Genomic DNA, 139,739 nt, shown 5'->3' with positions numbered 1-139,739 from the left:
AGACCCCTGCCTTTTGCTCTACCTCTAGTACAGAATATTGTGTTACTTGGATATCTTGCATTTAGTTTTGTTCAGAACACCTCCTAAGTAACAAAAAGCAAAAAAGTTTGGGAATATGATGAAGGCAAAAGGATTGACATAATTTTTTAAAAGCCTTAGAGATGTGTCCTAACAGCATAAGAAAAACATCATCCACACTAGCAGTTTGGATTAAGTGTTCTCAGAGCTCTGAAACTCCATGCTTTAGGATTATGAACTCATCCTGGGTAGTTTTTTGTGTCTGCAAAACATCCAGCATTCATCACTGTCAGAAACAGCACTAAACCCCTAATCTGGTCTGATAGAACACTTGACACATACCTGAAGTCTGATGTAAAAAGAAGCAATGAAGCTGGGCTATTAAAATCTGATTCTAAAACTACCAGCCAGGTGATTACATGGTGACCAAAGTCATGAAAACTTGGCACAACAGGCAGCAAAACAAGCATAAGATCCTTACAGGGAGGAAACCCACCTCTCCACTGACAGAAACACCCAATGTGTTCCACCACCTGCAGGAGTGACTTCCTCTCTAGGAAGAAGACAATCCATGAATGTGCTGTCTTGGGACTTGGTCAGGCTTCACATTCCACAGCTCCTGCTGCTGCTGTACACAGAGGCCGCACAGCTCTGCAGAGAGCTGGGTTTATACTTACAAGAATTAAGCCTGCCAAAGCACACCAATTCCCTTTCTGTCAGAGAGTGGATAGAAAATCACCACTTTATGGCCTTATCTCTATTTATGTTATAAAAGGTTTCTCCTTTGAAAATTCTAAGGCGAGCAAAGCTTTTCTTTTTAAGATTCTCATGTGACTCTTGGGACCACACTAGTGCTCATATTTCAAGCAATGTTTTCCTCTCTGGCCTATACCTTAGACACAAGAACTGCAAAGGCTTTAGTAGGTTACATTAAATTAGCACATCATCATTACATAACGAGAGCTAACCATACAAATCTCCTTACGAAAGGACTCTTAAAATTAAGCTTTTCTTGGGGCTAAGTTGATGCTTTGGAGACTAATCTCAGAATACCTGAATTTAGGCTGTTGCAGAGGTGCTTCTCACTCTACAGCTTGGATTAATCAGAAGACTATATCCTAGCTGATCATGTGAGAGGACAGTAATCTTTGGCTCCCACAGATACACAAAGCAAATGTGTTATCAATGTAACTAATTGTCATCCCCTCCAAAGAGGATATTCCAGAAACTTTTTCCAACTGTTTGATTCATTACAAAGAAAAAAAAATATGGAAAATGGGGTAGTTTTGACCAACTACTTGCCATCCAAAAGTTGAAATTGAGGCCAGTAAAAATTACTGTTACTGTAGCATGTTTTTTGTCAGATGCAATTAGACAATGTTCAAGGACAATAATTATACCTCTATTATTTTAAGCTTTCCAGTAAACTATGGCAGGCTCCACAACAGCATAAGACTAACTCTAGAGTTAAAAACATAATGGACTTGATAAAACAAGATCCTTTCATTTGCCTTTCAGTTCTTGAAGCCCTAAAGTTAATTCTGAAGTTCTTTTCCAAAAGAAACAGTTATGTCTTTAAGAAAAGCTGAACTTCTGAAAAATTGCTGGGTCCTGAATCTTTCAAATGTGAACGTCCTTCTTGGTTAACTTAATTAACTTTGTCCTTGAACTAAAAAAGTTCTTTTTTTTTTTTCCTAAATTGCTATCTTGAATCACCTCTCTTTTTAACCTGCTTTCATTATGGGAACTGGATTACAAGGATTCAGAATGATTTATGATTTTTCTGTTAGTAAACCAGAAGTTGATGCAGTCCCATCCTAGGACAAGTCTTGCATTCAGTCCTTTCTTGCTATTCCATGCTTCAGTGCAAATTACCCCAACTTCATGCACTCACTTCATGCACTTCATGCACTCACTACTCCTCTGTACTCATGCAAACAAGATGCCTTTGTTGTGACACTTGAATCAAATCATCATCTCATTACAGAGCAGTTGTATCCCACCACAACTTTTGAGGCCCAAGGTTATTTTTCTGTGAGCCCACAGATAAGAAGGCATCTATCAGTCTGCAGGGAGCTACTGGGGCAAGTGCTTGAGCAGGGCAACCCTGTATCTCCACACAGTGAAGGCAGGTATTGAGTCAATGTGCTCAGTTTGGGTCTGTGTTTGTTGTAAGTGGCACAGAGTGACTCTGAACCCTGGATCTCCTTATCTACCAGGCCAGATGAATGACAGAGACTTCTACCTACCCCAGTCCTGGGGACACTTTATCATACAATAAATGGCTGCTGAATAAATCTTCATGCCTGAGGCTTAGAACCACAGCATCACAGAATGGTCAAAGTACTTTGCTATTTTCACACCTGTTAAACTCATCAGTAAATTTATTACTCAGTAAGCCATGGTATTATAATGGTTGTGCAATTGATTCAGCTAGGAAAGCTTGGCAATCTCCCAAGCTTCCCACTCTGCTTCCCACTCTGGGCTGGATTGGCTGCTGTCTCTCCCTGTGCCTCCTGTGATTTTTTTTACAGCTCATCATGATGCTGAGCAGCATTGCCTCACCCTGTGCCTAAGTGGAACCTACAACATCCTGGCCAGGCAATTCTCATTACTTGGCACTTAAGAGACATTGTTATGTCCCTTAGTGCCAAGTAGTTGTTTTCACAGTTTCACAAAACTCACTCTCCAAAAACACAGGAACAGCAGAAAGAATTCCAAGTTCTGCCTTCCTCTGTCAAGATCAGTTCTTTCAACTGCCACTCTATACATTGGCTGTGGAAAATATTTTTATGTCCCGCTCCCAAATAATTTGTCTTTATAACATAGGAATGGGATAATACATCATCAGTTCTTTTAAATGTGGGAATAGCTTTTTCCTTTTCAATAATGGCAATTAAGCATTGAATGCAATCCAGATACTCAAGTCAATGTAACACTTGTCATTAAAAAAAAAAAAACCACAATATTGTCAGAGATGACTGCACAAAAAATAAATACACTGCCACAAGAAATTATTAAAAGCAGTCCTTAAAATAAAATCAAGAATTGTTGGGTAAAATATTACACAAAAGTAGATGTTAGGCCAATATTTAGCTTTGTCCTAAGAAGGAATACAGTCACCTTTAGGAACTGCAGCATCTCAGAGACTGCCCTTGCAACTGTTTAAAGCAGTAGCAAAATTGGCTTCTCTGTTTTAGACTGTATAAAACACAATAAGCAGTAGAGATTAGAGGCACACCATTCATCAGGCATTTTTGTTTCCTTTTGAGTCTCTAATGCTTTTCAACTTTGTTCCCTGTCTGTTTGGGTGTGCAGGTTCCTGTCTTCCCCCAGAATAGCCTGTAAAAGACATAATAAAGATAAGGCCAGCAGCATATTCCAAGTGACAGGACTTGTACCATAGAAGTGTTGGAAAGTAACCCTAAACCCATACGTTTGCCACTGTGGAATATTCCTTTCTGAAGGATACTAGCATAAAAAACTTTTCAAGCTCAGCCTAGAATAACTCTTTTATCTTTTTAAACTGGGCTATGAAAAACCTGGGAAGAGATATACCTTTCTCCCAAACAATTCCAAAGGCAAATCAGAAGAAAGAAGAAAAAAAAAAAAAACAAACCTGCAGGTTTTCTGAACTGCTTCAGTACAATTTAGAAATCATAATGGTGTAAATCAGTCAGTACTTCTTTGTGATGGGGTAAGATTTATAACTCGGGTCATAACTCCAACTCTTTCTTAAAACCAGCTCACACCACAATGACTCCAGCACAAATCACACACTCCCCAGTGCTGGCACAGTTTGCTGATAACCAGCAACAGCTCAGGGTTGTCCCACTTCCACATGGTAAGGGGAAGAAAACAAGGTAGTCAAGCTGCTCAGGGATGAGGTGATGATTTCCATAAGAAATGTGTTCTAAGTTATTTGTCAAAGACCAAACCAGAAGTTTAGCACAGAGTGGAGAAAAAAAAAAAAAATCACATATTCTCCTGAGTTCCAGTGTAGGTCCATAATTCAGGGCGACCTTTTTTCTTTCATTTGCAATGTCCCTCTTAAGGAGATCTGGATGCCTCCTTTGACATGTTTTATTTGTTATAATGGACTTGACACATTTGGTTTATTTTTCCTTCCTTTGGGACAGAATTACATAGAGTTATACACAGAATTCTGATTGCAAAATAACTGTAGTTCCAGTGTGTAATGGCCTGAGCTAGGAAAAAGTATTCCAGGTGTAACCAGAGTGAATAACTGAAAGACCAAAATATGAGCCTTCTAGGCAAACCACACCAAGGCAAATAGTCTAATGAATGTTAATGTGTGCAAAGTATAGAGCACTGAAATTGCACCCCGAGTCATTTTCATTTACTCCAGCAATTCAAACCCACAAAGCCAGAAAAGCCCTGCCTTTGTCTTCAGTGCTGCCTCTGGAAGTCCCACAGCATACTCTGCCCTACACAGGAAGTCAGATACAGGATTTCACATATATTTCACACATATCTGCAACGTATGTTGCAGATGCCACATTTTGCAGAGAAGCCAAAAATGTCACTATTAGTCTGTCCTATCACAGAACATTTCAAAAAGCAAACACTGGGCATCTTGAAAAAAACCAAACACTGGGCACCTTTCCTGCACCTTCTATTTTACTTACAAGTCAGTTCTTACTGCAGTGTTGCCCCAGATCCACCCTTAGTAATGACCAAATGGGCTCAAACAGATATGAAAAATCCTCTCCATTTGAGATACCTCTTTTTGCTGGTGAAAACACACCCCCTAACTTACTATCTTGTTATATCAGAACCTCTGCTTCCAGTAATAATACAGTAAGGGAACCCACTAATACTCTGTATGTATCATTTACACCTTCAGGAAAGAGTATTATATCATGAGTGCATCCAGTTGTCTTGAATTAAATTGCAGTTTTCAAGAATAGCTTCTTTTTTCTTGGAAAAAAAAACTGAAAAAATATTGCTACAGTGTCCCTCCACATCAAAAGGGTTAAGTGTGAAACACAACATGCAATTCTCAGAATGGAGCATATATATTTAAAAGGCAAAATGCAACATAAATTTTAAGAGCTACATATGCCTGAAGTTTGTGTTCTATGAAGAAAGGGAGAACCTCTGAATAGATGTCAGCACAAATCAGTCCACAACAAGAGCTTAAAGAGGCTTAAGAATTTAAACTGGTGCAATTTCTTAGAGCAGCTTAAAGGGTGCTTTCAGCTCCCTTCTTCTTCAGAGATAGGAGACATGGTTTTATCATGATTCTTGTGATATTAAGTTACATCTGGCCCTTGGAATCATCTAAGACACAGAAGCCTTAATAAATGAAACTCAGTCCTTACAATCATGATAAAAAGCCTAAAAACAAGAGTGAAAGGCCATGAAGGTTCAAAACCAAACAACAAATAAAAGAAACAGAAGATACCTTTAAAATAATATTTTTCCAGTCAACCTCATAATTATGGGAGTCTGACATGATTTGAGATTTGAGTTGGGCAACAACAGCAGAATTCAAGATCCTGATTTAAAGTGGGTTCATTGCACATATTTCCTCACTCTTCATGAAATACATGAATTTATCTGTATATTGTAAGCAAAACAGTTTTACTGTGGCCAGTGAGCTGTCAATAAGATAACAGCATAAATTGTTAAAAGTTTAAGAATGCATATTTTGTATATACCTTGTGATGAAGTGTTAAAAAATGCACAAAACCTGTGTTTTGTGCTCTAGACACCATGAGCTTTGCAATGCACTGTCTGAACTAGGGAGTGATGATTTCTGAATGGTCTTGTGAATTATCTACACAATTCTGCCATCAGAGGAATCCCTGATGTATTTTTACAGTCCTCACTCCTTTCTGCTTCATGTAGACACTTCACACGAGCCCTGCCCCATGGGCAATTAGAGGGGCACACCCATACCAGTTCAAGGACAACATAAAAGCACACACAGAAAATAAATGCTTTTCCAATGTCAGACAGTAGAAAATTCTGACAGTTTTAATGTCCATAGTTAAAGCAAACAGTTCAACTCTTTGGAACACTGTACATTATTACACTGGGCTTTTCCAACAGCTCTTCCTCCTCCTTGCCAAGCAGAGTGAGACAGCAGTCATGTCTAGAATTCACCATCCAAATTCTGCTTGGAAGGCCACAATGAAAGGAAGTCCTCATTGAGCTCATACCTGTGCCCCAACAGGCGGAGTGAGCTCAGCTGCAACCCGGGGAGGGGACTTTCTGAGTTTGTCATCTCTTTTACGGCAGCAAAGAGTTTTATTGATGAATATTGTTTAAGCTTTATTGTTTAATAAACAGGGTTTTTTCCACTTTTCTCCAAATAAGTATTTTTCTCCCAGACCGGTTGGCGGGAGGGGCCAATTGAATCTGCTTTCCTTGAAGAACCCCTTTGGGGAGTTCTCTCCAAAATTTGTCCTGAACCAGGACAAATACGTCTAGTGGGCTGGCGTTTGGGATGCTTCCATCCCTTCAAGTGGCAGTCCCATAACCCTCTCGTCTTTGTCAGAGCAGTGTGGCTTTGGTGTCCCCCACAGATGGAGGATCCAGCCACACGCCCGCTCCCCTCCAGTCCCTCGTGGGGCCATGGTGGCAGGCATGAGGATTCTCCAGGGGGACTTCACCTCGCTTTGGCTACTGCAACACTTCCACATCATTATTCCCTTGGCTCCCCTGGAGAAGCTTTTAAAATTCATGGACAAGCTGGTGAAGGGCCTGGAGCACATGCCCTGTGAGGAAAAGCTAAAGGAGCTGTGGGTGTTTAGCCTAGAGAAAAGGAGGCTCAGGAACACCTTATCCTCTGTTCAAGTGTCTGAAAGGAGGCTGTAGCCACGTGAGGGCTGGCCTCTTCATCCAGGCAGCCAGCGACTGGAGAGGATACAGTCTTAAATTACACGAGGGAAGGTCAGGATGGACATCAGGAAGACTTTCTTCCAGAAAGAGTGATTAGACATTGGAATGGACTGCGGAGGGAGGGAATGGAGCCGCTGTCCTTGGCGATATTTAAGACAGGGCACTGCACTTAGTGCTGTGGTGTAAATGACACGGCGGTGTTCATTCCATAGAACGGACTCGGCAATAGAGGCGTTTCCCGCCCGCCCTCACCAATGCTGCAGTTCCGTCACTGCGCCCTTCGCTCCCGCCGTCACGGCCCGCCCGCCACCACCCGGCCACGACTCCCGCCGCGTCACTGCCCAGGCCCCGCCCACCGCCGCGGCCGCGTGCTGAGGGCACCGCGCGACCCTTGCCTCCACTTGCGCTGTGCGCATGCGCCCGCAACACCGGCACCCCGCTGCTGCGCGCCCCCTCTGCAGCAGAGGGACGTCTGACGTCACTCGACCGCGATTGGAGGGAAGAGGGGCAGGAAGGAAGGAAGTCCGGGGGCCCGCCGGTCGCAACCTACCCCACTAGCCGCCGGTGGCGTGACGTCATTGATTGTAACCAATCAGCACTCCAAAGGCTGGCTCTTGATTGGCTGTCAGGCGGGAAGGCGGGCGGCGGGCGCGCGCAGGGGTTGGTTGCGGCGGTGCCGGGTTACATAGGGTGGAGTACAGCGTGTCCTTGGGCGCAGACGGAGCGGGAGGTGCCGGGTGTGCGGTCACCGTGTCTGAGGGTGCAGCGGGCCAGCCGGGCAGGCAGGTGCGGTGGGCGGCCGGGCCCCGCGGGGTGGTGACGGCTGGCAGGGACGTGGGGCGGGCGGGCGTTGCTCTCGGCCTTCCTGAGGGCCGTTCTCCCCTGTCGGGGCCGCGGCCTTAGGCGGCGGCCGGGCTGCGGCGGAAGGTCACCGTGGGGCCGGGCGGCCGCGCCGCGGGCGGGGGTCTGAGGAGAATCTCGGGGCCAGGCTGGGCGCGGGTAGAGCCGGAGCCGAGCGGTGCGGGCGCCCTTGGGCCCTCCCGCCTCCTCACGCATGGCTGCCGGCGGGACCGCTGGGGTCATCCCGGGTCACGGTGACCGCCGGGTGCCCGCCGGCCCTCCCCGGGCGAAAAAAAATTTAAAAAGCTTGGCTGGTGAGCTTTTTCAGCTCCAAAGGAAAAGTCTACCAAGAGTCCTGTGCTTTTACACGAGGTCGTTCACGACTAGGAAACTCCTGTACAGTTGTACAAGTTATGTTCAACTTGTTCTTCAGAAATTGTCGCTGTACCCTTTAAACAATTAGTTTGTCCGAGGGAACGTTTTTCGTGCCCTTCAAGCGTGTTTATCACCTTGATACCTTTTGGGTAGTCTCGTGGTTTCATAATAACCTTCAAGCCCAGGAGCTGTGGCTTGAGGATAGACAGTGTGCTGGAGAATTGCCAGATTCACCTGCTGCATTTGGTGGTTTTGTAAACCTGCAGGACGCTTTTTAAAGTTTCAGCTCAGTTGGTGACCTTGAGGTTGCAATACTGACCTCGTGTGTGTGTTCTTGGTCTAGCACTGACAATGGGAGACGTCGAGAAAGGCAAGAAGATCTTTATCCAGAAATGCTCCCAGTGCCACACGGTTGAAAAGGGAGGCAAGCACAAGACTGGACCCAACTTGAACGGCCTGTTCGGACGCAAGACTGGGCAAGCCGAAGGTTTCTCTTACACGGATGCTAATAAGAACAAAGGTAAACTTAAGGCTGCCCTTAGGGGACAGAAATACTCAGTTCTTGGTGATAATTTTAAAAATCTGCCAAAAATTGAGCAGAGGACAAGAATATGTGTTTTTGCGATTTTGAATTTGTTAACTGTTGGTTTGGTTTTTTTTTTTATCTTCTTTTAGGTATCACCTGGGGTGAGGATACTCTGATGGAGTATTTGGAAAATCCAAAGAAGTATATTCCTGGAACAAAGATGATTTTCGCGGGTATTAAGAAGAAGGGCGAGAGAGCAGACTTAATAGCATACCTCAAAGTTGCCACTGCAAAGTAAAAGTTATCTGCTGCCTTATTTATTTCACAAAGGAGATGGCAATGGAAATGTCTGTGATGAGATTGGTTTTTAAACTTTCTATTTTTACATGTACTGTGTCTAACCTTAAAATCACCCATCAAATAACTTTGCTGATGGTGGGTCACTGGAGTACACTCTTATTTGGCAGCCATTAACTTAACAAAGACTATGTAATTGGGTTCAGTCATCCTTGATCATAAAAATTAAAAAAAAATAAATAAACATTTCCTGCCTCTTCATTGTTTAAAAAATATGTAAATAATCAAATGAGTAATCATCAGCAGTGTAATAGCTTTGACAGTTCAGCTCTTTAACATCAAAAAGTAGGGTGCTTTGTGGCATCTTCTGCCATTCATCTTATGTTACATTAACAACAAAACAACAAAGGCTATTAAAAGAAACCCGATCCCAGTATAATATTTTTCTAAATTTAATCAGTGCTAGGTGTTGCAATATATATTAATCTAAGGCTTGTGATAAAAATGCATTTCATCTGATTTAAGTACTATTTGTGAACTGCCAGTTGTGCCCAGCCACTTGTCTTTTATCTAGGGGAAGCATGTTACCTAATTCATCCAGACTTTCACGGCTGCATGCACCTATAGAGTACAACTCCCCTTCAGAAACATCTCCAGTTTTGACGTGTTATTGGTGCCCTTTGCTCAGTAAATCTGATAACAGCCATTCTTAGTGTAAGAGAAAGCATCCTGTTCTGGGAATATGAGTGCTAGTGGCCAAGCTGAGAGTTACCTAATCTTAACTCAGCAGAAACATTCACCTAGAATCCATTGTTACAGGAAGTTTCAGATGAAGGGATGCAGGAATGATTGTACTGGTGGACTAAAATACAAAATCAAGCAGTTTTCCTCTGTGCCTGGCTGTAGCCACCACCATTACTTCTGAAGGTTCTGTTTCGCACATTGTAAAGCAGTATTTTTAATGTTTTATCTGCATTTTTTTTCATACTAAGTTGTTCAGAAGAATGTATTTACTGTGTACCAACAGTAAGGCATAATTTGGAGCAATCAATACTGTAAATTTAAAAAAAAATTAAAAGTCTTGCTTGCTGTATGTGTATGAAATTAAGTGAAAAACAGTGGGAATGCAGAGCAAAGTTGCATGCCCAGATTTACATCATGAGGAAACAAGACAAAAAAAGCTCCACGTGGAAAAAGGTAAATTCTAATTGAGTTGGTGGGGGAAGTATAAATGTGGCAAAGTTAGTATTTTGGACCAGAGCCAGCAAAGCTCTTTAAGGGATGTGCTGTTTAACAGCATTTTCTGCTATGCTTCCAGAGTGAGATGGGAGAAAATTCAAGGGAACTGAAAAGCTGTAGGATGGGCTGCATTTGATTTGTATGGAGTAGTGTACTTAATGGAATGGCAAAGTGTTACTCAGAGTAAATGAGTGAAAAGAACTAAGATTACTAACAGTGGGCTCAGTGATTGCTATCATACGTGTTGTGATTATTTTTTCTCTCCAGACTAACCTGCAAACAGTATTTCTTGCAGTTATGGATACACTATTAAACAACAGCAGTTTTTTTACTAAAATCTTTTTAACAGAAAACTTCAAATTGTTGTAGTTTATTGCTGTTCCAATTTCTGTAAGGGATGTTTGTCATAGCACTTCTATGGCTATGCAGAACTGAGGCTTTTTCCATGCCAAAATCCTGATAGAGCAGTATGATACAGAATCTGTAGATACAGAATGTAACTGTACCCAGCTCTTGCAGGATGATGTTGGTGGAGAGGGAGAGTTGTGACACTTTGTTCTGTTAGCACCTTTATGAAAGAACACTGTGACCGCCAAGCTGCTCTTCTTTACAACATGTTTCTTCTCTAGATCAGTTAGGGAAGAGGCTTTTTCAGTAAGGCGTGATAATTTCTGCACAGATTACAATTTGCAACAAGTAAGTTACCCATCATCAAAAAAACTTAAGGAGGAAGCAGAGTTATCCTTTGCCCAAAGTAAGCAGAGGACACAATTTAGCTTGGCTCTTCTATCTGTGTATACAAAAACAAATGTTACTTCTACATAACACTGAAGACTGAGAAAATTTAATTCTAGACTCAGCATGCATCCCTGATAACATGTTAGGGAAAAGACCATTCAGACCTTTAAAATTTCATCTTTCTATGTATATAGCCCTGGACTGCAATGGCTCAAAAGTTTTGTAGTAGGAAATGAGCAGCCATTTGCCACTGGAGAAACACAATACTATGGTGTTTTTACTAATTGATAAGCAAAGAATATTGGAAGGAGGTTAGGTTATCACTTGAGTAAGTGTTAATGCAAGGGCTTGCTTGGGTGGGAAGGAGACATCATCATCAGTTACATAATCAAGCTTTAGCTCTTAGTTTATATTATGGAGTAGAGGGTGGAGTTTGCCTTTGTTTTACCAAGTTTAGTGGTTTTCATTCTGACGGTGATACCAGTCTAGATGCTTGGTATTTCAGTAGTTCCTTAACAGTTGCCAATTAGGGAATCAAAGCACCACTGCCAAACATTGCACCATCCTGTAAAAATTCTGCTTGGCTACTAGTTCACAGCTTTGCTTGGGCATGCCTTTGAAACTGATCTTGTGATATTTTCACGTATAGTTATGCAAATGAATGAAGATAGTTAATGACTGGAAAAAAGGTGAAATCCAAAAGCACACCTTTTCATAGTGTGACTTCCAAATAAGTAGGATACTTACAAAGCTACAAAACTTACTAGTTGTACATCCAATTGAAATATAGTGATACAGAAGCTGCTTTGTTTATTTAGTGTAACCACTCTACAACCAGCTTGGGAAAGTTCCATTTGTTGCTGCCTGTACAATTGTAAATAATTGCTTCGGATAAAGATCTTCATTTTGATAGATTTAGTCTTGTATGGGATTCTGTAATGCTTTCCTTTTTTTGGTACATTATTCTCCTTCTGTTCACAGGGGAGAACAAAACCAGCTAATAGGTAATAATTAGATATTCTAGTCTGTCACATATATCAAAGCCCATTGAAGTGCACACATTTACCTCTATAGTAAGCCTTGTCATTGGCCTTTATCCAAAACACATCCTGAAATCTCATCTAGGGCTAAAGGCAACAGAAATCTGTTTTACTACATACAGGATGAGTTGAACTATTTCAAGCTGATGTCCTGAAAACCAGGTTGTTCTGGGAGGTGAGCAGCCCAGAGCTAGCAGTAGGACATGTTAACCCTGGGAAGGAGTATGAAATCCTGCCCCTTTGCAGTGCTGCAATTGCTGAGTCAGGACTCCAGGTGGCTGTCCCTCTGCTCATGATTTAGAGCTTGCATATGAGTACTTGCATGCTTTTTTCCAGGATTGTTCTTGTTATCTGAAATACAGAAAAAGTGATGGTCACCTTTTGAAAGATTGCTTTCAGCTTAGATGTCAATGTCACAGGAGGTAAAGGAAGTGGGTGATGTTTGCTTCTGAAACACTATTCAGATTCACATCCTCAGTTTCCAGAAGGCTGCAATAACCAACAAACTGAACCTGTGTTCTGGGAAGAAGATGCTCTATGCCTCTGTTGAAGCTGTCATTATGCAAAAGGAGAGCCAAGAAAACATTAGCAAAAGAGGAGCTAACTATAGCACAGTGTTCAAAACACATACCTTGGAGCAGGAGGGGTGTGTTCTCTCCAGGTTATTTATGCATTTAATTAATTAATTTTAAACAGCCTTGGATAAAAATAAACCTGTCAGTGGAGATCAGAAGTCATTACTCTGCTGGTTTTACATCTCGTTAAAGCTGTTCAATGCAGCTTGCTTATGCAACGTGAGCCACTGCTTTTTTCCTTTCAGAATCACCCACTCTCCAGATCCATCTTCCCTTTCCTCTGTATGTTAAAGCATATTTTTGTGTGGAAGTCTGTGCTGTCCCTGTCTTACCCCACTACCAGACTTCTGGTCATAAGCACTCAAAGGAAAAGCTGTAGCAGAAATACCAAGCTGTATTCTCACCCTTACAATAACTCACAGAAATTGACTTCTGATGACCCCATTCAGTTGTGAGTGTCTGGTGACAATTTATTTTTAAGATGTCTCATGGTTCTTAAGATATGGGACATTGCCTTTTATTGGTGTTTTTTAATTCTAAATTTTTAAGAGCTAACTAAAGCAGGTGGTTTTATGTGGCTTTTACCTGCACTATGCCTCAGGGTTTTTTTTAGTATGAGATACAGCATGTTTATATGAGTGTTCCCTGATGTGTAGTCCTTCCAGATAAGAAAGATGTACACACACTGCATTTTAAAAATATCATGGCTGTCACCTATATGGCACCAGTACTCTCAATGATCTGGTGCTCTTACCCACCCAGATTTTGTTGCAGGAGTGTTCCTACATTGACTGTAACCAGCCTGTCATTGAAGTGTGTCTCATATTTCTACTTCCACTGTTGATTTTTTTGTTTGGAGAACAGAGGAAAGGAAATCAGACTTCTCTATCCCTTGCCATGTTTCCTACAAGACTCTGTCATTTTATTTCCAGTTATTTAATCAGTTTATTTGCTATTGATCACAAAATCACTGAATCATTTCAGTTGAAAAAGGCCTCCAAGATCATCAAGTCCAACCTGTGACTGACCACCGCCTTTCCAGCTGGACCACGGCACTAAGTGCAAACAATGTCCAGTTGTTCTTGAACACCTCCAGGAATGCTGACCACCACCTCCCTGAGCAGTCCATTCCAATGCTTAACAACCCTTTTCCATGAAGAAATTCATCCTGATGTCCAACCTGAACCTCCCCTGGAACAGCTTGAGGCTATGTCCTCCTGTCGCTGGTTGCGTGGGAGAAGAGGCTGACCCTCACTTGGCTGCAACCTCCTTTCAGGCAGTTGTAGAGTGTGATAGGGTCTCCCCTGAGCCTCCTTTTCTACAGGCTGAACACTCCCAACCCCAGCTCCCTCAGATTTCCTTGCAAGACTTGTTCTCCAGACCTTCACCAGCTTTGTTGCCCTTCTCTGGACTCTCTCCTGCACCTCAGTGTTTCTCCTGTAGTGAGGGGCCCAGGGTGCAACCTTCACCATTGCCAAGTAGAGGGATAGTTTCTCTGAATATTAAGATATTAGGTCTGTATTCCTTCCAGTGGTATTTTTACAGGAAAGGTACCACATTTTTGATTCCACAGATTTTTGCCATAGTGAATAATTTTAGTTCTAATTCTCATGGACAAAATGTCGCTGGTTAGCTTTCCCATCTGGTCTTACTCTTCTTCATTTCACGTGTTACTGTTACAATATATACTTTTCATGTCTGAACTGCATGCAGCTTCTTGTACTTTACTATTCAAATTTAGTCTTTATTTATACATCTCATAACTCTGCAGTGGACTCTAAAATGTACATCTTTAACTCTAATGTGGACTCTAAAGGTAAAGACTTGAAGAATCCTTCTACATAGTTTCAATTTTTTTTTTTTTTTTTTTTGCTTTAAATTCACTGAAAGATGTTGAGTTTCAACTGGATACCTAAGAAAATCTTTGCTTGTGATCCTCAGAAACATGCTTCCAAATAACAATGGAAGTGCTGAGAAATGTCTATAACTGGCTGCACTTTGATCAGTTTCTTGCTTGCGCTCAATGAACAGGAGAGGGAGCCAATGTACAAAAAAGCTGGAGAGTTGTATCATCCTCTTAAAAATAATTTTGACAAAATCTCAGTTTGAAAGACAAATTTCATTTGTACACAAAGCACTTTTAATGCAAGTGCTCAGCAAAAAAATGCTGGAGGTGACTATCCAGCTAAATACAGTGATATGTCTGCAATAAGTCTGTGCTATTCCAAAGTCTTAAACCAATTCATGTTTTATATTTCATCAGGTGTGCTCAAGTTTGAAATAGTCTGTGTTAAATTTCAGCCTATTCAAATGGTAAAAGATTCAGCTAGAAAGCAAAATGTTTTTTTCTAACTGCTCAAAAGAATCTTAAACCAAAGATGGCAATCTCTAATGTGTATTCTGGCTTTGTTCCTACTCTGGAGCTCACTTTGATGTCATCAGTCGAAATATTAAGCATGAAATGGATATACAGGTAATATAGTTTCTCCACTAGCTGTTAGGCAGAAACATTGTGACTTTTGTAATCAAAAATGCACTTTTAAGTCTGTTTTTAATACTGCTTTATGGGTGGTGTTCAGTGATAGTCTCAAATTGCCCCGAAAACCATGATGTTTTATAATACATGTGTATCTAAATACTTGCATTGATTCTATATAAGATCTTAGGAAAACTAAGATTTCTAACATTTAGTTAGAATTTTACTTAGCAGAGATATTTCTTATCTTAGCAGAGATATTTCTTATGTTAATTTAACTATAAGTATGGATTTTCTGGCACATGCCTGATCATGAAGCCTTTGCAACTCTTCAAAAGACCATGCTGCCTTTTGTCCTGTCAGTTTATCGTCAATGTTTATGTTTCAAGTTAAGCTTGTTTTGCAGTGGCTAACTCTACCAGGAGCAGTCTGATCAGACATTAAAAATTTAGCTCATATATGTGTTTGCTTTCACTCTGAATTCTCAGAAAGATGACATCTCTCTCTGTACCAGCATCCAGTGATACATCAGAAAAAACTCCTCAAAGAGAGATGCAATCAAAGACAGAGCTTTGCAGATAAAAGATATTTCCACATCAGAAAATCTATCAAAAACATAGGGTAGTCTTCTACAAATGAACTGGATCATAGGATGGAAATCAAGATGACACAAATGAAGCAAAGAAAGGGGAAGCAAAGTGGAAATTAAACAAGGTTAGTGCAGGGTGACACGTTATATGTTCAACAGGGACAAAGAATGCACCTGTGCTTTAACCTATTGCAGAATGAGGAGAAAAGCAGTGGAAACCCAGAAGCAACAAATCCTGAACTTGTGTATCTTCAACTGAAGTTTTAGAGGGAGTGGGTGTGTGTGTTCAGTGAGTATCTCTTTGGTTGGATGCATTTAATTTTGCTTCAGCTAATTGAAGTCATCCAGTTGAGGCCACCTGGCTCCAGCAGTCTGCACTTCACTTCCACTAGTTTTACTGATATATACCCCACGTTAGCAAATCAGCCAGCTGAGAAATGGTGTGATGTTTACTCAGTGCACACATCAAATGATATTTTGTGGGGCTGTCAGCTCTGATTCTTCAGGAACACCAAAGCCTAATGTCCCCACTCACACAATATGCTTGAGTTACACTGCAGTTGGTGGCATAGCTTTAAATTTTGCTCCAGCTTCACATCTTACCTGAAAAGTACAGGTCAGTAATCTTTAGTATATGCAGTGAACATTCTGTAGATAAAAAAGTAACAAGATGGGCTCTAGCAGAGGAGAGAGAAGTTATACAGTAGAATCAGCATGAAAAAGAGCCTTTGTTCCTTAGCCAGAATATATAAAAGGTATTGATGGGGAGCTTGGCTTAAATTACATTTACACTGCCAATATATTTTATTTTAAATTTAAGGATGATAGTTCTCTGAGCTGCTCTGTGCCAATCCAGAATGCAGTTGAAAGTCAAGTCATCATGAAAGTCTCCAGAAGTGAAGATAAAAAGCCCAGTGAATCCACATCTACTGCAGTGCCATCTGTCTGGCTCTTTGCCTGTCTGGCTCTTTAACAGCAGTTTTCAGTTTCTAGGTAGTGCAGGCTGATGCTCTGACTGATCAGGTTAGCCAAATTTATGTTTTTCTCTCAGAAAATGGTTTCCAATAATCTTTTTTTATCATCTCAAGATTTCAAGAAAACTATTCCTTTGCTAAAGCAGTTAGTTCTATTTTTCTCATACAGTCAAATCAGTGCTGTGTATACAACTGGTGCTATTTCCAGGCAAGCAGGAGAGGGAAAGGTCCCCATGAAGGCTTCCCCTGCTGCCTGAGTGAGCTGGGATAATTCCCTGCCAGGGCTTCACACCATGACCCAAAGACAGCACTGTCCCAAATTTTGCACCTGTGACGTTTTGGAGTCTGGCAGCTGGAGGGTTGTTGCCACAGCTCTAGAAAGCCTTTCTGGGTGCCATGCCCTCTGCTACTGTGGCTAAAAGGGTGAGGGATGGAGGGAGAGATAGAAACTGTTGTCAGTCTCTGCACTGTGGTTGCAGTTTGGGGTGGTGTGCCAAGAGATGCTTTTCCACCCAGATTTATCTTTAATCTTGACCTTCCCACTGCCCATTACCAACAATGTCTGCTGCCTCTCACATCCTCTCAGTGCAGCTTCTTTTCCTGCATGGCTGCAGCAGGAACTTTAACCAGGTCACAGACACTGGTTTGACTTCTTCAAAAGGGGGGACAGTCTCTACTGGTCTTCCAGGTGTGGGGAATTTTCTTTAAATTTCCAAACATCCTTTCTTTTTCATTTTAGGGTTACAGATTTTGGTTCTTACTTTAAAGAACAGCACAGGATCTTAGGATCACTAAGAACAGAAATCTTTACATTTCTCCAGGCCTTTGGAGCAATCCAGTTGCTCATCTGCTTTAACTGACAGTGTTGGGATCCTCACTTTCTGTAAGGTCTTCTAAGATTTGGGAGTGTTTTTAATTTCTTTTTCTTGGATGGGTTGTTTGTTTCTTTGTTGTTTGCTTGTTCATTTGTTTTGCAAGAGCTGCTAATAGGTTTTAATTTAGAGAGTCTTTGAAAGGCCCAGCCAGTCCCTTCCTCATGGGAGAAGAATATAATAACATAATCACAAGGGCTTTTCTTTTATTTTCCTATTTTTCTGTGTGCTTGAATTTGACCCTGAGGGACTTCAAATACAGGGTAATTATTGGGTGAGTATTTCTTACTATTTCATCTGCACATATTCAGTTTATTGGTGCACATCATGTGCTCAATTTCTCTTTATTTGTGGACCTAATGTAATACAAGAGCTTGTAACTTCACTGAAAGTAATAATAAAATGTACATTTTATGACAGCACTTGACATGAAAAGTTTCAGAGGCAGATTTCTTAACTTTCAGTAGCACAGGTGCTTAATTCTAAGCAAAAGCTTTATAGTAGCACAATGAGTATCTTTAACTTGGATTTTCATATAAAAACAAGCAAATATCACTGAAATTCTGAAATGTTTGATCCTCTGGTGACCCATCCTGTTTTCTTTTGCTGTCTACAGCTATTACAGCCACATTTTTCCAGGGAATCAAATATATAGTTACAGTGATTGCTAAAACATTCAGCTAGCAAATGCTTGGTTTAAGCTGTTTTAGGAGACATTCTGCATAAACACAACAGCTTGTTAATTTTTCTTTTATTTTTATTTAATTGAGGGCCTTGTCTCTCTCTCACACACATGGAGGGTGGAAGAGGAAAGAGGTGCTCATGAGCTCTGACTGCTGTATAAAGCTTTTTCTCATGGCTGTGGATGTAATCCATATGAGTGGGACTTTCTTTTTGTCCTGTGACTTGTTCATGGCCGCAGTTTCTTTCCAATCACAGAGAAGGAGACCTTCTCCCTTTTCATGAAGCACCTTTTAAAGCAAGTCCCATTATTTTGTTACCTAAGTAACAAGTCCCCTATTTTGTTACCTACCCATCTTTTCCAGTAAATGTAGGTAGAGCCAGTCTGAGTTTGTACAGTCTTGTGACTTTCTCTGTTTCTGTTGCAAGTTTTAAGTGCTGCAGGGGTTTTATTTTATAAATGGAAGAGTTTTCACTATTCTCAGGAGTGGTATCCACTTACCATTGTAAAATTATATGCTTTGAACTTTCTAGCTGTGGGAAAATATACATTTGTCTAAATTTTGCAAGTAGGTGGAATTTTTCTGTCTTGCCAGGCTTTGAAGGAATTACACAGCACTGTAAGCATTTTCTAAGTATTTAATAGACTTTGGTGAGTTCAGAAATGCTGGGGCTTTTTTCTTGTGCTTTAATGCATATATGAGACTGGGAACATGCCAATAAATAATTCCAGAAAATGCAAGTGTCAGGAAGTCTACACAGCATGTATAAAGCATGCCAGACGTATGAACTTGACTTTTATTATTTTATTGTTTATAAATTTATTTATAAATAATAAAATTTTAAATTTATTTTTAATTTATTTATTTAATTATAATTAATAATTAATTAATGAAATTTAATTTATAATTAATTTAATTATAATTAATAATTAATTTTTAAATATATTTATTATTATTATTACTTTTTATTTCAAGCAGTATGAACTTGACTTTTATTTCTTGTCAGTCTCAGGGAACCCAAGGTCTTAAAGCATTGCAGGTGTTGACTAAATCAGTGTGGATGTGTGTCCCACGTCTGCCTAAAATTTGGCTCCTACACCCAGACTTCATTGGATAGGATTTACTCTCCATCTCTGCCTTGGTTTTATTTCTCTGCCACCATAACCAAAATTAAAACCTCCTATGGGGTAATTTCACATGTAAACACCACTTATTAAGGCATCTCAATAGGGTCTTGCAAGGCTGGTGTGCATGCATATTTATTTATTTATTTATTTATTTATTTATTTATTTATTTATAAATATTTATTAATATATATTATTAATATATATATTAATATATAATATTATATATAGTATAATATCTTATATATAATATATTAATATTATATATAATATATTAATATTATATATAATATATATTAATATATGTATATATGTATATATATATATATATAAATTATATAAATATTATTTATAGGTTTGGGCTTCTGACTTTCAGCGTTGCTTCTGTGATTCTGTGTCTTTTCCTGAATTGTTTATGTGTAGCTTCAAAGTCTGTCTCAGAAAGGCTTAGAGGTCAATAGTTGTATTCTTGCTTAAAGTCCCTGTTATGGAACACATAGAGGAGGCAGCCCAATAATTACACAGACATGAATATTTTGCTGCTCTTGCATTGAATGTCATATAGCAAGAAAAGATAATTTAATGACTGAAGCAAAAACTCTGGTTAAAAAGGCTTCCTATATGTGGAATCCTGGATTTATGTCCTTTATATCCCTAGAGGGATCAACTCTTCATGCTTAATTTATCCAGCATTAAATAGTCCATTCAGGATGAGCTTGTCTTCCATGAATGGATGCTGAACTTTCCACCATCCCCAGCCCAGCTCCTTCTGAAAAAGTTATTTCTCCATTCTCTTTGAATGAAGTCTTTTTTTTGTTTTGCTCTGCTGTTTGCTTATTGATTACTATCTCAAATATATATATATGTGTATGTGTGTGTGTGTGTGTGTGTGTGTGTGTGTGTGTGTGTGTGTGGTCTCTTGCTGCTTCGCAGTTTATTGAAGATAAAGATATAGAAGATAATTTTTAGATAATAAGACATTTAATGTCTGCAGCATATAAATTATTTCAATAATGATTCCATTAGTACATCAGATGGAATGCAGTGATGGATTTTTTTTTTTAAGTAATGATCCCTAGTAATTCAGAACTCATAAATAGGATGTGGGATAAAGATATGTAGCCCAGGACAATGTTTTCAGCAATCCTGTTTTTGCAGCTCCTTTCCTCATATTCAGATGCATTTTCTTGATTTGTGTCTGAAGCTCAGGAGGAAAATAATCAGCTTTTGTGGGATTTAGGCATTACAGTGCATCTCTGTTTCTAAGCACTCAAGTAATAAAGGCTTTGTGAATTATCTCCAGCATACAATATTACTATCTTCCAAAATTGTCATTGCAGTTGAGTTTAATGGCTACTCTACAACTTAGAAGTAGCTATAAAAATCAAAAAGGATGGCACAACAGCTACAGACTGAAATGCAGTCTGTAGAAAGAGATAGAAAGCTCTAGTTCTCACTCCAAGAAAAATATCAAATGCATTAGCAGAACATGACTTCATTAGCAGCATTAAAAGTTATCATTTACGGGAAGGCAAAGTCTACTTTGGCAAGTATTTCAGTGAATGACAACAGCTTCTTCAATATTTCAAATAAAATGCATTGACAGCTGGTTTAGGGCAGCAGGTCTAAAAGCATTTAAAATTACAGGAGTATTCCTTAGTATAAAGAATTGTCACTGCACTAATTTTCTTCATTGTAAAAATACATTTTCTTGAGTGTTAGTGTATACTAATGTTCATGTGTAAGTAAAGGCACAGATGTGTCTCCTAGCTAATTATGTTGCCCAGTATGTCCTAAAATATAGTTTTTGGGTGGGGGGACAGGGGCTGGGGGAGTGTTTTGGTTTGGGGGTTTTTTGTTGATTTGTTGGGTTTTGGATGGGGGAGTTTTGAGTTTTTTGTGTCACTGCAGAAAAGGAAACATATTCTACGTTTTGCTACTTTGTGACCTAAAGTTTTGCTTACAGTTGACTCAATTTTGGGACTGTGGAGAGTTGTATTTTTTCCTTCTGCTTCTCCTCCATCTTCACCTCTATACATGAAACCTAAAAATGCTCATAATTCCTTCCTTCAGCTCTGGCAGGATTTGTAGATGATCACTTGTTTCTATGTAGCCTGCAGTGAGTCCTGCCCTAGGCTGCTGCCACTGCCATGCTGAGGTTTAGCTTTTGTGACATTATCCTTCTGGGAACAGTAGGATAGATTTCTTGGATTGCTGCAAGGCACCTATCCAAATAAGAATATACCACTCTGCAGTTCAAAGACTGGTATTGTTTCCTGAGCCAGCAAACCAATATTGATAATATTTCTTAGCTGTTTTGACAGTTATTTTCTTTCTCTTCAATCTCAGGATTGTTAAAAAGATAGCTGCTATAATTTTGATTGAGGGCAACATCATTCAATGTTTCAAAAAATCTAGATCAATTTTAATTAGGCTTTTAAAATTATCTTTTACTTACAAGAAAAGAAAATTAAAGTGGGTAGAAATGCTACTGTGTCTTTGAGGATTTCTTGTTTACACATGTAAGGCTTGATTCTCTTCTGTTTTATAGTGACACAAATGAGGCATAAATGTTAGGCACAATGTAAATGTAGACCGGTGTAAAGCAGGGGGGAGGAGAAAGAATTTCTCCTTAAGATGGGCAAAACAGAGAATATTTAGATGCAGGTGGAGTGCATGATCTTCAAAGCAGAGAAGGCAAGGACAGAAAGTCCATGACTCTGAAGTGGACAGGAATCTGAACTCAAATCCTGCTGGGAAGTACGAGAGGTAGCTGCTTTGATGCCCCTTCCCAGTCCTGCAGCAATTATTTGTTTCCAAATAGGCCCCTTCAGACAGCAAGATGTACAGATGAGACATTTGACAGACAGAAGGGGAACATAACTATATCATGCAAGCCTTCCCTGCAGCTCCAGGGGCTGGGACAGGAGAGGAAAGGCAGACACGCTGTTCCCATGCCCTGTTTGGTTCTGCCTGGCTGCAGAGACCAAATGCACCTTGCCATACCCGAGAGTACCCAGGGGGTTTCTGGAAAACAGGAGAGCCTCTCAGCAGCTGCAAGGGCTGAGGTGCTGCAGAGCCACCAGGACCTGCCTTTGCTGTGACCAGGCCTGGGAGCAACTGGCATAAAGGAAATTCCTCTCCCAGGCAGTTAGAGAAGTCATGCAAGCCTCATTTGCTGTCACCTCAACAGAGCCACGAGCCTTTTCTGTTGGAGCTGGACACTCTTGCTGTCATATGAAAGGGGATAAAAAATGAAGAAATTTAAAGAAATTTGAGAAGAAAGAAGGAAAGTAAGCAAAGTCAATGTAAAATCAAGCCTGCTCCTCAGTGCATTACAGAGAGAAGAGTGGGGACAAGAAATCAGCAAGTTCTGGAGGGAAGGCATAGGGCACTACGCCAATTAACAGTGGGAACTGGAAGTGCGTGGAATATTCACTTGTTTTCTCACATCTAAATTCCTACTAATGTTTCCAAGAAAAATGGCCATTAAGCAGCAACACATATAATGCAAAAAAACTGCATTGTGGAGATGGTCACTACAGACCACCCTGTGGCACTAAAGACCTGCTTGAGCAATACAAGGAGCTGCTTCCTCTGGCCACCTACTGGCACTGGATGCTGTGTCTGTCCTGGCTGCCACTTACTAACAGGAGCTTTGGCATCCCTGACCCAGCTGCCATGTCACCAAAACAAGCAAAGTTTCCTCGAGTCACTGAAAAATTGACTACATAATTCTCATTTGGCTAGTGTGTGGAGAGGAAAGAACAACTCATGCAAGTGTTTTTGGTGTGCTCCTTATCCAGCACCTAGATGGAGAAATGCATGGGCACTTACATAGAAAGATGAAAATGCAGTTGCAGAAGGGAGTAAGGAAAACGTGGAAGGGGCTGAGGAGATGGTGAAGAGGCTTTGTGGTAGAAAAAAGTCCCCAAGATTCCCATTCTTTGGGAAGAAGGGAAAAAAAGACCAGAGATAATCAAGGGAAAGGAAAGCTGGTGAAGTGCTCACACAAAAATTAGGGAAGCAGACATGATTACATTCATCAGAGAGACAGCACTGAAGGGAGGACAGTCATAGAAAAGCAGGCAGCTTTAAGAAGGAGCAAAGCACATGCAATTTAAAAGAATGAAAGAATTTCCATGGAAAGAGTGAGACATGAAGAAGACTAGAGAAAGCTTATCCAGACATAAAAGGATGGTGGTGGAGAAAAAGAAGGTAAGAATCAGAGCAGGACTAGGATATTATTGACTCTGTTTTATTGAGTGTTTGGCCCATCAAGCATTCTGCCCTGTAAATGACTAATAGCTTGCTTCCCTCCCTAGATTCTACTTTCAATACAGCCTACACCATCCTCTTTTTACTTCCTTCTGAAAAGCTGCCTCATCTTGCACTCATAGAGCTGAAAGTCCATAAAAATTCAAAAAAAGTAATCTTACAGCAAAAAGCAATATTACAATAGCGAATCACTGTGCCTCCACAGGCAGCAGCTGCAGGAATGGGGGCTAATTTTCACTCTGATCAGCTCTTCAGCTGAGCATTTTCATATGCCTATGGTCTCATTCTGTGCCATAACTGAGAGGTAACAACTGAAAACTGGGAAGAAGCTTCATGTTATTAATTATGTAGTTACTTCATTAGTAAGTAGAATATACATAACACGACTACATATGCACTGAAACAATTATAAATTATTCAGTTGAAACCATACTTACCAAAATGCCTAGGAAAACTATGTTCTATTTCATATGGTTTTAAACTTTGAATCTTATTTGTCCATAAGATATGAATCCTCTAATTTCTTTAATTTGTTCTTATACAGAAGAAAAAGAACACCCATGATTCCCTATTCAGGGATTTCAGAGCACAGAATAGCACTGGTAGCAATAAATAGCTCATTTAGCTAAGACTTATTAGCAAACTGATCAAATAATAGCAATTTGTGGAAGCATCTTTCATTCTGAAATTGATAGTCCTGTAGTACCATCTTCTGATTGAAGTTGTTTTGGAAATATAGAGTAGGGAAAATTACTACCCAAATTCTGTTGGTGTTACTTTTAATAATATTGGCCTACAGTTCAGTAATAACCAAAACGTTGATTATATGTAAATACATAGAAAGTTTCTATCCTCTGATATTAAACAAAAGTCTAGGACCATCTAAAGCACAGGCTCAATTTCAACTGGAAATGAAGTTTTAAAGTGGTTTTTGTGCCTGACAGGCCAGGAACATTACTGGGTCTTTGACTAGAGTATTTTCATTTCTGATCAGCTTCCTCTCTTCTTCTTAAATGTGTGCTTAGGAAACGGCCTGGTTAAAAGGATGTTTAGCAGTCAAGTAAAAGCTTCTTTAGGAAGCAATGTTTCTGTACTCCCAGGTGGCAGCAGAAATGGGGGCTTCTGCAATTCTCTTCCATTCTAAGCCTGCTTGTCTTTTCAGTCTCAGAGGTAGGTGCACCTGTGCTGTACAATGCAGCACAGTGTACAGATTTTCAGGCTAATTTTTACAGAGCTATCATTGGCAGCAAAAAGAGAAGAGCTGCATTAGCAGAGCACTGCATCAGAGCCAAGTCCTCCAGCTGAGAATCTACCCTGGATGCCTCCACTCATTTAGCACTTAGCATCACAGGCAGGCACTGTGGGCAGGCATGGAAACACAGGCAGTGTTTCTGAGGGGGAGAGCAGTGACCGCTTCTCCCAGTGATTCACCAGCTCAGCCTGCTTCTTAGCAATCCATGCCTGGAGTCCTGTGGCCTTCCAAAGGACCTCTTTAGTCATGGGTGACACACAGAGGCCAAGAGACCTTTGCATCTTTGGCCCCTGACCAACTCCTCCAAGGGAGAAGAGGCAGCGGCTGTCTGGGAACATCGATCTGGGTATTGACTGCTTTCTTTCTCTATTGACTGGTTTCTTTCTCTAGCCTAAGCAGAGCAGGATCCCTCCTTTATAAAGGAACTGGCTGTGTGAGGTCCTGAAGCAGCAGCATGTGTCAAGTGCCCCTGGGAATGCCTGGGGAGGCTCTTCAAAGCAGAGGAGTCCATGAATCTGAAGTGGGCAGGAATCTGAACTCAAATCCTACAGGGAAGTACAAGAGGTAGCTGCTTTGATGCCCCTTGCCAGTCCTGCAGCAATTATTTGTTTCCAAATAGGCCCCTTCAGACAGCAAGATGTACAGATATGACATTCGAAGTCATTATAGGCAGAGTTTCATCCAGCACCAGGAACAGTGCTATTGATTTTGCTCCGTTCTCTTGTCTTCAAGCTGAGTCAAGGTTCTGTCTTCTGAAAGCTGCATCAGAAAAGTGTCAGCAGAGGATCTGCTGCACCTCCACATACTGTTCAGGGAGCTCAGGGGTTTAGCTAGGCCGGGTGTGGTAGGACAGTATATCATCTTTCTGATTGATTGCTGGAAATCTGTTGTTTTGCCAGGCTCTGTCTGTCCTGAGAAAGAAGGACTATTGTGCCAAGTTTCATACTGAGTGAGTGCAATTTTATAAATCAGCTTTAGTGCTTGGCTTATTAGAACCAGAAGCAAATGAGAGGCTAAATGAGCAATGCTGGTATTTAACTATGCATGAGATATGATTCAAGCAGCACAAGGCCTGCTTGTTGGATGCACTGTTAGTGGACTCAGTAATGAAGCTCTTTACTGGGGAACACTCACTTTCCTTTAGCCAAATGACAAGAAATGCTTTTTGGCATCATATGACTGTGATACTGCAAAACTTGCAGTGCAGAAATAAACTTGAGAATCTAATTTAACACTGAGCTGATGACTTGCTGATCACAGGCTGTTAGATTTATCTTTAGGTAAATTACCTTCCTCTGGACAACAGCAACTGATGTTTAGACATAGTGGTATAATGGGCAGTTCAAAAAGAAGAGTAATGTGTTCATCCCCATGTATCATAAACTCATTGTCCAAAATACATGTAGTTCTACTTAACTTTCACCAATGTCCTCTGCAGGACTCACTGCAAGTGTTCCAGGCATTTGCTGCTTAAAGAATGATCAAAAATATGAGATAAAAAGGGTTGTGATTTATTCTTGAAGCTGTTTGTTGCAAGATTTGGACCTAGATTCAGCCGTCCTTAGGGCAGTTTTGTGCTGCACCCTGGGCAGAGTGCCCTTGAAAAGGGCAGAGCTAGCATTGTGTTTATGGACTGCACTCTAAGGTGTATAAAGCAGCAAAGGTCGAATTATGCTTGCCCTGTGAACTTTATTTAAAAGTCAGAAAAAGCTAAAGGCAAAAAAAGAAAAGTACTTAGTCTGTAAAGAATATGCTGTCTAAAACCTGTGTTGAGATCATGTTGGGGAAACAGTGCATTAACAAGAAATCAATCTAATTCCTCCAGTAAATCTGAAATCAGACCTTATTGTTGGGAAAAAAAAGAAAAAAACCAAAAAAAAACAAAAGAGGCAATAAGCCATTCAAGCAATGTTTGCACTTTGGTACTGATGCCAGAAGTGCCAAGCTGTCACTCAGAGTCCAGCTTTACAAACATAACTCTACCTTTTACCTTTTGCTGAAGTGCTCTGTTACATAATAGCATTCTCTTTTTTCTTTTTTTTTTTTTCCTGAGAGATGGAATTTTGTCATCCTAGCTCTGCAAAGAAACAAAAAGACTCATAGGAAACACCATTATGTCCACTGGCTTTAGCTCATACCTGAAACTCATTTTTCTTCCACCAATCTGTCCTGTCTGCATTCTCCTTCCTCCCATCCCATTCTCATTTGTCTTCTTCAACCTTCTCTGTCTCCTTGAGCAGGTATGACCAGACACCTCCATCACAGCTGGATTAGAAAGCTGTGTTTTAAAGAGGCTGAATGCTAATGCCAGCTCACCAGATTTCACAGGCTGTGGGTTTAACCTAGCTGCAAGGGTGCAAGGAGTGCTGCAGCAGCACAAGCCTCATCTGTATCCCCTGCATTTCCACATTGCTGTATCTACCTTATTTTGTTTATGCAGAAACACAGCTAATTTCTCAATGACTCTCTCTTTGTCAGTTCTTCTTTTCTAGAGACTCTTTCCAGACATGCTTCAGCCACTGGGATGATCAGCTAAGGGCATCAGTAAGGATTTCTGTCTCACTGCTGCTAGACCAGACAAATTTACCTTGATGCATAGCAAACAAAGTCTTCTTTTCTTTTGGTGTCTTACACACATGGACATTAATACATGTATAGCCTCCTGCCTGGTGTTTCTTATCCCTTTGGTCCTGATTGTCACACCAGCAGGCTATATAGCATGATGGAATGAAGTCTCCATTCCCATATGATTACATTACATCCCACCCCATAAAAAACAGACAAGATCCACAGCAGCCCTCATAATCTGGAGATTGTGGCTGAGGAGCCCCACTGTGCATGCCAGCAAATGTTTTATTCCCCTGTCTGTAAAGAACCTGTACATCAGTGTTTTGCCTGGATCTGTCTTAAGGACTGAGAAGACTGTAGATGTTGAACTCAGCACTCCAAACTGTATGTAATTGTTACTATCGTTCAGAGATAGGAACATGCTAGACCTGCTCATTCACCTGGCCTCTTTTACCACCAAAGTTTGCCCAGCACTTTCCACACAAATATCTTGTACTTAGAAATCATTATATAGTTACATAAGAGCACTGATAGGACACTTTTGCATGTCTAATGGAGGAGGCCAGCACAGCTGATCTGCAGAGCCTGGGGCCTAATTCTTCAACATGAATGAAGCTGAGATGGAAATATCTTCCCACACTTCAGCTCATGCAGAAGTCAGAATGCAGAAAACCTTTACAGTGACTGATAGCACAAGTAGATCATGGACAATCCCAAGCTGCAGGAAATGCATGTTACAAGATTAGGTAAGCATGTCAAAAGAGTCAAAGACTGAGGCAATCTATATGGTTTCTATCAGTGTCAGAGTTTTTGTTTTCCTCATTGGAAAATAAATGCTTTTGTATTTTCTTCAATGGAATATTTTAATAAAAGAGTGAAGCAGGTGTGCACGTGTCAGGAATAATCCCCATGTTCTCCTTGCTGCCAGTGTCCTTGGAAGCTGAGATTGGATTGAGATCTTCCTCCCTTAATTATGTCAATTTTAATTTGCTGGCTGTTCATAAGAAGCTGCTTGCCTGGAACAGCTGCTGGGGCTGTGTAAAATTAACCTGAGCCATGTCCAGGGTCTAGCAGATGGGTGCTGCTCTGCACAAGCTGACGCATTTGGTGCTGACATCCCATCCTATCCTGAAGCTGAATGCAGAAGGCTGAAAGCTGGATATGCCCTGGAGATCAGCATGTCCTGCCTTCCTCTGACTTTATCTTCTTAGGCCTGGCAGAGATGGATTTGCAGGGGGAAATCAGGAGGAATGTAATTCTCCTCATCTCTAAGTACTGCCGTGTGTTTTGTGTCAGATGGAGAAGTGCCCATGGCAGGGACTGCTTTCTCCCTCAAAGTGTCATCATGACTCTCTTACAACTAACCCTGAGTGGTGAAATACCTTTGGGAAACCCTAACTCCCTCCTTTCCACCCTAAAGGACATGACGAAGTTTCTTGAACTAAGGCAAATCTGCCCTGGCTGGCTTCCTGCAGCTGAAACACAAGGTGATTCCTAGGGGGTAAAGGTGGTTTACCCTGGCATCAGTATCCTGTGTGCTGTTAGAGTGGCTACCTCTGGGCTTTTGCCTAGAATTTTTTTTTCTCATGGCAAGTCAGGTTAGTGTTTTTGCCCTGGTTTTACCTGTTCTCTGAATTACATTATTCAGCCTCCAGTGCTCCCAATAGAGTCCTTGGCTGCAATTTTCCCAAGACTAGTTCTGTCCTGTCACTCTAAATGTTCATGTTTCAAATTAAGCTTGTGTTTCATGGGGAGAATCAGCAACATCATGATGAGTCAAGGAGAAGTATGAAGTCAGTTGACATGACTTGAAGAGAGAAGGCTGCACATTGAGATTCTATTCTACAAAATACCTTTGAATCAATTCAGAGCACTCTTTCATCAAGAACTAAATCCCCAAGGACTGAGGACCACTTTAGTCACATTAGGACCACTTCAATCCTAAATGAGGACAGCCATTTGGAGCTTTAATGCATGTTGATTTTCCATGGACAGATAAATTGGCTTAACTTGTTAAAGTGTGTCCGTTTTCTTACAAACTCCAGGTCTCCTTTGTTTTGCACTTCTGCCGCGTCCCACAGGAAAGGAGTGCTGCGTCACGCCCGCTACCCCACGTGTGCACAATCCTCTTTCCTTCTCTAAGTCACTGACTCATCCCTTCCGGCAACTCCTGACTCTCTTTGCAGAGTTTTGTATGCTGCAAGCTATATAAAGAAACAAATTTTATTCAACTGTATTAGCAAGTAGCCTGGAGGAGTTTTTATTTTGGGAGGGGTGAGGGGGGCTCTGTACAGAAACCAATTTTCCCGAATCCCTAAACTTTCCGATACACTTGACTCACATTCCTGAGTTGTCAGGACTACTTCATGGTTGTACTTTACTTCTTCATTCACTATGTTCTTTATTCAGAGCTGATATTTTTTCCAAAATTATTCAAATGAGGCCACAATTATCATATTTCACATAGAAATAACAAGTCCATCTATTCTCCCACTGTAATTAGAGAGTAACATAATGCATTTGAAAATAAATAGCCCAGGCATGAGGTGGTTTTATGGAACAATGCAGAACAAGTTGGCGAACAGGAATGTGGAAATAAAGCCAGGATTTGAGTGGTAAAAATTGGCTCATCTCCATTAGCTTTCCAGAGCTACAATAGCTTGAACTCTTGCATTTGGCAATGAGTGGTAAAATTATAAAAATATGTAGTATCAGGAGAAACATGTCCTTTTAAGCTTTCTTTCAGTGAATTTCTGCTGGCAGCAGCACAGCTTCAGAACAAATGATCTAAAGTTAGATTTCTGTAGTTGCACTCTTGGCTATAACTCATGGAGTTACAGCAGAGATGCTGTGTAGAATGGGGGGGGTGTCTCTGTTGTAGTTGGAATAACTGATAATATAAGATATTGTAGTGAACTGTATGACCAGGAAATACAACAGCACAGACCAACACTTTATGATTTGTAATTTTATGTCGCTGAGCAATGGAGAGTAAGGAACATTGAAAATTTTCTTTGATTTTCCCCCCTTCTTACTAGCATTGTGGCTTCTTTTCCTGGAAGGCTGTTTTTGAACAAAAGAAATAAAAGGCTATATACCTTTAATAAAAATCAGGATACAAGTTTCAAATCCAAGGTGCTGCTGGATGTTGTATTCCCACCCTGCCAGTCATCCTTAACTTGATATCACGAGTCTCCTACACCACAGCTTCTGTTTATAGTTCCTTACAGGCAGATTTCTGGTTTGTGTAGATTGGTTGGTCTCCCTTGGCATCTTTCAGGAGATCATAGCCAATGCTCAAAAAGGAATGAAGCACCTAAAATCTGCTTCAGCCATCATTTTGTTAGCATTAGGAGGAGAAAATCAGATCTTTGTGGCCCAGCTTTCTGGTGCAGAATCTATGGATAGAAATGTGCATTGAAATAAGACCTTATCTACTTGTTTGTTGCTGCTTAAGGAAGTCAGGTCATTAAATCCAGTTATTCCTATCAATCTTTACTTGAGAATTTTGTCTGTTCTATTTTTTCTGTAAGTCAAAATATGACAGCTTAGAAAGATCTGATCATAGCTGTGCTATATTTATTAGTTAGGAGTCTTGATAAGATGTGGCCTTATGACTCGCCAAATATATTCTTTCACTCTTTTCAAATGCCTTAGTATAGCACATAAATATCATGAATTTGCAAAATATGGAGCATCAAAGGGAAGACTTACATCATACTCTGTCCTCCCTTATTTCTCAGGCTAATATAAAATGTCATATGCTTGTGTTATTGAACAGGAAACAAGTTGTTGCTTTTCTTAAAATTTAGGTTATGGTAAAAGGCTAAACTCCTACACACTTCCATGGGAAATATCATATATATGAATAAACATCACTGCATTTTCCTCCTCCCTGATGCTAGCTGTAGGGTTTCTGATCTCTCCCAGCAATGAGATTTTGTTTGCTGTCCCATGCCTGGTCAGATGGCTGGGGTTGTGACCAGTATGTGGCTTTCACAGTTGTTGGCTGAGTTTCACACTTACACTACTCCTATCCTGAAATTAGCAGAAGTATTTGTGCAGAGCTCTAGTGAGCTGTTACATTGTTTTGCATGGCTATCTCAGGTTCCCTACAATGACTGATCCAACACTCCTCTGTATTGCCACCCATCATGCTGGAGTATTGGACGACCAAAATTTGCTCAGAATTGTTAATACTGATAACAGTTGAGGTATCTGTGACCTTTTAGATGACATCAGCAGCTCTGGGAAGGCTGGGTAGGGAGAAGTCAGAACTGAGACTAAGAATTTGCTCGGTGCCTCCCTCCTCAGATGATAGCTGCCAGGCCTGCCATCATCACTTATCTGCAGACAGAAGGACATGAGTAATGCTTTGGATGTCACCCACACCTCCCCCGCTGCAGAGCAGTGCTCCTGCTGCTGCAGCAGAGCCACAATCACCCCCTGGAATCCAGGGTGGCAGCAGGAATGCAGTCCCACTCATATTTTATACCACTGGCCGTAAAGGACACTTTGGCCTTGGCTAGGAAGAAATACAAAGCTGAATCTGAGTTTTCTTCCCTAGATTTTTGGTAGTTCTTCTCTTACTTGGAGCAGAACACACCTCCTATCCTTCACCAGGTTCTCACTTCTGTAGGTTCTCACTGCCCAGTGTATAAGGATGCTAAGTGTGCACATTCTTCTTTGTGGGTTGTTTTTCTTAGAGAGAGAAAGAAAGTTGATTTGTATTTTTCACTGACACATCTTAAGGAAATAAAGTGTGTGTCAAAGAGGGATGGCTGAGCAGCAGTCTCTGAGATGTGAAGGTCTGACAGATGACTGGATGGGAGCAGGAAAGAGGGAGCAGCAGGGGGAACTCAGATGAGATTTCTCTCTGACAGCAGCTGGTTAACCAGTGGCTGTGCCCATAGCTCTTCATACCATGTGTTCATTTGTGCTCATTTGTGCTCAGCAGAAAGCCCAAAGGCTGTAAATAAGGGACATAAGTAGATCTTTGGATGCTGTATGAATGGGACAAGGGACTGTAAGAGGAGTTTGAGGTGAGGAGAATTTAGGAGAGACAGAGACTGGGGACACGGTGATGGCAGTACTGCATGAAACATGGGTGAGGGATGGATTACTAATACATGTTAGGGTTCAGGACACATAACACACATTTGTAGCTTGGTAGACTTAGTTTGCTTTCCTGCTAGTGGAATAAGTTATTTCCCTCTTTGGTCCCAATTGCCATAGCTTTGTCATTGGAGCAGCTCCCCCATCAACAATGACTAGGAAGGCAGACACAAACTTCCACAGCAGCTTGAAATTTTTGCGTAGCAAAAAAGAGTGTTTCCTAGCCAGGGAACATCTCCTGAATAACCACAGTTAGCAGATGGAAGAGCCACAGCTCTGAAGTGTGTATGCTTGTGTCAGCACTGGTTCTCCCTTTTGGTGCAGCAATCTCTACAAGTTAGAGGCAGAAGTCACTACAGAGCCAGCTCATGAAAGCAGAGCTTACCCAAAGTGTAGTGTTCAGCACCTTTTCCTACTCTTGGATTTCTGATGTGTTTAGTGTGGGTGTTCTGCAAACACGGATAGGACTTATCAAGCTATGATCTTGAAAGAGCTGCTGCTATGCAAGAAACCAGATTCTGCTGTACAATGCTTGTGGAAAAGTCACTAGCAGTCTACAACATAGTAATCTGCCACTTCCTTGGTGACTGGATTTTTTTCACCTGGCAGCATGCCTAGTTCAGAGTTAGTACCAAATAGAGACTAAGTCTTGATCTGTTACCTACTTCCAAGAATAACACTTGCAGTAGATCTTATCACTGTTCCCTTTGTCAAGGTATGGTATCACCCTTTTGCAGTTCACTATTATGTTCTTATATGACTTGAGTTTTGTTGAAGTCCTAAGGCAAAACACATCAGCAATAATATTTTTGTGAGCCTCCAAGGAAGTAGTGGGATACAAAAAAGTGAAAAGATTTGGGGTAATTACCCCCAGCTTTCCAGGATCTGTGTTACTCCTCACGTATGTGATTTGATGTAAAGCATTGTGGAATTTTGCAGGACCTGTTAAAAAAAGTGTTGTGCCTTGTCAGGAAAACAATGGGCACTGAAAAGCCTGGTGTTAGAGAGTAAACCAGAGGCTTTGCATGGTATTTTTTTCACCAGGCTGAAAGATGCTGCAACAGTATTCTTTGTAGACAGACAATGGGTCCAGTCTGCCAAAAAAATTGTCCAAAACATAAGAAGTTTACTCTGCAAAAAATAAGACAGCCAGCATTTTTTATTTTCCTAATCTAGGACTGTGAAGATCTAGCAGTAAAAAGTGAAATGGAAATTGCATGCCAAACTGTTGACACCATCTTTTTCCTTCCAAGAGTTCTATCACAGTCAGAGTTCTCACAGCTTTGTCTTGCTGCCCTCACTAGTGAGTTTCAGAAACTCTCCAAGAAGATAATTGTTTGCAGCTTTTATGATTACATCACTGGAATGCTGTCAGAAGAAAATGCCTGCCCTGAGCAAGGTATTGAGCTGCCAAAGAAGGTGGCTCTTTATAATCAAGGAACGAGAGATCTCTGACGTTTCTCAGCTCTGCTTACAAGACTTGGTTGAAAACAGTGAAAAAAACTGCTACATCCACATGGACAGCTTAACATGCCCTTAAAGCAAGTATCTGACCTTCAGAAAGAGTTGTCAAGACTTTGTTGTGGAGACAGAGGAGAGAAGAGAAGCAGATTGCTAATACAAGGCTAGTCCTTATTATCTAGATGGGCTTTAAACACAGGGAGACAGAGGATGTCATTGCAAATCTCCAGTGCTTCACTTCACACCACAAAAAGGACTTGGGCTTAGTCACTCAAGAATATTCACTGTTAGATGTGGGCAATTTCTTTGAAAAATAAATATTGCTATGAGTCAGCCATACACTAGTCAATTTTATTGCATTGTAAATCAATTATATTCCTGATAATTTAATTTTACTTGCACACATTTTAACAGTTTACAGACTTCTTAATATTGATGAGTTTCCATATTAGATTTTTTAAATTGCATCCAAAAAATGCCCTTCCATGCACACATACTTGAAATACCAGATTTTTTTTTTTAATCAGACCAGTGTCTACTTTTCTTGCTGCATTACTTTGGTTCAGGTGCCTGCTTTCAAGGTTAAAAGTGTCAGTGTTCCTCTCCCACTGAGAGGTGTGCTTTGGAGTGCTTTTGTACCAGCTGAGAAATCTTTGGAGGAAAACAGTAATTATATGACAGTGTTCTTTTTTTGTCTTTTGTATTACAATAGCAAAGAAATGCACAAAAGTCACAAGATCTGACATCATCACTAGCCCTGGAAATTCAGACTGCTTTAAATAAGGCAATGTCATGGATGAGACAGAGCAAATGACAGCCCACCATTGATCCAGGAATTGAGCATTACTTAAAAACCAACAAGACTATAATTTTTACCCTTTTTAATTATTTCATATACTCAGTCCTACTGTCGGTGTTATGACCTCTAAGTCTCAACTTCACTTCCCAGCAGGATCATCACTATTCAACCAGCAAGGCCGTCCCCTGGCATTCACCTACACACAGCCCCCAGGTCTCCAGGATCTTCCTCCACATTCAGGATCTTTCCTCTAGTGAAGATCTCCACCTTTCTTTTTGCAAACCACCTTCTTTTTATTGAGACCACTTCTTATTGGGAACCTGTCATTTTATCATCAACTCTTCTTTACAGAATTCAAGGACCCGATTTTCCCTGGTCTCAATAGTCTGAAGCACAATGCATATGATCAACCTTGTAACTGGTGGCTCTGTCTCATGTCTCTTCATTAATTGTATTAATTGATTCAGGATGTTCTGTTTACTCCAGGTGTTACCAAAATTTGCTATTAGCCTGGACCAGTTGCAGTTAGTAGCTGGCTTCCAGGCTGAGCTTGATGGTGAAGTTCAGCTTTAGAAACTCTTCCCCCATACACATACACCCAAATATCTCTCCCCTATAGCTTTCACAATTTAAGTCATTTTTTCACATAGTGCAGACAGGACAGAGACTTTCTACCTTCCTCACCTGGTGTTGGCTTGGACTAGGATTAAAGATCTTGGGGCAAGTGCTTGAGGACAAACAGACACTGAAGGATATTCTGGCTGGGGAAACACTGCTGAATCCTACCTGGGTTCTGCTGGAAGAGACTAGTTGGGAATAACTTGTACATTCCTATCATCTCTGGCAGTCTTTGAAGGTCACCCTCAGGTTGCCAAACCAGATTCAGCAGCACAATCCTGCAAAGTTAGTCAGCATAACCCTGCAAATTTAGTCATGAGGGAGGCGTTAGATGAGTTAGACTAGACAATCTCAGAGTTAATAAAAACACTGGTAAAAATTGACATCAGCACACACAAAGAGTAGGCAACTCTGCATTACAAGGCTTTTCAAACTAGCATAAACTCAGTGCAATAAGTCCTCGAGTGCATCCTCATGAGACCATGGCTGTATTGCTTCCAGATTCAACCCAGCTCACATGGAGACCCTGGGGACATCTCCACACTGAGCAGAGTCACCATGCCACCTAGTTAGTTCTCTCCCAGCTGACTAGGAGGAGACTATCATTATTTTCGGTTTATAAACTAAAGCCCGCTTGCCTATACTTCATACAAGCTAAAAAAGACAAGAATTAATCTGGTGGCTAGGATGATATTATTTTACTGCAAATCTCCTCCATATTTGCAGTACTTCAAGGCAGATTTTATTAGAGACACTTTTGCCTTTTTCTTCTTCTGCATTTCCAGGAGCTAATTTCCATTTGCAAAGTTATTTCAGCTGGATCAGATAGCTAAGCTTCACTTCTTTTAAAATGGCTGAAAATTATTTAAGTCAGTTCATTGTGAAAAGAGGCCCCAGAGTGTTGGGCATTCACAACAGAAAACTATTTTTAGATTGTTTTCTTAAGGAAGCAGTGCCTTCTCAGCCAAGTTGTTTGTTCACCCATCTATCAATTTTGCTCTAATAACTATGAACATCAGACTGATTTCAGACAGATTTGGCAAATTTGCAACATTCCTGCAAATTGTATTAAAACCCTGTAGTTAGGTAGGAAAAGCCTATTATTTCCTTCATGATGCAGGAAAAGGAGGCACTCAGGCACTGTTCTTTTGGGTGAGAGCAGGCTGACCTGTTCATCTTGTTACTGATTGACCAGGTGCTGAGCTTGAATTCAGCTGCAGCACATCTGGCCTCTTCCCTGCCTGGTAATTAGAGGACCTGGAGTGAGGTGAAGCTATTGTAGGAGAGCTGAGGGACACGTAGGTGAACTCTGCAAGATGAAGGGAAAGCCATGGCTATTGAATGGAGCTTCATGAGAAGCATGTAGAGAAATAAACCTGTAAGAGAGCAAACTTCTTTCATTCTGCTGCCCATTTCATACTGTCTTCTCTTTCCTTCTGAAGTTTCTTACTCTGAATTTTTTTCTTCCATTTACATCCTGAAATCTCACCTGAGTGATTCAGATCTTTTCAGCTGCCAGTATAAAGGTGTCTGTCATTGCCATTGAGCCTACATTTGCTGAATAAAAAGACAGTCACCTTTCTGGGCACCTCCTCCCTGAACTGCTCAGGCTCACAGAGGCTCAAGCAGCACATTCATTTTTTGCCAAACCTTTTGTGTCACTTTCCTTCCTTTTATTTTTTGGGGAGTGAAGACTGAATATACGACTTGCATTGACACTGGGGACCTTTTATGGTGACAGTTATGATTTGTCATGCTGGTTATGTCTGGATAATTTTCTTTTAGGTGGGAGATTTCAAGAATTGAAAGCATAGAGGTTTTTAGCAAAAAGGGCTTTTCAAATTCAGCCTCAAATACGGAAGTGATAGGATGGCCACCTGAGGAAGTGAGAGGGGGAAAAAAGGAAAAATAGTAGAAGAATTGTTTGGATGTGCACTTAAGGTATGTGTGAGTATGGAAAAGGAACAAAAGAGAAAAGAGAGTGATGAAATGAAGTAGTGGAAATGCAAAAAGCCACACAAAAAAGCAATGTGGGATGTCTTTGAAAAATGCCTTTAAGTTTCAAGGGCTCTGATGCAGCCTGTTGTTAACTGGCAAAGTGAAGACCAAAAGAAGCCTGCATGGTATCATATTGTTTTGTCTATTACCTTTCATTTTCTTCTTTAAAATGTTAATACTTCACTCACTTCTTGACAATTGCTGAACACTCAGCAGATGTCTTGGATTAACTGACAGCATGCATTTGCATCCTGAGCACCACAAATTGATTTGACAGCTAAACTGGACAATTTAAACAAAAAATGGTTACAATCAAGTCTACAGTCTATCTTCTTGTCAAAAGAAACCCTCAAAAACACTGGTTCATTTGATGCAAATATTCCATTCCAGCCTCTAAGAAATACTTTGCTCAGAAGAAACATAGAAGAAAATTTAGTCTAACCCTTCAATTTTATTGTTCCTGCTCCTTCAGTGAGTAAGCATGTAGTGGGAACCCTCACCTCCTGTCTAAAGCATTTTCTGAGAATCAAGCATTTCCTGACAGGAATCAAGGTTATTTTTGTGGGGGAATACCACTTATTAAACACACTGGATTGGTAGCAACATTAAAGCACTGCATCTTCCTAGGAATAGCTTGATCACTGCCAAGGTCAGGGATTCATTATTTTCCTTTTTATTCTGCAAGGAAATGAAACAATTCAATCTGCACCCTTTGGCACAGCTTATGCTGTGGTAGCCCTGTGGCATTCCCCCATGACGTGGGGACTTCCCTCACAGGAAGGAAGGGGAACTGGTTCTCATCTTTTCCAAGTGCTCCAGTTACTACTTCACTTTTTTGAACCTGGCCCTTGACATTTTTTGGCTCTTTTCTTGCTCAAACTCTTTGGCTAGTCGGTTCATATTTGCAAACAGTCTCGAGATGACAGCAACCACACTGGCAGTTCTACTGGTGCTTTTTTAATGATCTTCTTGCCAGTTGTGCTCAGGGCTGCCCTTGGAGGTTGCAGTTCAACCAGAGCCCACTGCACACAAGTATGCTACAACTTACACTCCTTCCGACAAGCCTTATCTTGAACTTTCTTTCTTGGTGTCCTGATTTTGGCTCAGTCAGGGTTAATTTTCTTCCTAGCAGCTGGTGTTTTGGATTAAGGGTGAGCATAATGTTGACAACACACTGGTGTTTAGTTGTTGCTAAGTAATGCTTTCTCTAAACCAAGGACTTTTCAGTTTTCCATGCTTTGCCAGTGAGGAGGCACAAACAAGCTGTGAGGGAGCAGCACAGCCAGGGCAGCTGATCCAAACTGACCAAAGGGATATTGCACACCATAGAAGGTCATGTTCAGTACATAAACTGGGGGGGAGTTGGCTGGAAGGGGCAATCTCTGCCCAGAGATGGGCTGGGCATCATTCAGTGGATGGTGAGTGACTGTAGTGTGCATCATTGGGGTTTTTTCCCTTGAGTTTTATTTCTCTCTTTCTCTCTTTGTTACCTCTCTTTTCATTACTATTATTAGTAGTAGTATTAGTATTATACTTGACTTTATTTTAATTATGAAACTGTTACTATTTTAAACCACAAGTTTTACCCCTTCCCAATTCTCCTCCCTGTCCCACTAGGGTGGGGGAGAGTGTGAGCAGCAGTGCAGTACTTAGATTTCTTGCTAGGGTTAAACCATGACAGTTGGTATTTCATTTACAATTATATTGCTTCCAAACGTTTACAGTAGCTTTATTAGATCCATCTGGTATTCTTCATAATCCTCCCAAACTGTGCCAAACCCCAATAATCTGTATCAGAGGCAAATTTTACTACCAGACCATTCATCCTGTCAGACTCTGAATACTTCACAGAACAGTGGCTCCAGACAGGGTCCTTGGGGCCTCCTGCTATTAACCTTTTTCCACTTTAAGAGGCAGTAATTTACTCTGTCTCTCAGTTTTTAACTCATGATATGACTTTACCTTTCACATCTGATTCTTAAGTTCCTTTACAGCCTCTTGGAAAAAGACTTTATTGACAGTGTTTCAAGGCTCCCAATTAATTTCATCTCTTCATCCTTCACTAGCCAGTATTTTAATACTGAAATAATGTTTACATCTTAGAAAATAAATGCTCTTCCTGCCATTAGTAAGTGACTTCATTTTGGCTTATCAAAACCAGTGTATGAGAGGCATATTTGCTAGTTTTTCTCCCCCTGTTGTTAGGACTGTTTGCTTCCAGCCTATAATAGTCCCCCAGCTGCCTCAGAAATACACCTTTAATTCTTTACCTCAACACTGATTAAAAGTCTATAACCTGTGTGATTCCTAAAATCAACACAAGTTCCATTTTAGAGAGTGAATATTGTGTTTTTTCATTTTCTCCTTGCAAAGTAAATGCTTGCAATAACACATTGTCTTAGCTTTTTGAGGTCAGTTTAACAGCCCATTTAATTCAAAGGCCATTTTTCATTTTGTGGGATGGATTTTTTGAATTCAAATGTTTCTTATTTTAGTTCTTTCCAGACATTCTTATGTCACCTGCTCCCAGTTATGTAATATGATTTAATTCACCGTTTCAAAGATGTCTCCAGGAGCCTTTTGCCTTTATTACTTGTAAAAACCAAGAAAACCCTGAATTCCCCACAGGCAGTTATTTCCTGCCATTTGATTTTACTAATTACTGTGATGTTCATAAAATCTTTAGGCTGGATAAAGCCTTTAAAATCAACCATTAACCCAGCACTGCCAGTTTCACCTCTAAACCATGTCCCAAAGTGCCATATCTACATGCTTTTTAAACACCTCCAGGAGTGGTGATTCCACCACCTCCCTGGGCAGCCTATTCCAATGCCTCACAACTCTTCTGGTGAAGAAATTTTTTTCTAATGTCCTTTCTCAGCCTCCCCTGCTGCACCTTGAGGGTGTTTCCTCTCATTCTATAGTTTGTTACTTGGGAGAAGGGGCTGACCCCTACCTGACTACACCCTCCTTTCAGGCAGTTGTAGAGAGTGATAAGGTCCCCCTGGAGCCTCTTTTTCTCCAGATTTAACTCCCCCAGCTCCCTCAGACAATCCTCATAGGATTTTGCTCCAGACCCTTTCCCAGCTCAGCTGCCCTTCTCAGGATATTCTCCAGCACCTCAGTGTCTCTCTTGTAGAAAAAAGTCCAAAACTGAGTACAGGATTTGAGGTGTGATCTCAGGAGTGCTGGGTACAGTGGGAAAATAAAATCACTGCCCTGGTCCTTCTGGCCACACTATTGCTGATCCAGGCCAGGATGCCACTGGTCTGGGCCACTTGGGCACACACTGGCTCTTGTTCAGCTGCTGTCAAGGTACGCTTGACACTTCCAGGGCATTTTCCAGCCACTCTGCCCCATCCTGCAGCACTGTCTGGGGCTGCTGTGACTCAAGTGCAGGACTCAGCACTTCCCCCTGTTATGGCACAGCCTTGGCCTTGGCCCATTGATCCAGCCTGTTCTGATCCCACTGCAGAGCCTTCCTACCCTCCTGCAGGTCAACACTCCTGCCCAGCTTGGTGTTGTCTGCAAACTGACTGAGGGGGCAGCCCATGTCCTCACCCAGGTCATGGATAAACATATGGAACAGGACTGGCCCCAATAGTGAGCCCTGAGGGATGATGAGTGTGCATAAACAGATCCGTGTCTCTGCCAAATGTTTTCCTTCTTCAGTTATGAATGGAGGACTTGGTTTTTAAAGATTATAGTATACACTTGTTCACCATCAGTTCCTTCAAATGTGCACAGACCAATCACCTGAACATTTTTGGTGTAATATTTGCTGAGCTTTTCAACAGGTTTGTTTTTATTTGGTTTTGTTATTTTGTTTTAGTTTTTTTAAAATTCTATTTAAAAATAAAAGTTTATTAAAATAAAAATCTTAACAACTAGTGAATCTCTATCTGTTTGTATTCAAAAATAAATTTTAGAAGTGGCTGACTTTAAAACCTTATACAGATATCTCTTTCCAACGCCTCTTCTGGAGGCAGAAAAATGGAAAGGCAGCTGCACATCTCTGTCATGGCTGAGATTGAACTTGTGCTAAGTGACTGAGCAGCAACTGAGAGGACTGAGATGACTGAAGAACTGGCTATGCCTGGCCTGCAGCTGAGTAAACTTCCTTTCATACCTTTTGCTCATGACCTCTCTATTTGTATTTGCCCAAGGTGGACTGTGTGGGAGGTTTGCTTTTCCTCTATTTTACTTTGTCAGCCAGTTGTGGCACTAGTGCCATAAATGCTCTTGTTCTTCTCTTTCTCAGCAATCACCTTTGAGCTCAATTAAAGGCTCTCATTGCTTTATCATTGCCAAAACTTTCTTAACCACAGAGACCCATTCTCAGCAGTAAACCCTTAGAAGAACAGCATGGATAAAGGATGGATGCATTGAGCAACAGCCTGTGTGGCCCATCTTGCCTCAATTATCATGAGGTAATAGTGGGGAGAAGTACTTGTCTTCCCACAGCTGCCTGGATTCTCATCAATATCTTGAGATGCAAGGGAAAATCACAGCCATTCAACATTTTGATCCATTAGGTGAGGCATCTGACACAAAACCCATTGAACTTAAAGGATGATTTTTCCATTGATTTCAACAGCTCTAGATATTGTCTGATGCTGCTGTCTGGAATGGTTATGTTACTTCAAATAAAGCAGAAGATTTGATTTCTCGGATGTTCTTTCTCCCTGGAACCACTGCTGACCTCTGGCAAATAAAAAAATAAAGTCTGCTTGGACTTATTGACTTGTTTTTTGGGGAGCCAGGGTTATGGTGCCTGGGAAGACATATTTTTCTGTCAAATAAGGTCTACTAGCAGCAGTAAAAGTGGGAAGTAAACTTACTAGTATGCATCTGAACTGTATTAAAACTCAGGCCGTGACACCAATGGCTGCAGTACAGAAAGAAGAGAGGCTGCTACTGTACCCCAGCAGAAGTCAACCCACCTAGCTTAGTTTTTCCCTCAGCTAACAGTAAATTGGCAGTCAGACTGAACAGTTTTCCTGATGGAAATCTCCAGATGCAAAGGAGCAGTTCATTCACAGCAGAAACATGCATGCTTTCTACATGGTGAAATTCTGACCCATGTACATGTGTCTACCAGCTGTGACAGGGGATAGTTTTGCTACATTAAGGTTTTGCTAATGAGGTGCAGGTCTGGGGGGTTGTGCTTGTTTTAGCTGGGGCAGTGCTAATTTTCTTCACAGTAGCTAGACTTGGGCTGTCTTTTGAATTTGTGAACACAGTGGTGATAGGGGACATATGTTTTTGTTATTGCTGAGCAGGCAGGGCTTGCACACATCCAAGGCCTTTTCTGCTTTTTATACTGTAATGGAGGTGAGGGGACTGGGGTTACATGAGAGGTTGGGAGGAAACACAGACTGGTGACTCCCATTGTCCAAAGGGATATTCCAGACCATGTGACATCATGCTCTGTATATAAAGTGGGGGGAAGAAGGAAGAAGAGGAGGACATTTGGAGTTTGTCTTCCCAAGTACGTGTCAGGCATGATGGGGCCCTGCTCTGCTGAAGATGGCTGAACACCTCTCTGCCTTGTGAAGCAGTGAATTCCTTGCTCTGCTTTGCTTGTGTGTGCAGCTTTCCTTGCCTATTAAACTGTCTCTATCTCAACCCATGAGCCTTCTGGCTTTTATCCTCCTGATTCTCTCGCTGATCTCACTGGTGGGGCAATGAGGGAGTGACTGTGTGGGGCTTGGCTGCTGGCTGGGGTTAAACCACGGCAGGGTGGGAAATATCAACAGGCACAAACTGGGTGTAACTGTGCCCAGTCTGAGAGCCAGGACACTGTCTGATCACTGGAGCAGGAAGGCTCTAGAACAGCTCTTTGGTTGGAGGCCAGAAGCCTAACTCTCAAGTGAGTGTGAGGAGAGTTGCTTCTCTGTTCTTCTGCTCTGATGCCAGTCAGGAAAAACTGTTTGCTAAGTTTAATGTCTGTCAAGCTGGACTTGCACACATTGTCAAGGTCGTGCTTGTTACTGCCATCATTGACACTTGCTGTGTATCACATGCACTCAAATGAAGTACTAGCAATTTCAGGGAGTTCACACAATGGAAAACATTGTTCATGCTGGCAGGAAATGTACCTTGTAGGTCCAATTTACAAGGTTTGAGCAATATAATTTATTTTCCTTTGAAGCTAAATGCAAAGGTATCTATCACATGGTCTTCCAGATAATAACTCAGTGTCTTCTCTTACCTTCTGTGTTCATGGTTCCAAAAGAATTAAATAACTTGGCATCAGCAGTTTTTGTGCACTAATGTTTCTGCATTTTTTTCCTCTTGTGTGTATTCAAAGGAAAGGAACAGCAAAGCTAATACTAATAAGAGAAACTGGGATCCTACTCTCAGAGCAGAAAGCATGACAGTCATCAAAGATTAAAGAATCTGTGCGCAGATCCTCTGAGAAAAGAACAGGGACCTAACCTCTGGATTTGAAGTGCTCCATGCTGTGTGCAATACTTGAAGGAGAAAGAAGAACACAAGAGGTATGCCTGGGCCTCACCCAGAGCCCAGAAAATAAGTAAAAACTTTGGTTGCAATAGACAATCTATTAAGTCTTCCATCTGCATCTAGGTGAGACTCTAAAAAGCTGAATGACCCATGGGTGTTGAGTCTCTCTGCTAATCCTTTGTGCCCCACAGGAGGTTTCTGTCTCTCCTAGTCCAGGCAGAACCCCTCAGCAGCAATCTGAATAACCAAGCCTGCATCAGCAGGGAGGGATATTGTGGCCTGCAGTGCACTGAATTCCAGAGTTGCCCAATGGCTGCATTGCCTTCTGCCAGCTGAACAGCGTCTGGCTGCCAGATTCTGCAGAGACCTAATCACATCTCTGTAAACATGCTTTCTAAATATGGTAAACCTCCATGTACTCTGATGTTTTTTTGTCTTAAGTAGTGCAAAAAAAAAATTAGGACTAATTTTTTTTTTCCATCTGACTGTCTTTTAGATAAATACTAAAATCCCAGAACGCTGGGACAAATGAGTAATAGTCACCAATGAGGGGGAGGAGGACAAATGTTATAAAACAGCATCTGGTATGTATGAAACCAGCACAAGACTGAGAAATCCAGAATCTCCAATTGCCAGTTCATTTAACTTCTCTTCTTAAGGGAAATTCCTACTATAAAAAAAATCAGAATAACTTTCTCTTGAAAACCTTGAAGTTTCCTCTCATTTCTGAGGTAGTATGAAGTTACTACTTGAAAAATGTCCCCGTCTGTGTGAAGAAGAAACTCAGTGATTCTTTATTCCCTGTTTTTCTAGAGGTCTTGATGTTAATTTTACTCATCCACCACACAGTGACCACTTGACATTCGAAATTGGCTCTCAAATGCAGTAAGCCTGGGAGCCAGACCAAATGCAAGCGAGCTCTCACAGTTTCCCTGGAGCTAAGTAAAATAGACAAATAAAACTCAAATCAACAGCGAGAAATGTACTTTTAATACTCATTATGAACATTACTATTTGAAATTCAGTGATTGCCAAGCCCACAGATCCTACTGTGGCAGGTAATGCACAAAACCACACACACTCACAAAAGATGGGGTTCCTGGGAGTCTGAATTTTTGGCTTTTGGGTCTTTTTTGAGCAACATATGCTGCATGCCTTCTCTATTTCTTTGGTGTGCACTGGTGCCTTCTGGGACAGATCAGCAGTGTTGTGGAAAGAGGCTGTGAAGCCACTTCATGTTATCATGTCATGTTATCATGTCATGTGATGTTGTGTATATCATGTCATGTTACACAGCTAAGCATGGTCATTCATGGCAGCCACAGTAAATCTGTGCATCTTTTTAATGTTTGCTGCCTGGTTCATCCTATCCAGCTTTGTACATTTTAGACCAGGTCAAACTTCTTTTGACCATTTGGCACAGGAACTCTCTTCCTGAGTGCCCAGCTGGTGGATATTAATTCCTTTTCAGTTTTTCATCTTCCCATTTTGACTTCCTTCTGCCCACCCTGCTTTGCCAACATGGAAAGACTACAAGCCTTCCTGCTCTCTCTCTGCCCTCATCTGAATAAGTAAACAAAAATCAATATAGCAGTTTGTAAGAAGAAAAAGAGTAAAGGGTGCTGTGACAGCAGGTCTGCTTTCCCCCACAGCTGTAGAGCTCTTATCACCATACAAATGGTAAGGCACAATCAAGATTGCTAAAAGTATTGCAAAAATTAATGGATTTTGCAACCCATATGATATGCTTTTACCTTGGAGGTATCTAGAAGGGTTCCCAAGGGAATCTAACAAGGCTAATTCTAGCTGGGAAGCCAGACAAGTCATGGAAGACCCAGTAACCATGGTCATGTGAAAAGAGGCCTGGGCAGCCCAGGGAGATAAGAATTTAGAAGTACCAGCAAGAAAGACACAGGTGGTGCCAAGAGCTTCCATAATACCAGCCAGTAAGTGCAACAGGACAACAGCAACATTTGCCAAAGCACTGTCAGTGGGATAGAGGCTCCTCAGTGGTGACCAAGAATAACATAGAAGGTACTGGCATAAGGACAGAAATTACATCATGGGGAGGGCTGGTGGAAAGAAGAAAGCTCTCAAGGACAGATTTATTTTTGTGCATGAAGAAAGATGCTTCTGAATTTCAAGATAGATAACTCCTGTCCAGGACTGAAAATATATGTGCATAGTCATCAGAAGAGTTAGACAGATGAATCCAATAACTTTGCAATGTGCACAACTTGTGCTGCACACACCTCAGCCACACAAATACTGATAAATATATCCATCTGCTGTAAATGTAGAAACTCTTTGGAAAACTTATTTGTCAGTTGTTGAGCTCAAACCGCAGGACAAAACCTGTGTGTCATAATGAGCCTTTCTCTTTGTGGTCCATACACATGGAATGGAAGCTGGCTTGCTCACCAGACTAAGACTGCTTAAACATGAGGCATCATTGCTTGTCTTTGAGTTCAATAGGGATGCAATAATTATTTTTACCTAATAATTAAAGGAAAAAAATCAAGCTGGAAATCAAAAGACAATCCCTTTCATTGCACCACTGGAAACATTATTATGAACTGTCCTTACAAAACCACAGGAAAGAGCAAGCCAAAAGAACACACGTTTTGGTAGAGTTTTAATTCAGACCATGTAATTTAATTCTGAATTACAATAGATCAAAGGGAAATTGAATTTTAAAAAATACCTGTTGGATTATGCAGAATGGAGTTCCTCTTCTTAATAGCTCTGAAAAGATTACTGTGTCATGAGCCTCCATCAATCAGAATACCCAAAGAGCAAGGATAAATCGAAGGTTAAGTGCATGTTGCTGAGGAACACCCTAACCACCTTCCTTTTATGATTATAAACCGGATGAGTTTGTGTTGATGGATGTATTAAGAACAAAAAACCAGCAACCTATATTCACACAGAGGCTTTCTGCCCATACATTTCCTCCGATATGTACGAGACCACATTGTATCTTGCCATCTCAAATAATGAACTGTGTGTTGCTTTTCTAACAGAAAGAATGACCTTGTTCTCAGAAGGCTGGTTATTACTTTATTTCAAAACTTTTCTTTAGCACAGGAAAACAGAGCACTCTGCTATTTTTTATTGTTTCTGTGTAACAGAAGGAAAGAACAAAAGGAAAGGAAATGAAGCCCTAAATCCATAAGAAGATCAAACTCCTTCCTGATGTAACTCCAGTGAAATAATGTAATACAACCCATGGATGCACCCAGTCCATATTTTTTACACAGGAACAATAGAAGTCCTAAATATTTCAGGAATTTCAAATAGGCCAACATCTATACAGCAGGACTCAAGATGAAGATTTTGGTCTGGAAGATAATTTTATTTTTGCAGTTTGTGTCTTTTTTATTGCAGGGTCTGGAGTTTGTACATTTTTAGGTAGACACATGGTTACTTTCTAAATAAAGAGGTGGTCTGAGTTTGATTTCCGTGGAAATTGGAAGAGGCCACACATGTATAGGAAACATGCTGCTACCTAACAATGTGCATCATTGTGCATCCTAATATCATGGGAACACTAGAAAGGTATATGATCAACACATTCCAGGTGTCTAATTTTTCCTTAACTGAATTGATGCTGCAGGCTGTTCGGTGCCTTTAGTTCAAAAATTGTGCTCTTTGAAATGACAGGCACTGCTAATTTTGTCCTAAAACCAGGATTTATAAAATCAAACTTTTATAAAATCTGAAACCCAAGGAACTGCTAAATGTTATTGTTAAACTCTACTTGCTTGCAAACAGATATATACCCTCTAGCAATGCCTGAACTCCCATACAGCAGCGACTTGGAGCTACATTAAACAATACTATGAAAACTAAAACTACTTATGTTGCTTTTCATTGACTTTGATGCTAAAAAGTCGTTGCTTGAGCTTTCATTGTGTAGGCAGCATCTCCTTAAGGCATCGTCAGTTTGTATAGCTGCAGTCAACAGCAGAGGCATCAGGAGCCCTCCCTGCTGTAGTATCACACCGGCCAGCTCTGAAAGCAGCTTTCAGGGTGTTTGGGTCACGCTGCTGCTGATGGTTTGGGAGGCCTACTGTGGATATTGTCCTTACTAAAAGTGATGTTCGGCAGCATCTCTCACGCCCTTACAAGACTTTGTTCAAGGTGCTATGTACTACTCTGGTCAGTTATGCTGCCTCATGTTCTAATCTGTGAATACCATTCCTAACTTTCGGGATGTCACTTAGGCTTGCTCTTACAAATGCTTCTGCTCTTTTTTAATGCTGTATGAATGGTATTCATGAAGAAAAAGGTTTCTGTTTCCCTCCAGTCGAGAAATCACCAAATTCTGAATGGAATTGAGAAGCAGCTGATCAGTTTTGGGCATGTGATTCTGAGTAAAGAAACCGGGGTGGTTCTTCCCGCCCGCCTCCTTTTCCCCTAAGTGTGAATTAAATCGCACTTTGTAAGTAAAGACGGTGTGAATGGTGTGCCAGGTCACATCCCGTCTACCTCCTCGCAAACAGTAACAATTTCTGAAAGATTTAGCGCACACATTAAGGGTTCATGGAAGCCGTCCAGCGCGCTTCTAACGGCTTGGATCTAATTAGTCATTCAAGATGTTTATTTTTAAGTAAGGTACAGACAAACACGATAATTTTAGGATGCCGGTTCAGGGGAAGGAGTAGCGGGGGAAGGCGGGGAGGGGTGGTTCTCCCACGGAGGAGCTTTTCCCCAGGCGGATGGCGAGGTGGGGCGCGGGAAGCGCTCGCCGTGAGCGGGAAGCGATGCCCGCAGGCTGCTGTGGATGCGGCGATCCCCCGGCAAACCCTCTCGGCCGGCGCTGGCTCGCACTTCGCCCCTGCGGCGCGGGGAGCCGCTCCCTCGGGACCAGGCGGCTCCGGGAGCCGTCGCTCCCGAGGCTCCCTCGGGTCGCTGCGGGATCAGCTCCGCGCCTGCCCTGCCCCGCCCCAGCCGCTTAAGGCGGGCTCGGGGGCTCAGCTGCGGCTTAGCCCGGGGCTCCTGTCCCCGCGTCCCCTCGGGTCCGCTCCCCACCTGGCCGCGGGCGCTGCCCCTGACGTCATGGAAACACCCCCCTGCCCCCGCCCCGCCGCCCGGGAAGGCGGGCACCGGCACCGGCGGCTCCGGGCGGCGGCGGGGCGGGGGCAGCGCAGGCTCCTCCCGTTGGCCGGCGCGGCCGTCAGTCGAGCGCGGCGGTCCCGCCGCCGGTGCCGCTCGTGGGTGTTCCCTGCCAGCCGGAGCGAGCGCTCAGCCGGACTGGCCCTGTATGCTGGCTATCGCTCCTGCCGCGCTCCTTCCTTCCTCGCTCCTGCCTGCGGGGCGCCGCTGCCCGGAGGCCATGGCGGGGGCGCCCGGCGGGCCGTAGGTGTGGAGCTCAGGTGGGTGTCCGCCGTAGGGATGCGATGGGATGCGATGGGATGGAATGGGGTGGGACGGCACGGGACGGCGGGGCGCAGCGGGAGCGCTGCGGGCGCGCCGGGGCTCCGCGGGACGGGACGGGGCGGGCCAGGTGGCGGCAGCCGGCGAACTCGGCACACGAGAAAAGTGTCGCTTTGGCGCTCAGCAAGCGCCTTTCACGCTCGGCTGGCATCCAGGGCGCCCACGGCTGCCGTCCGGGGCGCGGGCGGGCGGACAGGCGGCCGCTGCCAGTGCAGCGCCTTATCCCGCCGAGCCCCTCCAGCCTCCTCCCGCGGCCCTCGGGGTCTCCGGCCGCGCTGTCACAGCCACACGAGGCTGTTCCGGAGCGACAGCCAAGTTCGACCCCTTCCCTGCTCCGGGACGGTGCTGCTGAGGGGTTTATGTTCCTGCCGGTGCGCTCCGTGCGGCGCCGAGCCGGAGCGAATTCGCGGTGAGCCGGGACGCACCGGGCAGGCGCTGCCCCGGGGATGGGCTGGAGCAGCTCTCCCCGCGGCTGCGGGCTCCGGGGGATCGCCCGGCAGCCGGCTGGCTGTGAAATCCCTGGAACTTCAGAAATCTTGGGCGTGTTTGCAAAGCCATCGATCTCTGCTCAATCTGTGGCTCTCTGTGCTCATGTAAAATATAGAAGAAAAAAAAGCCACCATTACTATTATTATTTTTATTTCTTGCCTCTATCTTAAATAGGTTAATTAAATCCAGCTTGTTTCTAGGTTGATTTAATTTCCATTTGAGGACCAATTAGGCAATATGAGCTTTTAAATACTCCATTATTTGAAAACTGTTTGGTGTACAGTACTTCACAGCTCAGTGACAGTGAAGTACTCTTCATTGAGACTATTTCATTTTTACTAGGAGGATATCTAGAACAGCTAGAGAAAAGGACGTTTAATAAATGTAAGGTAATTTTCTGCCGTATGTTTTCATCCTAGGCTGCTAATGATGGTAACCGTGTTTTTTTTTCTCTGTTTTCTTGAGAAGGCACAAAGGGAACAGTTGCTTCATCCCTTGACTTTCATCGATTAATCATAGAGTTCAGAGTGTTTCACTCATAGAGTTCAGAGTGTTTCACTCTACTTAATTTCAACAGAGCTTGTAAGTCCGGTTTGGGTATTTAAAGCGTGTGTTTTCATGGACATTTTCTGTAAAGCCCTGGATAGCGACAACTTTAATTTCCATGAGCTTTGGTTTTTTTTATTGTTTAAAATGGTTTTTTTTTAAATATGTCTTTAAATAATGCTCCCCAGTCTGCACTCCCAATAGATTCAAACTAGTTAACAGATTAATAGATTAACTAGTTTTCCATTGTGGCTCCTATCCATTTTCAAAGCAACAGCATTCACAAGTCTTAATTCTCTTTCTCTTTACTCTTATACTGCCTTCCCCACACATTGCATTAGGCCCACTTATGTCATCTCTTTTATGATTTTGTATGGTATCTGAGTTTGCATGCAGGAAAGGTGGGAGGGGACTTTAGGTGTTGGAGATGTTCTCTGTGTGTGCACTGAACAGTTGTGGTTGTGCTGAAATTATTGGTGTGTTCACCAAGGACAGGAAATGATGGTAAGGCTCTGCTGGAGTCTGCCTGTTGCAACACTCTGTGTGTGGCTAGCTCATTCACTGTTGCAAATGTAAGTATGCTGTGTTTTATACAAAACCTTATTTGGGTTTTTTAAGTAGATGTGTGTACATTGTTGTAAAGAATTGTGTCTTGTTCAAACCACATCTATTATAAACAGATGCGTGTCAGCTTAATTCCCGCGTTTGTTGCATTCTCTAGATCTTGTTACCATACTGAGGAGAAAATAGAGTCAAACATGGCATTTCCTGGACCTTATGGTTTCTAACTGTAAAGCTGAGTTTTCAGTTTCTACAAATGATGCTCTTAGCTACCAAATGAGAAAAGCCTCTCTATAGAAAAGTTAATTCATATCTAAAGTACTAATATGTTTTAGGTTTAAATTGGATTTGTGGCAAAGTGCATTTCAAAACCATGCAGTGATGAATGAAGCAGCAGAATGAGTATTTTACTGTGCATGGGGTACTTTTCTATGACAGAAGCAGTGTACTATCTGTATCAGCATATTTTGATCTCATTAAATTTAATCTACTTTAGTGCAGGTAAGATTTGACCTACTGAATTAGCAAAGTTTTACTGGTAAAAGGCTGTGGTGTAGATACTGTGATGCATTGCTATTAAGGTAGCAAAGAAACTTCTAGGAGAATCTAATTGCTTTTTTTCTGTATCAAGTTTCAGATAATAGGATGCAGATACACTGAGATCTGACAAACAGCTCTCTGGACCGGGACTAATATGTTTCCAAATTTACCCTGTTCTGCTCTTTGAGATGCTGGATTTGCATGTCTGTCTTCTGCATTAGTGATTATATTCAAAAATTATACTTTGGGGGGCAGACACTGTTTTTAGGCTCCTGCAGCTGTCACTTGTGCAATGTCCTTGAATACTGTGCCTTGAAATACATATTTCATTCCTTAAGATTGTCATTTATCTGAAGGACAAGGAGGTTTCGGGTATTGTAACATTCTGTCCTGTTGTGGGTGGATGCTTGTCTTTTTTCTACTAACACAAATTGTATCTCCTCCATGTTAATTTCTAATTGCCTTAGAGGGAGGTTTTCTGTCTGCCTTCAAGGTTGAGTGATGTGGGTGTTGATGCTAATGACTATGATAGCCTAGGTAAAGCTGTAGGCATGATAGTTAAGAAAAGCACGGCTCTGGGTCTGACCCTGGGAGGCAGGATATCTGTAACTCCTTCTTTAAATCTGTTTTAGCTTGTTACTCGTGCAGAGTTCTTGAAAATGCTTGTGGTTTTCACATAGGGTGTATGTGCAGAAATAGATTCTATTATATATGAAGTTATGACATGAATGAACAGCGTTGGGGTTTTGGAACTCTGTCAGCATGAAGCTCATGCACGTTGTTGCAAGTCACTTGAAACATTTAAAAATAAAGTTGAGGACAGCTTCAGCTGAAAGAAAACGGCAAACTTGAACAAGTTCTTTCTGATTTTCTGTGTTCAGCTGTTGTAACTGAGATAATTTTTAAATGATCAGAGCTGTTGTGGCTGCTGGGTTTGTTTGTTTGGGGAGTTGGGTTTTGTTTTGTTTTTTTTTCTAAAATACAAATTCAATGGCAAGTCCGGTACCTGCCTTGCTGCTGAAAGCACCCAAGTCTGTAGGAATGCTAGCTGAAACTGGGAAATGTACTTGGCCATTGCAGCTCAGCCTCTACTGTCCTGCCTGTCTGGTGTGCCTGACTCAGTGCAAGCTCCTAAGGGGAGAAGTCACGTGTTGGTGAGAGGCACCGAGCACAGCAGGGCCTAATCCTATTTCAGTGTCTGGGCACTCCATGATGTTAACCATGAAAGTAAAGAAATAGAGTTGAGCTGCTTTCAATCTGGCAGGTGCTGAGCAGGTTTTGCAATGTCTGTTTGCTACTTGCTAATGATTCTCAGTCTTTGAATGCAGGCCGTTCGAGACATGCCCCTTGAATTGTGGAAAATACGTACTGATAAGCAAGACTTGACAGGAATCCCTGTCATGTGCAACAGGAGGAACAAACAGAGAGAACTGACTTTCACTGACATCTAAGCCCTAAGCTTAGGGACTACACTGAGAGTTGCTATGTGCACCTAGCTCTTAGAGATATCTCTAAACTAAATAATTGTACATCTGGCTGTGAGACAGACATCCTGACAAAAAGATAGTGGCTGCCTAATAGCATCTGGTAAGTCACAGCAGAAGGGCTGCAGATAGGATGTTTTATGTGTCTCTGTTGTTTGTCAATATTGTAACTGCTTAGACTGAATGTGAAAACTTGTCCTTTGAAGTCATTGAAAAGCATACTAGACAAGCTCTGCATTCCTTGTGCAGCCATGAGGTGTGTGTGTATATATCTGTGGTTTTAGATTTGTTATTTTCAAGTCCAGTTGTTAAACTACAAGTACCTGAACTGAACATTTCCTTTCTAGTCTTTAAGTTGTGGGGATTTGATACCTGAATCATATTTAGTTTGGCAAACACAGCAGCTGCCATGTCAACACTTAATTATTTCCTTCTGAACATTTTCTTTGGCAATTATATTAACAGGAGTGTACAAACAAATCTCCCTTTCCTCTGCTTTCCAATGTAATGCATAGGCTGAGAATTAATGACGTTTTTCTTTTGATTCATCCTTACATATTAGCAACTTTTTAATTGAATCTTCAATTCAGAATCTTCAGATTCTGCCTCCATGCTAGTTGAACTTAATCCTGAAAAAAATCACAGCAAAACCATGGTAATATGTGTTGCTACAGCTGTCATGCAGCAGTTGCATGTAATTGCTGTACTTAGAACAAAGACAGTAACAATACAAAGCAGTAAAGGTGAGAAACTCATCCTTATTTGTGTTTCTGTGTTTACTGTAGTGGAATTTCAGTTGACTTTTTTATTATCATTCGGGGAAAATAAAAGTATTGGGCTTTTTGGCTATTCTGTGTATCCTCTGATGAATGTTTTCAGGCTAAAAATCTGAAATATTTCCCTTACTGAATGTAGTCATACTTTTCTCCCATCTTAGTTGCAGCCAATTTTTTTATTATTGCTAATGATGGTACTGCAGAGTCTATTATCACACTGTAATCTCCTATCTCTTGTTCCAGTCACTCAGGTCACTTCTCTCTTATCTGGTGCCACTTACTCTCACGATTCTGGAGGTTTTTCCTAGTCATAGTGAACACTTTTTTACTGCTCCAGTTTTAGTCTGTTCCACCTTCATAGAGCTGTTGGTGAAAATGAATGAAGCTCCTGGTGTGCATGGTTCTGCTAAGGAGCAGCTGTGTGGATATACTCCATTTGCCTCCCATGTACTCTCTGCCCAGAGAGTAGCTGAAACCCCTGGAGAGACAATTTCTGAACAGCCTGGCAATCAGGGAAAGAACCATGTGTGCTGGAGACTTTATCCTTCTCAGTGCACAAGCCCATCTGTGTCACTGTTAATTCTGCTTGTTACAGAAGGTCAAGTCCTGCCCTTCAAGTTTTCATGTGAGCAGGGTAGGATATAGGTCTCTGGTACTACTTTCTTCCATCTTGCCAGTCGCACATGTTAAAAACATTTTGTTGCAACGTCTCCCTCTTCTCCAAGATAATTGCTTTGTCAGTGTGCCTAGAAAAATAGCCTTGAGGAGGGATAGAGTTACTTCATGCTCATAGTTGCTGAAGTGAAATATACAATTCTTATTTTTACAGGACTTTTTCCGTCCTGTCTGCAGTGACAACATACGACTTTGAGACCAGTCTTGCTAAGTGTGTCTGTCAAAAAGGTTCTGGTGCTACCTCAGGCTGTGAGGCATAACTGTGGCAGCTGCCCTGAATATGATGTGGAATGCATCCTGTTCATACTGGCAGCTACATTGGCTGTAACTGTGCTGCCAGAAAAGAAGTTTGTTTAATAGTCTGATAAAATACTGTATTCTGAAGGAGGGTGAATGATTCTATCATTTTTCAATATTTCTGGCTTGTGACAAATACAAGTGCTGAGATGCCCTACAAAGCTTTGACAGCATAAAATCTGAATTCAAGTGCAATTTGTGATGGGAGGAAGGGAGGAAGTTTCACTATGAACGTGATTCAGTCACTGACAGTCTCGTATACCTCAAAAAAGGAAACAGCAAGTGTCTGTTCATCTTCTGCGGTAGTGCTTGACTGATTTAAAATAACAATGTGTAAATCATCAGTAGCAACAGCGATCCTGAAGACAGGCAAGTGATTATGTTCTGTGTGTTGGGGGCAGATGAAGTGAGCTCCAAAGGAAGTGGGTTACTGAGTCTCTGCTAGTTGCAGATGACTGTGGTTAGGAGTTTGAGGTGGCTCTCTCAGGTTCACTCCCTGATACCTTGCTGCTTGCCAGAGGAAGGCAGGCTGCTGCTTGCTGAGAGATGCCTTTCCACAATTTGGAAGCTGTGTGGGGTTTTCCCCCCTTAATTGCATGTATCTGTGTCTGTGCAGCATAGAGGCACGTGAGCTCTTAGTTCATGGGAACTGTGCAGCCATTTAGCTAGCAGGTCCATCTCTTTAGCAATGATTCACCACCTCCAAAGAAGGTAGGCCACCTAGAATGCATCAGGCTGTTTGGAGCTGACATTTTTGCTGAAAGATTGAAGGTATTTGCTTATTAAATAAGCAATATTGGAATAAAAAAATAAATTAAAAAAAGAAAAGCTGTTAAGACTATGCCTGAAGAGAAGGCTACTCCCTAACTTTTTTTTTTTTTTGCTAATGAGAGTAATTAATAGGACTCTGTGGTCTGCCCTGGGAACTTGTCAGAACTCCATCTTACTTGCTGTTACTGTTAAATAGGGTTAGCTGAATCATTCAAAACAGCCGTGTTCAGTTTCCTTAAAAGATAACATTCTGATAACAGCTTTGTCACTTCTTAAGATATGTGAGAGGACCAGAGACAGTGGGCATTGAAACAGGGGAGGTTCCATCTGAACATCAGGAAGTTTTTCCTTCACTGGGAGGGTGAATGAGCACTGGCACAGGTTGCCCAGAGAAGATGGAGTCTCCCTCCTTGGACATACTCAAAAGCTTTCTGGATGTGATCCTGGATAACCCATTTCAGGTGATTCTGCTTGAGGGGGGGGTTGGACCAGATGCCCTCTAACTGGGGAGATCTCTTCCACCTTGAACCATTCTGTGATAATTTTACTAGGGTATTTTGAAGCTCAGTGTGGTGCAATTCTGCTTTTCAAACTCTTAGATAAACAAATTAATTTTTAAAAGCCAGCTAGAGTCTTGGTGTTTTTTTCTAGTCTTGGCTGTGCCTTAAAGTCAATAACCAACCTTGTGGTTGGGGTACAGGTCATCTCTCATACAGCAGGGTGCATCCATTGTTGGAGTAGGCTTCCTGTGGAGGATTGGTGGTGGCTGTCTGAGACAATTTGAGTTTTAAAAAGAGCTAGAGCTACTGGGGTTTTCTAATTTGCTTGGTACTGAAGTCAAGTAAAAGCAATTTGTGTATGAAGAGAGGAGAATCTCAGCTAGATCTTGTCTTGTTATGGAACTCTAACAACCCTGTTAGGAAAGAAGAGTTAGTATTTCTTGTTTGCTTTCTGATTAAGGTCAAACAATGGAAGGAAAAGAGTTTAGGTGTTGGTCTGCAGGATTTTGTCATGTCTTGGCAAGAAGAATGCTGGTTTTTAATATGTGAATTCAGTAGGTGTGCTCTTACTAGTGTCAATAAGTACTATTTAGTGAATAGAATGATGGACAACAAAGCTGTATCATGAACCCTCAACAAAGATGTATCATGGACCCTCATTTGCCTACAACTGTGGTATCTGTACCACTTCTGGCTGAGAAAGCACCCAGCTGGGTTTAGATTCCAGGAAAATTTCTGTGCCAAAAATATCAAGTCAAAGTATTATGATTGATTCTTGTCTTCCTTAACTGAATGGCACTGATATTGTTTTACTGAGTGACCTAACTAGGAAGTTAACAATTCATAGTTCTTACACTACTGCCACAGCTGCTGAAATTCAGGAAGTATAAAACACATTCATTCTTTCCTGTTGTTTAAAAATAAAAAAAAAAAAAAAAGCAAGGTATATCAGTGAGTTCACTTGCAGATTTCTTACTGTTTTTCGAATCCACCAATTTTAACTGTAAGCCATTAAACCAGAAGCACTCATAATTATAACTTTATAAACCTTATAAAACGAAGGCACACTTATTTAATATCTCCCAGTGCTTAGAGAGTGTCAAATTGTTGAGGAAGGAGAACTTGCTGAAGGAGGGAAATGCTACTGTGGATAAAGTAAGTTCTTGCCTTTTAGCTGATAGCCAGATTGTTTTGTTGAAACAAGCTTTTCTAACATCCTATTTCTTAGAACAAGAATACAAATGCTTTGCTGAAATCATGTTTTTTCGCTCACTGAATAAATATGGAACTTCAGATTCAGAGATAAGAGATTAGAATTTTCCACAGGATGGCTGAATCATAGTCTTCTCTCCACACATGGACACAATTTTACAGCTTATTTTCCTGTTTGTAATACTATATTGTACTTTACTACTTGAAGTTCAGCAGGATCAATGCTTGCACTTGAAAATCAACAGTAGAGCTATTGCCAGGATAACACTTTCACAGATGACACTTGCTGTTTGTTTGCTTCTTTCTGAAAGAAGAAAAAGGAAGTAATGTCAGCTTTGACAAAATGGCATATTTGATAAGTGGTTTATAATTTTTTTTCCTTTATTGCCAGAACACTTAAGTATACAATATCAGTTTCTTCTGCCATGTCATGTGTGTGCAATTGTTGGTGTACTGAAGATCCCTTACAGATAATATTACATTTTAAAAGATCAGGTTTCAAGTAATGGGACACCTTTGAGTATTTTTAAATGCATGCAAGTAATTGTTTCCACCAGAAAAGTTTAATAATCTGCTTTTAGTCCTAGTTGATTACATTGATAAGCTGAGTAGGGAAATGCAACTTCCCATTTATTTCTGGCTGTAGTATCAACCACCTCTGTTTTTAAAGTGGATTTCTTAATCTCATAGTAATTTGGTGCTAGAACATTGGCTGTATCTCAGTGACACCAAGTGACTGTTCTCACTTTGGGAGATAACAGCTTCCTATTTGAAGAGGCTTGGGAAATCTTGGTTTCTGGGGCACAGCTCAGCATTTGAAAATATTGGTGTTTTCCTAACTGTGGATGCCATTTCAGTCCTGGCATTCCAGACATGAAAGGTCACATAGGTCACATGGAACTACCAAACACTCCTTGTCAAGTGAGTTTGCGTTATTTACTTTAATATGACTAGAATGCATGCTTAGCACAAACACACCCTTCTATTCAGTGCAGGATGAGAGTTGTTTGCTCAAATTTAAATAGCAGTTCAGTCTCCAGAGCCCTTCTACAAAAGGATCCTCTTTGCTTGCTGTTAAGTGAATTTTATGTTCTAAGCTAAAAAGAAAAGAGTTTGTCTCTTGACCATTAGAAAGATGCAATGCCTTTCTCACCACGGCCTCTCTCCCAGCACCCATATCTTGCAGAACTAGAATTCTTGAGGGATTTTCTTTCTTAATATCATTACTCAACACTCTGCAAGTGCATTGCTTCTTGGTCTACCTTCTGATGGCTTACTTAAGATGAGAGATGGTATAGGCTGTGCATTTGTTGTACATTAATTTATTGATAAAATCATGTCTTATATTAGCCCAGCATAATGCACTTAAAGCTGACAGGAACAGTGGTATTCAGTAATGGAACTAGGGATGAAGGGCAGGGAAACAGGATTTTCTATTTTTTCTTAAATATTAATGTCCAAAACTTAAATTCTTCTCTTTTGACTCTAGTTTACCAACTTATTTTTTATTTCCTCGTGGGTTTTTTTGGCCCTTGAAAATCATGAGGGTGTTTTGAGTAAACACAGCCAAGTCATCTTATGAAGCTGTTTTGCCCAGTCTTTGAATGCCGCTGACACATTTGCATGCAAAAATGCTTTGTGAAATGTGGGAGGAGTGCAGAAAAATTTCAAGGCATAGATGGGTTAGATCTGTGCTCGGATTGACTTTGAAGAAGGGAATTGTTCTATAATCTCCTACTTCCTCCTTGCATTGAGATTCTGAAGTGCTTGTTTCTCTGTGTCTGGGGAGTGTAGCTGTCTTTGGAAAGGCAAGGACATGCAAAGCATTGACATCAAATCAAGAAGAAAATATGCATAACTTTCATTGTCAGAATTGATGTAATTGAAGCCACCTATTACTGGTAGCCTAAACTAGATTATAGATTATAAAACCTAAACATAGATTCTAAAATATACCATTTCCGTGATCTAGCACTTAAAAAAATTATATTCCTTAAAAAAAACCCATAAAGACACACAAAAACTTTGCACAGAAGAAATACATGTAATTGAGTAAAGATGAAGTAATTTCTTTTTATTAATGGAAACCTAAGAGTATTAAGGCAAGGTCAGTTTTCAGCCCAGATTAAATCAGCGATAATAACATTGGCCAGTGATATATAAAGACTTCCTTGCTGAAGGTGGCTGTACTGGCACATAATATAACTGGAAGAGAGTTCCTGGATTCTCATGTTTAGTATTTGTTGCAGTCAAAGCATTTGTATATTCCCTTTTGCAAAGTTCCCAAGCATCTTCTTAAAGTAGTCAAAGCTTGTCTCATTAACAAATTATTTCAAAGCTTACGTGTTTGGACTAAAGCTTGATTCCAGGATTCTGGCTAAAAGTACTCACAACCAGCTTGTATGCCCAGTTGGATAAAACTGGTATTTTATCTCGGTATTTATAAGAGCATTTCCACCCTTTGTAAAGTGGTTTTCTCTCTGTTTGTGTAGGGGTGACTCTCTTTCTCCCCCAGTCAGTGTAGGAGACTTGCATTTATATTCAAAGAGATGCAGGGAATCTTGTGATAAGGCTGATTAGGTATGCTCATGGTACTCATTTTGGAACAATATTATGCTGTCAATCTTCCTTGCATAAACTTACGTATATGTCACCTGTGTCTTAGGTGCTATTTTTAAATCTTCTGACCAGATTAGATACTGGAAGTGCCTTTTTTTTGATGTTTCCCTACACAGCTCTGAAGGAAATGCCTTAATTTATGTAATGGGTAGCTCTTTTCTCTTTTCATACCTTCACTAATTTGATAATGTTGATCAGACACGTATTCCATGCATGCGAGTGCCTTCCTCTCCTTGGTCACTTCCCAGAGTCTCAGCAGAACCTGTGCTTGGCTTACTTCTTGGACCCTGACTGTGAAAAACGCCAATCACTTCTTTTTAAAATTTTAGAAGTTTAATAGTAATAAAATGGTTATAAAAATAGTAATACGATTAGAGTAATAATAATTTGGACAATTTGAATTAGGAAAATATGAGACAACAGAAACAAAGAGTTACGGAAGTCCAGGTACCTTTTTCTGGGTAGCATAAGCCTGAAAAAGGGCACCTGTTAACAGAGGGTTAACCCTTAAAAACAATAGCCTGTTGCATATTCATACACCTCATACATGATGCATAAATTCCATTCAAACACAGGATTCTGTCTGGTCAGTGTCAGCTTCTTCCTCATAATCCTGATGGTGTCATCCTGGCTGTGTGAGGCTGGAAGAAGTTTGTTTCTCCTGATAAGAGAGCAATAAATTCTCTTTCTCTGAAAGATTTAGGTGTCCTGTGGCTGCTATCTCAGTGCAAGTCCTTTCTTCAGGAAAAAAAAAGTATCCTTCATAGCACAGTTTCTATTTTAACATTTTGTTATAACCTAAAACTATATTTACCACACTACTTAAGAGAATTAATACAGCATTACTTTCTAACACAACACATATAATATTCATTTTAATATTTGCGAAAAGCCAATCATAAAATACGCATTTTTCACACTGACCTTGCCTCCAGGGCTGATAAACTGCATTCCCTGTCACTGCTTCTGTTCATGTGGCTCCTCTCACCTGGTGTCCTAGTTGTTCAGTGCATCAGATGTGCCTCTATGCCTTTTGTCAGCAGCAACTTTTGGTAGACACCTCAATTCCCTTATTCAATAAAACTAGCTTCCAGACAATACTTGGCAACTTCTTCTGGTGATCCATGTCCAGCCTGATAATTCTTTATTGTTTGTAGCCAGTCAGTCACTTTGCAATTCTTCTACCAAATAAGATCCTTACTAACTTTTTTTAATTCAGCTGTTGTTCAGTCCAGATGTGATCTAAGATTTCTCCTGTCTGTTTTTCACTTTTTGTAAAAAGTTACTCTCTTACTATTGACTGCATGGTACTGATTGTAGTAGGGCTGATGTCTTTTTACTTTTCTCCCCTCTGTTTCAACTCTAAAGACAGGTATTCTGTTTGTTCTCCTGCCATCATCTCCATCTGGGGTTTTTTGTGTGCTTTAGAAATACAGATTGTAGGTTTTAAATTATTTCATTGGCTCAATGTGAAGTAGACACAAAAGCTTGAGAATACATCAAAGTTTTATTTGCAACTTTATGTACAATCTGCTTTTTTTTTTGCAGGAATCTGCAGTGGTTTCATCTGTTTTTCTTCACACATGCTCAGGAAGATGTTACTTTTAATTTCATGCTGGTTTTTGTAGTTTCCAGGTCTGTTTCATAGTCGACATCCTATATTTATTTCTTTACTAAGAAATTTTCACTTCCAGGTTACTACTTCACATAATTTCTATGAGGTGTTGAAGAATTTAATTTCTAATCATTTAAATCAGAATTTTTTTAAGCTGTAACTTTATTCCTGTACTTTAACATCTGAGGTGCAACTTCTTTAATCAACTTGTTCTCTGCCTTCTGGGAGCCGTGGTGAAGTGCTTATCTAGTTGGGGCTATTTCATCTTCCAAGTTATCTACTGCATGCTGCATCCCATGAGGTGTTTCCAGATTTGTTTATGCACATTTAATGAAGCAGCAACTCAGCATTTTCAGTTTAGTGAGGGTGAACTCCTCAATCTACATGACTACTTTAAACTTCATGTGAGTCATAAGTTAATCTCTTCTAATGCCCAACTCACTGGGATATTTTTCATTCTAATAAAATAAAGTCTGTAGCAATGCTGGTTTCTTTGAATCTACTGCAGACTCTGAGCAAGGCTGTCCTTTTTAAGTGTGGTTGGTTTTGGTTTGGTGGTTTGGTTTGTTTTTTTTTTTTTTTTTTTTTTTTTACTCAATTGTATTCTCTAAGTTCTCTTGCAATGGTGTGTTTGGGGTGTTTTTGTTTTTTTTTTTTAAATCTATCACAATATTAAGTGGTGTATATTTGAACACCCCCTGCCTCTATGGGCTTTTTTTGAATAGCATGTGCATTTCATTATGTTTTAGCCACTAAGATACTGTTGTCCCTATGATATTTAATCTTGTATTTAATTCAGGTGCATTAGTTTTGTAGAGGAGGCCTCTTTTTCTGTAAGTACACAAATGCTTTAGAATGTTTTATCTCGTCATGCCTGTTTGCCCGGGCAGACTGCTTGTCTGCCTGAACCCTGTTCTAATCTGTGCTAGGACTTTCAGCCCTTTATCAAACAATCAGAGATAAGAGTCCTTCTTGGTCACATTCTCATTTTTCTTTACTTGTGCCTTGAGGTTGGATGTGAGGTTGTGTGGGTGCCCAACAACTCTCATTTCTCTCTTTCATCTGTAACGCCCTCCCTGGGCGTGTCACCTTGCCCTTCATGGTCAGTGTCCTTGTCTCATAACTGAGAGTCCTTGAGCAGGAGAGTCCTGCTGAGTGACTCTGAGATGCTGAAATGTTTCACCCATCTTTCTCTCTGCTCATTATTTTAATGCCTTTTTATCAAGTCACTTGAGATATAGCTGGATCAATTGTTTGAAGTCCTGCCATATGAATAATCTCTAGAGTCTGTGCCCCCTCCTTAAGTAACCTTGTACACCCAGATAGAATATAGCTTTGAATCAGCAGGGAAATACATAAAGAGCAAGGGAGAAGGGGAAAGCCAACCAAGGTGAAACTGTTCACTTAAATGTGACTTTTTATATTTTATAAACATAAAAGTGCCTCATGTTGCATTTAAGTGAGTATAAATAATTAACTGAAAATTATTACATGTCATTTTCTTTCAGTCACAAATACAGTAGTGGCTGTTGCCAAGGTTTATTGCTATTGCTACAGCTAAGGCAAATTTCCAGGTCATCAGATAGATGTAGAGGAAAACATCTGGTAAATAAATAGATTCTGGAATTTGTCGACATCTGGACTGGTCACATCTGTTTGATTTTATTTTTTTTTCCTTTTTTCTTGAAGAAAATGTCTCTGAATAAACTTACTGTGATTAGGTTGAAGCTTCTGCAGGATGGTATTTATTTATTCTGGTGGATGTCATATATTTACTCTGATGGATCTTCTTGTTTTAACATAATTGCTTTTGAATTAATGCTTTCATGACAATTTTGTGAATATTTAGGCCACAATTGTCCTGACCTGAAGCTGATAATGCCTTTTTCTTTTTTGTGGCTTTTTTTATGTACACATGACTCTTAGGAGGGGAAGGAGTTACACTGTACATGTTCCAATTTTGGAGAGGAGAGCAAAATCTCTTCAGTATTACAGATGATGAGAAAACAATTTACCTTTTTGTGGTATCTTTTCTGTCCTGCTAATCCCCAGATCCAGATTTAGAGGCATTGTGTGTCTGTGCACCGTAGCTGCATGCTTCCTTTCCGCTCTGATGCTGCAGTTGCCTTGGCTGATCTCCTCCGTTCCTCCCTCCTTTCTTTCGCTTGCGTGGGTTTGTCGCTTTTTTTCTTCAAAGGCAGCATGTGGTGTGTCCCTGCTCTCTGCACCTCACATGGTGGTTTCAGATGTGGGGAGAGGCTGTTTGGTGCTCAGGACCTGTGCAGCCCTGGCTGACAGGCTGCCTGCCCTGCCCCTGTCTGGTTGCTGCTGCCTGCGAGCGGAACGGCTCAGCCCGGATGAGCCCCGTGGAGTTCTGGGGCACTGAGCTCTGATTCATGGCAGCTAACACAGAGCTGCTGTAAGACTATATTTATCCACAGTACAGGCATGATGTTTTATACACTTTGGGATTTTTTAACCTTCATTTGTTCCAAATAGTCTGTTGTGATCAGCAGAGTTTTAAAATAAAAACATGTTCTGTAAGAGTAGCCAGATCTAGTATACAAAGTGCCTCCAGTACTCATCCCTATTTTTGATGCTATTTATCCACACTTTGATTTGTTACTTCAGGAGGAAGAATCTTAATGGAATGAGTGCCATGATTCTGTGCTTTACCACAGGTTGGTAAATGAAGTCTGTGCCTGCACTGACAGTAGGGAGCCTTTCTGTTCTGGGGCAGCTCAGCTAGCAGCAGAACGCAGATTTCCCAGTGCAGAACAGCATCATGGAGGCAACGTGTCAGGAGGCTCGCTTTAAAACCTCTCCTAAACAGCAAACAGACATAGTTCCTTTAACCTGTTCTATTTAGCCTGGTCTGCATCCCACAAATGGTTGGTCAGAGGGCAGAAAATCAGTGGCAATCTACCTTTGGTCTTGTTCAGTGTATAGGTACTTCTTGGCAGCCCTCCAGGCAGTGTTTCTAAAGTGCTTGCGCAGCTCTAACACAGCCAATCCTGGGGAGTTTTACAGCTCAAGTGAAGGGCCAGGTAATGTGGCATTTGGTGATTCATATGGTCTGGTAAATACTTTTATTTTCCATAAATAAAATTATTCTTCTTTTCCCCACTTAGTAAAGGAGAAAGGGATGGATGAAACCAGAGAGAAAATAGTAAGATGGTCAGATGAGAGTATGGGGGGAGAGAACAAAGTTTGGAGTTCTGGCCTGAGGGAAAGTGGGAAGACTTGTTATTGCAGCAGTGGTTACTTTTAATTTAACTCCATGGATTGTAGAAAATCTGTGAGCACTTTAATTACATAATGACCTCTAAAATGAAGGTGAACAGAAATGCTGAATTCACAGAACACATTTCTAAGCTGTCAGCCAAATTTTCTGAGTGAAACCCGTTATCAGCGCAGAGAGAGGAAAATGAAGCTTGCTATATGGAACTTTTCGTTACATTTTTTGAGATCTTTATTGGGTATTAGAAGGCAGAGGAGAGAATTTGTTTCATGCCTTTATCAGAGTGCTGCAGTCTCAGCTGTTCCAGCAGATTTTGGACCCTCCCATGCAAGCAGTGCCAATCCAGGGGCTGCAGGGAAGGGGCAGGCTGTGTATGAGTGTGTAGCCTTGCTCCTCTTCCTGCCCCATGGTGCCCAGTGACGTGGCACAGGAAGAAGTGTGTGGGCACCACAAAAGACACATCTTTGGCTGGAAACACGGGGCAAGCAAGATTTACAATCTACTAATAAAGCAGCAAAATGGCTTAGTTTGAAAAAGTATGCATACTTCCATCACCTGCTGTAACTGGAAGCAGAGTGGAGGAACAGGGAAACATTTGGTCTCTGGAAAAACAGGAGCTCTGAATGAGTCTTGGAGACTAATGTAATCATCCAAATGGTTTGCTTCCTGCCTCTCTGTGCTGACATGCCACTCTGTATGCCTGGGTGCTTTTTCTAACGAGAAGGTTTTTCCCTCCTTGAAAGACTGAAAAGCTGAGGGGGAGCTATTAAATTCTGAAAGCTATATTTAGCTGGGAGCAATTAAAGCTAGCACTGTATAATGACACTTGAGATTAGCTTATCCATCAGGCAAACAGTAAGATTTTAATGTTTGGTTTCAGTCAGACTTGGCATTACTGTTAACTTCTGCTTACATTCATGAAATTATGCATTTTAGAAGGTGTGTCTGGTGCAGGTTGTCCTGGAGAAGTTACTTGCTTGCTTACTGTTCCCACTTTGTTCCTACTTCCATTTGCTGTGTAAACCCTGTCTGTAGTCCCATGTTGCTTTTGAAAGAGATAGTTCTGCTCTACCCTCCAGTCACAGATGCCTGGTTTGCTCTTTTCATCATCTTTATGCTTGCAGCATGTTGGTGCAGTGAAATGACTCTGCAAACATTATGGCTAAAAATTTGGCTTTTTCCTTCTTCAGTTATTAATGGAATTAATGTTCTACTCTAATTTCTCTCTGTAGTCATGTTGCTGCCGGCTTTAGTAGAACATGCTGAGGGCATAAATGACTGACTTTGAGAAGGGAGAGAATTAGCTGGTTCCTCCCCAAGAGGAGTTCTGCTTGATGCAGACTTACACCAAATTGCAGTCTATTGCCAGATTGAGTCTTTGTTACACTCCTGGTAGGCTCTTCTGGAAACAGTTAGAAATATTAGTCCTTCCTTAGGACTAATATAGTACAAAGCAGCTTAATTAATTGCTGTAGATTTGTTAAAAGGTCACTTATTGCGTGTTCATTCTTTTTTTCTCTCGGGTACCAAATAATTAATTTTCTCCATTCTGCATTAAATGAACATCCCTCTGTGATGCTCACAGGATCTATAGCCATCCACTATTGCTCAGTTTGTTCTTCTATCCCAGTGCATCAGGCTCTAGAGTTTTTTGTTTTTGAGAATGTCTTTACAACTATGGGTTGCTTTTTTTGTACACAGGCACAGAAAAAGTTAAAAATCAATTAGCAGTGCATTAAGCTGATCTCAATTTCCCAGATGGTTTTAGAATTTGTGTACCTGTGTTGCAAAATATTCAGAAACAAAATCATAGGAGTGCTTCTTTATGCTCACTGATCAGAAGAGATCTCTTGAGTACAGTGGTTTGGGGACCAAGTGGGAGTGTGGAGCCTTTTTTGACCAGCAAACTGTTGGGGAAATTTCATTTTGGAAGGAGGAGAACATGATGTCTATGCAAAAATGGGGAAAGATTGTGGAATGGCAAAGGCATCACTTGGCTTTATGGAGTGCCTAAGAAGTTGATACAAGCCTTGGTCTCCTGAGCTGCTGATGGCTTAAGGTGCCCAGTGAAGGGTGCTTATAGGCTGTGTCTCCTTATATCTGTGACTTTCCTTTAGGCTCCTTCTAGGGTCCCTCTTACTTCAATATGATTATGTAATGTACTCCTAGTAACTATATAGTTCTTTGTAACTGGTTATCAGATAATTTTTATTTAATAATTTTTTAACATAATTGTTTTAACATAATTGTAATCCTGTTTTTCTAATGGTGTTCATGCAAATAGCACAAATATTTCAGAGCTAGCTTGTTGGGTTTTTTTTAAGGCTTTTTGTGAGGTTATTCTGTTGCCTTAACCATGAGAAGTTTTTAATATATGATTAGTTGGAAGTTTTGAATGTAGAACAGCTTAATTTTTGAGTTACTGGGAAAAATGCCAGCCATAGATTTGGGAAAGTCTGAGTAATAAAATCATAAAGCTGGTTCATCGTTCAAATGTGTTGTTATTTCAGCTGCCTCTGCCCACTGCATGTTCCTACAGGCTAAAAATGTCAATAGGGTCTTATATTAATAGCTATTTTAGGACTCTAATCTTAAAAGGCAGTACAATGAAAGAACCTTAGATTAATCAAAAATATCAAAGTTGACACATCAAGTGTTCTTTCTTACTCTAGTTTAAAAAACTTCCACCCTTAATACTTAGATTATTAAAAATATGCAAGTTCATGTGTTAAATTATCCTAAAATTAAATCACAGATGTTTAAGCTACAAACCAGATGGGGACAGTGGCATTTTTAGGAATCGATATAGATGAAGCAAGAAATTCAGTGTAAAATGTGAAATTAGGAGATATTAAATGTAGACAGATGATAGGAGAAGGCAAAAGTATAGCTCAAAACTATGAGTTGAAAATAGGGAAAAGAATTTCCTTTTTCCTTGGAAAATATGCTAAGACTGTAAGAATAATATTAAATAAGAGCAGTAATGTAAATTCAAGAAATGCAGAAGAATTTAATTTCATTACTGAATTAAAGGTGTAGTCTATGACAGCATATAGAAATAATAGCTAAGAAAAAGTTAAATTGTAACAGTAACTCAAATTCAAAACTGTTGTCACAAGTAATTTGAAGAATTCTCTTTTTCTCATATTGCTTTTGAAGAAAGATCAGGAAAGCCTCAGAGAAAGCTTAACAATGTGCTAGTTTTTATAAACAGTATGTGGTAGTCAGACACTGGTTTGTCTGGGGCTGATTTATTGCAGACTTTTGGAAAATTTATCATCAAGCTGATATGGGAACTGACTCGGGGCAATAGAAATTCAAATCTGATAATTGGACCATGCAGTCCATGAAAATAAAGGCAGACTAAACCATTGTTTCTTTTTAGCTGGAATGGAGCACGTTAAGCTTTGTCATAATGTCTTTTTGGTAGTGTTCATGTTGTACAGAGAAGTCTTGCAGGCTGCTAAAACTGTAAAATTGGATGGTCTTCAGAAAAAGTGCGTTTGACTAAACATCAAAGCCCTGTGTTAGTTGCTTCAAAGCAATGGCTGAATAATGTTACAAGTTTGTAAAGAGTAGTACCCCAGCATCTATTTCTGTTCAGGATTCTTCTTTCTTGTTTTAGTGCTGACAAGGTGTTTGGGTGGGTTCCCCACAGCCTCAGTAGAGTTACACACTGGTGCAGAGTTCTGCATCTTTGCAGCAAGAAGGATTTCTGTCACAAAATGCATTGCCCCCACACTGTATTAGTAGACTAAAACTCAACTTGCTTAATTATATGGGAGAATGTGGGTAACCTGAATTTTTAATGCATATCTTTCAGGAAAAACTCAGCTGTAGATGCTGTATTTTAAGGAAGTGTTTTGGGAGGGGAGAATACACAAAAATCAAAGCAGAAAAATTTTCAGCTATTCATATATCCTAGTTGTTACTTCCCTTGTGCTTCTCAGGTATGAAAGGACAATGCCTCAGGAAGTTTTATTTCTCATCTGATTTTTTGGTTGGTTTTTCAGATCCAACACAAGACTCATGTGAGCTTGCCACATCCTCCCTAATGGAATAGCTCATCCTTTCACTTCTGTGAGAGAAGAGATTTGGATTCTTCCTGGTGGCAGTGATCCTACCCACTCACTGTAAGTCAGTCATCCTTCTCTCACAGCTGTGTTGCTGGGAAAGAAGAGGTTAAATTGGTGTGGAGCCTTCTAGCCTAGAGAGAGCATGATCAAAGAAACTGTCTAAGAAGCTTCATGGTATGAAGAATCACTCAATGGAGAATGGAAGAGGTCTGCAGTATAGCTGAGAAGGGGCAGCAGTTCATCCCCTTTTGGGATAAGAGATGATGCTTAATTAGATGTCAAGAGAAGAAAGTTACTAGAAGAAAGTAACAAAGAAATAGAATAGGTAAACCTGAAGTTGTGCTTATGTAACCTTTTATTCTGCTTAGACAAGGCTAATTGTTCAAAAAACCTCAAAGTTCTGTTACTTTTGGGGGAAATGGGGAAAAAATACCATTTGTTGGGTTGTCCTGTGTTTTGGGCTCCCTTCAGTCCAAGTCTTTGGGGTTTCCACTGATCACCCACTGAAAGGGGGGAAGGGGGACTCTCACCCATTGCACCATTGCACTGTGTGGTTTGTGTCTCATTCTGAAATCAGCCAAATACAGGACTTGGGCAAGGCTGAGATTATGTTATCAGTGACATTGAAAAACTTCTTGTCCTGCTGGTGAGTTTTTTGCCTGAGTGTTCACTAATTGTGAGATTTAGCACTAGGACAAAATTCTGTCCTGAGTCATACTTCCAGTCATGGCACTTGTGGCATTTTATCTCCTCTAATAGTATGTAAATGTAGTCACAATGCATTCTGAATACTTAACAATTTCTCTTTTGGTGTAGGAATGTTGATAATGTGTGACAGTGTTCACAGGGGTCTCAGGTTGAGGGAAGAGACGAGGATCTGACTCCATGTTTCAGAAGGCTTGATTTATTATTTTATGATATATATTACATTAAAACTATACTAAAAGAATAGAAGAAAGGATTTTATCAGAAGGCTAGCTAAGAATAGAATAGAAAAGAATGATAACAAAAGCTTCTGTCTCGGACAGAGAGTCCGAGCCAGCTGACTGTGATTGGCCATTAATTAAAAACAACCAACATGAGCCAATCACAGATCCACCTGCTGCATTCCATAGCAGCAGATAACCATTGTTTACATTTTGTTCCTGAGGCCTCTCAGCTTCTCAGGAGGAAAAATCCTAAGGAAAGGATTTTTCATAAAAGATGTCTGCGACAATAATGTATTTGAACTTTCTGGCTAGCTGCTTGTGCTGCATTTAAACTTTTGATGTTTGTATTTGTGTGTGTTTATAAATATATCTATTCCTGTCCTTTTAAACCCGTAGGGACTAGATTAGTATTTTAGAGCACATAAGCTGGTTAGGATGTTTTAGGCCTTATGTGCATGTAATTTACTTATTTGATTGCAGTTTTGGAAGGCTGGGTGCTCTGAACTTTGCAGTTCTTATAGTCCTGTGTATAAATTAATGTTTTTAAAGTCAGTCTTGATAGACTTACGTGGATCTCATACTTGTAAACCAGAATAGACCACTGCTGTTTGCACTAATTTCTTACTGTATTTGCACCTGTGTTTGTGTAGGCTTAATCACTGTTTAAACTTGGTGAATTTTTAGGCAGAATCTCTGTTTCTCTTGAGGGCATGTAAAAGGTATCACTGGCTCTGTGGTGCCCAGGAGGAACTTGCTTTCCTCTGGAAAGCTGGAGATGAGTCATGACAACTGAAGTACAGAGCAGGCACAAGGACTGAATCTTTGCTAGATGTGACTGCTGTAAAGCACATTACCACATATGTTTTCAGCTTCTCTGAATTAGAAGCTGTAAAGGTGTCAGTGGAGGAGAGCCAGGAGTGGAAAATACTTTCACTTGGTTGTTTCTGTTGGTAGGTGCTGCCATGCTGCTCCAATGGGAGGTGCCCTGTTGCTATAGGATCCTTTTATCTGTGAAGATAGTGGAGTTTATCAACACTATTATAAAACAGCTCACTGATAAAGTTGGGAAGTTTTATGTTTAAGTAGCAAGCCAAAGGTTTTTTTATTGCCTAATGACTTTCAAAACATTTCTGTACGAGCCAGAAATGAACACAGACCTGCCCCACCCCAGTGTACAACATGTGGCAATTTTGTTTACAGAGAGGGTTCTTGTGGAACAGATAGCCTTGTGAATTCACATGGAGTCATGCAGGAAACCTGTGAAAAACTCTGGTCAAGACCTTATCTGCTTGTCCTAATCTTTCCAGTGTTCCCCATTGTAAGGCAACTTGGATAGCAAGGGTGGTAGATTTACAGGGATACGGAACTGACAGCATTTTAACAGTTACAAAGTGGGATTTTTTCACTGCTTCTCTAACAGGGACAGCAGAAGACTGGAATGAGATTTAGGATTTACTTTAACAGTAATACTTCCACTTCCATACTGATGCAGTGCAATCCTGTTGGTGTATGTTCTTGGAACGCATTAATTCTTTGTAACACCCTGTTTTTTGAGATACATTAAATCTCACATTAACATATGGAATAATTTCACTAAATAGCTCTGTGTCTTTTGAAAAAGGAAAGAAACAGTAGCTGATGCTTAAAGTGAATTCACCTTTAAGTGGGTATTTAAATTCATTTTTACAAGCTTGAATATTGAATCCATGGCTGTTACAGAAGCAACTTCCATATGTCACTGAGCCTTTAGAGGAATTCTTTACTGCTCTCCTGAATATAGGAAAATATAGTGAAAGAAGTGATCCTTAGTCCACATAATTTTTTTTAAAAGAAACTTAATGGAAACTTTGTGTATTCTGTTCTATGTTGGTATTTTCTGTTAGTTTTGCCAACCTAAAATTCCAAGCTGAGTTCTTTGGTACAAATATTATGTACATTGAATCTTCGGTTTTATCTCACTTGTGAAGGGTATTTAATTTTACTTTTTAAGTTGAATATCAGCAGCTCAATGCTGTCTGCTGCTCTTTACTAATAGTGTTATATGAAAACCTCTTCATACAGAATAAAATTCTTTGTTAAAATATGTTATTTAGTACTTCCTCTGAAGGAAAAAGAGGCCAAATCTTAGCATGCATATGCTTGTAAATGCAAAAATAACAAATGTACAACCCTAGCTTTTGTGTACAAGCTCAGGACTCTAAATTGAAGCCACTTCTCTCATATGTGTTTCTTTTGGAATTAGCTATGAATATTTGTACTAACTTGTCCAGTGAATAGTAGCATAGGTAAACCTCCTCCAAAAAAATGTGAAGAAGGGATGAAAAAGGCTGTTTGTTAACTTCTTGTCTCACCAGTGGCTATTGAAACAAATTAGTTTTGTTATTTTTTAAGACCAAAACAAACTGTTACAGCTGAGTATAATGGATTGCATCTGTGATTGGGAGAGGTGAATAAGCAGGTTACCTACCTCATGAAAGTATAATTTGTATCTTTTAGTTTTATTCATAGATACTTTGGTCTAAAACAGAAAACACCTGCTTAGACAGAGGAACTGTTTGAAACAGGAAGACTGCTGATTTCATACAATCTCAGAATAAAGTAATTTTTTAAGACTTGTTTCAGTAGAAAATAACTGTGAAATTACAAAAAGGTGAATGAAATATACATCACAATTTCATTAAGGCAGCAGGATATTATTAATCATTTAAATGCATTTTTTAGGGCAAATTGTTGCTTGTGCCAAATGTGTCAAGCTGATGTTTGGCTTGAGGTGGTGTGACAAGGTTGTGAGCTCCTCAGCCCTGTGGTGCCAAGGTGACAGACCATTCTCCCTGGGTTAAGGGCAGAGTATGCCACACACGTGAAAATTCAGGTATTTTTAATAGTTACTGCTTCCTACTTTGGCAGAGACCATGAACTTTAAGTGCTAGAAATAGCTAATTAGCATAACCAAAAGTAACTTAGGAGATCATGAGTCTTGTCTCCTGTTATAGAAACTTTAGATTCCTTAAGCTTAAATGCAGAGAAAAGTAGCAACTACTGTGTGTCTGGTTGTTCCAGAGACAATCAGCTGGGTCACCCTTCCCATTTTAGCAGTGGGAACAAGTTGCCTTCTTACTGACATTACAGTGAGGATTTTATGAAGTGAGATTCTGCATTTTGCTTACAGAAAGTGATACAGATAGTCCATATTCCTACACCAGTGAGAATGTTTTCATCACACCCTCACTGAGCAGAAGCTTGCACTTTTCGTGAACTCAATCCTCTGATGTACATAATTTTTTGCTTGGAAAAGCCAAAAGAACTTGCCTGTTCTTTTAAGAGTAGTTTTAACAGACCATCTCTGTCTTTTAGTATATGCTTGAATGTGTGCTTCTGCCAGCCCTATCTTTTTGAAAAAAGATGGGGTACATTTTTCCTGTCTTTGTTTATGTAGACTCTGGTAATTTATTTGTAAAATTATTTGTAAATAATTTTATTGTCAGCTGAAGAAGAAAATAAAGAAATAATAATAACGAAATAATAGAAATAAAGCCATAGATACATCAGAAGGCAGAAGGTTTGTCATGTTTCAAAGGTGGCCTTTGAAATTAATTATGACCAACAGCTGTATAGCTGTATAGCTTCAGGGCTCTTGTGTGCAAGAGAAATGCAGGAGGGTGGAAGAGAAGGTTGCTGTTGTTGGTGGTGGGCTCCTCTAGTGTGGTGATGAGGATGTGAGACTGAACCCCCAGTGCTGCCATGTGTAATAGAGAATGAGGGATGGCTTTGGCCTCTAGTCACTGCTGCTTATTCACTGATTCCTAGTTTGTATGCCTTATACTCACATTACTTCAGAGAAAAGGTCATATTCTTGTTTTAGTTCATAAGGCAGGTTCTCATAGCACCAGGTACTTCAAGACAAAATGAAAATGAAATTGTTACCTTAGGTTGGAAAAGGCTTCCTACTAAGCAGAAAAACATTATGATTATTGAAGTAGTCACTTCTCAAGGAGAAATAAAGATTAAAGACTGAGTAAAATGTTAACAGTATAATTTTTTTGAGCTACATGTATAAAGCTGAGTGGCTTTTTCAGTTTCAATCAGTGGACTTCTCTTACATTAATGTGTTTAAATTTTGTTCCTGTGTACTTGCCCAAGAATGTCATGTCACAGATTTTTTTGTTGCGTTTCTTATCAAACCATATAAGAGGGATGAAAAATGATCAAACCTGGTGAAGTATAATTATCAATAGTGATGAATAAACAGAGATGTTTTTATGAAAATGTAAAATCTGCAGTATTTGTTTAATGAGTTTCTTTAACTTACCCAACTTTATGCATCTCACAAAGTGTCTGTTGTGGAGACATGTGCATAGCAAGAACTTTTCAGAAGAGAAGTACATTCTCACATCAGCTTATGTTTCAAGAACATTAACATTCTGAGAGAAATCCAGGAAAGGTGTTACCTGACAGGGAGTAAAACACACTCTCTGGTAACTTGGATGCTCACATTAGTGAGCATCAGAGTAAGGATAAAAATAAATTGATGATAAAATGATGGTGATAAAATAAAATGATGAAAAAGCTTTAAGAAGCCTTCAGTGCAACAGCATGTTTTACTGTGACTTTCACTGCCCTTCCCTTCAGAGAAGTCCAGGTGACTTCTCTGTCTTCTGGTCTGGAGGAGACCTGGGCTCTGCTGCTGTATTTTTGGGGGATGGCAAGTTATTAGAGAAAAGGAAAAGTTTTTGATCTAAGACCAGATTTCATATGATACTTTACCTTGAGAAGTAGCAAAAATTTTCTTTTTTTTTTCCCCTTAAGTTCTGCCCATGGTGTGTTTGTCCCCTGGAGTTTTTTACTTCCAGTGCTTAAATATCTGAATAATTTGTTGACTGTCCACAGGTGTGCTGGAATATACTTCAAGCTGTATTTTATTTTAAACATAAAGCAGGAATTATGCTTTCAGAAAGATCAAAGAAATTCAAGTTATTATTCTACTTTAGAAGTCTAATAATAAAGGATTAATCAAAATGTTGACACTAGTCTTTCTGTAGCACAGCATTTGTTTGGAACTTCCAACAAGCTGTCAAATGCTCCAAAAATAAATTATTTTAATTCTTGGGGACACTTACATTAGCTAAAAGGCAGAAATCTCCCAGCTGCTTGAATGGTCCAGAGGCAGCAGTACTCACCGTGGTGACAGTGAAAAAGCTGTGTGTTTCTGGCTGAGGGACACCAATGGAATTTGGTGTTGGTGATGACAAGGAGGACTGGAGAATGGCCCTGTCCCTTTGTGTGTGATTTTTTTTTTTTAATGCCAACTTTTATTGGCATTTTTTTGCTTCTAAACATTTCAACTGTTAATGTTGTTTCTAACACACATTGTGATGAGTCACATGCCACTACCTGCTTGCTTTTTTTTTTTTTTTTTTTTTTTTTGCCACCACTGGACAAGATGATAGTAACAAATGGTTAGCAAAGTAAAATGTACCCTATGAAAAGCTTAGTTTATAGTTTTACTCTTAATACCATTCAGTATCTGGCCAGCAGCTTTTGAGGGAAAACCTTTGTTTCAGGAGAAATAGGATAAGCATGCATCGTTTACTTCAAGCTTTGGGACTCTGAAGGAAATTGGATTTTCCACTCTATGGAGTGAGACAGGCTGTAAAATCTAGAACTTAAAAGTTCAATGGATTTTGATTTGTCATGAGGGTAGTATAAAATAAACATTTTCTATGCCTGTAATTGGCTGTTTGTTTTATCTTACACAAATTATAGTTTGTACTTCACCTTTAGCATTTTTACATGTGGTTTATGTTTTGACTAGAATTGTCGGGTTTTTGTTTGCTGGGTTGCCTTTTTTTCCTCTTTTTGTTGTTTTGTGGGGGTTTTTTTGGTTCCACATAGCTATTGAGGAAATCTAAAAGAAGGCACTAATTAAGAGGTGGTGCTGGCTAAGTGACAGCTGTTAAAGGCATGATTCAGCATCTCCTGCTGCAACTAGCTTCCCCTGCAAGTTGTGAAGTCTCAATCTATCCTGTCTTTGCAAAATCCTTGGTAAAGAAGTGCAGGTAACCAGGGTGCAGGGGCTGCCACAATGGCTGTGTGGTGGGTTGGCACCACCTAAGCCACCCTGTCACTCCCCTCAGCTGGATGGGACAGAGAAAATATAGTGGAAGGCTCATGGGTCAAGATAAGGACACAGAGAGATCACTCAGCAATTGCTGTCGTGGGCAAAACAGTCTTGACTGAGGGAAATGAATGTAATTTAATGCCTGTCAAATATGGAATCATGAGAAATAAACCCAAATCTTAAAACACCTTCCCTTCACCCCTCCCTTCTTTCCAAATCTACTCCCAGTGAGCAGGGAGTGGGGAATGAGGGCTGGAGTCACATCATCACACGTTGTCTCTGCTGCTCTTTTCTCCCCAGGGGAAGGACTCCTCACTCTCTTGCCCTGCCCCAGGGTGGTCCCTCCCATGGGAGGCACTCCCCCAGGAGTTCCTCCTTTCCACGGGCTGCAGTTCATCCTCAGCTGCTGCAGCGTGTGTCCCCTGTGGGCTCACAGAACTTGTGCAATACTTCTGAAATGGGATTGTGGCTTTAGGCTGGAGGCCCTTTTGACAGTATCTTGTAAGAAATGAGGAACCACTGATAGCATCTTTTGCCTGGGTGGCTGGCTCTGTGTGGGATGCTCCAGCTGTGCTCTACAGGCTATTCACTGCAGACTTGGACTCAATGATCCTTGTGGGTCCCTTCTAACTCAGAGTATTCTGTGATTCAGTTGTCACTCGTGGGAAGATAAATTCATGGATTTTTTTCAGTTACATAACTATGCATCACATTTCATTTAACTTATAGCCCAGAAATCTGACTGTAATGCACTCGATATGATGTGTGCATTTAAAACACAAAGGCACTGTCATAGAGAAAATAAATGTGCATATTAAGACTTGATTAAAAAGGGATCATTAACACTTGAACAAGGTGCTAGTATACTTCAGATGCATATAGAAAACATGAGTATCAATATGCAATATACCGATATATCAATATACCTATACTTTGCATAGGTATTGGCAGTGAAACAGTTTTGTGATCACCAAGAATTATGGGGTTTGCTATGGAAAGTGCAGCAGAAGTTCTTAGCCTGATGGATGGAACAGAGCTGGTGAAGGTGTATTTGGTAGAGAGAAAGTGTGCAGTCCTCCTGAGTGCCCACCTGAGGCAGATGGCAGGCTCATTGACCTGAGCTCAGGGGCCAGCTCAGAAGGCTCAGCCATGCAGGTGCTGAGCAAACTGTCCAGATCTGAGGCTCTGCAGTGAGTCAGAGCTCAGGGGCTTCTGCCTTTGCTTCCAAATGTGCTGCCATCAGTCTGGTGTAATCTAATAGGCAGTGACCTTTAATTGCCTTTTGGCCTTGTGGCATCAAGCTGCTACTGCCACAAATGACAATTAGTAAAATTCTTCTCATTAGACAGCAGTGAACAAGGGTTAACATGATGGAAAGTCCGGGTAAGGAAGATGTATTTTCCTTTATAAAGAATATTTTATTGCTGTCACAAAAGCATCCATATGACTGCATGTGTTTGAATTTCAGAGTATTCTGAAATTGTGAAAACTAGCATTGTTGCTACTTACTTATTTAAATTAGCAGTTGCAAAGAAGTTCTGGTTCAGTATGTTAAAAGGAAGATCAAATGGAGGACTGTTCAGTGGTTTTGGATAAATTGTGGCAACTCAGTTTGGACTGTTTGCTTTCACCTGATCTATTTAATTTGCTACCTGTGAAATACCCTGTTTCTGTCCATGGGCACATGAAGGTTCATTTATGTTGTTGGAATAATGTCTCTCTGTTTGCTCAGCTGAAGAAAAATCAGGCCTGCAGCATCTCTGAAAGTGGTTCTGAATCTAAAAAACAGTGGTTGCTTATGTACAAAATGTTAATTGTCACTCTGCTCTCTTCAGACATAACTAATGTGTGACTTAATTTAGATATGTTAACTGAGAATCATTATGTTCACAGGGGAAGTAACGCATTTGTCACATGTATTTACTTTCTCATGCTTAATGCATAGCATCCAACTTGACAATTCCTGCACTTGTTGGTGAGTCTAAGCTCCTTAGATTTACTGTGTAAGGTGGTTAAGCTGCTGGTTTTAACTTCCAAATGCCTAATGCTTTTTCCATGTCCTCACCTAGCTCCAGTATCCCTGGCATGGGCAATGGGGCAGGTATGAAGACAGAGAGAAATTGAGCTGTTCATACTGGTAAAAGGAGATGTGAACTCTGAGCAATTCGTGAAGTCTGCAGGCAAAATTAATATAAAATCAGATTCCTGTGCACAAGGCAGCAGCATTTATTGGAAGCTTTAATTATTTTAAAGCACTGTATGCTGGATTTGTATGGACAATCTGTAAGAACAAATAACAGACTTGTCAGAATTAGTTGCTGAATGCCATGGGGAGTACAAGCAAATTTACATTCCAATTTTGGGAATAATACTGAAATTTTGACTAGATTGGCCGTTAGTAATAGGTCAAAATTTGATTTGTATTTCTGGGAATGCTATCATTTATGTGAAAGAAAAATGTGAAGTGTGAAAGCTTTTACTGCACGTTTGGGTCTAAATGAACTTCACCTTAGGGTGGCTGTTTTAGGAAGCACGAAGATGCAATCAGCTTTCACACCTTTTAAAAGTGTGATACCCATTCAACTTGGTAAGCAAACTATTCCCAAAATCATCCTGGCACGTGGCTACCATTTGTCCCATTTTCAAAACCCTTTTCCAAAAACCTAATATGCTAAAGAGAGAAAAACATAAGGAGAGGGATCAGAGTATTCTTCTCCGAGTAATTCAGTAACTTTTTTGTACTTGACACAAATATAGATTATTTACATTTTTTTTGTATGCACTTCAAAAATGAACTGTCACGTGGCTCTAGTAGTATTTTAATTCAATTGGCCAAAATGACCATTTGGAATACAGCATCAGGTCTCCAGGAAGTGCTTTGTGTTGTACTGTACTTTCTTTCACCTCTTAAAAGTGTGATACCCATTCAACATGGTTAGGCAATCTATTCCCAAAATCATCTCTTGTGATGCTGGAGGATGGCAGGAGCTCCTGCTTGTTTTGTCACTGTGTTTTATAGTTAAATAGTGACTTGAAGCAGTGATCACCCTCACTGTGATCTAGCTAACTGGTATTGTAAAATCACTCCAGAGAACAATTTTTTGCTCTCACCCTGGGTGGGAACCATATGGGAAGAGTTTCAACAGCACCTCTTTTATTATTCCCACTGTTAGTGCGAGTGTCCTCCTCTGGAAGATGATTATAATGAGGGATATCATGGGGCTGGTGAGCAGTCAGGTGAGTCAACAGGTTAGAGAAGAGCCTGAAATAGGAGCTGGGGCACTGCCAGCTCCTGTGGCCACCTTGTTTGTTTGCAGCTAGAACAGACAGTGGATTTGTTTTCTTATTTTTTGAGTACAGAAGAGAAGACTGTCAAACTTCACATGCTGATAATGTAACGTCTCCAAATGTATACTTCCTTCCAACTACCATTGGCCATTCCCATATTTATTTTTAATGGGATGTTGCATGTAAATCCTTGCTATTTTGGTGTAACAACACTAAAGATTTTTGGGTTTTTTGACATATTTTATGATATGACCTCAAAAAGAGTGTAACATGTTGGGAGAAATTATTTGGTGTATTTTTGTATGGAAATCTTAGGGGTTTTTTACTTAAATTACCATTCACTGTAATTTTTTTCACATTTCTCCTCCAGCTCCTCATTTTCTACATACATTTAATTTTTCTACCTTTTCACAATAAACATGTAGAACAAAAGAATGAAAATCAGTTCAATGGTTGTGGTTGAACTGCCTGTATTGCACAGGTGTATTTTTTTCTACAAGGCAGTGTGAGTTATGACAATGCTTTAATGTCTGCAAATGTCATGTTTTCCAGTCAAGGCTGGATGAAAACTTTCTGAATAGAGTTTCAATATTGAACAGCCTTTGAGAAGACAATTTTTTGTCAGAAGTCAAATTTTATGTCCTGGGCTTTGTAAAGGTGTTTTCCTCCTTTATGCCTTCTATATTTTATATTATTATAAGTATGTTCTTGAATAAGTATCTCAAACCTTTAATGCTAAAATATTACTTGGTGGCAAAATTGTAAAAAACTTATTCAATGAAAGATTAATATTAGTAAAAGTTAAGGAAAAAAAATGTAGGTCAGCATGGGTGAAGTAGGCGTGAGTGCCATCTGTTAGGAAAATAGCTTGCAGTATTGTTTCCTGCAACTTCATATGTTGATGTTTTAGTCATTTTAGACACTTTTATTAAAAACCCTGAACCTTTTAATGTCTTCCTCTAAGAAATTGCTTTGTTCTACTTTCCTTTTCAGAAATTCATCAAGAGAGTTGCATGAAATAAGACTTGTTAAGTATTGTCAGAACTCACTTTATGTGCTCTCCAGAATTAACCACAGCTTTGATTTGTTTGTGTTGCAAGTCCTGATGGTCTAGCAGAGCCAGTGCCATATGTCAGCAGCTTAAAAACTAACACAAAACTGATGGAGGATTGGAAGGAGAGTAGAGAGAGAAGGCAATGACTGGTGGAACTCTAATATTTAGCCGTTTAAGGAGAATCTACATCACTTGTGAAAACTTATGTTTATTTCTGGTTTTATAGCCTATAATTAAAATCCAGCTTGCTGGTTGCTGTTCAAGTACAACCAACCTCAAGAGTGCTATGAAGCAACCAAAATGTTGGACTGTACATATTACAAAACTCTTCATGTTGTTGTCTGCCATCTCTATGGCCTGCTTGCAGTGACTGGGGCTGAACTAAAAAATTATTTACTGCTTAGAAATAAAAAATATGGATAGTTAATTGTACCACTCTTTCACTGAGCTCCAGTAAATTTCTGTGTAAATTATTCATTCTCTCATATTGCTGAGGCATCCTAATTAAAACCTTCCATCTTTTAAACCTCTAAAAATACTTGAGAATCAGAGCATAGCTAAAGCTTTTTTTAATCATGGGGTATTTAATTTGTATTTAATTAAATCCAAATAGATAGTTGCTAGCTTGCACTAACCAGAATCTAAATGTAAAACTGGGGGCAGAACTGTCTGGATCAATTGAAAATAACAGTACTTCCACTTTCTTGGCCACCAGCTGGTTATGACCATCCCAAAGCAAAGTGTGTGAACTACTTGCTGTGACAAAAATCTTGCTCTACTGAAGTGGAGAAGGGAGGGGTCCTGTGATTTTTTTAGTTTTGTATTTGTTTATTTTTTGTCGGGGAAACTACTGATCTCAGGAAAGGACAGTAACAAATTGCTTGGGAGCAAGAATTTCTTTAATTACTTTGGCAGATTTGAAAGTTAATATGATTTTGAGCTCTAACCCATCAGTGGAGGCACTCTGAGCTGCTACTGAGACCCACAAAAGTTCTCAGCAGCTTTGTATTAACTCTGAGCTCTATTGCTGGCAACAGGACATATTTTTACATTGGGATATCACATTGTAGCAGACTTGTATAAACAAACTTAGTGCATTCAAACTCTTTGGGTCTTCCTTGTTCTGGGCTGTCTGTAATAGTTACATTACTACTTTTTTTGGCTAATCTCTGAACTTGCTTTTAGATTTCGTACCCTTGTAGCTAGGCAGAGACAGGGCAAGATCTGACATGAAGTCACTCACTCACTCTGAGATGGATGTTCTGATCTTCCCAAATACAGGTTTGCAACTTCTAAACGCAGCTTTGTGTTTAGTTTCTTCCTTTTTTGAGGGCAGAAGTTCCCTTACCAGCTCTATCCAAGTTGAGCCTTTGTGGTAACCCTAGTTGGATTTGTCTTCCCCTCCAGCATTTCAGAACTTGAGGACATGGTGGTGGGGTTGCATCATTTGAGGTGGGGAGAGGATCCCCTGTATGGTTCTTTCCTGTTCAAGAGCTGCCCTGTTAACCAGTCAGAGACCCTCACTTCTGGCCTGCATCTTTTTTTGTCTGACCCAGCTATTGTGATTGATACTTTCCCATTTCTTATTAATTAGGCAAAACATTGAATGGAGTCATTCAGATTTATAATCTGAATTCCCACATCTTGCATCTCTCTGCTTCTTGGTCTCTTTCAGTTCATCTTTTCCCTATACCACAAAGATAATGTTGCAGAAAACTTGATCCATGGAACCACTTTCCTGGTTCCCATTGTCGAGGTGTTCATTACAAGCATAAATATGAATGGATTTAAGAGCAGATGTGATACAGAATCTTCCAAGAGTGTGGTTCTGGCATCTGTGACTCATGGTGCCTGTCACCTGCATACATGTATGTGGGTCATGTGTTTCCAGGGAAAAGGACAGCTGCAGGCATCCTCCTGTCTGTCCTGGAGGAGCTCCTGCTAAAGCCTTAACAGTTTTAATTTGTATTTTAAATGAATACATTTCTGTGAAAGATGTAGATTAGATATTCAGAAGAAATTCTGTGAGGGTGGTGAGGCACTGGCACAGGCTGCCCTGAGAAACTGTGTGTGCTCCAACCCTGGCAGTGTTCAGTGCCAGGCTGGATGAAGCTCTGAGCAACCTGGTCTAGAGAAGATGTCCCTGCCCATGGCAGGGAAGTTGGAACTGGGTGATCTTTAAGGTCCCTTCAAGCCTAAGCCATTTGATTCTATGGTTCTCTATATACTTTTTTCCTTCATGCTGGCTTTTGGTTTGGTTTTTTTTTTTTTTTTAAATTGAAAACTTGGAATTAGCAAACTCCTACCTTTTGGCATTAATAATAAAATTACTTAGCACTTGTAGTACTAATTGTTCTCAGGATACTTTATATGTTATTATTTCCCACAATGCATTTCTAAAGTGCTGATATTTGTTTGCACATTGTGTGTTTAGAAACACAGTATTAAGAAATTAGTGACCTCTCACCTAAGGTGGTGTTAGAGTTAACACTGGTCTGCTGGCAACTACCTGCCCTTGTTCAGAGCACCACACATCTCTTTTGTGGTTTCCAGCTCTCTTAATATGAAAGACCTTCTGGAAAAAATAAAAATCTATGTAATATTTAAAAGAAAGCTGTAGTGCTACATGTATAAATGCTAATGTTGTAAAGTACACCGAAAAAGGTGTCCTGGAGTGGACTTAGAGACAGAAGCCTCTAAAGTTACATTAAGTTGATCAAGAGGAAATACAAGATTTTTATAGCTCGTCATCATTGCACTTTATAAAATGTGTAAACAAATTTCCATGCATCCTAGGAAGAACTGAATCTTGTTACCACAGTTATTAAAGTTAATAAGATTTAAATTTTGAGGTAATAGGCCTGCTTACAAAGGAAAAATATGAAACATTCTCAAAGGGAAGTGCTGGTTCCTTTGTACCCTTTTTCTTTTAGCAATTAGTGATATACAGGACAAATGACAATTCCCATATATCATAGAAAAACAGGTTTCTTAGTGGGGGATTAAAATTTTTGTTTGGTTCATTTGGTGGTTTTTTGTTTGATGTTTTTCATGGTTTAGTTCATTTGGTTTTTTTAATTTAGAAAGTAGATGATGCCAAAGTATGAAAGGTAAAAGAGCACATCAAAGAGGACAAAACAGGATCCTGCTTTGTTGGATCCTGCCACTCTTTAATGAGTGCTAGCTCTCCTGCTAAGAGATAAAGGATATACAGTGTGTTTGCTGGTCATAGCACCCTGATGATATTTTCCTTCAGGCTTTGGTGAGGATCATGCCTGGGCCACCAAAACTCTTCAGTATTTCTATTTGTCATTCTACTTGAAACCAGAGGTGACTCAGTTTGTGTTTCTTTCTCCATAGCTAAACCAATTAATGTCAGCTGGTTTAATAAAATATATTGTTTTATGTTGGCCTTGATGGACTTATGCATCTCACTACATTATGCAGTTCATGAGGTCACAAAGAGCCAGTCTGATTCAAAGTTACACTGATGCTTTCAATGATTTGACAGAAAAGTGGTGTCTTTTGCTTGATGTGCAGACAGTTCTGTCTTAAGATCTTGATCTACTACATGCTGGCAGACCGACAGATATTTCCAGAGCTAACATTGTGCCTATCAAAACTGAATCCAGGACAACAAACACTGTGTATTTCAGTAACACTTTAGCAATAGTGACTGCAGTTTTGAAAAGGGCACAGGGAAATATCTTTGTTTCAGTGAACAAAGCAAAGCTTTGAGTAGTAAGAGCAGAAAAATGAAAGACAAGCAAGCTCCTGCCAAATGTTTCCCACTCAGGGATGTTATCACTAAGAGATGGGCCTTTCCAAGGTTTTTAGTACAGGCTGTAAAGTGATACCATGTGCCTGTTCTTTTCCTTACTGAAGCTGATAATAAGCTTGTCTCTCTCTTTTCTGTTGCCTGATCATCTTTTGTGAGGGTTCTCTAGCTGAGCAGCAGTTCAGTGCAAACAGACCTGCTCCTGGTGTGTTGTTTGAGCAGAGGGAATACCTCTGTACCCCGTTAGCCCTGTGGTGTACAGTGCACCTGATCCCAGCTCAGGGTTTGATCCCAGCTCAGGAGCTGCTGTTTTGTGCTCCACCCTCTTGGCAGGGAGACTGTGGACGCCTCTTTTAGTGGGTCACAAGCTGTTTCTGGTGGTCCCCCAGCTTTTGGCTGACTGGTGAGCTGTTGAGCCATGCCAAGAGCTGGACGGGGCGCGTGCAGCTCCCTCGGTCACGCTGCTGAGCCCTGAGGTCAGGCAAGCCCTTGGCAGGACTCCTCCTGAAAGGGACAGGGAGAGAAGAAGAATATTAATCATTTAGGACCTGACTGTGGGCTAGGTTAGACCTGTTAGTTCTGATTCTCAACTGTGATTGAAAGTTGGGTGGAAAAGGTAGTAAGACAGCTGACTAATTACTGTAAAAATACTGCTATTACCAGGTGTATTTTCTGTATCACTTGTCATCGAGACTTTTAACATGTCTATCTAGTTTATATACCCAGTAAGTTTGGGTTTTTGGTACAAGTGCAATTTATCACAGATCTCCTTGGGGGGATGGAAACAGTGTCAAGAGTATGCATTTAAAATGAATCATGTCATGTGCAATATTATAGTCAATTTCTGTGGCAGATGTGAGGAAAAGGTGGTATTTTTATATGTACTCATATTTCAGGATGCTGAATGACCTGTTTCTAAATTTAAATAAGATTTTTATAATGTAAGGATTGAATTATCTTGGATATCTATAAGGCAAGGATTGACTTATTAGTGAAACAGCAAATATTTGCTTTGCTTCCAGAAGGTCTAACTAGACTTGACATTGAAGCATGTTCTTTGATGTCTTTCTTGGGATGTATTCTACTGGATTGTTTTTGGGGTTTTTTTTGTGGTTTGTTTTCCATTTCTGTGGTTTTGGAGTTTTTTTGCTTTCTGTTCACTGGAACATACAGGATTTTCTTTCATCAAGTGATGAACATTATAGATGTTCAACATTATAGATAAGCAATGATGATGAACATAATAGTGATGAACATTATAGATAAGCAATCTCTCGTTAAATGTAATATGTTTGTTGTTTGTCTAGCTTTTTCCCTCTCCCTCTCTGTCTGTCTCTCTTGATTAGACAATTAGGAGAGTTTTCTTTGAACTAAATTTTCCTCTTTTAGGTCAGTGACATAGCATGATTAAATTACTACAAAAGCCTCCTTAAGGAGACAGGCTAGAAGGAACTGTTCCTTTGCATCACAGACTGCTTCCAAGTAGCATTTTTTCATGGCTGATGAAAACATCTGCTGAAGAGAAGTTGTGATTTGGGTGAGCACTTATCTGATGGAAGGCAGTTCTGAAGTGTTTCCTGTTATTGTTATTATCCCTAAGATGTTTGAACCTGTGCTTTCAAAGATAGGTTTAATAACCTATAAGTAAGAGTTGTTTTAAACTGCTTTGTGTTTGTCTCTGCAAGTTTTCTTTAGTAAAGAGAATAGCCAGTAACAGAACAGGATTCATGTGCTTTGACCTTCAGTAGTGTGAATCTTACAGTAATTGAGGAACAGCAAATACCTGCCTTGGAAAGACATCTCCCATAGTTGTATGTGGTGTACCTGTAGCCTATAAATAATTCTTTCCTATTTTGAGCCAGATAAGACACTGGGATAGATTAAAGCTAGCACATTGAACTATAACTGAGAGAGACATGAAAGCAATACTAGGAAAAGACTATTGCTTTGTTTATCCAGGCAGATGTGAGTGAATGTAATTTAATAATAGCTGCAGAGCAAAGGTTTCAGCACAAAGTCTTTGTTAATCCTGTGAAAAGTCACTCAACATTGCTTGCGACTCTGATTTGGACTGCTCAGTTCCATGCTTGCTGTATCCACCTGACTCTCATCAGGCTTTATGTTGTTACTATTCTTCTATCCAAAAAACCTTAATTGACTACAGAATGAGATGTACACTTCCAGTTGTGCTTCTCAAAGTCTCTAGTGCTCCTTCACTGCTGAATCAGCTTTGAAGCAGCTGTTAAGGCTTTACTTTTCCTCCAGAACCGTGGCAAAAATAATTGCACAATGTTGATTTTTTTTACTGCAGTTCTACATAATTTTTTTCTGAATTTCCCTTCTCTTCTTTTGTGAGATGTGAAAAATCTTTGATTTTGCTGTAAGCTTATTGTTTTCAGAGTTGTGAGAGATTAAATGATACTGCAAGGCTGCTTTGAACCTGTGCAATCTTAAAGGTTTGAGGACAACCTGGGATGGTACTTCTTTAAAAAAAAAGAATTGTATTCCTGTTTTACATATTATCATATGTTTACATTATCTTTAATTGCTATAGAATGATAAGGCTCTTAGTAGCAGATGATAAGTAGAAATAATGCTGTTTATCATCTTATGGTGTAGAAGCTCTGACCAATATTTGATACTCATGTATTTTTAATTCTTCAAAATGCACCTGGTGATGTCATTTGCAGAGGTACTCTTGGCCTACTTTTGCAGCTGTTGGCTTTATAGAAAAGAATTAGGGCAATACTTAGTGCTTGTGAAAATTACTGTCCTAAATTTATTTGGATTTGCCTCAGCCTCACACCTATGAGTTGTCTTTGTTGAATAGACAAAAGTGGCCCTCTGTGTGCTCCAGAGAAATGTGGGAACAAATACAGTTCTAAAGCCATCCTGTGGCATGGAAAGGAGCAAATTTTAATGAATCTGAAGCAATTGTATTATGATGACCTTAAAAATAAATTTTAGTTGCAATCTTTGCTTCATTAGCATAACACTGCTTTTTATGCTTGCTTTAAAGTTGTAATTGCTTTTGTACCTGGTGACCTTAATTTCCACAGGTATTGCAAAATATCATTTGCCCCAGAAAGGCCCAGTCACTACTGCTAAAAGCAGTCAAGTTGGGATGCAGGATCAGTTTTTTCTCACCTTTCCAGAAGAATAAGTGAGTTATTGTTCAAGGGCAGCCACAGTTTTCTTTTTTTCTCTTCTAAACTTGAAGAGAATTTTTTAAAAGGAGCTCAAAATTGTTGCTGGAATACACAGCAGTTTTTAGAGAGGATTTGGGGCCATGATAGTTATTCACATACACTTTTTCATGCTCAAATCTGGAAGTCTCAAGGTAATAAGTTAAATTACTGGGAAACACCAATAGAATAAAGCACTTCGGAGAGAGGACACATTTTTCACTCCTGAATTCTTCAGGGCTGGTAAGAAAAACCTTTCATCCAGCCCATGCAGTAACTCATTTGAAGGAATAAAGGAGAATTCAAAAACCCCACTTGAGAAGTAGACTGACAAAATACTTCAGGTATGCTCTACCAGATTTACCTCACCTGTCACCTGCTCCTTGTTCAAGCACCTCTTGTTAGGTAGTGAGTCATCTTCAGCTCATTTGAATTCTGGAAACCTGCCCATCACTCTCTTTTTGATTCCAAAAGGACAAATGACATTGCTGTAGGAGATCTTAAGTACTTTCTTAGTGTCTCTGACGTCAATGTTAGCAAGTGGAGCAGTGCAGTAAAACTGGATCCTTGTAGTCAATCACTTAGGAAGAGGACCTAACATCAGCCCCTGCATAAGACTCCTCAGCACTAGCTCTAGTCAGGTGTTGTGCTTTGAGCACTGGATGCAGTCCTGTAGCACATTTAATCCAAAAGGGATTTGGCTTCCATGTTCCAAGACTGCCCTGCAGTGCAGACCTTGTTATTACGGGAGATCTGCAGAGGAAGCCCCCCTCTGCTCTGCCCTAAAACATTGGTGTAGCCAAACCTTGAGTTCATTTACACTCCACACCAGAAACATGATGATAGAAAGATTCCTTTGATTATGTGGCTTCTCTCTGTGCTGAAGTCCAAGAGACCTCTAGGGGTTTTTTTGGGTTATTTGACACTTCTAGGACATCACAACTATTGTGCTGTGTGTTCGAACAAGCAAAGGACATTGTATATTTTAAATTTAGTGTGTCCTGGAGGTATACCCAGTGCTTTTTGCTGCAAAAGTTTCTGGTAGTTTTTGCTACAAATCAGAGCCTGTTTCTTGCCATGAACTCTGCCAATCACTGCCAAAATGCCAGATAGTCACCAGTGAAAGATGAAGGTGCTCATTCTCAACTAGAGCAGGGAAGAGAACAGGGATTTATCTGAGCAAAGTGTGTTTGCTCAGAAGCAGAACACTTGCTGCCTGGTTTCAAGGGGGTATCTGAACAATGAATTTACAGGAGGAGTATTTCTGTTCTTGTAAATACAGACATTACCATTAAACTCTTTTGCTGAATGGAACTTGCAAGTAAAGTAGAAAGCTACCCTTTATATTTACTCCACAGTAAAAAACCTGAGATGCTTCTATTCTAACCTGCTTTGAAAAGAAAACAGAAATAAATCTAAACCTGTTGAAGTACTTGTTCTTAATAAAATGCCACACTGATTTATCTTCCAGATAGGACTTCTCCAAAATGCACTGCTCCTAATCTCAGTCATAACTTCAGTCTCAAGTCCATATGTTGGGCCCAAATCACAGAGACCTTGCTTGCCACGTTGCTGTTCTGGGGTTTATTTTGGCCTTCATTGTGCTCGCTGTCTTTGTAGCTCTGTGATGGTTCCTGGAATATTTACCAAGCTGACTCATCTTCACTCCTGGAAGAACCCCAGGAGAGTTGATTTCTCACCTCACTTGTGGAGGCTGGGGCTGTAGAACAGATTTGTTCTGGAGGGTACAGAGTATTTCTAACTAGGTAAAGTAAATGCCATTGTGTTTCAGGTGAAAAGAGGGCATGTTGATTGAAATGTTACAGCAAACTGCATTGCCAGAAAGCACTGTAGATTGGAAAAGGTTTCTGTTCAGAAGATGGATACTTCAGACTACAGCTGCAGGGAGAGAGGTTTTCTGCTGCAGAGTGCTGTCTTCATCTAAAATATAGCACCTGGTTTTAATTTTGGGTTCTGGTTAGTTTTTCTTGCCTGTGGCTTTTGATGTATTTTTGTTTTGTTTTTAAGGAAAATGAATTCTTAAGATGAACAAAATATTTTACTAGGGATCTGAGACTACTGCTGCTCTCAGAATAGAATTTAAGGCTCTTCAAGGAAAAAATGAATGGCAAACTTCAATAATCACTGATCCCAGCTCAGGACTATTGTTGACAGTGCAAGTGAGAGAATTGTGAAGTATTGCCTTCCTGTTTCAGCAATAAAATCTCTCTTCTCTCTGTGGAAACTTCCTTACTTCTATCACTGATTGTTCTTGGACTCTTCCTAATTGTGAATTCATTGCCTGAGGCAATAAAATTTGAAGTGATACACAATTTATATTGCCACCTCAAGTTTTGGAAAGCATCACTCTTTTGTAACGTCCTCTGTTCGTTTGTGTTTTGGTTTTTTGGGTTTTTTTAAAAAGTATTCAGTTACCATGACAGCTTTTACCCACGCTGGGACTCCGTTACTGGAGTTCCTGGCATGGCTTGTATTTGCATGTGCTGCAGGGAGCACTGTTATTAAACAGACTGGTAATTATTCTTCCAGTCACTTGCTGAGACAACTGATGTGACAGTAGATAGAGCTTGCTGATTACAGGTAAAAGTGCTCATGCACAGCTCTAGACAGCTAAGTTTTCATGCTCACTAGTTTTAGGAATTGCTCTTTTATGTAGAGGGTTTTTTTTCCTTATAACATGAATCCATGCTTAGTTGTTTAAATTATCAAGGAACAGAGAAAAAGAGACATTTATTTAATTACACCATAATTTTTTTGGCGGCATTTTATTGGATGCTTGTCTCTTACTTTGGATCTATTTTGGGCTATTTCATATAGATATTTATGACTTTCTTGTGAGTTTTTATTAATTTTTAAAATTAATTTAAATCTGTAAAAAGGTGCTCAATACTGTACTTTGTCCTCTGAATAAATAGCAACAATTAAAATGTTTTTAGGATTCAAAATTTATATCATTCCTTTTTGAGACTTTCAAATTTATCTTAAAGTGGTCGTTCAATTTATTTCTTATAAAATACAGTTATGTGCTCAGCTTGTGTTAACCAAAGGCTTTATTATAATTCATGCTGGAATGTGGCAGCAAGAGACAGCATCTGACAACTTCTTGGCTTTTTTTTTTTCTTTTCCCTTTTAGGAGTTTCCATGGGGTACAGATCATGCCACTGGACTGCATTTGGATAAAGGATGAGTTTGGTGTTTCATTGAGGAGTCTTCCAACACATTTTCCAAATTACCTTTTAATGGTGTTCTAAGTGAGCTTATGTGACACAAATAGTATTGGATCATGAGTGAAGAAAAAAATTTTGGTGCATCCCAGAAGATGTTGTCTCCTTCAAGAAGTACTAGCAGCTGCTCCTCCAAGCAGGGAAGTCGACAGGTACTTTTTTCACCAAGCTGAAAGCATTGCTAAGATTGGCTGTTTTTTTCTTGGATACCCGCAAATCTCTTAAACCTTGTTTTCCTGATGCTTGCTTGTTTTATTTCATCACTTCTTTGCTTTCCTCTCTCTTTTTTTGTTGATAGCATCTTGTTTTGAGTCAAATACATTAAACACATATTACTGAATAGCAGGCATGTGTAAAACTGGAATGCTTACAGTGAATTTTGATTTCTATCTTATTGTATGTATGGTGTCTTTATAGTAAAATACAGCTGCTGTTGCATCTTGGTCTCAGTGGTTTGATCCTGAAATACCAAATCTTTTCTGTTAGGCAGTACTTTTGTGGTAGAATATTGTGTAACTGCTCTGTTTATTTCAAGTTTCCAAGGAAAGGTGTGCATGGATGTGTGAAAGATAATTCATTTTTCATGAACCTGACACAGGGTTTCTTTGAATGCCCACTTGTGCGGGGTGTTGCTGTAGAGCTGCAGATAGCAAAATGAGCATTTGTGTAACATGATGCTTCTGCATGCCAAATGTGAACGTTGCTTTGTTTCCTGCTAAGAAGGTTGCTTCTGTTTTCTGTAAACCTCTCAGTTTCAAAAGACCTGTCTGCAAATGTTTGCACCTGACAGGTGAGGCTGCTGAAGAAGGCTTCATTTGTGGGCAAGAAATGCTGACCTGCAGCTGCACTGAGAATTAAACTTAAATGTGCTCAATCCATGTTTGCAGAGTCATGAGCAAAGTGCTCAGCATAAACTTTTATCTGTACAAGTGCTGGCTTAGTGGAGCTCTTGGAAGCTGCCTCAGGCAGATATTTTAATTGGAATTGAGCATCCCAATCCCCCAAAAGCTTTGGAGCCCTCAGCTGTGTTTTGAAACAGCACCTGCTCTTCTAGGACTTCTGGCCCTGCTCATACAGTTGGCAAGGCAGACAAATGTCTGAACAATTTATGACTTTTAAAGTGCTGCACTTGTGAGAAATGCTGTGCATTACTGAACAATAAAATCCTTCCTCTCAGGATATCTTTTTTGTTTTCCTGCAATACTATTTTTATATCCTCCATATGAGATTACCTTTGAAAAGTATATTTTAAAAGATTTGGTATTGTCTGTTCAACAGTTCGTGTCTATCAAGTGTTATCATTTATTATTTAAATAATAGGATTTACATGAGTATGACTAAATTCACTGCTGTCTAGTACAGCCAATATAAGGAACCATAATAATGCCATTTATTTGCCCTTTCCATCTGTGTATTAGTTTAAATGACAATACTTTAGGTGTTCCATTATGACAACAACAACCATCTAAAGTTGTATGAAATGGTTAAGAATCCCCTAATCAAAAAAGGACCACATGTACAATAACCTTCAGGAGCTTTTGTTCATTTGTTTGGATTTGTTTTGGTGTTTGTTTCAAAATCCTGGTAGAATAGTGGGATGTAACACTGTTACTGATACTTTTTTTATTAATAGTATCCTGAAAGTTTAAATGATGTTGCCAGGTGCTGTGCAGGTTAGGGAGTGACATGCTATGATTTTGATATTCTTTTCTTCATGTTCCAGCTCCATGGAGGGCTTCTTATTCCTCCTTCAAACACTTGCATCCCTTGTGCTCATGGCTCGTGGGTTAGTGACAGATCTTCCTGAGGGGTGCTTTTCTCTGTGCTGCTGCTCTGATGCAGTACTTCTTTGAATCTGATTAAGTAGAAAGAAGATCTGAAAATAGTGGGGGGAAGAAGAGTTGAAGCAGGGTGAAATTTGCCCCAAAAAATAGCAGGATCTGAATTCTGAGCCTCTCTGGATTTGCTACAGGCAGACTTTATTGCTGGTGTGTGCCAGCACCAAACAGGTGACCTGAGGCTGGGATATGGAAGCACAGTAGTGCCAGGCTGCTGTGTCTGCTGAAGTTTAGTTCCATGCTAGAGGGCTGTTTGTGGGGAGCATGACTCCTGTGATGCAGAAAATGAGCCACTGTGCTAGAAAGGAGTTGGCTTAAGCAGGGCTGAAGGACTTTGAGGGATCCACTCCTTCCTTTGCTACGTTTGGTGCCTGTTTCCTGCCCAGCTGCTGTGTGAACTGAACAGGTGAACACTTAATCCTCCTCCACTAAATTCACCTTCACTTTGAAGCCCCGTGGAAAGTTGGAGGCTACTGCCACTTCCCACCTCTTTGCTTTTCTGTTCCCCTCTCCTTCAGTTATGGAAAGGGATCTCTTCCACAGAGACACAACTCAAATTCAGTTTTGTGAGGAAAGAAAACTGGTGTTGACCTTCCTTAAATTTAAATTGACCTGTGATCAAAAGAAGGTATGTTGTGCTAGTTATTTTTAAATCTAATATGTTAACTAACTTTTAAAATATATCCTCCAGGGAAAAGCTTTGTGACAGGAGAACTGTTTTAAAAAACCTCCTGTTCCATAAAAGAAAACGAAATAATTTCTGCCAATTTTATGAACCGTAACAAATGCCTTAGTTGCAGCTGATGCCAACCCTTATCTTCCACAAAGTAGGTTTCTATTTTTGGCAGTTTAAAATATTTGGTCCAACTGACTGCATTTTGCACTGAAAGAGAGTGTGACACTGTCATCTGTTTCCTTCAGGGAGCTGCAACTGCAAGCATCAGTCTGAGAGCCATTCAGAATCATTACTTCATACTTTCCCCTGAAATGATTTGCCTTAAGGAGCAGTATGGTGCAGAATGTTGCAGAAAATGAGAAGGCTTTTATTATATTCAACTAAGAAAATGAATACATTTACCTACTAATGGACATATCTCTGACGACCAAAATCTATGGGTTTTTTCCTCAGCCATAGACTGAGTATGCACCAAGGAACGTGTACAGGGGAACTTTTCAGTGTCTATCTGAAATGAGCACCTCTAGACCTGAGAAAAGTAAAGATTTTGTTCCTCCCTTAGCCTCAGGTGAAATTTCTTCCTGGGCAGCAAATACAGTGTTGATAATTTTGTGTAGATTTTGGCCCAGATAATGATGCAAAAATCTTTTGTAGCATCATAGTCTTAAAACACAACCAATCTAGACAGGAGACTTATGCTAGAATTGTTAATGCCATTCATCTGGGAGTTTTGGGGTTTTTTTTGGGGGGTGCTGTTGTTTTTTTTTCAAGTTAGTGCCATGTTTTGGGCTATCTCTTTCAGTTCCCTATTGTGGGGTAAGAATAAGCAAAAGGGAGTATAATTTGAATGCTTTCAGGAAATCCTTTGTCTCCAGTTTTCTCTTCTGCTATTTCAGAGGGATGAGTAGAGATGATAATCGACCAGCCTGATTCATTTGCCTTCATTTTAGAGTGTAAGCAGTTTTCTTTCACTTCTGCAGCTGCTCCCAGGAATAGCCAGCTGATGCTTTTTCCTCATTCAGTGAGGTGTCAAATCTCTCACAAAACAAAAAACCTGGTCAAGATCTTAGGGTCTGGTGGAAAACCAAAACCAGTCACAGCAGCAGTGTTTTTGAAAAATGTGAGAGTTTGTTCAGGTGGGAAAGGTTGGATTCATCTGGAAGGATGTATATGGAAGAGGACCAGGTTCTCTTAATCCATCATGCCACCTCACATGTATCCAGCAGGTCCCCAAACTGTTAATTCTGTGAGCTTTTAAGAGGATCCATTTCTATTTCAACTCAGCCACCTTTATGTACAGCTGACAATTGAAGTGTGAGGTTCCCAGGGTAGAGAGATGAGTAGCAGACTTGCCTTCTACCTGAGATTTGGCAGGATGTCAAGCCTGCTTGAGGGGAAGCAGTGCTTCCACTTCAGATTTTCTTCCCATTTTCACACCTTTTATTTGAGAAGGCACACTCTAGGATACATTGCTCACCTGGAGAACTGTAATAAATATGATTTTCCTGCAGGAATGTGAGAGACACCTTGTGTCTGGACTGCAGGAGAGGTTCAGGAAAAATTGGAGTTCTAATGCAGGGAACATTGTATTCTGTACTAAAAAGAATTTTTAAAATTGTATTCTGATCAAAACTGTTAACACTGTGTTTATTCCAGATGAGTGTAATTGGCTGAGCTATTTCTCAGCTGATTCTTTTCACCTCACCCATGCAGTATCATGGGTCTGTCTCATTTCAGGAGTCCCTTTCTTTCTAAGCTTATCCTTACAGAAAGATGAGGCTCCATGGTGACTCATTGCAGCCTTTTTGAGTACTTAATGGAACATATAAAAAAGACTGAGAAGGATTTTTTACATAGTGATAGGACAGACAGGATTGGTCTTGAACTGAAAGAAGGGAGATTTAGATTAGCTGTTAGGAGATTTTTAGTGTGAAAGTTGTGAGACCACTGAAGGCTGCTCAGAGAACTTGTGGATGCCCCAGCCCTGGAAGTGTTCAGTGCCAGGTTGGATGGGGCTCTGAGCAATCTGATCTAGAGGAAGGTGTCCCTGCCCATGGCAGGGAGGTTGGAACTAGCTGATCTTGTAAGGTCCCTTCCAAACCAAGATGATCGATGATGCTGTAAAAGTTCCTTGATTGAGATGAAATTTCTGCTTGTCTCCTGCAATCAATGATATACTGTGTTTATGCCTAACCAAACTCTGTGAAAACTTGATCCCAAACAGGAGAAAGTTCTTTCATTAGGTACAATGCTAGAATATTGAAAAAGATCCACTGTTCACCACTACCAGATTAATTCTCAGTGCTTGGGTACTGCAGTTTAATATATTTTGGCATGACAAGAGAAATAGCTTGCTTGGTATTTGGGCAAAGCAGCTTCTAAGTTTTTCTGGCTACTTTCAAGAAGAAAGAAACAGAACCACTAACACAACATTTTTCTTAATCTCTCAGCTGTAGCTGTTAGTTCTTAATTAGAATTATATGACAAAATGTATTCCCTCATAAAAATTTTGGTTAGGACAACTGCACTTCCGACATGTGTTGAGGTAGTACAACATCACTGGATGGTCTGTAGGGTGTTGGTTGACAGGAGCTGCCCAGCCCCACATTTCCACTGCTTGTGGCTCATTGTGGGTGAGTGTTGGCAGACTTAACTCCAAGCAGGAAAGCAGAGAAGCTTACCAGTTTGTTCTATTAAACGAGGCACAAGGAAAATAACAGAAATAATGGAGTGCCACCAATAGTGTGGTGGAATTATTAGATACCTTTTCAAAGTTGACTTCCTTGTAATGCCTTATTACACAAGTAATGAGCATATTACCTGATGTCATTTTTTTTCCTGGGTTTATAGAGATGAATTTTAAGGATTCTGAAGATTGATAAATTAGGACAGCTAGCACACTTGCTGATTTTTTTTTTAATTTTGTTTCATTTTTCTTTTTAAGTTTTTGGTTTGTCTTTTTTTGAGGCAGCCAAGCTCTTTTTGGGAATACTTCCCTATGTATCTTATAGGGAGCACCATGAGTACTTACCTACCTAGAATAGTTCTCTTCTCCCTAATGCACTTCATACTAGTCCTTTTTTCTTATTATACTCTATGCATTAAAGTATTCTTTCTCTCTTTCAAATCTAAGGGGATGGTACTAGCACATACCATTTCCTCTCAGTTATTTATAATGCTGCATCTGCCAAGTCCTGGCAATAAATAATTCATGAGATCTCTCATCAGAAACCTTGAAACTCATGTTACTCATTGTCATTTGTAGTTGTTCCATAAATAAAAGCAATAAAAATACTGTGAGATTTAGACTCTTCTGGTTTGTTGCTGTAGGGTCTTTCATTTAAGAGTTCCTGGCTTTTAATTAGTTTTATCTGATGAAGGGTGACTTCTGTTTTTCTTGTAGTTTCCCTTTATGTCATATTCCTCACAGTACTTCCCTGGCTTTTTATATTGTTTTTAGTTTAGTTTGATTTTTTTTTTTCCTTAGGGAGGCTGCAATTTACAGCAATTTGAAAACCAAAAGTGTTGAGTTACTGAGTATGGACAAAAGAGTTTTATAGAGGAAAGATCTTCATTTTTAGTGTCTTATTTTTTGCTTCATAACCTACAAAACCTATCTTTTTAACGTAGGGCATTTTCTGTCTCTGATGACAAAAGGTTTTTTGCTAAATTGTGACTATGCTATGGTCATGCACTGTGTGTATGTATATGCAAGAAAAGATACATATAAAATTCAATGAAGGATGATGTCATAAAAATTATGTTTTGTTTAGTGGTATTGTTTCTATCAAAATTAAAAAGAACCTTATTATCTCTGATGATACATAACAAAATGTCGAGATGGAACCTTGGTTATATTTCAATGTCAATTGGGTTTTGTCTTTTTTTCTTATAGCCTTCTTCTTCTTGACTCTCTCTTAAAAATTCAGTTATTTGGAAGAAATAAGATCTACATTTGGATTTTCTGTTTAAGCAGGACAGCTGGGAAATTGTAGAAGGACTCCGGGGAGCAATGAATTGTACCCAGGAGCCACAGAAGCAGGAGGGCTGCTTGCTGAAAAAGAGGAAATGGCCTCTGAAAGGCTGGCACAAGGTAGGAAAGGAATGTGCATCTGAAAGCTTGAGTGGGACTTATTTGGTGTGGTTTTGTGACAAAAAGGTTACATAAAAGCAGAGAATGTGTTCCCCAGAGAAATGGAAGCAGAGAGGATGTGTTTGCTATTCTTATGATTGTGCCTTTTTCTTTTTGTGTGTGTTTTGTTTGGTTTTAATTCTCTACATTTCTGTTACAGAGATACTTCTTTTTGGACAGAGGGATTTTGAAGTATTCTAAATGCCGAGCTGATGTAAGTGATCAGAAACCCTTTAAGGCCATTACAAAGTAACAAGTATCCAAAATAACAAAAATTCCCTACTGTTAGCAACGACAAATAGAGTTTTCAGTAGTTCTAAACAGTAGGTTGAGAGGGGAAGAAATGCTGATTTCAGAAGGTAATATTTATCCTTTTGCTTTCATCTGGAGTGATTGTGGGTTTTTTACCTTTTACTTTTTTGCAGATAGAGAGAGGAAAACTTCATGGCTGTATTGATGTTGGACTTTCTGTCATGTCTGTAAAGAAATCAACAAAATGTATAGATTTGGATACAGAGGAGCAGATATACCACCTGAAGGTAGGTCTTCAAGATTGTTGTAACCTTGCTCCCAAACTACTGCCATTAGCTGTGTAGGTTGGAGCACTTCTTTTTAATAGCAAGAGGTTTCTCAATTGCACTAATAACTTTTTAGTCTCATCAGATTAGTTTGCACTTAATAACAGGAGAGGTCTTATTGCACTGTTTTAGGGCCCAGAATCAGTAACCCTATTCTGACCAGAAGCCACATGTTTAGCAGTGCTTTTTTCATTTCTTGCAAAAGTGCTTTTATTTTCAGTATCTTCATCCTTGTCTTATCTATAAGACGTGTTTTCCGTGGTCAAGTATGAGGATTTATACTTGCAGAATAAATTGTTTTGAAACGCATCAAGAAAATCAAATTTCTGTTTGTAATTAATTAAACACTCACCTACCTTTAACTATGGCAATTAAGAAATTATAAATGCGAGGGGCTTTATTCAAATTTTAAGGGTTTTTTTAATCTGTAAGTTGCTCTAGTATTGTGTTCTGTATTGGAAGGAATAATTACTAACTGTAGTTTCTTTTTTCCTTGACTTGATCTTGTGATTGATTTTCTGTCATGCCTAAGCTCATATAATGTGCATTTTGGTAGGAGCATCCTTAGAAAAACTTTCCTGATACTTTGCCAGTAAAGGTCAGCCAGGCTAGCTGTCTAATGAGCACAAAATTCCATAATTTCTTTGTTAGTTATTTCGAATGTGAATGTCATCCACCCTGAAATTTTGTGCAGGTGAAGTCCCAGGAGCTGTTTGATGAATGGGTAGCAAAGCTTCGCCACCACAGAATGTACCGCCAGAATGAGATCTCCATGTTTCCTCACGACGCCAATAACATTTTCTTCCCCGTGTCGACTACCACGGACTCTGTCCCAGGTTTCTGTGATTCTGCACCAAGTAGAAAGGTAATAGTTTTTATGTATAAATAATGAGCTTCCATAAGGAATTAAATTAGTCTAATTTGTGTTCATTAAATAAAGAGCGTCATGGAAGTTGTTGGTGGCACTTAAGTTACGTTGTAAAATGTCAAGAGGAAAATTTATTATTTATTGATTTACACCTGAGCAGTTTCCTTTATGATGTTGTTAAATTTTTAGTAGTTTTTCACTACTTTAATCTAGTAAATTGTGCTTTCACAGTGAATTTCAAAACTGTATATTGAGTTAGAATCCTCGTAATTTTTGGGACATATATCAGTATTTGTCTGATATGTGCTGGTGAATATTAGTCACAGAAGAGTACTCAGCTAGGTATTTTTTTCCCTTTAGCATTTTGCTATATATCCTTCTTATGAACCCTCTCTCCTTTTACATGAATGAAGCTGACTACTTAACTAAGGAGTATGTAGGAATTATACACGAACTCACTATTATACAAGAAATTATATATACAAGGAATATATATTATACATATGTTATATTATTTATATATTTATGTTATATAATATATAATATTTATATATAATCATATACATTAATACTTATATTTATATGTTTATATTATGTGAATTTATATAATATATAATATATTTTAATATATTATATATACAAGGAATTATACAGGAAGATCGCTATTTATATTTTAACTGAGGCAGAAGCTTTACTCAGACCAATCCAAGGGCTGGGCTGTGGGTGGATATGGGGTCTGGATGGGTCCAGTCAGCAGTGTACTTCTCTTTTGGTAAAGTCTGTGAATTAGTTTCACAAATGGCCTGACAAATGCTCAGTCCAACCCCATAAATGGCCTCTTTGCAGTTTCATGGAAGATGGTGTGTGTTCTGTGCCTGAACACAGCCTCTGTGCCTTCAGCTGTCTGTACATTGGCTGGCTGACCTTCACCCAAAGCAGCTCTTCTGCTCCAGTGTAGAATCACTGGTTGCTTTTGAGAATCAAAAAAAAAACCAAACTGCTCTGTGTTACTACAACTGAGATGTAGTAACTGTTTCTGTCAGCTCCAGATCCAGAATGACTCTTGAGCAGCAATGCCCTTCTTGTTCTCCTTCTGCCCAAGGCTTGCTTTTCCCTGGTGTAATTACTTTATGATCTGAGCAGGCTCGTTCCCCAATACCCGCAGTTCCTCACTTTATCCTGAGACTGAGAATGAGTTGTAGCAAACACAGACGTGTGTCTGAACAGCTTTTTGCGGGTGGTGGAGCAGGAGGGGGTCTGTGTGAGTGGGCAGCTGAAGGAACAATAACTCACCCTGCGGTAACCAGGCCGTTCTGCAGAGAATTGTCTGCAGCACCTCGTGTGCCAGCAGCAGCTCCAGGGCTCTGACAGCCTGCTCTCCTGACAGCCTGCTCTCCTGAGGCACTGCCTGCAAGGGAAGGGCAAGTCTCCTGTGGACATTCAGTTGTTTTCTCCTGAAAGACAGCAGGGATAGAAGGGGAGCAGAATATCAAGGGCAGAAGTGGAACATTGCAAAGTCCGTGGTATATTTATGCTAGTGCCCTCAAAAAAAAAAAAAAAAAAACCCACCAAAAACCCAAACCAAAGAAACCTATGTGATCAGCATATCTAAAATCTATTGCTTACTGTCAGGAAACCAGCCATTTCTTCTTTGGCATGAAAGACTTTAATTCAGACTATTAATCCAGATTTGCACTGCAAAGAAGCCCTACTTATTTTCATGTGAAAAATAGAAGGGGATAGTTCTTAAGCTGCAGTTAATCACCTTAGCTGTGCTCAAGCTAAATGGAAGTCTGCCAATTTACACCAGCCTTAGCTTGGTGTTAGTTGATATCACTCTAGCACTTAGGTTATTTTGAGAAATATATATATCAAGTGAAATTTGAGTTGCATTTTATTTGCTTTTAGCAGCACCTGATTGGTTTCCACTTTTTTTTATTGTTGTTGAGAGACAGGTGTAGTTATCTACATATTTTTATGTGGAATTCCTGGATTCTAAAGCTTAACTGTGCTGATCCAAAGCAAAACTATGAAAACTGGAGCTACACAAGCTCTCTCTTGTCTGCTTCTTGGTAATCCCTACTTCCTTCTTTCCTCATGCTCACCTCACTTATGTATTTGAGTTCTGGAAAAACTAGTTAGGTGAGGGCAATTAATGAAGAGATAAATGTGAAATTGGTTCACAAAATGCCAATATAATTGCCCATCATTAAATTCAGTTTACTTGTGCTTTTAAAGGTGCTGAGATTATTATTTGGATATATATGTGTGTGTATGTATGTGTATGTCTAAATATATGACTAAAGCTTTATGTAGGAATAAGCCAACTAAGCTGCATTGATTAATTTAAAAACAAGTGTGCTCACTGATGCTTACTGCTATTGCGTACTGACAAAATACCAAATGACATCACATGGATGGTGCATTTTATTTTATTCTGAAACTCAGGTTGGTGGTTATGCTGTAAACTTGAAAAGGCCAACTAAGGAAGCTGCAGCTGAGTGAGATGTAGATGAAGTTTCTTATTAATAGATTTAAAATTAGTACTACTGGAGTTCTGATATAAGGTGAGCAGGAGGTTGTAATGAAGTTTGTAAATTGTATGCTTCAGAGAAGAGCCAAACAATTTAGTCAGCTTTTCTCATAACCATAAGTAAAGTGGCTGTGTAAAGGCACTAGGATGAAACAGTTTAAAACTGATCATTAACAAGATGTTGACAAAGCATGAGATTTGTGCATCTTCTTACCTGGGTTTTATTGAAAATGAAAGGTTTAGTAAGATGTACAAATAATTAGGTGTTTGAATGGCTATTATTTCTAGTTAGGTTAGAGAAGAAAACAGCATTATAGGCCGCAATCAACTGGTAATATACTGGGTAAAAATTTCTTACCATTGGAAGCTGCATAATTATACTCTTCAGTTAGCTCTTACACAGAATTTCCATCACCTCTTGGAGCATCTGATGATGGGCACTGCTGGAATTGAACTAAGTGTGAAAATGTTTACGGAGGTGTTGTCAAAGGGTGGTCTTTACCCAGATAAGGTGTATGGCCATCCCTGTATTAAGGACTGTTGAGCCAAATCCATGCTGAAGTCTTTCAAACTTGTGTCAAATTTTAAATGACATCTAGCATCAAAATTTCAAATGATATCTTGTTTTTCCACTGAAAAAATAGCATTAACAAATGTGTGTGTTACATCTTAGCTACTTTTGGGGCTTCTTTGGCAAGTGTGGAGGAGGAACAGAATGTCTGAATTTGGTCCTCTTCAGATATAGTACTTTATTTATTTTACACAATCAATAGGTTGGAAGAGACCTTCAAGATCACTGGGTCCAACCCATGCTCTAACACCTCAACTAAACCATGGCACCAATGCCATATCCAGTCTTTTTTTAAACACATCCCCCACCTCCCTGGGCAGACCATTCCAGTGCTTTATCACTGCTTCAGTAGAAAACTTTTTCCTAATATCCAACCTGTATTTCCCTTGGTGTAGTTTAAGACTGTGTTGACTTAATTTATGCAGAACTTTGCCCTTCCTCAAAATTTAGTTTTCAGCAAATTTTCATGGTTCCTTGAGTTTTTCTGCTGTTTATGGACAGCAGTTACATTAGTTATCATGCCATTGTGCTCAATGACTATATACCTAGTCTGGATTGTACACTTTTTTCCCCTCCATGTAATTGGTGCCTTCAGTCCTTGTCCATGATCATCGTCCTCAAGTGCTGGTTGTCAGAATTTGTGCATAAACCATTAAAATATTTTATGTTAATACTTTACTCGTTCTTCTTTGGAACAGGCAGGCAGCTTGACCAAACAGAATTCAACGTCAACTGGAGGTAATTTGTCGTTTTCTTTTTCGAGTAATGAGTCAAGGATTTCATCTTGGCTACAGTCTTCTGAAGACATGGAAAAATGCTCAAGAGGTAAATATATTTCAAGAAAATTGAAAGTAGCCTAATATTTTCCCTAGTTTTTCCTTAACAATGAGAGTATTATACGCTAAGTAGTCATTACTGTTAGAATTTTCTCTGAAACTGGAGGAAGGAAAGATGTGGTTGTCGATTAAGTGGTTACTCACTTTTTTTTCAAAAGAACTGGTAATTTTGGATGTGGGGGGTATCAATTGCAGGCAGCTCTTCAAGAAGCCAATGCATTTCAGTACATTTGCTTTTATATAGGAACATCATGTTCAGTAGTAAGATTTGAACATCCAAAACCTAGTAACTTAAAAAGCACTGAGTCTTTGTACTTCAAAGTCACCTTCTGCTTTCATGCTTTACTAAGAGCAGGAAGATCTTTCTCATGTTGGCAATGTCTATGTGATATTTATTTTTTAAATTTCTACCTACCAGTGAGCTTCATCTCTAATGCAGAGGAGCCTCACCTCTAGGTCTGAATGTACAATTCTGTGTTGATGCCTGTGGCATTCTTACCCTCACCATGAGGAGCTCTGACAAATCTCAAACTGCAGAAATTATCACATTATTCTCATTTTTCTGCATCCAGCAAGGAGAAGATATCATGATCATTATACACACCACATAGATGCATTTCAATATTTTGAATTTAAACTTGACTATAGGATACAATCATTTTATCCAGCAGTCTAATGCTTTTAGTCAATGAATAACTTAAGCTAGCTGCAATCAAAATAGGATTAACCTTCAAAGAAAGAAAACTGTCAGTGTGTCTGTTACTTTAGGGCAACTGAAAATACTCTCTTGTTCCAAACAGACCTCTCCAACTGTCACACATATTTACTGGAAATGAACCAGCTGTTACAGAGCATGGATGTTCTTCACAGGACATATTCAGCGCCTGCTATAAATGCTATGCAGGTTTGTTGTTTAAAAACAAAACCAAAAACTAATTTCCCTTTCAATTCCAAAAAATAACCCCAAATCCTTAAGAATCGAGGTGTTTCTTAGCGTTGTTGGATTTATGGCAGTCTCTATTGCTTTTGTTTGTGCGCTCTTAAAAGGTTGGACCTTTTGAAAGCCCAAAGAAGGAAAAGAGAACACACAGGAGGTGGCGATCCAGAGTTGTCGGGAAAGAGGCTAAAGGAATGTTACAGGTAACTTCAGTCCTTTCAGAGCCCACCTTCCTCCAAACCTTAGTTATTGATCACTACTTGGCATGACCAGTTAAGGAAATACTAATCCTTTTTAAGTAGAGTTCTCTATTAGCTCATTTTAAGTGGTAATATATCAGACAAAACACAAATGTGATGTCATTGATATCTGCAATAGAATATCTTTCCTGTTACCTTCAGGACACTGGTCACATTTTTTACCCATTGTCAGTCTTCTCTAATTTGTTGGAGTTTTTTGGTTTGTTTTTTTTTTTTTTTTAATGAGTACAGATTTTTGCAAATTCCCTAGATAGTTTTGTGCACATTTGCACCCAGAAGGCATGTGATTAGATACTTATAAGTGGGGGAAATAACCTAGCATATGTAACAGCTCTCAATGGGCTTGTTTTTTTTTGAGTTTGGCAATCTCCCATTATGGCACCTTGGGCGAAGTTATATCTCTGGTTTCATTTGCCAGGTGTCATCCATTTAAAGTTTCAATTGATAATTGACAGTATTTTTTTTCATTTTTGGTGTCTCCAACATGGAATCCAAGTGAGTACAATAAAACAAGATTTTCTTTTGTTTATGAAAACATCACAAATTACTATCCTACTTACAGGTGCCTTCAGTATTTTCTGCCCCTATGAGACTGCATGCTTCCAATCCAAACTTATCTACAATAGATTTTGTAGAGGAGAAAAATTACTCTGATGGCTCTGAAACATCATCAGAATTTACTAAAATGCAAGAGGACTTATTTCACGTTGCACATAAAGGTAAATGAAATTGTCTTTTATAAATGGTTTTATATCATCCCAGTTTAGATAATGATATGACTTCTGAGAATGTTAGAAAACACCCTTCCTTTAATTTCCTTGAGGAATTGCAAGTGTTGAGATCTTGAGTAGTATGAAAAAGGTGGCTTAATCACCACTTTTTACAGTTTTTATTTAATAGAAAACTACCTCTTGTTTTATGTGCTAAAAGCCTAGATTGTTTTATTTGTTGCCAAAAGGTAAAATACCTAAAATCATTTGCTAGAAATACAGCAGACATTACTCTCTTGTGCTTGCACACATATTTGTGCATATGGGTGCATTTATGTTTCTATATTCTGTGTGCTTCACTGTGGTTCAGAGTCAACATTTGTTGGTGATGCAAGGGTTGCTATGGTAGTAACCTATTTTTAGTGAATACAGAAGAGTAAATCATGCAAAGCAGCCAGAGGGGGAGCTTGACTAGAAATACTTCTTCCCTCAAAATCATTTTTCATTAGCAAGTGCTTTGTTCCATCACCCGCGCACCAGAAACATTTTTATTGTTTAAGTGATCTTGGTGAGGGAGGCACTTAAGCATTTATAGCTGAAGGGCTTTTGGGAGGGTTGGCTTTTTCCCCTTTGGCACAGATAATGGTTGATGGTATCAACAAGCATTCTTTGCTTGCTGTTCCCCTTTGGTGCTGATGTATCTTGATTCTGTTATGTAAGGAATGTATGTAAGTAGTAAACTTCATAAAGCCAATTATAGTCAAAACTGACGTATGTTTTCCAGAAGAGAAGAAGTGAGGGTGGGATGCAGTGGGAAAAGTTGCTGTTAAGCAGAGCAAAGAAATCACCTACTCAAGATCATCTTACTTGAATTGCCCAGGACAGAAATTTCGGTTAGATTGCTCCTCACATTTGAAGGGACAATTAACTTTGTTGTAATGACTGCAGAATCATTTTACTAAGAGGATAAAGAATTTTTCTCTAAAGTTACTTCATAGCACCCCTGTTCCAAGAAAAAGTAGTGGAGAAACCTCTTGTGTCACCTTTTTGATACAAATTAAATAAAATGTAACACTAGTCATTTAGTAGGCAGAAATTCTTGAAAAGTAAAGTTAGTATACAAAATATAAAATGCCATTGAAGGTCACTGAAGATTCTGGTCATATTATCTATATATAAAAGAAAGCCTAACAGAATAGATCACAGTGGACATATTTCCTTCCCCACCCTATGATACTGTTAAAGATTTATTTGGATAGTATAAGAATTAGCTTTGGTAATGGCTTGCAGTATTGGAATATACCTTAAGAATAATTTTTCAGAAGACCAAATTGGGTTACATAACTACTCATGAAATGATGAATATTCAGGTTAACTCAGAGTGGATGATTAGGAGAGAGAAGTGTTAGGAATTTCTTGTTGTTTGCCCTTCTCATGCATCCATGCTCAGATTTTCTATCTTCATTTCCCTGTAAATGGATTCATTTTTGCATTGGCAAGTCTCATGGCTGTATTACAGGGCTTGATTAGGTCCTCAGAAGTCCTCTAATGCTCCAGTCAGATGAATGTTGAAAACCTACACCGACAAGTACTGCTCAAATAAATTTTTATTCCTTGTGGTTAAAGAGAAGATGCAATGTCGTAGTGGTGAAAAAAATTCTAAAAGTGCATTTCCCCTATAAACCCCCCTGTAGTGATGTTAAAACTGCATGATCTGTTGTCTGATTTAAATGTATTGGGCTGGTGATAGTGCCTCAGGAATGAGAGGAAGTAGCAGCACAGCATGCACATCATTCAGGATCTGACCCTTTGAGTCACTAAATCATCTAACAAGCTGAAATTTCTCTATCACAGAAAGAGATAACAAAACCCAACACCACAGTTGACTTGCTTGTGGGGAAACTACTAACCCTATAGCTGTGGCACAATACATGTTATAGCTGCCTTTTTCTTGATTATTTTTTTTTCCTATTTGATTTTATTTTTCCTTTCATCTCTTCTCCCCGCCGCTGGAATTTGTAGAGGAATATGAAATAGAGTCATGAACTATCTGAAGATTCAAGCTAATTGGGAAACAAAAGCAAGTGAAGAGCAGATGTGGTTAGTTAGCTCTGTTGCCACCTGTCACAAATAGAGTAATTTTGACTGTGGCTAATACAGTCAACACAGTGGCCTTCACCATAAACATGTCTCCTACAAAAAATCTACCCTATAGCCTTGATTGGCTAAAACCTTATTTGGTTTTAGTAACCCACCCTGGATCTCTCAACCTAAATTCTTGTTTCTGTCACCATAAATGATGCTTTATTGGAGTTTTATGTAATTAATGTGTATACAATTGGCTGCTGCTCTTTTTAACCGTCCCTTTTTATGAAATGCTTCTAGTTTACTTCACCTTGAGGTCAGCTTTCAGCACCATATCTGCAGAGAGAGAAAAGCTGAAGCAGATGCTGGAGTACGATGCATCCTCATCTCCATCTGCACAAATAGCAGGCTTGAAGAATGCCTTAACATCTGTAAGTGACATGCTGAAGCTCACCAAGCTTCATTGTCATCAGATACTACTTTTAAATTTTAGAATAGTTAATTTCTGTTTCTTTAGTGTCAGCTGTGTGCTAAAATTTGCAGAATTTAATCAGTAAGTTATTCTAGATCACGTTTTTCAGAGACTTTGCTAAATGTTAAAGGTATTGTCAAATCATTGGAGTTTGATAGATGGATTGATTTAGGTATGTAGTCTAATTGTATCATTTGAGATGGAGAATCAGAGGGCTGCTCTGTGACTATGAGTCTGCTTTCTTTCTGAACATGCTACTACTCACTTCTGATGGGTTGCAGGTTTCCTTTTCCTTTTCTTTACCTAAGCAGCACTCAAACATTCCCTGTATGACTTGGCATAAAACAAAGGTGAGGGTGGCTGAATGCACTCAGCTGTCCCTTCTAATGCACTAGAGCTTCACCATGCTGCACCAAGACACTGCAAAGCAAATTCAAGTACAACTTGTTTATATTGTCTTCCAGCCTCAATTATCTCTCAGTCCTCTAAAAACAGCAATGGAGCTATTAGGACAGAGCTCTAAATGTCAAAAGATTGTGCTCTTTAAAAAGGTGGGGGTTTGGTTGGTGTCCTTTATGTAATTGGTAGAGATCAGAACTTTTCAGCTTGGTCATGTTTAAAAATGACAACCAGACTGATCTGATTCCAGGGCAATGAGGGCAATCATTACCATGGCCTTAAAATTTCAGAGTTTATTGCAAACACCAAATCAGGGGCAGGGGAGACTCTCTGGCACTGATCAGTGTGATGTAGATTCTCTTAGAATTATTTCAGTATGAAAACTTCCCTTTGCTTTACAAAAGCTGCATGTGATCGCAGTTTTTAAGAGTATGAGATGCCTCTTTGCCTGGACCTGTAGAGACTGTGATGTCTCCACAGTGTTTAGAGAAAGTTGAAGTTGTGTAATAACTCATTCACTTGCACTTCTTTTGTTTTTGGCTTTCAGATGTTCCACTTCTGATATTTGAATAGGTGACTTTTATTTTTTCAGTGTTACTTGTCTACCATTTTGTATCAGAAAATCACTTTTAAGATCGCTGAACTTAGTGAACACTCAGCTTAGCATGAATTATTTTGTTTTCTGGGCAGTGAAATGTGGTTGTCCATCTTCATCCTGTACATGTCTAAAAAATACTTCTGTTAGGTTTTATCTGATGCTTGATCAGTCTTGTAGCCCATCCAGAAGTCTTCTGTGAACCGTGGCTGTTTCAGCAGGGTAATCACCTATGAGGGCTCTTTTTAATCTGCAGATCTGTAAAGTCTGTTTTGCTTCCATCAGCCTGGCAGTGGAAGAAAAATGAGCAGATTTAAAGTGAATAAACCACCACAAAACTAGCATATCTGCCTCTGCTTCCCCTCATTAAGATAGTAGCCTTGACCTACACACATTCTAAGAAAAGGAAATACAGAATGGGAAAAGATACAATATTTCTGGTTTGGGGGGAGGAAGAAGCCAGCAGAAAGAAGAAAACATTTTGTAGCAAATAATGAAAATGGGAAATTGTCATTACAGGAGAGTTATTTTGCACTTGCCTGATGAGGATTTAACACAGTGCTGAGCATTTGACCCAGTAGGGATATATAAACCTTTATGGCAAATTCAGACCACATATAGGTAAAGCCAGAAATAAGTTTTCTCCTCTCCATCATCACATTGAGCTTTCTGGCTTTCCTGCACCCAAGATAATTTCCAACACAAATTACTGCCAGAAGCAGAAGCATTTGTGGGATAAAGCGGATGTGTAAACAGCAGGGTTCTCCACATCCTGGTATTGGTTCAGATCACTAAAATGGGATGTAAGTCTTCAATACTGTTCCAAAATTAATAATACAATCTTTTATTTCAGAGACATTTTCATTGCAGAGTTAGGCTCTCTTCCTACAAGTCTACTCTAATTGAGTATCTGTCTATCTAATTGAAAATCTGTCTATCAGATGCACCCAGAATAAGTAGATAACATGTAACAAATATGAGTTTGCAGTAGAGGCTTTTTATTCTGACCATTGCCATTATAATCTGATGGGACATGAGTTGTACCTGTTACCTGTGTGAATTTGTCTTGTTTCTCTGTTGAAAGGCAAAGGAAACTGCCAGTATGGGAAAATTAAATGGTTTTGGATTTGGCAAGAACTAATGTTGAGAGAGGCTATGTTGGAGATAGGGATGAAGGAAGGGAGCTTGAAAAGAAAAATATCCCTGCCATCTTTGACTTTTTTTCTCCACTGATGTCTCTGTTTCCTCACACTAGAAAAAACAGTTTTAATTTGACAGATAAGGAGTAAGGTTTGAAGAATTTATAATAAAGGATTCGCTGAACCAGTAAAAAAAGGATGTGGTGGTGTTTTCTATTACACTTTAAATAGTCTTTGCCCCTTTATATACAATAAAGCCCCGTTCGAGTTAGTTGAGAGAACTTTATATCCCCAATATTTTTGTTAAATATTCCAGGCAATAGCACAAAACACAGATCTTAAAGACCGGTTACGCAGAATACATGCCGAATCTAAGATCATTGATTCAGCATCTAATGCAAAATCAAGCCCAGATTTGGTGAAGGTGGGTATGGATTTCCTCTTTCAGTGATGTCCTGTTCCTCCAGCCCCTACATCTAGACAGTGCTGCATAGCTGCCTCTTGTCTGTTCTTGGTGTCTCCCCCGTGGTGTGGTGTGTTAGCAAAGCCAGTCTGCTTTCCTGGCTGTGAGTCATCTCTGGTGATGCATTGTGTGGTGTTTGGTTTCAAAGACTCGCCTTGTGAGCAGGTTTCCTGAGCACATCTTCCATTGCTTTCTGCTGCTGGTTCCTGGTGTTCTCCCTCGCCTGCTTCTCATTCAGCATGTACAGAGCTGCCACCTGTCACCCTCGTGCCACTGTTTCTCTTGCCCTTTTAATCCCTTGTTAAGTTATGTAGATCTTTTGTCACCCATCTAAGTGCTGTTAGCCCAGAATGTTGGCTACCAGTGTGGATCATGTAAGGTTTAGAACGATTTTCAGACATTTCCATTAAAGGATCAAAGTTAATGGGACATAAAAGAGCCCTTTCAGCCATTTAGTTGTCTTTGTGTGAAGCCAGGGACTCTTCTACATCCAGTTAGCTGGTCTGAGATTCCACTGATGTTCAGACAGCTTTTTGGCTCGCTGCAGAATGCATGTGAAAATGGTGTAATTATAGGTCATAAGATGTGGGTGTTAATGGTGCTAGTGAGGGAAGCCAGAACTGTGTTATTTCTGATGGATTTTCCTAAATGTTAACTCATACAGAAACCTCTGATGTGCTTGTAGTATAAATCTTTCATTAGGACTTGAGTGCATGTAATGCTGGGGCTTTTACATAACTAATTATTTCCTTTTATTTTTAAAGACAGTTTAGTCATTCCAGAACAGATTCCATCTGTTCGCTTCTGGTTCAGTTCTGGTGTAGTGGAGCTGTGTTTTGGTCATATTTAGCTGTTCAGTTTTGGGTTTTTTTTCCTGTAGGTAGTTGATCATTCTAATGCCTTTTGCTTTAAAACCCACGAGAATTTGAACAGCCCTTAAACTGCTGTCCAGAAAAGCATTAATGCGTTGTTACTTCGTTTCAGGAGTTATTTTCTTTTTCAATGGAGGTCCTTGCAATGACAATGGGTTATTTTTGAATCTTTTGCTATGTGCTATACACACACAAAGAGACACACATGACAAAAATAGCTTTCAGAAGGTCCTTTGGAGGTTGCATTCACAAATTCCCTCTGGCATGGCTTGGGTTGGAACTTGAGGATGAAATCACTTATACTGGAGAAGCTTTATTTTAAGACTGTGTGAGGACTGTGATGCAGTAGTGCTGCTGTGAGGAAGACAGGGCCACTACACAAAACTTGTCACTAAATGATACATTGGGTGCTGTGATCCACCTGTGAAAATTGAAGCAGTATAAAATAGTAGCTCAAGCCTTTGCATAAGGGAAAAGTTTTGTTTGTCTATTGGGTAATTTAACTGTAGTTCATCATGCCAAAGTGGGAATATGGAACAAGAAAAACTGAAGCTTATGTGTTAGATATATAAACCTGATGCTCTTTTATGAGTCTTTCCTGCTTGCTTTCCTTCTCAGATTCAAAATAGTATTGGAAATAATCCCAGTAGCAATGCTTATGTGTGTAAGGTTGTTTTTTGGTTTTTTTTTACTTGTGTGCTAGTATAACTGCCGTCCTCCAGGAGGAACAATGTTGAGGTTCTCTTTTATCCCTGCTGTAAAAGGAGGGGTTTTTCAAGTCTTTTTTATAGCAGTTTTTGTTCCCTTGTCACCATTATCAGCATGGTGTATAACATTCCATACTAACTACCTACAGAAAAGCTTTGAAAGAAGGTTTGTCAGCTCAATTCTGGCCTGTCACGTTCATTATGTTGTTCTGAAAATAAAATACCACAATTCCTGCAAAATCATGATGTGGAAGTCATGGTTATAAGCTAGTAAAGCACCTCATGCAGAAAATCTTGAGAGCAGCTAACCCACTCATTTGGGCCAGCATAGCTCATTTCCTTTGCGTTGGTGGAGTTATCAGGGAAAACAGTAGCACACAAGCTTCTCCAACTTCTGTACTGCCACCACACAATGAGAAGTCTCACTGGTCACCCCACCTTTGCCAGGCCACCTATTGGAGCTCTGCTTACACCAATGATTTGCAGTGCTCCCATGGGAGGGGCTGTCAGGATCTCTGTGGCAGTCAAATGTGCCTCCAGCAGCAAAAGCAATTCCGGTTACGTGGCTTTAATAATACGTTGGTTTTGGGTAACGTGGAGATATCTCAGGTGTGGATATGAAGGAATGACTTCAAAAACACAGCATAGAAAATTAGGAAATAAAAAGACCTAGGAAAACATACCATTATAAACAAAGCAACTTTACCCCTCTGAATTTTGTAGACTACTCGACGGCAGGCTTTGCATTAAGCAAGGCTTGAGCAGGAAAAGATTAATTAATTTGCTAAGATCAGGAAGGAATCTGAATCTAGGGTGTAATAAAAGAGATGGGAGTTTTGTTCTTTTGTGGGCTTTTTGATGATACACTTAGATATATCTCTCTAAATCATTCAAATAGCAAAGCATTTTTATGTACAGCACCTTAGGTGATTTACTCAATATGCATTGCTTTATTTTCCTTCTTTTTCCTTCTCTTTTGGTCTGTTTTACTTTGGTTTTAAATCCCACTTTGAAACACATGCTGTCTTTCACATAAATTGAAGAGGGGCACGTGCAATCTTCTCCCAGTGTTTTACAGCCCTTCAAGTTGGGAGACTGTGGAATTGCATGCGTGAATGTTGTTTGTGCTACTTCCCTGCTCAAAACTTTTTTCTTTTAAACAGGAAAATTCAAGAGAGGAAGGCAGAGGTCTGGTTCACCAGGTCTCCAATGAAAGCAGACTGTCTGTCGCTGACTCTCTCACAGAATTCTTTGATGCACAGGAAGTCCTGCTGTCTGCTAGTTCTTCAGAAAATGAGGTCTGAGCAAGGAGATTGACATCATCCAGATGTCTTTTCTTATCTGCTTATTGACTGGCAATCTTTCTGAGTTCTAACTGTACATCAGAAGACTGCCAGAAAATTTAAATTTTCAAAACATTTAGAAATTAATATGCCATTTATATTTATTTGCTGTCATTGTCTCTTCACTGTAAAGGGTAGCCAGTATTATGAAGAAGTCTTACATACACAGTGAGGGAGATGGCAATTAAGTAGCTTGCATGCAGATACTGCAGACATTGTAGTCTGCCTTGAGGCATTATACAGGTGCCCAGGGAATTGCACCACAAAAATGCTTATTCACACCTGTCCTTGTGGTACCTGTAGGTACCTTGAGGCTGATGTCATACATATTGAAATTTATTAGATCTTTGTTTCCTCTCCTAGGTTCCATAAAAACTTTGGCTTTTGATATGAAGAAAGCCTTCTTAGTTGTGAAGCCAAGGAGGGGAAGCATGTTTCCACTCAGGTTAAAATTTCAATTATAGCCATCTCTCCCAAACTCAAATGCATCTTCTTAGGACTTTGTAGTACTTTTCTATAGTACTGAAAGACAGCTTAAACAGTTCAATTATATTAAAACAATAATTGCAGCTGAAAGTAATAATGTCCACATGCATTTGGGATTATTTTAATGAGTGATGTATCTTGCTTTTTTCCCCACCCCACACTCAGGTATCAGATGATGACTCATATGTAAGTGATATCAGTGATAATGTCTCAGAAGATAACCTAAGCAATGACATGGAGAATGAAAGACAAACTTTAGGTAAGTTCAGTGAGGTTTTTATGCCATGTTTTGAGAATTTTGTTACTGCTTGTTTTGGATATTTTTTTCTTCTCTTACTAGATAATTTGATATTACGGACTTTGAGATGTAAAAAGCTGGTTTGAGATGTAAAATGCTGGTTTGAAACAGCAGATTCCAGCTAATCTGCTTATCTGGGCACTGTTGATTAAGCAGGATGGTGGCTCTGTATCAGCAAGGAAACACCTCTTTCCTTGGCTTCTGTGAGTGACTCCCACTCTAACTCAGTTTCTCATGGCCACAGGATTTTTTCAAAGTAGTAAGGACCAGCTGCTTTCATTTTTTCAAAAAAGTTATTTTTTCCTTGTCACACTGTTTTTTCAGTCTGCAATTTAGCAACTGCATTCAGAAGTCCTGTTGTTTTAGAAGAACTTAGGGTTTAAAGGAACATGAGAATAATTACTCACTGGCAGCTCTGGTGCATGACCATAAGAATTTCTTTCTTGCATGTATTACTCATGATAGTCTTGTTAGTACCTATGCTAATTTGTCCTCCTAATGGAAAGAGACTCAAAAAAAGAAGAATTGGTCATTGCAACCTAATTGGCTTTGTGCCTTCAACTCATTTCAGCTAACCACAATGTTCTTCCCAGCCTAAAAATATATTTTTATTTTCAAAAGTGCTGAACAGTGATTTCTCACTAGCAGCTGTTTCCTGATCATCTCCAAGAACCAGCAGATTCCTATGAACTTGGGTAGTTTGATATGTATTCTGTAACTGTTCAAAATTAAGACATTTCAATTTTTCCTTAAAGTTAGGAAAGAATACAAATGAATTTATTTCCTGATCTGGACCTTAGAAAGCTGTATTAATATGGCAGTTCATCTTTTTCTAACAAAGGCTGTCACTGAAGCTCTTCAGTATAAGAGGCACCTCTGCATGCTTCTGGTACCTGCTATTTCTGTGCTTTGGGCAGCCTGCCACTGCCATCAATAGAAAACTGGATGTCGTTTTCCTACAGGGCTTTAGCTGCACCATAAATTGTGGGATTATGACAAAATCCTCTGGCCACTGTAATGTAGAAGGTCAGATCAGATGTTGATAATGGTCCAGTTTGGCCTCAGAAGTCATTGACTCCCCCTGGAGGTCAGATGTCTAAACCTCCTGTCTGTCACAGCTCCTCCAAATCAGAACTGCCTGGGCCTTTCTGTAATGCAGATTAGGCAAACTTCACTGCTTAGAAAATTTGGCATCTGAGCACTGAAGTTCTTGCTCCACTCCATTAATTACTTCAATTAATGGACTGGTCCTGAATATGTAAATGAGCCAATTTGCATTCTGTTTTTAATAATCAGAAGCTGTCAAAAGGCATAGCCAAATCCCATTTCTGGGAGCCCTTTTAAGCAAGGATAGGTTTTTAGCATTTACCTCATTCCTGAGGTATCTAAGGGAACATCCTTCTTTTTGGCCTCTTCTGCTATTAAATAAATTCTTCCAATAGGGAAGTAAAAAAGTGAGCTCCTTAACTCTCAACAGTATAATTGTTTCAGGTAGGTTTTTGGACCCCTAGTGCCTATGCCATTTTTAAGCAAAAAGAAAGATATAGGCAAGGGGCTGCAAATGGTTCACCTGACCTTGTTATAGTAACTCAATCATATGAGGTATTAGGACTTGGAGTTTGCCAGTGGTAGGAAAGATGGAAACTCCTTCCTCAAAACTCTGAGGCTACTGATTACCCTATAAATGTTCCACGTGAGGCATGGGCTGGGAGGCGTGGCAGGCATGGGGAAGTTTGTCCTTGTGGTCACCTGTCCCTGCTGTAAGCACTGCTGATACCCTGCTTATGTCAGTGGCAGAGAAGAGGAAGTACCGGTTAAGTGCATTTAAGGGCAGGGATTCTTCAGGCATGTGTAGCTCAGAAGGAGATGTGCAGCCCAGTGTGGGTTTAATTCCTTCAAGACAGAGCTGTGTGAGGAAAGCCAGAAAAGGACAGGGCTTGACAAACTGAGGCTATGCCTGGGTGTCTTCAAATAGTAACTGATCCTAAGGCAGGAGCTTCCTAGCTGCTCCTGAGGATGTGGAAAGATAAAATATGTTCTTGTAGTGGCAAACACACTCTGAAACAAAAGTGATGTACAGCTAAGCAATATAATCACTTCAGACTAGTGCCTGTTGTGGAAGCTTGTAGCTCTATTTGGATTTTGCTACAAATCCTGTCATGGCACACTTAGAGCTATTTATCCTGTTCTGATTACTTTGATATAGGAACATAGACTTCAGATATTCATGTCAAGGACTCTTGACTTGAGTCCTTGTTTTTTTTTTTTAATCTTCAGCAAACCCATAGCTCTACAGTTGCTTCAGCTTTTGCATCCTTACAACACATCAATTCTCCATCAATATATGGGTATATGTCAAAGTAACTCAAATATAGGGGTATACTCAAAGTATATCTCAAAGTAAGTTTAAATGCTGTGGGGAGCAATGTGGAAAAGCCTGAATGTAAATTCATGGTACAGTAAATTTCCCTGGTAGGAGTATGCAAAGAAGTAGGAAGAGATCAGTAGGAGTAGTTATTATCCTTGCATCTGTAAGTTACATCTTGCCTTCTGAGAAGTGTCAACTTAATTAAAGCTCTGTCAAGGAAGGAGGTTTTATATCCCCTAAACAGATAGGAATCCATCTCTGTTACAAATAAAATAGTTATAATATTTACACTTTCAAATTCAGTGGAAAGTCTGAGTCTTTTCTTGCAGACTTTAAGGGAAAAGGTCATTTTTATTCGTCTCTTGTACTTGGCATTTTACTTCTGTTAATGTACAGAAAATGTGATTCTTAATTTTGTCATTTTTATAACAGGCTATCTTCAAACCACAAGTGAAATACTTAAATGATTCGTGGGTGGAAGGAAGTTTTGACAGAAGGAAAGATGGTTGCATTTTAATGTATGTTTGCAGAGGGGGATGAAACTAAGAAAATGTGAATTTAATTGTTCTGCCACTTCCTTCCTTTTCAGATTGTATTTCTGAAAGCGGAATCGGATGCAATTCTAAACGGAGAACGTGTTTACCAGCTCCATGCCCTAACACAAGTAACATCAGCCTGTGGAATATCCTGAGGAATAACATAGGGAAGGATCTCTCCAAAGTGGCCATGCCTGTTGAGTTAAACGAGCCCCTGAACACGCTGCAGCGCCTCTGCGAGGAGCTGGAGTACAGCGAGCTCCTGGATACAGCGGCGCACACGCCAAACCCCTTCGAGCGGATGGTAAACACCTGATTCCAAACACTCAGCAGAATGAGAATTAACATAAAAGCAGTGCTGAAGAAGTGAAGATGTTCTATTCCATTGTTTTGTTTCTCTCAGCTGAGAGGCAAACTCTCCAAATGTCTGTACATACTCACACAGCCTCTATTTTTGACCATTCTGTTCCATTTTTGTTGCTTTTTCAGAAAGTCTATCTCTCCTCAAGTACCTTGCAGTACTGCAAGTTTAAACAAAAAAGGAGCTTAGTTCTGTTTTGCGGCTCTTGCTCTCTAATATTAAAAATTACAGCAAAAAGGGAGGATGGGATTGAATTTAGTTCCCTCTCAAAGATGAAAGCTACAATAGATCTTTTTCAAGGGTGTCTGATGTGGTAACACATTTCTTCATAGACATGCTGGATCTTCCAGCCCTACATGACTGTGATATCTTTATATTAACTAAATGAGCTCCATGGTTTTTATTAACTGGTTTTCTGAAGTTTTTGTGTTTATCCAAAAGATCAGGATCTCAAAACCAGGCTGTATGCTGTATGTTGGGTACAATAATGATGTCATCCTCTTCCAGGGCAGAACCCTGAATTCTGCATTTGGCAAAAGAACAAGAGAGAAATGCATTTGTTGCTCTGCTTCCAGGTGTACAAGAGCTACTTAATATGCAAGCCCATAAATAAAGGATTAGAAGCTCCCTAAATTCTCTTAAATGAGAGATGGAGATTTTCCCATAAACTGAATTAAGCCTTTTCAACTGAATGTACCTTATCTCAAAATGAGGTTATTAATGAGAGTAGGTAATCATGTTGAAAACACTGCTTGAAAAGTTTCTTTCCTCATTCTGACACTTTCAAGGGTTACAATTTAGGGCCTATTCCCAGACTGTGGTCATTTACTGGGGGTTTCAGACCATAGCATTTTGTGTTCTCTTGAGAACATATGCTAAAAGGAAAAGGAAATGAGCAGTAGTTGTTCAGAAGGGAGGGAAAAGAAGCCTTTTCCCTCCTCCCCACACCCAAGCATCTGGAAATTACCTCAGACTGGTGTATTCTTTGCCTTTGAGAAATTCCTGAAGCAAAATTTAATGCTAGCTGTTGCATAGTAATTGCAATAGTTCAGAAAAGAGCCTATCCTCAGTGGATTTGTTTTCTGAAACTGTGAAAAGAGAGTATCTACACTTTCACAAGATGAGGAAAAGGGAATAAAAAGAGGAAAAAAAGTGTTACAAAAAAGACTTGAATCCAACGACCCTGAATTCTAATTTCTCGTGTTATGCTTGAGTTGACAGCAGAAATTTGGAAGGGCTACCTGTGTGTCAGTCATGAACAACAGTTTCATGATTAGGTAATAGCACCCAGTAGATAAAAAGCAATTTAAGTCAAACAGCATTAGACATAGCAAAGTTGGTGAAAAATCATCCAATACTTCCAGTGCCATGTTTACGAAAAGGATAGTTGGTACATTTATGGAGTCACAGATGTAACTATAAAAACCAGTTATTATACTAAATTTAACAGTGGCTTTAAGGTTACTTCTTTGAACTGTGTTGCAGAATGCTAAACTGTTTCAAACACTTTTCAGAAAATGCTGTTTTCAGTTGATGAAATTTGCAGTATCTGACCCTAGCAATTCTATCCTTGACCTATTGAATGACTCTGAAAATTGAATAATCCTCTAATGTGTGAACTAGGGCTTAGCTTGCGGGAGGCGTGCATGTCTGTAGCCTGCAAATGAAGGGAAAAATACAGAATCAGGATAAATCTTGCTTTTATTTGTTTTGTGTCTGTTGTAAATTAATTAATCTAAGTCCCAAAAATGTACTTCCCAGGTGTACATAGCTGCCTTTGCAGTCTCTGCCTATGCATCCAGTTACTACCGAGCTGGAAGTAAGCCATTTAATCCTGTGCTTGGAGAAACCTATGAATGTATCCGTGAAGATAAGGGTTTCCAGTTCTTTGCAGAACAGGTATTGTATGCTGCAACCCTTAGAATTGCTACTTGATACACTGCTGAATTCTAAATGTGTGGCTGGAATTCTCCAGAATTACTGGCAAAATACAAAATTACTCTACGTTACCTGAGCCCAGCAAAACCCAAGGGACTTTGCTGAATTATAAACAAGGGGAAGTGTTTTTTGAGGAAAGTCTGCTAAGTCTGTTGTGGAACATCACAACCAGCAGCTGACACTGGAGGAGCACAGGCTGGCAGGCTGCCTGCTCCAGTAACAGGATAGCTTGGTTAAGTAGAGTGCAATTCCCCATGCTGAAATCTGACCACAACTGCAACAAAAGTTTACATTCTTGTAATTTTCTTTTGTGTGTGATCATTAAAAATACTGTATCTTCAGCTGTTTAATGCCTTCTTTTGTAAAAAATGTATCCCTTGTGCAAGTCAATCAACCACAAGTATTTCCAATGGCACCATGACTATTCCTGCTTTCTGTCCAAATACTTAGGAGGCTAAGCCTTGAGAATTGGCTACCACAGCTGAGTAGGTGAAGGATTTATACAGCACATCATGGTCTGAGTGTTTATGAAGATAATTCCCCACTAGAAGAATAATTATTAAGTATGAGTGAAAAATACTAAATTCTAAATTTAAACCAGCCAAGCTACCAGAATTGCTAAACTTGAAGCATATGGTAAAAAGAGATAAAACTTAAATACCTGGTGCCTGGTATCAAACTAAGAATGACTGAAAGCTGTCTCATTCTGTCTAGACATAAAAAATACAAAAAGTGCAAGTGGGCAAAGGTGTGCAACCTAGAAATTTGATCAGAGAAAGACTTCTCAGAGGCTTCCTTTAGGAAATAAAAAGTGCTTTTTACTGCCTGTGAAGGTACAGCATTTTGCATATTATGTTTTAGAATTGACAAAAAAGAATGTTATGTGATCTTTCCTTAGTCTCAGGAAATGTCACAGGCAAGAGTAAAAATGAGGGGGGAAAAAAAACCAACAGAAAGTAATACAGTCAAAGCAAGAATCAAATTTAAAGTTCATGTATCTGGTTCATCACTGTGCTACTTCAGTACTACAATAATGTGTATGGAGCACTGCAAGTACCAGCACAGCATCAAATTTGAATACTGAAGTGGTGAATAGAAGTTAGCACCGAGTTTAATGTTACACTGAATTAAAGGAAGGTGTTTTCACTTGAATATTGGGTAAACCAGTACAAAGGCTAGTTTTTATAAAGAAGAATTTTACTACTTGAGTGGGCTTGTGCTATGTAGAACTGTTGTTCTAATATGAGAAATAAGTGAGGTGGGTTTAGAGTGGTGAAGTTACTGTAACAATATGGGGTGGAGAAATATTAGAAACAGAGGGCAGTATGGGAAAAAAGAAATGTAATGCAGCTTGCAAGCATTAAATATTTCTCTTTACATCAGGAACAGTGGCTTATTGCTTGCACTAGCATTTTGATGCTTGCTTCACATTGCTAGTGCAGGCAGAATGTAATTAATGGATAGACTCACAGAAGATACAAAAGTAACAAAGATTCTGTTTTATCACAGGAGGGAGTTTAGAATAACTCCTGTTAGCACCATGACCTTACTCTGGAATTATAACAGTTTAAGTGAGAGCTAAGTTTAACCCATGTATTACAGTGACATCTGGGGTTAATCTGGCTACAGTATGTAAGAGAGAGAGAGAGAGTTGCTCTTGCTGAATTAGGCCATAGCTGAAAGTAATTAGTACTACTTTTTTTTTTTAAACCAAGTAGAGGATGTTCAATAAATAACTGGATGCCTGTGGGGAAAAATGTTTAGTAAGAGATTTGTGAAATGAGTAATAAAAAAAAAGTAAAAGTTGACTTAACTTTTTTAAGTTGATTTTTCATAGTGAAGAATAGCAATCTGACTTGAAAATAAAGTTGCCCAAGGAACAGCTGGCATTACACATCTTAAGAGCTGCTCCTGGTCCTAGTTGCGTTCACCCAGAAGGGAGAATTCAGGTTGAGGAGGAATGGCTGCTCCTCCTTTCACTTTGTGCTTTTTTTATTTACTGTTGCATTTTAATAGTCTGAATTGTTTATTTGCTCACAGTCCTTGCTTTGCTAGTTTGGTGGTTGCCCTAATTTCTGCACGTGCTGTTGCCCAAAGCTGATGAAATGCAGTGCATGTGGTTAGAGTTTCACCTAGAAACACCTGGGGTGCCACTGCTGCAGTGGTGGGCATTGCTGGATGGAATTTCCTGGCTTGATTTCTTCACCCCTGACCCCTTAGAGATGCTGATCACTATCTCCTCCCTCATACTCAGGGTTTTGTGGTTATTCACTGTACAGAAGCTCTTGGCCCTTTGTTGTGTTTTTGGTTTTTTGAACATTTTTATCTGTGCACTCAAAGTGTAGTTTTTGTTAATCTGTTAAGAGGTCCTAAGGGTAAATTTAATTATTACCTCAGAGACAATGTACAAAGCATATTGCTAGATTTTCACTGGAACAAAATCTCAGGCCTTTTAAAATAATTGTTTGCCATTTCTTTCAAGGTTTCTTGGGTCTGAGAACCTTTATTAATCTCACTGCCTCCCCCTTCAGGACACAACTGCAAAGTGAAAACTAATGTTCCAATTGTAAATGCCATGTGGGAATGAAGGAGAAAACAAAACAAAAGAAGCCAAACCAAAAAGATTGTTCAAGTGTTCATGTGTTAATCTTTTTTCCCCCCTCTCTTTTCATGTCTTGCTATTAGGTCAGTCACCACCCACCTATTTCTGCATGCCATGCTGAATCTGTGAACTTTGCTTTTTGGCAAGGTAACTCTTCAGTCTGTCATTTACTTGTACAGTGTTCATAATGTTTTCATTTTATGTCTAACCGAAAATATCCATAAATTAGGAAAAGTTGAAATTCCTTGCTTAAATTTGTATTAGAATGATTTTATGAAATCTTAGCCTATCCTTACTTGCATTCTTCTTACTTGGATCCTCTGCTATTATAAAAATTCTCAAGAGACTTTGCTTTGTTTGGATTTTTTTCATGTAATATTAATTGATTATTATTTTCATGTACAAATATCTGTTCTTCTTTAAAATCAGGTTTGTTTGGGGGTTTGGGGGGAGGGATGTTGTTTTTTAGTATAAAAGAATTGTATGTCAAGCTGTTTATAAAACAATCAAGCCTGAGGACAGCATGAAAACACTACAAGTTAAATCCTGAACCTTGGCAAATCTTGTAAACCTGTTCTGAAAGCAATTTTCAAAAATGAGCATAACAGCAAGGGTAAATACATTTACCTTCTCTTTCTCTGCTGGCATTATTACAATATGTAAGATTTTGTGCTATTTGACTACTGTTTTTTTCCAAAGATGTGTGTTGAAGCTTTGTTTGCTGTGTACTGTAGCGAAGGTGTCAGCCAGTAACAGCACCTGTGTGATGAGATAATTTTGGAGTGCATGCAAAACATAACCATGCCTTTTAACTCACTTAAAATCCTTCACCCAGGGGTTTGTCAAATCACATGTGGCCATATTGTAATCTTTTTTTTTCCTGATTGGCTCTGCTGACTTGATTATAGTTATTACAGATGGAGCCATACTGAACAGATATTGGAACCCGTTAGTCTGGGCTTTATTATTCTGTGTAATTCTTTGCTTTATAAACAAATACAGGGACACAAGAATCCTTTTGTTCATAGCCCAAAAGCTAAGATGACCATAAATTTATTCAGTAACTTGAACACTGTATAAATAAGATCAGATAGCAGCCTGTTTTAATAAAGATAGGTGAGACTGATTTGTTTAACAGATTTTGACAACTGTTATAATTCAAATATTTTAACACTTCCATTCAGAGAATGAAGTTCTTCTAATGAGAGCTGAGAATCTGATTAATGTGAGAGTCTGAGATTTGGTCTTGATGAGCACAGGACGTTCAATCGGGGTGCAACAAGGATTGGGGATTTTTGTTTGCTTTGTTTCTAAATATGGCTGGCTGAGCTTATGGGAGGGCTAGACAGTGACTTTTTTTCATTGTAAAGGCATTTTTTGAATGCTGTGACCTCTTGTAATGAGGCTATATTAACTTACATGGAAAGATGATTAACACCAATTTAATCATAAAGGCAGCTTGCCAGTGAGTTCAGCTCTTTCTGTGTGCAAAGACCTTTTCACTTACTGTGTCACCTTCTCCGCTGAAAAGGAGACAGCAGCATTGCCAGGGTAGTGCTGTCATCCCACCTTAGTTCATGTGTTCCATCACCAAGAAATCTCCTGATCACATCTTGTGAACTGACGACTGGGCTCTCACAGGAGCCAATAGTTTGGAAATAGCTTTCCATGACTTATGAAGCTAGCTCTGCTTTTGCAGAGGAGTGCTCAACACATGAGCAGTGGAAATGAAGGAAGTTTCAGCTATTCCAGCATCTGTGCATGAATTAGTGTGAGCATAGCTTTGAAATAACACTTTGCTTTTCCTCTTCTGTCCTTAAATTATTGCGTGATGAAATTGCACCCTGGCTCCCAAGATGTTTCCCACATGCTGATCTCTGTGGGACAGCTTTGCCATTTATGAGAGCATAGAATTTGGCACAATCTGGTGATGCATTTTAACTGTTAAGTTTGGTAGGGTGTACCTTTGCCTTTTTTCTTCCATCCCACTGCAGAAGAAAGAAAGCCAGGACAGAATTTGCCTCAACAACATCATACTGGAAGTAGCTTTGGAGCACTTGTGCAGTGTAGGAATCACAAGAGAATCGCTGTCACTGAAGATGTTGACCCAGCACCAGACTTCAAAACCAAAAAACCCAAAAGGTCTTTTTCTCACATGATAAGAAAAGTGACTTCTTTGTGTGCAGAATTCTGCCCTATATCCCATTCTAGTCTTGGCAATGATAGGCAGCCCAGTGTGGCTCATTCCTCACTTGCACATACACACTCAGGAGATACCTGAGTAATTTCTTAGCTGTGGTTTGAGCATCCATCTCACAACCAGTGTAAGAGTTTCTCCCCAGAATTACACAGGAAATGGTGTTATGTTTTCCTTCTGTTAGAACTAGTATCTTTTTGAGACTAGAGTTGAAGTTCCCCCTCTTTTTTAGGTTGGGCAGGGAATGGAGTTCCTAGAGTCTAAAATAGGAAGGGTACTATTCCTCTGAGCTCTGAAGTTACTATGAAAGTTACTGCCTGATTATCTAGCCCAATTTAACTACACACATTTTGCCATGCTCCTCTCTGTTTCTTTCTCTTCCAGGTGATTTTGCTCAATAAATTTGGCTAAGCTTGCATTGAGTTTTCTTATCTTTTTTATATTTTTGAAGAAAAGGCATGAGGCTTGGACACCTCTTTCTGTGATTCAGACAAGATTTCAAAAGACCAGTTAAACTTACAGAGGAAGTTGGACTAAAACCCTCTGCCATTTATGCCATTTGAAACCTTCTTTAGCCTCTTGACTGCGAATTTTCTTGTTATATTTTTGTATTTGAAATTCTGCTTTTGTCTTTGAAAATGTCTGCATTAATTGAATAGCAACTGAATTGCAGACAAGTGTATGCTGCCTATGGCTTATTCAAATTCCTTTATTTTGAAAAAGTTTTTGAGAGGACTGTTAAACATCTGTTACTTTGCTATTTAAATAACCAATATTATGATGAAAATCAAACAAAGCAAACAGCAACAACACCAAACCCACCAAAACATATTTGAAGGTCCCACAACATTCTTTGAACGCTTCTGTTGAACTTTGTTTTTTTGAATTTCTTGAAAATAAAGTAGAGCCCAGAAACAGCATGATTCACCCACCTGTGACTAAACCTATCTTTTTTTTACTTCTTGTTCCAGATGTCAGATGGAAAAACAAATTCTGGGGGAAGTCCATGGAGATTGTTCCAGTTGGCACAACACACGTAACTCTTCCAGCGTAAGTGCTGCCGCTGGGCACTGCTGTTCCTGCACAGGCACTGATGCTTGCACACACTGCAGCCACGTTCATTCAGAGGACAGCCAGCTCTGCTCTGCCCTTTGGAGGGACTGGCGGCTTTGAATTCATTTAAAGAGAAAAGGGGAGGAAGAAAGACCCCACCAAACCAAAACAAGAAGCATAAATCAGAAGCACTGACTCTTTCAAAAGTTATGAAAAACAAATAATGAAAAAAAACCCTTTACTTCTGTGTACCTTGAAAAAAGAAAAGTATTTTTTCTTTTTGAAAGTATGAAAAGGTATTTTCATACTTCAGTTGAATTTCAACCTTAATGCATTTTAAACTCACAGGGAAAAACTGTAGGGGAAAGGAAGCTATGAGTTCTTTTGCTGGAGTATGGGTTTGGGGGGATGAGGTGGTAGTGTTCCTGTCTTTTTTAACTATATTTGTAGGGACCCTGACACCATGGGGTGTTCTGGGCTGTAGGCAAGGTCAACAACCATAATCTCTGCAGAAATAATGACTGTAAGTGATAAGTAGAACCACTTACATATCTGGTGTTCATTATCCAAGGAAGCAGCCACTGTAGAGAAGTGTTGAGTACAGTTGGTTTGTTTCCTTTTGTTTTTTTGAATAAAAATCTGCAGTGTTTCAATGCTGGCTTGTCAGAGTGCCCATTATTGATGAGCAATTAAAATCCCTTAAAATTTGGCCTATATCCATCATGTTTGCAGAACCAGAGGTCTAAAGGTTGAGTATTGTTCCAATTAAATCTGTTTTCCAGTGAGAAAGTACAAAATTAATTAATCTGCCATCCTGCCATCTGAAAAAAAACCACAAAAACAACAAAGAATTCAAGTACCTAGCACTCATCAAATCAAGCATGTCTTTTTTTTTCAAGTGGATAATGTTGTAGTCTAGTAAGATAGTATCCAAAAGGTAATGTATAAACCATGTTATGTTCATAGCACCTGCCCTAAACTTTGAAATGAAAGGATGTGAATGAGTGCTCAGAGCCAAAATAATTAATATATTAGGGCCTATGATGGGCTGATGAACTGGGAAGCAATCTGATTCATGTGTGATCTCCATGTGTTGGTTTGTATCCTTGTTTATTTGATACAAAATTGGGTACAAAAAAGGTGCCCAGGCTATGGGGAAAATTAAGCATTAGTCTTAAGGTTCATTTTGAAACAAATAGATGTTTTTAGTATTTGTGATAACATGTGACATGCATAGGTAAGGGCAGAAAAACAAGTTACTGTGGGATAAATTGGCTGCTTATCTGCAAGTCTGTACAAACTGTCCTTGTGTGTGCCCTTAGAAAGCAGCAAGTGAAAGCAAGTGATTAAGGGGAGGAAGGGAAAGATTGCAGTAACTTCACAAGGACGTGTGTGAGGCACTTGCTGTAGGGAAACTGGTGCTTTGTAAGTTCTTATTTTACCTTACCCATGGTGAGTTGGCCATCCATACCCAGAACAAATTGTAGAATATATGTCTTCATGAGACTTTCCTTTCCTTGATGCTTTATAAAGCTGTTTTATAAGAGCATCTACTTCCTTCATAAAAGGTGAAACGTTGCATTCTCTATTGGTATTTGTTTATGTCTCCCTGTCTGCTGTTTCCCAGTGTGCAACTGCATCTTGAAGTGCCTGGTGAGAACTTTGGCTCTTGCCTAAAGCACACATGTTAGGCTCAGCCTTGAGAGCTTATTCCTCTCAGTACATGTTCTGGTGGCCCATGTCCTTGTGTTCTCCATTGTCACTGGGTTACAAGCTTGGATGTCAGACTGTAGATGATACCAGAATGATTACTTCTGGAAACTTAAAACTGGTTAGAAGGACAAGTAGATAGAGAGAAAACTGAATTCAAGACCAAAGTATCTAGAAGAAGTGAAAAGGATTTTCTGGGAGGTGGGATTGTTGCCATAGGGTTTGTTTTTGAGAAGGTTTGGAACAAGAAGATGAAGCAGTCTAGTTTAAAAAATGTTTATTTGGTTTCTCTAATCAAGTTGCTGCAAATGTTTTTCCTCAAGCTTGAGCTCACTTGAACATGGCATGACAATTTTCTTGTGTGTAATTTTCCTTACAGTTTTAAAGACCATTTTGCATGGAACAAGGTGACATCCTGCATCCATAACATCTTAAGTGGGCAAAGATGGATTGAACACTATGGAGAGATCATCATAAAAAATCTTAACGATGACACTTGCCACTGCAAACTGACTTTCATAAAGGTAACCACAGCAGTGCTGGCACTGCCTTTTCTAACAGGCAGAGCAGTGGGAGGATGCTCCCTGCTGAAGCTCAGCACTTCTGCTTACAAGCTGTAATTACCTGTGATTCCTTGAAAACTGTAACTTTGAAGGAACTGCCACTCACTAGACACAAAAGAGAAGCAACAGCTTTCTTGAGTGATTCCACTGGAAATGGAGGAATTATGGGGAAAGGAGTATCATGGAAAGCCTGCTCTGGGTTTGATGAGAGGCATAAGCACAAGGTGGCTACTGGCCCGCTGGCACATGCTGTGCTTGCAGTCATTCAGCAGCTGTAGGACCAGTGCTTATGCAGGGTGTTTCTCCTGATGCTCTTTGCTAGCCCTTCACAGGTACTCAGAGGAGTTTAAGTAAGAGGTTGGGGTGTTACTCAAAGCTTTTGCTTCAGTACAAGTACAATATATATGACTTCTTCAGGAATTGTCCTTATAACTGAAATGAAATTCAGCTTTTGGCAATAGATGACTTCGTAGTAAATGACAATCAATGAAAATGTAAAGCAATGCCAGAATTTCTAACCTGAGAAATACCTTTTATACTTTTATAAATCATCCTAAGAGACTTACCTTAACCTGCATTTTCTGTATCTGATTGATGGAGAAAGGCTCTGCTGGACATAAAACAGACCATACAAATACAAGGGATACAGTACTTCAGTGTACCTATGCAGCATGGCATGCTCCCCAGCAAGTTTGGGGTTCTTTGATTTGTTTTCCTGAATACTTTGTGCTTTCTAAGAAGCATTAGGGTGATTTTTTTTTCCAAATACTTACTTGAAAGTACTTTCATGTATTTTCAGAGCTACACTGGATGCTTAAAATTCAAATATTTAAGGCTGAGAGCCTGCAAATCTCACACCTTTGATATTGTAAAGTGTTTAAAGTGGAGATTAACTTATGAATTCCTTCTCTTCCTCTTCTGCAAATTTGGGAGAGATGTGGATAACCAAGTCAGGACTCAGGGTCAACTGTCCTTGGGCAAAATTCAGGGTCAGCTGCACTTTACCTCATACTGCCCCTAAAAAAGGCAAACAAAATAAATACAATTCTCAACGTCAGTATTTTAAGAAGCTAACATAGTAATAGGTTTGTATTTTAATGGTACTAACAGCAGTTCTTTGCACTTGATATTGTAATGCACACCTGAAATGAGCAGTTCTTATTGCTCTACAGCCTGGTGCTACTGGCATGGCAAAATGGGCTGCACTTGAGCTCTTATGCACCTTTTTCTCCTTGTTCCTTTTAATTCTAGGCAAAGTATTGGAGTCCAAATGCACATGAGATTGAGGGCAGTGTCATGGATAAATCTGGGAAAGTTGTGCATCGACTCTTTGGGAAGTGGCATGAAAGTTTATACTGTGGGACAACTTCATCTTCAAACTGCATATGGAGAGCAAGTTAGTGATCAGAATTGCTCATGTACACAAACTGAGATCTTCAGTATAACCTTACTGTTCTCATATCTTTATTATGCCCCAATTTCTTGTTATTTTTCTGTAGAATATTAGATTTTTGTCAAGCATTTAAAAGTTACATCAGAAGAATATATAATTTAAATAATATGAGAACTTAACCCCATGGCTTCCTGAATTTTCTCCATTCTCCCTCATTTTCATATTTGGGCATGAAGTGAGTATTGAGGACTCTAGCAGGAAGGGGAAAAAAAAGGAACAAACTCCTACTGCTTGTGCAGAGAAGTGTTGTTTATTTCATGTGTTGAACACTGGAGGATAGCCCACAAAGCTCAATTCTGTAATGACAGTGATAGCTGAATTTCTCCCAAGCTTGTGGGGTTTTGTCTACTGTGTTTTGAAAAAACATTATGATAATAGCATGGCCTTCATCACAGTTGTGCTGTGATTCAGCTGAGAGAACAGAAATCTGTCTTGTTGCAGTGCAATTATCAAGGGGGATGTTCTCTTTTGTCACATTATTAAAAACCTCTTGTTTCCCCAGCATTGACACTGTGGATCAGGCATAAACAAATGACTGGAGGGAGCTTGAAATTTTCTTTCTCAATATAATAGCATTTAATTGGAATTCTGAATGTACTTTTTTCTTCTGTAGACCCAATGCCTAAAGATTATGAACAGTGGTATGGATTTACACAATTTGCACTGGAGTTAAATGAACTGGACCCACAAACTAGGTCATTACTCCCATCCACTGATACACGTTTTAGGCCAGACCAAAGGTAAGAAGCTTTAACTCTGAAATATTTTCCTTAAATAGTTCTTAATCTTCTGTACACTCACTTTACCCTGAACTCAGACTATTTTCTGTGGAAAACTGCAGTGTGTTTCTATTTTTACATGAATGTGTATCTGAAACAGACATTGTAATCACTTATTGAGAGATGGTCTAGTTATTATGGAAGTCTGTCCTAAAATTGCCTCTTGGATGCTTCTAGATAACTGTCTTTCCAAGGATGTTAAAACCTCAGTACTTCAGGTACTGGATGTTGAGCATACTCAAAGTATTTGAGTAACCTGAAATTAAGACATTTGAAATTCCTTTCTGCAGTGGAATTTTAGCTTTTGCAAATTTCCAACTAGAAGAATCTAATTTAACTGTGACTCTGAGCTTGCTACAAGAGTTAGTTTTCCTTAAGTGCTTTTTCACAGTGCAGTTGTCTGCAGAGGTAGTTGTTTACCTTTCAAACACTGTGAAATACCTGCTGGAAAGATTAGATCCTTCTGGGGGCAGGAGACCAATTGTGTCATATCACTGCTGCTGCAGGTTTCTAGAAGAAGGGAATATTGAAGGGGCTGAAATGCAAAAGCAGAGGATCGAGCAGCTACAGCGAGAACGACGGAAGGTGCTAGAAGAAAACAATCTAGAGCATCAGCCTAGATTTTTCAGGTACTAGATAATAATTAGCATATACTATCATTTATTGAAATGTGTATTATAAATCTGATTCTAAATTGCCATGTGACAGGCTCCAGTTTTTTTCAGGGTTCCCTTATATACTTAGGGTTCGTATTTTGGTGATGTAGAATACTCCCAACTTGGTTAAAACTCACAGTTATGTATTAGTTTTTTATTAGTGCATCCCTGAATTTTTTTTTTTGCCTTGATGGTAATTGATATTTGGTCCACATTTGAATTTGCCTGAGTAAAATGTAGCACCTTTGATTCTTTGAAGCAAGCTGAAGTAGCTGGATTTAGCTCAATTACCTCTGCTGAATTCAGTGGGATTGCCTGGCATGGAAGTGTGCAGAGTTGGAGCCTTTCACTTGCAGGGCTATTTTTGAACATGTTTCCCCTATTTTATGGGGAGAGAATTATTATTCTGAGGGCACTTTATCTCTTCCTGTTGTAAATCAGTTGAACAGGAGACTTGAGGCATCAAGACAAAAAGGAATGCTGGTGAGAATGTGGTCTTTTGCCCCCAGCTTCTCTGTCCTCCTGCAGTGAGAGAGTTGGAGCCAAGATGAATGTTGTATGGGCCTATTAGCAGATCTAGGGTCCAATGTTTTCTGGATATATCTATACTGTACTTCTGAGGAACCCTGGAATGTTTTAAATAGGTGCAAAAGGGAATGGCATAGACTAGTACATCTCTGACAAGCTGGTGAGCTAACTCATCTCATGCCAATCACACCTACTAAAGGGAAGCAGGATAAAGGCAAAGTCTAGTACTTTGTGATTGTATATTCACAATGAGAATTGTGACTAAGAATGAGGATTTGAATCCTTACAATGAGGATTTGAAAGCTGAGATTTAGCCTGTAGATTTAAATGGTGGAATAAAGAATTTAATTATTATATAGCAAAAGTATTAGAGCAGATAGGAGTTAATGCATTTGGCTCTTTAATAGTGATGTTCTCTGGTGAACATGAGATTGAGATGCCTCTCCATGGCCCAGTGCAGACACACCCATTCATCTCTCCAATCTGTACTGCCTTGTTTGCAGGCTGCAATGAGCTGCACTGCTCCTGGCTTGTGGGCTGGATTTGCTATCTGTGCATGGTGCTACACTGCATTACACAGCATATAGATGGAAAATATAAGCTTACATTTGTTTAATCTTTGATAGGAAATCCAGTGATGACTCCTGGGTGAGCAATGGAACCTACATGGACCTTAGGAAAGAACCTGGTTTTTCCAAACTGGACAATCCTGTCCTCTGGTGAAAGAGGAGCTAAGTGAAGACATTCTGTGCTGTATTCTTGGATCTGATTTAAAAGACATATATATATATTAAAAATAACTATATATCTATATACACACACACACATACAGAATGTGTGTGGTGTGTGCATATGTGCAAATGTGCATATCTCCAGAATCATGCTTAATTTAGAATCTGAGAATTCATTTGTTTCCTTTACTCAACTATTGCAGTGATTGTTTGAATGTATAAATATCCTAACTTCCTTTTATAAAATATTTAATAAATAGTAATGAATGTTAACAGATGGAAAAGAGAGGAGCTTTTACACTACTTTTTCAATGTCTAATAATGTCAGTTCTGAGTTAAATTATGCCTTACTGAATTGCATTGGAGACAGTAGCATCAGCATCTCCTAGCTGTGCTGAGGAAGAGTGCAAGCCTTAGTAACTCAAACTGTAGGTAGGCTTCCACAGCGCAATGAGTAGTTCAGCTGTCTCTGGGCTGGTATAAATTGTTAAAACAGATTATCAGCTGGTGCTGGAATCTGACTGTGATCTTTTGCTGTCTGCAGGAAAGATTTAAGTAAGCTTTTGTTTCTATTAACTTTCTTCTGAGCTTTATGGAAGAGGTAGTTCTGAGCTTACGTCGGTGGTTCCACTGCCTTATACATAAACTGTACCCGGTTAAATGTAGTGCTAGAAAGTCAGGAATCGCCAAAATTTTTCACTGGGAAAAATTTTCACTTCAAATTTATAGCCCCCAACAGGGCAAGAAGAGGAGATCATTTGTATATACTGCTTGAGTACTGACTAGATGAAGAAGCTCTCTCTTTTTCCAGTAAGTGAAATCTTATACAGAGCACGAAATCCTGTGCTTCCATAGCTTCATTTGTTTTTATTCACTTAAAAATTGCAACAGTAAGACTTTTTAAAAAGTAAGCAAACTCATTATTTTAAGATAGAAATTTTTTCCTTGTATTTTGATATTTTCTACCTCTTAAGAAATAATGTATTTAAAATCTTATATTTAAAAAATTACCATCTGCCTTATGGAGAAGTGTATGGAGTCTTTGATCTTCCTCTGTTTGTTTGTTAAGTTCAGACAAATATTTAAACGTCTTGCACTAAATCAATTGCATCCCTTTCCTGTAATTTTATACGTATGGTTCAATTTGTGAAGCTACTAAACCATAGGTCAGAAACTTAACAGGAAGCAAATGTAGCAGAAGCCTCACTTTTGAATGAAGATTATAGAGATGAGCAGCACTGTTGGTTTTTTCCCATCAAATCACAATGCCATAGTCATTAACAGACTAATTTAAAAGATAGATCAGAAGATAAAAGATAGATCATTCCCACATATCTGCAACCCAAGCCTGATCCATGGTTCTTCAAATCTGCTCCGTGTGTCTGCAACTCTCTGGCAGCAATGCAGTTTTCTATGTGATAGACCTGCATCCTGTCACCACACCCTTTTCTTTTCTTTACATGCCACTGTAAAGACACAAAACAAACCCAAATGCTGGCATGCTGGCTTATGGCTGGAACAACTGGACATGGTATGGATAAAGTAGACTCCTAGGAGGACAGACTAATAGCTTAGAAAAGCTTGCACTTTATTGCAGTTGTGCTGCATTGTTCTAGAGAAAATCTATTGAAAATGGATCTTTGTGTTATATGTATCATGAAGGAAATACTATGAAGGTTTTAAATTTTAAACAAAATCTGTGGTGTCAGATTAGATATATATTTGAACTGTGCTTTCTATTACCTTGAAGCCTCATTGTCTTGGAGGCAGATGAATGCTTTTTCACCATTTTTCATTTTGCCCAGGATCTCTCCCTCACCATCATTTTCATAATTTATTACCAAAGAAGTTAGCATAATTATATCTAATTAATATGTCTTCAAAAAACTTGACTACCATGCCAGCAGCTTTAAACAAAGCAAGGCTCACACTTATATGAAGACAAAATCTGGGCTTTGATTCCAAAGGAAGTCTTAAACTTTGGGGGCTGTTTGGCTTTTCAAGAAAAATTAGGTTCTCTTCATGCCTTGTTCCCTTCCTGTCTTTTATCCTTGTATTAACTGTCAAAACCTGGCACAGAAATGAGTTGATAATTGCAATTATCCTTGCTGTTGGTAATTACAATTTATACTAAAATTAAGGTTCATTTAAAAACAAAAGAGGGTAGAGGAAATAAAAGCTTTTAAGAAAAGGAGCAAAATTTGTGGAGGCTGCATTAAGCTTGCTCATTGTCATATTTGGCAGCTACTGTGATACTGCCTGATCTGATTGCTGGGTTTGTGTGTTCTGTGTGTGGAGGGGATTCCCCCACACAGGTATTAAACAAAACAAGTCTCATATGGGGTATTTGAGTCGTGGTTTTTGAGGAATCAGACTGGTAGTGCCAAGTCTGATTTCTCTAACACTCCCAACTGTCTCAAATACAGACATGGGAAGAATGACAAGAAGCATTGGGCTGAGCAGTGCCTTATATAACAATTTCTTCATCAAAATTTCTGTATCAAGAAAGTAAACTCCAGAGTTTTAGCACTGTCTCCATAAAAATGCCTGAGAATAATCCAGGGTGTTTCTTAAATGCATGAAGCAAAATCATTGAACAAGTAATTGCTCCTTTTGTAAATCTCTAATACACACCTCCAAACACAATGTAATCAGTTGTGAATGATCCTCTGACCCCACATTTCCAACTGCAGTATAGTTTTCCCTGCTTACTTTTGTATGAAACAATTGGGTTTAGTTGTTAAACTTCTGTTAACTGTATATTAAGAAGTGGAAGAAATTTGTCTTGATGTTAGTTCTGTGTATTTCTGCATGTAAATATATTCAACATTCACAAAGTTAATATATTCTATAAAGTTATTCTTGGTAAAATATGAAATTTGGGTAATGTTCTTCCCCAAAACTTCAGCTGTGTTAATGGGTACAAAATTTATATTAGCTTTCTGCAGTATAACTAAGACAACTGTTATTCTTAATAACTGACACTGAGGGACTTTTTACCCACTATTTCTATCCTGAATGGTAAAAAAAGAATGCATCAGGCAACTTAACTGCTTCCTTTCATACACAACTGTGTTCCCCAAGGTGTGTAGCTCAATGGACCAGTCTTAAAATTTCCTGATGACCCTTGCCTGCTGTCAGCTCTCTTATTTCATTGCTTTATAACACTGCTTAATATGAATTTGGAGGCCAGTTTGAGAAGCACTCATGCAACTCTGCCTTTCTGTGTGTGTCTCTTCATAAAGTAAAACCCTCACTATAAACTTCCATCAAGGTGATGGAGCAGCTCAGGCCTTTGGGTGTTGAAACCCTGCTTCATTTTTCAAGTTATAAGCATAGAAAGAAAAAAAAAACCAGGGAAATATTATACATAGGAACAGAAACCCACAGCTCTGCCTTCAGATTTGCAGGCTTGATGCTTAGTTTCTGATTTTGCGTAAATTTGGGATTACAAAACAGCATCACTTGTTCAGGAGGCGACTCTGGGTAGTGTAAAGTGCCCTTTAGACCAAGTGGAACTAGAATGCACCATTAATCACTGCATTCCTTTCTGGATCTCTGTTCTCTGAGTTATGCCTGATGTGATAGTTTGCCAGCACTGAACTACTTCTTTTAGACACTTTTTGAAATACAGATCCAGCAGTCTGTACTTAGGCTCTTTATGCAGAGCTTGGAAAGTTAGATGCCTGGAAGGAGTAGAAAAACCAGCCCAAATTTTCATAAGGAAAGATCCTGGAGATCTGTTCTTACACCAACCAGTTTTCTTTGAAGGACTGGAAATAGGATTGCTGCTTTCTTTTAAAATCTGGCCTCTGAAGGACATAATAGTTGCAAACACATTCACCTGTATTACCTGGCAGCTTAGTGTTGAGGCCAGATCATAGTACAGAAACACCAACTTACGGGACCAGAAATTAGGGCCCAACGAGGGACAGCTTTCACATTGCACAACCATCCAGTGCTGGTCTCAAAACAAACAACCCCCCCAAAAAACCCAACCTAACAAAGACCTCACCCCTTTCCATGCCCCCCACTTTCCCTCAGCTGTTTACAGTCCTGCTCAGGTTTTCTTTGTGGTCCCTTATTCAGTGTCCTCTATTTTTCTCTTTATTAAAATAACCTGAAGAATAGGAAAACAGTCCAGAGCAACAAATGATAAATCATACCTAGAGGCTGTAGTTAAATTTTTTTCCCCATAAATTCCTGCTGTATCTTTTCTTTGATGGTGAATAAGACTTTCTTACTCACTGGAGTCAGACCTCGTAAGGGTAGTGTGCTATGGAAATATGCATCTATACCTGCTCAACAGATCCTAATTACAAATGTCCTTGCATCTGCTTTTGTGTAAATCTCTTGTGTTGTCTCTCCAAATAAGCAGCTTGGCAGAGCAGGAAACTTTCAGCAGATCCTGCTTTGTTTAGTATGGCTTCTTTTTTTGTGTACAACTCATGCAAAGGGGGCAAGCTGAAGAGGAGTGCAAAACTTGGCCCATGGTGCATTTTAATAGCAAGAAGGATGACATCCAACTCGTCCACATATCTGAATACATCTTGCAAGGGCTAGAATGAGATGGTGCTATACAAATGAGTGACATTAAAATGACAGGTTTTTTTTGGTTGAGTGTGTTTTCATTCCGGAATTATTCCTACAATAAATAAAATTCACAGTGTTCAATAACTCATCCGTTCTATTTTCTAGCTACTGGTGGGTGCAACTTACTCCAGCAGCTGTGGGCTCGTAAGAAACTGCACATTATCTGGCTTTTACCTTTTGAAACTTAGTAAATGCTGTAACCTACCACCAAATGTATTACTGTACTGCTCAGTTCTTAGCTACTGCTCTTGCTGCAGCTTTTTGGAAGCAATAAGAGAAAATTTCCGCGTAAGTAGTTGCCATATGTTAAAGAATTATTTTAAATGGTTCATTTTTTTTAAATATAAACTGTGGATTTGGTGTTTTAATGTGGAAACCAAAACTGTATTAAAGCCTATGAGAATGTTTGGGATGCTGATCCACAAGAGGTGATGATGTCCATCACCTCCACACATTGGAGATGATTGGCATCCCTGAGAATCTGAAAGTCTTTGTGTTAACAGTATTTTCCTAGTTCCAGTATTGGAAAACCATCTCACATGTATGAGGTATTACATAAACAAAGCTGCTAAATGCTGAATTTGTTGTTTGTTTTGATAGAGCATTAGTGATTTCAGAATGAGGAAAGGTATCTTATGTATTAGAATTATTGCTGACTTTCAGATATTTGAGAAGTCTCTCTGTAGTCAGGACCATCCCTGTTTTCTGCTTCACTCCAAATATTTGTAATAACATGGAGTACCTTGACATTGGAGTACAACTTGATTTATTATTTTTGTCTCTGTAACCAATTTAGTTGGATGTTAATAAATCATACTTGCAAAAGGTCACAGAGCACCCTGACTTTTTTCCAGGGGTTGTAAGCATCTTTCTTCACAGGTTGTTAGTGGCAGCTGAAACAAATCTCACTGCTGTAGTGATCTGTGCTTTTTACACTTTGCAAAATGGCAAGTAGGAAAGAGCTTCCATCTGCTAGAACCCTTATTTATCACTCTAACAATCTGTCTGGAAGTTGTGCAATGTTCCAGTTGTACTGCTCTGCACAGCTCTGCTGCACAGCTAATGTGCCAGACACTGGGGCAGGAAAGGGGGTAAGCTGATGGAATCCATTTACTGCTGGAAGTTTATTCTTAAAAGCAGTTCTTAGCATACAGATGTCCAGCATAAATATTATGCTTTATTATGAGTGCAGAAACCACAAACTAAATGTTTTCCATAAAACAACTTTTAAAAACAAGGAAACATGGTATTTACTAGGTAAAATAAATAACTGGAAAGAAAGGATAGAAATGTGGTGGTTTTCCCCTTAGAGATGGTGGTTCAGGACAGCTCTGCCTATCAGACCTCAATAATGTCTCACAGTCCCACCATATGTGTATAAGATGCAATATGGATGGACTAGGATCTTTAAAAATGTGGGAGTACAGTGAGTGTAACGTGAAATTCCTGACTGCAGTTCTGTGGCACTTTGCAGCCTCAGTGGCTGCAAAGATTTGGAGGGAGGGAGCATGGAGCATTCAGAAAGAGGTGGGAAAACTGGATCTAAATATTTGTTACCATGCCAAATATCCTCAACTGTGGCACATGGCAGAATCAGGATAGAGGCCAAAAGCAAAACAGTCTTTACAGTGGGCCAGAATCAGCTCCTGGATTTTTGAAATCCAGCCATTTTGGTTCTATTGGGTGAAGAACATTGGAACTGTCTCATTGTGTCAGGGAGAATTACTTCATTGCTGATTTATTTCATAGAGATCTGATACTGTTTAATTGGTATCTGAAATACCTAGCATTTAGTTGAAGTTGCTGGGAAAGTTCTGGTTTATAGAAGCAGTAGTATTTTTTTCATAATTATAAAAGGGAGAGGAAGATTGCAAGGGATGTTCATTATTGGTGACCCACTCATGAACACCCAGGGCAGCAGGAATTTCTCTTGCAGAGTGAATTTCTCATGACTGCCCCACAAGCTAACACCATGCCCACAGTGTGGTCAGTCCTACCCAGACAAAACGGGCTGTTCTCCTCTACAGAAGTGCAAGATAAACTTGGCGAGTGTAGAACTTGCATCCAATTTGCATTTAAGATCAGTTGTCTTTTCATTTACAGTTATCCCCCTTTAATGTCATTTTGCTTACTGCAAAATGATTCAAACCTTCATAAGGTGAGGAAAAACACTGACAGCTGAGCAAAGCTTGCTCTACATAGTAACCAACACGTCTTGGCTTTTTGTTGTTGTTTTTTTATGGTCTATAAATTCTATATTATATATAGAATATATAATTATATGTTCCTTATATTGCTTTCATGTTGCAAATGTTGCTCTCTCTGCTTGGTTTTTTGATTTTTAATTAAGACCTCTGTGTTTTATGCATAAGAATTTGTAGGGTTACTGTTTTTAAATGGGGTTAAAAGCTGGCCAGAATCAAAATTCTGATGTATACTTAGGAATTTGTATCTTTGCTTACTCTGTACCAAGGGAAATATTTGAAATTACTTTGTGCAAACTCTCATTTGAGGTAAATCAACATTGCTCTACTGAGCTGAATGTAGCCAAGGCTTGAGTTAACTGAGAATGTGTCTCTGTGGGCTCGCTGATGTAAGTTTTTACAGGCTCTTGAACCAGTAATAAATTCCTGGAACACAAGATGTTGTGTATTAACATCCGCTGTTTCTGACTGTAATTTCAGACTCCAGGAATTATTGTCTTCCTCTAAATACTAGGGTACTACTTATCCTTGAGGATTTTATGTGCTTATGTTTCACATGCTATTCTAGTAAAACCAGCTGTTAAAATTCAAAAGTACTTTTTTTTTTTGCTTGCTTAACATTGTTTGTCTTTATTAAAACTTCTTGATGAAAATTGTTTTCCAAAATTACAAATTCCTTACTTTTCAGCTTGTGTCAAAAAAAAAAAAAAGAAATAAATGTTGCAGTAAAGCAACTTTGAATTACCGCAGTACATGCCTTGAAAAATCCTCTCCTCCTTAGGTTTTTATAAGGATGTCTGCAATGCCTAGACTGCTGCCTAAGGCAAGGAAGATTATGTAGATTTATCAATAGATGAGAACCTGTCTAATAGCTGAAAGAGATTTACAGTTTTGTTTACTGCAAGGTTTGTTATAATTTTGGCAATGGACAGACTGAAGATGGAGTGAAGTCAAGAGGTCATCCTACTTGTATTCCTTGTTTGCTCCTTGCAGTTCAGTCAATGAAGTAAACCCTGTAAAGGCAACAAGAGCTATATAGGTTTTTTGGATGGAAAAATCAATTTTTCTTATAAGGTTTAAAAATAGTGCACCAAATTACAAAGTTCTTTGGTGGGGAAAATCTTTTACTAAGGACTTTGCCTAAGACAGGCACTGCAAATATGTCAGTTAGGACACGCTTGACTTTTTCTGAGTTTTCTAGTTACTAAAGAATGGTGAGCCTGGCCCTTCCTTAACATGCCTTCTTTCATTAAGGAGACAGACTAAAGCTTCAATTAAAGGTGATGTAGGGTAGAGAACTCCAGGATATTATATTCTCATTTGTGAATATAAGGAACTGAAAAAGAGCATGTGCCACATCACAGGGTGGGGGGAAAAGCCCTAGTAGGAGCTCCATTCTACTTTATGTAGGTGCAAAGCTTCCTAAAGCTGATGCTTATGTTTTGGTCTTGATAACAACACGAATTGGTTGTTTGACATGGTGGGAGAAAGGAATGAGAGGAAAGAGTACATGTTGAAGTATGATTCTCTGTATTGAAGTGTGCAGTCATGAGGTCCTAGGAAAAAGGAGTAACTGCAGTTCATGCTTTCCCTGTACCAGTTGCTCATTGTTTCCTTTCCTGACAATGCTTCCTCTCAGGACACAGCTGGTCTTCCTTCTCTTTTAGAAACTGTATTGCTCTCACTGCAGTATGCTGGCATTGGTGAGGCTGGACAATAACTTAAATAAGCCCCATCTCAAGCTGACAGCAACTGGTTCTGCAGGAGAAGCACAATCCCATCTCCCAGCTGCAAAGAGCTGTCTCTGGCAGTAAAAAAGCCACCCACCCCAGGGTACTTGCATCACCTGTTACAGATGCCATTCACCCAAATCACTGCACCATTCAGATAAACAAGGGCACTACAAGCAGCAAGGACACCAGTTTTAGTCCTGTGATGAAGCAAATAAATTACATTTTTAATTGTCAGAGAAGAGGCCAGCACTTCATTTCATACATGAGGTTCTTTTCCAGCTTAGTGAAGACCTGGTCTGCATGTGGAACTGCAATATAACAAATAGTGTCAACAACCTGGAGCTGTGTGACTCCGTCCCGGGCCACCATCAATATAAATCTGCAGGACAGTGACTGCTCTTTACTTCCCACTCTTCAGAAGGATAGCTGCAGCCTTTTCATAGAATCAGTCAGGTCGGAAGGGACCACATTTGATCATCTGGTCCAGCCTCCCTGCTCAAGCAGCATCATCCAAGAGCACATGGCACAGTATTGCACACAGGCAGTTCTTGAGTGTCTGCAGCAAGAGACACTCCACATCCCCTCTGGGCAACTTGTTCCAGTGTGGGGTCACCCACACAGTAAAGAAGTTCTTCCTTACGTTCAGGTGGAATTTCCTGTGCAGCAGTTTCTGCCCATCACCTCTTGTCCTATTGCTCAGCACC

At 39.6% G+C, this 139,739-nt stretch overlaps 2 protein-coding genes and 1 long non-coding RNA gene across 4 annotated transcripts; 2 read left to right on the top strand and 1 right to left on the bottom strand.

The window, feature by feature from the left end:
* The first annotated feature begins 7,544 nt into the window (after positions 1-7,544).
* Positions 7,545-10,019, top strand: CYCS (cytochrome c, somatic). 2 transcript variants are annotated; one of them, XM_066554711.1, is made up of 3 exons: positions 7,545-7,670; positions 8,447-8,623; positions 8,779-10,019. In XM_066554711.1, the coding sequence occupies exons 2-3, from the start codon at positions 8,455-8,457 to the stop codon at positions 8,925-8,927; spliced, it is 318 nt and encodes a 105-aa protein (XP_066410808.1). In that variant the 5' UTR covers positions 7,545-7,670; positions 8,447-8,454; the 3' UTR covers positions 8,928-10,019. The 2 variants fall into 2 exon arrangements, with proteins under 2 accessions (XP_066410808.1, XP_066410799.1); XM_066554702.1 differs by having other exon boundaries at positions 7,560-7,674.
* Positions 10,020-56,898: 46,879 nt separating this feature from the next.
* LOC136567428 (uncharacterized) lies at positions 56,899-63,559 on the bottom strand. The gene is made up of 2 exons (XR_010785121.1): positions 63,334-63,559; positions 56,899-57,388 (listed from the first exon to the last, which is right to left on the bottom strand). It is a non-coding gene; the product is annotated as an uncharacterized lncRNA (long non-coding RNA).
* A 5,026-nt stretch (positions 63,560-68,585) lies between these two features.
* On the top strand, positions 68,586-135,928 carry OSBPL3 (oxysterol binding protein like 3). The gene is made up of 23 exons (XM_066554692.1): positions 68,586-68,692; positions 90,142-90,384; positions 96,723-96,839; positions 97,039-97,092; positions 97,304-97,417; positions 98,151-98,321; positions 102,127-102,253; positions 103,065-103,168; positions 103,312-103,404; positions 104,024-104,180; positions 106,557-106,687; positions 109,178-109,285; positions 112,067-112,201; positions 112,898-112,991; positions 115,988-116,238; positions 118,057-118,194; positions 120,919-120,982; positions 124,004-124,082; positions 126,175-126,319; positions 127,610-127,754; positions 128,425-128,551; positions 129,097-129,219; positions 130,401-135,928. The coding sequence occupies exons 2-23, from the start codon at positions 90,292-90,294 to the stop codon at positions 130,495-130,497; spliced, it is 2,667 nt and encodes an 888-aa protein (XP_066410789.1). The 5' UTR covers positions 68,586-68,692; positions 90,142-90,291; the 3' UTR covers positions 130,498-135,928.
* The last annotated feature ends 3,811 nt before the right edge of the window (positions 135,929-139,739 follow it).

Source organism: Molothrus aeneus, chromosome 1 (assembly GCF_037042795.1).
Source record: "Molothrus aeneus isolate 106 chromosome 1, BPBGC_Maene_1.0, whole genome shotgun sequence".
In the NCBI taxonomy this organism is placed as follows: domain Eukaryota; kingdom Metazoa; phylum Chordata; class Aves; order Passeriformes; family Icteridae; genus Molothrus; species Molothrus aeneus.
The sequence above is the reverse complement of the archived record's forward strand: the minus strand, read 5'-3'. Positions and strand labels throughout refer to the sequence as shown.

Coding starts and splice junctions, on each gene's coding strand:
- CYCS (XM_066554711.1), top strand. CDS start 8,455: ATGGGAGACGTCGAGAAAGGCAAGAAGATCTTTATCCAGAAATGCTCC. Junction 8,624..8,778: donor GGATGCTAATAAGAACAAAG/GTAAACTTAAGG, acceptor ATCTTCTTTTAG/GTATCACCTGGGGTGAGGAT.
- OSBPL3 (XM_066554692.1), top strand. CDS start 90,292: ATGAGTGAAGAAAAAAATTTTGGTGCATCCCAGAAGATGTTGTCTCCT. Junction 90,385..96,722: donor CCAAGCAGGGAAGTCGACAG/GTACTTTTTTCA, acceptor CTGTTTAAGCAG/GACAGCTGGGAAATTGTAGA. Junction 103,169..103,311: donor CTGCTATAAATGCTATGCAG/GTTTGTTGTTTA, acceptor CGCTCTTAAAAG/GTTGGACCTTTTGAAAGCCC.